The 128403-nt window shown below is 40.3% G+C and overlaps 1 protein-coding gene across 1 annotated transcript; it reads left to right on the forward strand.

The window, feature by feature from the left end:
* The first annotated feature begins 32835 nt into the window (after window positions 1–32835).
* WDR44 (WD repeat domain 44) lies at window positions 32836–112340 on the forward strand. The gene is made up of 20 exons (XM_047081859.1): window positions 32836–33290; window positions 60785–60818; window positions 66974–67048; window positions 72012–72648; window positions 73141–73271; window positions 74608–74703; window positions 77053–77189; window positions 78477–78560; window positions 82187–82293; window positions 83267–83418; window positions 85657–85795; window positions 87139–87203; window positions 97940–98053; window positions 101899–102021; window positions 106067–106258; window positions 106441–106542; window positions 106763–106878; window positions 107733–107860; window positions 108867–109001; window positions 111940–112340. Exons 1-20 carry the CDS (start codon window positions 33214–33216, stop codon window positions 112032–112034), a joined length of 2739 nt encoding a protein of 912 aa, XP_046937815.1. The 5' UTR covers window positions 32836–33213; the 3' UTR covers window positions 112035–112340.
* Window positions 112341–128403: the final 16063 nt, after the last annotated feature.

Here is a 128403-nt window from a genome sequence, read left to right on the forward strand (position 1 = left end):
TATTTTACTGTTTTCATTTAAGGACACAATGTCTTTTGGTGCAAGATGTACGGTAAGGCTCTTTATTTCACCAAATGATTAATGAGTTGTTGTAATGTCCTGGTGTTCTTTGTAAAGAAGAAAAATCTAGTGCTCTTGATCTCCCAAGGCACCGTGTCTTCAATGGAGTAAGTGTAAGTGACCACCATAAACTTATCTTCTGACATGACACCCACTCTGAGGCAACTAGCTCTAACCTCAGCTCAATCTCCCAAGGCACTTACACATCTGGACTTGAGTGAGTGTGGTAAACAGAAAGGGACCTTCCAGATATACCTTGGGGAGCTAGCATATCTGATAATGCCCTCTGCCCTGCTGGTCCAAAGACCAATCACTGGGATTCCTCACGATGTCCTGCCCAGAGTTTCAGTAGTCTTGAAGAACTTCCTGTATCTCTGCTGTCACAACGTATCATTCCTGAGCCAATCCAGAGATGTTTATTTTAGAAGGCTGAGACATGCAAAGGACAAGTTCTTTTGGGCTGAGTTATCTTCAGCATGCTGGACAACGTATCATTATCTTCTGAGTGGAAAAGCCCCTAAACTCTTCAGGACATCAACCAATTACAGGAATTCCCCCAGTTTTCCACCACCACCCTAGTAACCCCACTAACACACCTTCTTAAGGACGAAAGCTTTTACCTAATCCCTGGCCACGGTCACAACATGCCAGCAACTGAAATCCCTGTTTACCTCCACGTCTACCCTTGCCTCCCCTACCTACCCCAACATACTCCTAAGTTATTAAAACCAACCTCCAACTCGGGGTACCTGGCTGGCTCAGTTGGAAGAGCATGCGATTCTTGATCTTGGGGTCGTGAGTTCAAGCCCCACATCACATGGAGAGATCACTTAAAAAAAAATAAACATCAAAAAATAAAAAATAAAACCAACCTCAATTTTATGGAGAGCTGCAGTAATCACATGTTGCCTCCAAAATATATTACCTTATTCCTGTACCTACACCTTAAGGAATTTGGCTGTCACTGATGTTAAGAATAGAAGTATGGAGGGGCGCCTGGGTGGCGCAGTCGGTTAAGCGTCCGACTTCAGCCAGGTCACGATCTCGCGGTCCGTGAGTTCGAGCCCCGCGTCGGGCTCTGGGCTGATGGCTCGGAGCCTGGAGCCTGTTTCCGATTCTGTGTCTCCCTCTCTCTCTGCCCCTCCCCCGTTCATGCTCTGTCTCTCTCTGTCCCAAAAATAAATAAATGTTGAAAAAAAAAAAATAAGAATAGAAGTATGGAAACACTAATTCCGGTCTTCTCGCTATAGACATACTGCTTCAAGACATACTACTGTGATTCACAAAGATAAACCCATAAAGATAAAGCCCAAATGCCCTATTTAGGGTTCTGCTCCCAATTAAAAAAAAGTTTTTTAATGTTTATTTATTTTTGACAGAGAGAGAGAGAGACAGAGCATGAGCAGGGGAGGGGCGGAGAGAGAGGGAGACACAGAATCTGAAGCAGGTTCCAGGCTCTGAGCTGTCAGCACAGAACCCGACACGGGGCTCAAACTCACAGACTGTGAGATCATGATCTGAGCCGAAGTCGGATGCTCAACCGACTGAGCCACCCAGGAGCCCCATCTGCTCCCAATTTTAATGTGTGTGGGGGGTGGGGGTGTTCCTCGACACCACCAAGAAGCCATGCTCCGGACATCAGCTGGATGTCCTACAAGCCAACTCAATTCTGACACTGTCTACCTGGAGAAGACATCAGATCTCACAGGTTAAGGGTTCAGTCCCACAAGACTGCACCACACACACACACACACATCAGCCATGAGCCCAGGTTGCTCCCTGTGCTTCTGACCAAGAGGACACAAATTGGGAGGTTTCAACAAACCCCCCACCAACTCAGGATGCCAATTACAAGTCCAGATTCTTTTTTTTTTTTAAGTTTTTTAATGCTTATTTATTTTTGAAAGAAAGAGAAACAGACTGTGAGCAGGGGAGGGGCAGAGAGAGAGGGAGACACAGAATCCCAAGCAGGTTTCAGGCTCTGAGCTGTCAACACAGAACCTGATGTGGGGCTTGAACTCACGAACTGCGAGATCATGACCTGAGCCGAAGTTGGACACTTAACCCACTGAGCCACTCAGGCACCCCTCCCCTACTTATTCTTAATTTCCAAATGCTCCAGAAAATTCTCTCTATTGGTAATATCACATAGCTCTCCCTAAAGCTATGATTCATCTTGCTGTTAGCAGAATCATCTTCCTAAAACACAAATCTGATCATGATACAAATTTTTTTCAAGTTTGTTGGTGCCTACTAAATAAATCAAGCGCCGTGGTTAGCTTGACAACCAACGTCCTTCACAATTTGGCCACAATCTATTTTGTTTTCAGATTCTGCCATTTACCACCAGATCTCTCCCAATGCATAACTCTAGCCCCCACTCAACTACTCCCCAAAGATACTGTCAGGGAGGAAGACCTTCCCCTGCCCTATGGTCCTTCTAGCTGGACTTAGAATCATGTTGACGTGAGACAGAGTAATAGGAGAAAATCAAATTTAATAGGCGTGCAGATGGGGAATCCACACAGACAGGGAAATTCCTAAGACACTTAAGAAACACGAAGCTTACAAGACCTAAGCAGAGGGGTAAGGCCCTGAGGATAGCAATAAGGGGACAGGAAATATTTGGACAAACAAAGGTTGCTCTATTATGCAGATAAGCTCCTTAGGTAAAGGGCAGTCTCAGTTAACAGCTGTCTTCCCGGTAAGGCTTTCCTTTCCAATGTAAATTTAGGCAGTTGAGGGGGAGGCAGAGAGTTTTTCCTGCACCGTCTGGGCTTTGATTACTCTTTTTTTTTTTTTTTTTTTTTTTTTTGTGGGAGAGAGAGAGAGTGAGAGAGAGAATGTGTGCACGCTCCTGCACACGTGTGCGAACCGTGAGATCATGACCTGAGCAGAAATCAAGAGTCCGATGCTCAACCGACTGAGCCACCCAGGTACCCCTGATTACTTTTAACTCAAAATAATCTTTGTGCCAAAGTGGCACATTCTGGGGTGACTCATCCAGCACCCCTTCAGTACCATGTACTTTTAGGTTCCATGCCAATCCAATCTTGTTGGCGGGAATTTTTTATTGTTGGTGTAACTGTTTTAATTTTTCCATTCAAATCTACCCTCAACACACTGAACATAATGACTAAATGTGCACCGGCTGGCTCCCGTTCACCTGCAGGATAACATTCAGTCTTGAACATGGCACACAAGGCCATCCATGATCCAGCCTCCTCTGACTTCTCTAATCAAATTCCTCACCACTCTCTGCCTTGTATTTCATGCTCTGGCAATCCAAACTGCCTATAGTTTGTCACTTGCACTTTTCGCTCTGACTTGCGGGTGCTTTTTTTCTCCTAAGAACGCCGCAGGCAGCCCCAGCCCCTTCCTCGGCCTAATTCCTACAGGCTCTCTAAGACTCAGCTCAGATACCATTACCTCCTGGAAATCTTCCCTGGTACCTCCACACGAGCACCTCTCATACAGCCTCCTCTAACACAGAATGTAAATTTCCATCACAGTTTTTAGTTCATTGTATCCTAATTATATTTTTGTGTGCCAATGAACCCGTTGGGTCATACTTTTCTCTCAAGGGAGGGACTCGTTATTAACCTCTGTGTATCCCCAAAGTCTAACAATATATCGTACACAATAGGCACAATAAACGCTTGCTGATTAAATTAACAAGGAAATGGACTATGTCCTATCAGTCGCTTGCTAAACCAATCTCCTTGCCCCAACCTAACACTGAAGAAATGCCTTGGGGGAGGGGAAAAATCTGCCACAAACTCAGTCACAAACACATTTTGAAGAATCTGTCAGATTTGGTTAAGACTCTCTAGCACTGCGCATGTGTAGCTTCTATACCCAAATATTTGGCCAAAAGGACATCTTCACTGAATGAAGTGACTGTTCTAATAAAGAATCACTTGGGGTGCCTGGGTGGCTCAGTTAAGCGGCTGACTCTGGATTTCGGTTCAGGTCATGATCTCCTGGTTCCTGGGATTGAGCCCCATGTCAGGCACAGAGCCTGCTTGAGATTCTCTCTCTCTCTCTCTCTCTCTCTCTCTGCCCCACCCCTCCTCATGCTCCTTCTCTCTCTCTCAAAATAAATAAATAAATATTAAAAAAAGAATCACATAATTTTATATAATGTCTTACTGTGATTATCTGTTCATGTATCTGTGTCTCCCACAAGACTGAGCTGCTTAAGCCTCCACACCTAGCAAATGCTTGACAAATGGTAAGCACTCAATAAATGCTTGTTGAATAAATATATAACACATACATTCATGCTGTTTCCTCTACCAGAAATGTCTCTTCTCCTTCTCCTTTTCCATCTAAAAAAATTATACCCGTACTTCAGAGTTCAGCTCAAATGTCAACCTTTCTGACTCAGCATAAAGCAGAAATAATCATTTCCTCCTCCAAGCTACTGTATTTCTTAATACATATAGTTCTTTTATTTAAAGTTTATTTCTTGGGGTGCCTGGATGGCTCAGTCGGTTAAGTGTCCAACTTCGGCTCAGGTCATGATCTCATGGTTCATGAGTTCAAGCCCCACATCAGGCTCTGTGCTGACAGCTCCGAGCCTGGAGCCTGCTTCAGATTCTGGGTCTCTCTCTCTCTCTCTCTCTCTCTCTGCCCCTCCCCAACTCATGCTCTGTCTCTCTCTCTCTAAAAAATAAAAACATCTAAAAAGATTTTAAGTTTATTTCTTGTTTTTAGTAATCTCTACTCCCAATGTTGGACTCAAACCCACGACCCCCAGATCAAGAGTCACATGCACTGAGTGCCTGGCACCTCTGAGTCAGCCAGGCACCTCTGTACATATAATTCTTATAGCATCTACTACATGGTACCATCGTTGGTTGAATTTAAGAACCATTACCCACTATTTGTGAATTCCTCAAGAGCAGGAACTTCATCTTATTTGCATCTGTATCTCCAATTAGATACGTAAATATTGAAGACCCTAATTAGTAGTTTGTTAAATTAGATTGAAGGGAGGGATAACAGTAAGAATAGAAAGGAGGAGGTATGTGTTATAACAATGGGTAAAGACCAAATCAAGAGAAATTTCTGAACAAAAGTAGTGAGAGGGAAGAAAGGAGTTTGCAGAAAATCGAGGATGATTAAGGTTTTGAACCTGAATGGCTAGAACACTTGAGTCATTTGAACCCAAATAACAGAAATAAAGAAAAAGCGCTAGGGATGGGTTTGGGCAGGTTTGGGCAATCAGGATGTACTTTGATTTTGGACATGCTAAGCTCAAGGTCCCAGGAAATATCCAGGGCACCTGGGTGGCTCAGGTGGTTAAGCATCTGACTTGATCTCAGGGCCCATGATGGGCATAGAGCTTACTTAAAAATAATACTAGGGGGCGCCTGGGTGGCGCAGTCGGTTAAGCGTCCGACTTCAGCCAGGTCACGATCTCGCGGTCCGTGAGTTCGAGCCCCGCGTCGGGCTCTGGGCTGATGGCTCGGAGCCTGGAGCCTGTTTCCGATCCTGTGTCTCCCTCTCTCTCTGCCCCTCCCCCGTTCATGCTCTGTCTCTCTCTGTCCCAAAAATAAATAAACGTTGAAAAAAAAATAAATAATACTAGGGGCATCTGGGTGGCTCAGTTGGTTAAATATCTGACTCTGGATTTCAGCTGAGGTCATGATCACACAGTTTGTGAGATCGAGCCCCACATCAGTCTGCACGCTGATAGCACGGAGCCTGCTTGGGATTCTTTCTCCTCTCTCTCTGTCCCTCTCTCCCACTGACTTGTGCTCTCTCTCTCTCTCTCTCAAAATAAATATTTATTTAAAAATAATAAAAATACCTCAAAAATTAAAAATAGGACTTCCCTACAACCCAGCAATAGCACTACTAGGAATTTATCCAAAGGATACAGGAGTGCTGATGCATAGGGGCACATGTACCCCAATGTTTATAGCAGCACTTTCAACAGTAGCCAAATTGTGGAAAGAGCCTAAATGTCCATCAAGTGATGAATGGATAAAGAAGATGTGGCTTATATATACATTGGAATACTACTTGGCAATGAGAAAGAATGAAATCTGGCCATTTGCAGCAACGTGGATGGAGCCAGAAGGTATTATGCTGAGTGAAATAAGCTAGTCAGAGAAGGACAGATATCCTATGTTTTCACTCATATGTGGATCTTGAGAAACTGAACAGAAGACCATGGGGGAAGGGAAGGGGAAAAAATAGTTTCAAACAGAAAGGGAGGAAGGCAAACCATAAGAGACTCTTGAATGCAGAGAACAAACTGAGGGCTGATGGGGAGGGGGGCAGGGGAGGGGGGAAATGGGTGATGGCCATTGAGGCGGGCACTTGTTGGGACGAGCACTGGGTGTTGTATGGAAGCGATGAACCACGGGAATCTACCCCAAAAACAAGAGCACGCTGTACACACTGTATGTTAGCCAATTTGACAATAAATTATACTAAATAAATAAATAATAATTTATGAATTTATTATTTATAATTAATTTTCAATACTTTTAAATAAAGAAAAATAATTTAAAAATAAAATGCAAGAAATGCAAGCTTAACAGGATTAAGTGACAAGGAAAAAAAATATCCATTTCCACCCCATTTATCTTAATAAAAAATTAAAAGAAGGAAAAAGATTAGTGCTAAATATTGGAAAGAGACAACTTATTTGTTGACAATATGATGACCTAACTTGAAAAGTACAACATAAAAACTAATAAAATTTCGGGAGTCAAGATAAAAGATGAATACACAAAAATCAATTTCTTTCAGTATAATAATAACTAACTAGAAAATGCAATGAAAAAACATATTCTTGACAATAACAAAACTATAAAATGCTTAGAAAAACTGTGCAACACAGATATCAAGAAAACCATAAAGGGGCACCTGGATAGCTCAGTTGGTTAAGCATCTGACTTCGGTTCAGGTCATGATCTCACAGTTGGTGGGTTTGAGCCCCGCATCCGGCTCTGTGCTGACAGCTCAGAGCCTGGTGCCTGCTTCAGATTCTGTGTCTGTCTTTCTGCCCCTCCCCTGCTCATGTTCTGTCTCTCTCTCTCTCTCTCTCTCTCTCTCTGTCTCTCTCAAATATAAATAAACATTAAAACATTTTTAAAAAGGGGCGCCTGGGTGGCTCAGTCCCTTAAGCGGCCGACTTCGGCTCAGGTCATGATCTCACAGTCCATGAGTTCAAGCCCCACGTCGGGATCTGTGCTGACAGCTCAGAGAGAGCCTGAAGCCTGCTCCTGTTTCTGTGTCTCCCTCTCTCTCTGCCCCTCCCCCATTCACACTCTCTCTCTGCCTTTCAAAAATGAATGTTAAAAAAAATGTTTTTTTAATTAAAAAAAAAAAAATAGGAAAAGCTTTCTAATGCAACTAACAAAACAAAAGGGCTATAAAGTGAACAATAACAAAAAAAAAACCCTATAGTGGCTCTTGGGTAAGTCAGTTGGTAGAGCATATGGCTCTTGATCTCAGGGTCATGAGTTTGAGCACCACATTGGGTGTCAAAATTACATTTAGAAAATGTTTTTTTAAATAAGTCTGACTGCAAACAAATTTAAAATTCTATAAGAAATGACAGAATAAACAAAAATCAAGTATTGTTATTAAAAAAACTAATAAATGCAAATGGGAGAAAATATATTTATAAATTAAAGGATTAAAATACTTAAAAAATATTTTTCTCAAAGCAATAGGAAAAGATCATCCAAGAGAAAATAGTCAAACAGGTAATTCAAAGATGAGAATGGGTGCCTGGGTGCCTCAATCAGTTAAGGGTCTGACACTTGATTTCAGCTCAGGTCATGATCTCAAGGTCATGAGATTGAGCCCCACGTGGGGCTCCAAGCTGGCCGTGGAACCTACTTAATATTCTCTCTCTCTCCCTCTGCCCCTGTCCCCCAGTCACCCTCTCCCTCTACAAAAAATTAAAAAGAATAAAAAGAAACAAAAAAGGGGCACCTGGGTGGCTCAGTCAGTTAAGCATCTGATTCTTGATTTTGGCTGAGGCCATGATCTCACCGTTTGTGACTTGAAGCCCCACCTGGGACTCTGTCAAGACAGCACAGAGACTGATTGGGATTCTCTCTCTCTCTCTCTCTCTCTCTCTCTCTTTCTGCTCCTCCTCACTCACTCTCTCTCTCTCTCTCAAAATAAATAAACTTGAAAAAAGAAAATAAACAAATTTGGGGGCACCTGGGTGGCTCAGTCGGTTAAGCATCCAACTTCAGCTCAGTTCATGATCTCGTGGTTCATGAGTTCGAGCCCTGAGTCGGGCTATGTGCTGACAGCTCAGAGCCTGTAGCCTGCTACGGATTCTGTGTCTCCCTCTCTCTCTCTGTCCCTGTCCCTCCCCTGCTTATGCTCTGTTTCTCTTTCTCAAAAATAAACAAACATTAAACAAAAAAAGAAAATAAAATTTAAAAAAAGAAAAAAGAAAAAAGAAAAGAAAGAAAACAATCAAATGCTTGTTAATATTCAGTGGTACAGATGAGGGTGTGGAGAAATGGACTCTTTTATTTTGAAGTTTATTTATTTATTTTGAGAGAGAGAAAGCACATACCCAAGCAGGGAAAGGGCAGAGAGAGGGGGACAGAGGATCTGAAGCCTAAACATCTTTAAAAAAAAAAGAAAGAAAGAAAAGGAAAAGAAAAAAAGAAACCAACATGCAGATCAGTATTTTTGGTATGGTTTTGTGCTCACTTCAGTAGCACATATATTATACTAAAAATGGCACGACTTTATTTATTTAAAAAAAAAATAGGGGCACCTGGCTGGCTCAGTCAGTAGAGCATGAGACTCTTGACCTTGGGGTTGTGAGTTTGAGCCCCTTGTTGTGTGTACAGATTACCAAAAAATAAAATCTGTGTAATTATTTTTTTAGTTTAAAAATTTTTTTTCCTTAAAAATAAAATCTTAAGACTGGGTGCCTGGGTGGCTGAGTTGGTTAAACGTCCAACTTTAGCTCAGGTCATGATCTCGAGATTTGTGGGCTCGAGCCCCACATCAGGCTCTGTGCTGACAGCTCAGAGCCTGGTGCCTGCTTCCAATTCTGTCTCCCTCTTTGCCCCTCCCTCATGTTCTGTGTGTGTGTCTCTCTCTCTCAAAAGTAAATAAACGTTACAAAAAAATTAAAAGAATAAAATCTTAAGAAATAAAATTTTAAAAACTATATGTTTGTTTATAGACAGAAATAAATAACATGTACATAAATGTTAAATATATGGTTTTTTTGAATATTTATTTTTGAGAGAGAGAGAAAAAGAAAGAGCATGCAGGGAAGAGGCAGAGAGAGAGGGAGACAGAGGATCCCAAGTGCGCTCCATGCTAGCAGCAGAGAGCCACATGCGGGGCTCAGACTCATGAAGGGTGAGACCATGAGCTGAGCCGAAGTTGGATGCGTAACCGACTGAGCCACCCTGGTGTCCCTCTGTATGCTTTTATTAAATTGTTTTCTGTTTTTTATTTTTTGTTTTTTGTTTTTTTGAGAGAGAGAGTACAAGCAGGGGACGGGCAGGGAGAGAGGGAGAGAGAGAGAATCCCAAGCAGGCTCTGCAGTGTCAGCTTGGAGCCTGATGCAGGGCTGGAACCCACGAACCGTAAGATCAGGACCTGAATCTCAGTCGGATGATTAACCAACTGAGCCACATGGGCACCCCCCTATATATGGTGCTTTTTCATATGCTTTTTTTCTATATGTTTTTCCTTCAAAATATTTTTCTATGCTTTTATCTACAGGTACAAATATATGCTTTTTTATATGCTTTTATATATGTATAAAGATAAAATACATATATATGATATATGCATTTAGGTACTAAAAAACATATTAAAAAACCATCTATGTGTACACGTATAATAATAAAATACGTACACATATATAAAACTGTTTTGAAGGAAACTGTAAACTGTTGTGGTTCCCTCTTGTTGGGGCAGGTGACCAGGGAGCAGCTGGAGGAAGGCTAACAATTATAACATTTAACTTCTGCATTATTTGAATCTTCATAACATGTATCTGAAGATATCTTGCATAGTTGTGATATAAAATGTTCATGCGTGCATAGCTGGTGGGGAAATTTTTACCAAAAACATATATCTGATAATGCTTCATTTAGTATAGCTTTGACCGGGACCTCTTTCAAGAGTAATCCAGATTCGTTTTGTCAAAGCAGATTGTGGATAACATGGGCTCACAATCACAAAATGATATTATCTCTGACTCCACTTCCTCTGCTCTGCAGAAGTTATAAATAACCCTTCTTAAGTTCTTCCCAGATACTTCTGGCAGTACATCCCCAAAGGCCATGTCACATATGCTCTGTAAATGAGTCTGCTTTGCTGCCGTGTGGCTGCCATTTTTCTCCAGTAACGATGTCTCCTGTTTCTTCCGTGCCCAAGAGTGGCCTGTGTGCTCAGAATGCCCACGAAGGCTGATGTCTGAGCTGATGAGCTGATGTCTGAGCTGGAGGCCCCTATGCTGGTTGTCAAAGACACTGACGGTACCGTCGCCAAAAGAGCTCCCGTCCTCAAGAATGCCACTGCCAATGCCGCTGGCACCGTCGCCATCATCTCGACACATCTCTTGCCCTCACCCCTATGTCCCATTTGTCTATAAGTCATACGGATTCAACCTCTAAGACATATCTCAAATATGCCGGCTTTTTTTTTTCCAGGTCCACTATTATTATCCTGACTCAGGCCACCACTGTATCTTTATTTCTGTTATTGCAAATACCCTACTGACTGGTCTCCCCGTTTCCATTCTTATGCCCATCCAATACATTTTCCACAACTGTACTAAGAATGATCCTTTAAAATATAAATTAGGTTTATGGGGCACCTGGGTGGCTCAGTTGGTTAAGCGTCCGACTTCAGCTCAGGTGATGATCTTGCTTTGTGGGTTCGAGCCCCACGTTGGGCTCTGGGCTGACGGTTCAGAGCCTTGAACCTGCTTCAGATTCTGTGTCCCCCTCTCTCTCTGCCCCTCCTCTGCTTATGCTCTGTCTCTCAAAAATAAATAATTTTTTTAAAAAAACAACAATATATGTTAGGTTTTATCAATTCCTTGCTCATAACCATTCAGTGACTTTCCATCATGCTTAGATTAAAATTCAGACTTAAGGGGCACCTGGGTGGCTTAGTCGGTTAAGCGTCCAACTCTTTTTTTTTTCAATATATGAAATTTATTGTCAAATTGGTTTCCATACAACACCCAGTGCTCATCCCAAAAGGTGCCCTCCTCAATACCCATCACCCACCCGCCCCTCCCTCCCACCCCCCATCAACCCTCAGTTTGTTCTCAGTTTTTAAGAGTCTCTTATGCTTTGGCTCTCTCCCTCTCTAACCTCTTTTTTTTTTCTTTCCCCTCCCCCATGGGTTTCTGTTAAGTTTCTCAGGATCCACATAAGAGTGAAACCATATGGTATCTGTCTTTCTCTGTATGGCTTATTTCACTTAGCATCACACTCTCCAGTTCCATCCACGTAAGTGTCCAACTCTTGATTTCTGTTCAGGTCATGGTCTCATGGTTCATGAGTTCAAGCCCTACATCGGTCTCTGTGCGATCAGCTTGGGATTCTCTCCCTCTCTCTCTCTCTCTCTCTCAAAATAAGTAAATAAACTTAAGAAGATATTCAGACTTAACAATAACAAACAAAAAAATTCAGACTTTACTATGGCTGACTAGATTGTACATGATCTGGCTCCCGACTATCATTAGAACCTCATCTTGTGCCGCTCTTGCCCTCAGTCAATCTGGTCCAGCCACACTGCCTCCTTTCTGTTCCTCAAACATGCCAAGCTTCTCCTGCCTTTGGGTCATTATAGTTGCCATTGCCCCTGCCTAGAATGTTCTTCTCCCTGCATTTCATATGGCTGCCTCCTTCTTGTCATTCACACATTACTTTAAATGTCCCCTCTGCAAAGAGCAACCTCCCTGACCTACCAAATCAAATAGACACTCATTCTCTATTATACCACTCTATTTTAATATCTTGCATAGTGCTTCTCACCACCTGACATTTTGTTAATCCATCCCCACCAACAAAACTACTAGAATCCATGATCCCAAAGAGAAAGAACCTTGTCAGTCCTGTTCGCCACTGTATCCGTAGCACCTAGACTAGTGTCTAGTTCCTAGTACAGGCTCTCAATAAAATTTTGCTGGAGGAATTACGATCACCAATACTGCCAGTGGCGTTGCCAATGCCAAAGCTGTTAACTCCTCACGTTCTTACTATCCTACGGAGTTTTATTTTTTTCTAAGATTTTATTTTTTTACGTACTCCCTCCACCCGACGTGGGGCTCGAACTTACAACCTCAAGATCAAGCGTTGCATGCTCTACCAACTGACCAGCCAGGCGCCCCCTATCCTACTGAGTTTTAGAGGACACTATTATTTTAGCTTTTACTCTTTTGTAGCTCCTTAGACCCAGGTCTCCAGTATGGCGATTCAGACATGGCCACAGGTAGGACTCCCTGGGGGCTGAACCCAGGGGCAATTTGATTGGTAGACCCATGTGGCATCCAGCACCCAGAACCGCTCCTCCTCTCCTGCTTCAGCCGAGATTCTTGACTCAACCCTGTGTATCAATATGCTCTCATCTTCCAGGGCAGCACTTCTCAATCTTGGCTGCATGAAGAATTACCCGAGGAAGTTTAATAAATATCAACGCCTGTCCGGGTATCACCCTCAGTTTCTGATTAATTGGTCTGGGATGCATCGTGGGCATCAGAATTGTTTTTTAAGCACTCCAAGTGATTCTGATGTGCAGCCAAAGGTGACAACCGCTGCTGTAGAATTATTTCACGGTGCCTGGGTGGCTCAGTTGGTTAAGCGTCTGACTTGGGCTCAGGTCATCATCTCGCAGTTCACCGGTTCGAGCCCTGCATCGGGCTCTGTGCTGACAGCTCAGAGCCTGGAGTCTGCTTTGGATTCTGTGTCTCCCTCTCTCTCTGCCCCTCTCCCACTCATGCTCTGTCTCTCTCTCTCTCTCTGAAATAAATAAAAACACTAAAAAAATAAACAATAAATTATTTCATGGAGGACCCTCTGATTTCTCACCTAAGTAGATTCCTGGTAGGAAACCACAAGTCCTTTGACTCTCTCCAAATTAGGGCAAATAACTTCAGGCTCCATCTGAGACCCTTGCTGCATAGATGTACCACCAGGCACTAATACTGGAATCTTCCTACGAGAATATTTTGAGCAAACCAGGGTTCTGGATATCCATTTCACGATCACATTAATTGAAGCGACACACTTTTTAAAAATGTAGTGTGTGCAGGGCACCTGGGTGGCTCAGTCAGTTAAGCGTCCAACTCTTGGTTTCAGATCAGGTCATGATCTTGTGGTTTGTGAGTTCGAGCCCCGCATTGGGCTCTCTGATATCAGCACAGAGCCCGCTTGGGATCCTCTGTCCCCGTTTCTTTCTGCCCCTCCCCCATTAGCACTGTCTCAGTCTCTCTCAGGATAAATGAATAAACTTTAAAAAAATGATAATAATAAAAATAATAAAACCAAAAAGCTGACCACAATCATGACAGTCCCCTGCTTAAAACCCTTCAGTGGCTCCATGGATAATAAATATCTCTTGAGGGCCTCTTAAGACCTGGTGCTTGCCTACTTTTTCAAACACATCCTTCGTAGCCCCTTCTCTACACACTAAGATCTGACGTCTCCAACCTTGCAGGTCCCCTATCTGTGCCTTGGCAAGTGCTATTTTCTCTGCCTATAAGGCCTTCCTCTTCTTTCTAACCTGGTGAACTACACATTCTTCAAAATTCAGCTACAGAGTTTCCTCTCTTTTCCGGGTATCTGGACATCAGAATGGTTCACGGTTCTCCGGGTGATTCTGATCTGTATCCAAGGTTGCGAACCACTTCTACCATATATCTCTAACGCTACTCTGTGTTTCAACCAGTTTTTTGCGTATTTGTCCTCCTTTCTAAACTCTAAGGTCTTTGAGGGAATAAACCATGTCTTACTCAATTTAATCCTATGGAGAATAAATGAATGAGTGAATAAGCCTTATCAGGAATGTAAAAACAACAAGTTTCCATTAATGTTTTTGTTTAAGTAGGCTTCCCTCCCAATGTGGGGCTTGAACTCATGACCCTGAGTTCAAGAGTTACATGCTCTAGGGGGGCGCCTGGGTGGCGCAGTCAGTTAAGCGTCCGACTTCAGCCAGGTCACGATCTCGCGGTCCGTGAGTTCGAGCCCCGCGTCAGGCTCTGGGCTGATGGCTCAGGGCCTGGAGACTGTTTCCGATTCTGTGTCTCCCTCTCTCTCTGCCCTTCCCCCGTTCATGCTCTGTCTCTCTCTGTCCCCCAAAAAATAAATAAACGTTGAAAAAAAAATTAAAAAAAAAAAAAAGAGTTACATGCTCTAGGGGCGCCTGGGTGGCTCAGCTGGTTGAGCGTCCGACTCTTGGTTTCAGCTCAGGTCATGATCTCAGGGTTTGTGAGTTCAAGCCCCATGTCAGGCTCACAGAGCCTGCTTGGGATTTCTTTCTCCCTCTCTCGCTGCCCCTCCCCGACTTGCTCACTCGCTCTCTCTCTCTCAAAAACTAAATAAACATAAAAAATTTAAAAAAATAGAGCTGCATGCTCTACCAATCCCCTCCATTAATATTTTTGTTATAACCACATACAGTTCTCTTTTGTAAAAATATGATGCAGGGGCACCTGGGTGGCTCAGTCACTTAGGTGTCCAACTCTTGACTTTGGCTCAGGTCATGATCTCAAGGTTTGTGGGACCAACCCCCACATTGGGCTCTGCGTTGATGGTGCAGAGCCTGCTTGGGATTCTCTGTCTCCCTCTCTCTCTCTCTGCCCTTCCCCTGCTCATGCTCTCTCTCTCTCTCAAAAATAAACAAACTTAAAAATATATATTTAAAATATGTTGCAACATTACCTTGTAAGCGTGCAAGAATTGTCTTGCTGATGTGGACTAACTATTGTTACTTGCGTAAAGAATGTGATTGTCGGGGCGCCTGGGTGGCGCAGTCGGTTAAGTGTCCAACTTCAGCCAGGTCACGATCTCGCGGTCCAGGAGTTCGAGCCCCGCATCGGGCTCTGGGCTGATGGCTCAGAGCCTGGAGCCTGTTTCCGATTCTGTGTCTCCCTCTCTCTCTGCCCCTCCCCCGTTCATGCTCTGTCTCTCTCTGTCCCAAAAATAAATAAACGTTGAAAAAAAAAATTAAAAAAAAAAAAAAAAGAATGTGATTGTCCTCACTAAAAACTACCTCAACCTGCTGAAAGATAGAGCCATAATAACTCTAGCTCCCTGGAATAATGTATTATAAAACCATTGTAGGTAAATTAATAAATCTCTTCAGAGGATATTTATAATTCTAGCTAGTCCTATTTTGTGGGGATAGATTTACTACTGGCATATGCAGCAACATTCCAAGACACAGAGTGCAATGAAGCCACCTAAAATTTTCTTTTTTAGATAGAACTTGATCCTGGGACCAAGGACAATTTATCCCCAGAGCAGCTTCCCTAGATGCCTTCACTACGCCATCACATTCTTATCAACAGCTGCTGAGCTAAAAAGTCCCGAGGACAGCTCAGCCAACCCAGCCCAAAGAACCTGAAGATATTTCTGGGATTAGAAGATAGTTGAGAGACCATGGAAATAGAAGACATCTGTTGATGTCATTCCACAACAAAGAAGATACCAGAAAACTTGGGCCTTTACCCCAGGTAGGGGTGCCTACCCATGATTTGGAGGTCTCTGGCCATGGGGAAATGTGAAGGTCTGACCTGAGCTGGGTCTTAATCTGCACCCTGCATTGACAGGGGTGTCCTATTAAAGGACCCTCTCAACTCCTTTCACCTTACCTGACATACATAGGGTATTTATGGACCAGGACCATTATCCCTTTCTGAGCGAACAGGGACCTGAATATTTGATAAGGCCATCATATACGCAGAAGCGTAATCTAAAGCAACCGACGGCCTGGAGGCTCATTGTTCCTTCAGCTCTAGTCTCAGGATGACTGCTTGGAGACAAAAATGGCAAACATTCTTCCTCTTCTCAGGACTTAAAGGGTGAGCATCTTGTTCTTCAACCGAAAGGTCTACTGGGGTTGCTGATGGGATGAAATGCACCCGGATGCCTTCTCGCTGGGGTCCTCCTTTCTCTACTGACCAGCTCCCTTGGTCTATTCCAGACACAAGTAAACTTAAAGCACTAAGAGGAAGATCAGGGGGAAAGCGATTTACATTTGTAGCGATGGAAAAGTATTGCTCAACTTTGCAACAGCTTGAACTACTGACTAGGTCCTTCCAGTAGTCATGGTAACATTCCCTAGAGTCCAGAGGATTCACAATAGTCAGTAGACCCTGACCTTGCAGTCTAGTTTTTCTAATTCATTTTCCCTACTTTCACCTCCCAATCTCAGATTACAATATAAGCTCTTTGGTCTTTTGAGAAGCAAAGTCCTTTGTTATCTGGCCTTCAACAGACATGGTTCTGGGCTTTGGGAGTGAAACAGCACTAATTTCCTGACCACCTTTCAACACCCACAGGGCTTAGTTTCCTTCTGGCTGCTCCCAGGATGTCCTGTTTCTATCTCCTCCTCCCTGCTTGTGACAGAGGCCCTGATCCCACATTGTTCCAATCCCTGAGCTCAGGATTATAGCATCCTAAATGGTCTGCAGTTTCTGTCTGTTTTCTCTCTCCAGGCTGACTCCCTGGCTGCTGTGCCATCCAGTTTCCATCATATATTTTTACTCAGCTTTTTTTTTAAATTTTTTAAAAAGTTTTATTTATATTTGAGAGCAGAAAGAGAGAGACAGAGCATGACAAGGGAAGGGGCGGAGAGAGAGGGAGACACAGAATCCGAAGCAGGCTCCAGGCTCCGAGCTGTCAGCACAGAGCCCGACGCGGGGCTCGAACTCACGGGCCGCGAGATCACGACCTGAGCCGAAGTTGGACGCTCAACCGACTGAGCCACCAAGGGGCCCCTGAAATTTTTATTTTTAAAATCAGTTTCAATCAGATCAAACCTCCATACTTGCTAGGCAGGGAGAATGGATGCTCACTTTCCACCCAAACAGTGATTGATCCCCTTTCTGCAATTCTCCAGTGCAGAAAGCGTCCTCTTCAGGACCTGTCGCTGGTAGTAGTTACAACACACTACCCGATTCAGGACCTCAAACATCCTTATTTTTTTCAAAGACACTCTAAATCTGGGGGGGTGCCTGGGTAGCTCAGTCAGTGAAGCGTCTCACTCTTGATTTTTGCTCAGGTCCTGATCTCACGGTTTGTGGGATCGAGCCTGGCGTCAGGTCCTGCACTGACAGTGCGAAGCCTGCTTGGGATTTTCTCTCTCCCTCTCCCTTTCTGCCCCTCCCCTGCTGACACACACTCTCTCTTAAAATAAATAAATAAACTTTAAAAAAAAAAAAGACACTATAAGTCTGGTAACAACACATTCACCGCAACAACTATATAATAGCCTAATCAATATAAACCCAAAGGCAAAGCTCCTGTACAGTTTCACTTTTTGCCTGAAAGACTGCCTCCATGACAATTCTACCAGAACTTAATCCACCTAGCCAAATCCCTATCTTTCTTTTTTTAATTTTTTTAATTTATTTTTTTAAAGTAATCTCTTCACCCAAGTGGGGCTCGAACTCACAACCCCGAGATCCAGAGTCACGTGCTCCACTGACAAAGCCAGCCGGGCGCCTCATCAAATCGCTGTCTTTCTGTGCAGCAGAATTGAACTGAGGTATCATAGCAGCAGAGATGACCGAAGAAATACTTCCAGTATAGCACATCTTAAAATGATAGATGAGAAAGAGACAGAGAGAAAGAGAGAGGGGACAGATAGACAGTTTCCTTTTAAATGCAGGGCTGATGGTTGAGATGGTGGGAAAACAAGAGCCAGTAGGAATATGTCAGTGCTAATCCAGAGGAAAAAAAAGGAAGCTCTAAAGCTGGCATTTACCTTGGGATAGCTACTGGTTCTTAGCAACACTAGGGAATAGTTTTAATGGGCCAATCAAGGGCAAGGGACAAAAGAAACAAATCCAGGGGTCGAGGCTAGGTTATAAGTTGAATCAGGTACACAGCATCTCCCTCCTTCTCTGCTCAAAGTCACATCCCTAAAGATGACGCCTTTAATGGATGAACAGGGCCAAAAAAAACAAAAAACAAAAAACAAAACAACAAAAAAAAACACTACCCAGAGGCAGATGATAGAGATATGTGCTTGTCTTGGTTTGTGCTCTGGGTAGAGAAGAAGAAGGAGAAGGAGAAGGAGGAGGGGGAGGGGGAGAGGGAGGGAGACAGGGAGGAGGAGGTGGAGAAGGAGGAGGAGGAGACGAAGAAGAAAAAGGAGAAGAAGAAAAAGAGAGAGAGAGAGAGAGAGAAATTCCCTTTAGACATCATAACCTCAAACCTGTACTCAGGCATGCTTGGGTCCAGAATTCACATTACCTATATGGCCAAAACACCTCATACCAGAAATTTAGCTTAAAATAGGTCTGTATTGGCAGTATGGTTGACCCTTGAACAACACAGGTTTTAATTCCATGGGTCCTTGGGGCACCTGGGTGGCTTAGTTAAGTGACCGACTTCAGCTCAGGTCATGATCTCATGGTCTGTGAGTTCAAGCCCCGCGTTGGGCTCTGTACTGACAGGTCAGTCTGGAGCCTGCTTCAGGTTCTGTGTCTCCTTCTCTCTCTCTGGCCCTCCCCTGCTCGTACTCTGTCTCCCTCTCTCCCCAAAATAAATAAACGTTAATTGCATGGGTCCACTTACATGCAGATTTCTTCAATAAATACAGTATAGTACTATAAATGTACTTTTCTTCCTTATGATTTTCTTTTTCTTTTTTTTTTCTTTTTGCAAGCTCTATGCCCAATGTGGGACTTGAATTCACAACCCCAAGATCAAGAGTCACATGCTCAACCTACTGAGCCAGGCAGGTGCTTCTCTTCTGATTTCCTTAACATTTTCTTTTCTCTAACTTACTTGACTGTAAAATACAGTATATGAGACGTGTAACATACGAGATATGTGTTAATCAGCTGTTTACGGTATCAGTAAGACTTCTGTTTGACAGCAAATTATTAGTTCACTTTTTGGGGAGTCAAAAGTCATACAGAGTTTTGACCGCAGAGGGGGTTGGCATCCCTAACCCCCACGTTGTTCAAGGGCCAAATGGATTTCCAAGTTACTAGTAGGAGTAAGTGCACCTCTTTTCTGGAAGAATTCACTTCAAACCCAGATCTCAAAGAATCTCCAAAGAGAAGGTTACAATAAAGGTGTGCTCACAAATAAATATCACATACACACAAGGACAAAAATGAAGGACACGTTAAAACATATAAAGGATATGAGAGGGGCGCCTCAGTGACTCAGTCGGTTAAGTGTCTGACTCTTGATTTCAACTCAGGTCATGATCTCACGGTTCCCGAGTTCAAGCTCCATGTCAGGCTCTGCACTAACAGTGCGGAGCCCCCTTAGGATTTTCTCTCTCTCTCTCTCTCTTCCCCTCCCTTCCTTATGCTGTCTCTGTCTCTCTCAAAATAAATAAATAAATGACTTAAAAAAATAAAGGATATAATGAGAAGGGCCAAAATGCATCTAATGGGAGTTCTAGAAGGAAATATTAGACAATAAGAGAGAGGGGGTGCCTGGATTGCTCAGTGGGTAGAACATGTGACTCTTGACCTTGGGGTTGTGAGTTCAGGCCCCCGTTGGGTATAGAGATTTTTTTTTAGATTATTTTTTAAAGATTAAAAAAAAAGCAGAAGTCGGGGCGCCTGGGTGGCGCAGTCGGTTAAGCGTCCGGCTTCAGCCAGGTCACGATCTCGCGGTCCAGGAGTTCGAGCCCCGCGTCAGGCTCTGGGCTGATGGCTCAGAGCTTGGAGCCTGTTTCTGATTCTGTGTCTCCCTCTCTCTCTGCCCCTCCCCCGTTCATGCTCTGTCTCTCTCTGTCCCAAAAATAAATAAACGTTGAAAAAAAAAAAAAAATTTTTTAAAAAAAAAAAAATAATAAAAAAAAAGCAGAAGAGAGACAATATATAATAGATAATGGCTGAGCACATTCCACAATTAGTGAAATAAACAAACCCTCAGATTTAGGCCACATTTACGTAGCAACCTTCCTCTGTCTACTAAACTGAATAGGATAAGGCCAACCCTTCATTTACCTATGTGAGGTACCCAGTCATGTCTCATCCCCAAAAGGAGCAAAGGACAATTAGTGGAGTTGCTTGAATAAGCCTCACGTGTTTTTGTTTGTTTGTTTGTGTTTGTGTTGTTTTCTTTTTTTCAGAATGCTAGAACTGAGATTATGTATAGTCAACGTGACCGTTCCTTCAGAGTCCGAAGTGATATCTGGTAGGTGAGCTCTGTTAATTCTAACTCTGCAATTTCCAAAAGGAAAAGCAGAAATAAAAGTATATATTTTGGTGAGATATACTAGCGAAAGCATACATTGAAAAGCCAGGTTCAGGGGCACTTGGGTGGCTCAGTCGGTTAGGTGTTCGACTCTTGATTTAGGCTCAAGTCATGATCTCACAGTTCTTAGGTTCCAGCCCCGCATTGGGGCTCCAAAGTGACAGCGTGGAGCCTGCTTGGGATTCTCTCTCTCCCTCTCTCTGCTCCTCCTGTGCACTCTCTCTCTCTCTCTCTCAAAAATAAATAAACTTAAAAAAAAAAAAAAGCCAGCTTCACCTAAATTCAAATTCTGACCCTGCTACTGTGCTTCAGGTCTCCACCTATAAAATAAAAATAAAAGCACAGTGGGTGCGGAGGTTGGAAAATTGAATGATTGAGATAAAATGTTAATTGCTAGCCAGAACATTGGTACAGAACAAATGACTATTCTCTTTTCACCCCCCATTTCTCTTCTTAGGTCATGACTTTCAAACTTTTTACCCAAGACCGAGGCCAGATCAAACATTAGTTTTTGTGGGTCTTTTTTTTTTTTTTTTTTACTGTTTTTTTTCTTTCTTTTTTTTTTAAATGTAAGCTCTACCCCCAACATAGAGCTTCCACTCACAACCCTGAGATCAAGAGTTGCATGCTCCACAGATAACCTGTTTAAAATTATCTACTCTTGACAAAATGATCATTTGGGGTATAAAACTTTGTTAGAAAATTTGAAAAGCTAAAATTATATCTACTGTTTCTCAACCTAAACATCTATGTGGGCAGACTGGGTCTAAGGATTGAAGAGATAATGACAAACCAGAACAGCCAGCCAATGAGACTCAGGTGGACAGGAGAACTGAAGTAGGCGAAAGGATGTGGCAGGGCAAGCTAGACTTGAAGTCCATAACTTAGCACTAGTCAGGGAACATAGGAAGACTGTGGTCAAGGCTTCTCCAAAACTAGAAAAGGCTGATGTCCAGAAGTTTAGGCTTCAAAGATAAGGAACATAAGCAAAAGCCGTAAATGAAAAGCTAGAGATTTAGTTATTCAGAGGCTGAGCAATGACCAGGGGAAGCCCCATTCCCAGATGATCTAGGTCACATATGCCAGATTCCAGGAGCAGGGTACTGAAGCTATAAGTCAGAGCTCAGATCAAGAGCGTAGATGACAGGATGAATAGCCCAACCCAGAAGGACTAGGCCATACCATTGTTAACCCACTACATGGCACAATGCCTGGTGCACAGTAAGCCCTTAATAAATACTTGTTGAGTGAATGAATGGATGATCAAGCAACCACAGTGAAGTCTGATAACAATACTGGGAGGTCAGTAGTAAGAGTAACATTGAAACTAAGCCCAAATTCTGAATGCAAGCAGGTTCGTGCGATGGTAAAAGACCAGAGAAGCAGGGGATCAGACAGTCCCTAACGCCACATGGGTAGCAGGATTACTAGGCTCTGGATACTTTGCAAATGGAGTTGAATCTGGGGTGTGGTCTGTCTGTGAGTGTATGTGAAGCAAGATATTTCTTTCATATTTTAAATGCATGTTAAGTTACTTTTTCTAAATTCACTGTTTTTCTCTTCTGTTAAATTATACCTTAATGTTCATTCCAGTGTTACATTTATTCCCAAGTACACTCAAACCTTTCAGAAAGCAAACAAGCATCTGTTGATGAATTACACTTGTTTTACCATGACCTACTTAGATCTGTCCTTTTTTTTTTTTTTTTTTTTTAAGATATTATTTTCGGGCGCCTGGGTGGCTCAGTCGGTTGAGCGTCCGGCTTCGGCTCAGGTCATGATCTCACAGTTTGTGAGTTCGAGCCCCGCGTCGGGCTCTGTGCTGACAGCTCAGAGCCTGGAGCCTGCTTCGAATTCTGTGTCTCCCTCTCTCTCTGCTCCTCCCCTGCTCATGCTCTGTCTCTCTCTCTCTCCTTCAGAAATAAATAAAAACACTAAAAAAAAAGATATTACTTTCAAGTGATCTCTACACCCAATCGTGGGGCTCAAACTTACAACCAAAATCGAGTCACATGCCCCACCGACTGAGCCAGCCAGGCGCCCCTTCCCTGTGATAGTTTTTATTACTTCATAACAAATTACCCACAAATTAGTGGCTTTAAAAAATACAAATTCCGGTTGTTGGCAGAGTTCAGTCCCCTGGACCACAAGACCGAGGTCTCTGATTCCTCACGGACTATCAGCAGGGGACCATTCTCAGTTCCTAGAGGCCACATTCCACACCTCATACGCAGTTCACAGCCTGTTTGCCTTCCTCCAGGCCAGCCTGAGTGCCTTTCTCTGACTTCCTCTTCCCCACCAGCCAGAGAAAACTCTGCCTTTACAGGGCTCATGTGATGAGGTCAAATCCACCTGTATAATCTCCCCTATCTTAGGGTCAACTGATTTTGGACTTTAATGACATCTGCCAAATCCCTTCCCAGCGGCACCTAGATTAGTGTTGAATTGAGTAACTGGGAGGGACGGTGAGTACACTAGAAGCTAGGAAATCTTGGGGTCTATCTTAAATTTCTGCCTACTACAACTCCCAATGTTGAGACGTACTCATTTCGATTAAGAATAGCATTACAAAATGAAAAAAAAAAAAAAAAGAAAAGAAAAGAAATGTCAACCAATTGCTTTAATTTTTTTGTTGCCATATTATGGTTTCAGACACTTCACTCTTTAACATGGCTCAGTTGCTACAGGGTAGTAAAACTACAGCAAACTCTGGGGAGATAATGAATAAAATAAAAGTGTGACCTTAGACTCAAATCTTGACCACTAAATGTGAGCTGTGAAACGTTGGGCAAGTTGCTCAACTCGTCTAAACCTGTTTCCATGCTTAGAAAATAGTATATTCCTCATATGTTATAATGATTAAGTGAAATAATATATTCAAAGCCCTTAATAAGGTACCTAGCAGTAACTTAATGATAGCAATTATTGTTATTTTATTATCATTGAATGATATAAGAGATGTGAAGCTGTCTCAGAAAGTATAAAGAGCTATTCTAATGTAATATATTATTACTAGGTACACACACAAAGAGCATACCGTTAGACAAGTGTTCCATATATAGGTGGACATGTTTAGTATGTATACCTATTATCCCATATTTAATTAACATACATTTGTGCATTTGAAATTCCCATTTGTTTTTGTCTCTGAACACATTTAGTGTAAATACATCAGTGTCTATTCTCAAAATAAAAAATATAAAGAGGACTGATAACTATCTTTAAATAGATTAAAAGGTTGTATATGGATTTAGTAGCCAGAATTATAATCAGTGGATGTAAATTACAAACGCAGATTTGGGGTGGGGGTGGGGGGCGCCTGGCTGGCTGAGTCACAAGAGCATGCGACTCTTGATCTCAGGGTTGTGAGTTCGAGCCCCACGCTGAGTATAAAGATTACTTAAATAAATAAAACTTAAAAAAAAAAAAAGAAATGCAGATGCAGATTTGGGCTAAATGCAATGAAGAAATTTGTTAACATTCATCAAAAAGCGGATGAGGTAGGGGAGCCTGGCCAGCTCAGTCAGTAGAACATACAACTCTTGATCTTGGGGTCATGAGTTTGAGCCTCATGTTCAGCAGAGATTAGTTAACAAATAAAATAAAGTAAAAACAATAGTTAAAAAAAAAAAAGTGTATCGGGTAAATAGTAAGCGCCAGGTCCCTGAATGACCATTTATCAGGGAAACTTCTAAAAGGAATTCATATATCAGAAGTGCAGTTTGGACTCATGACCTTTAAAGTCCCTTCTAATTGTAAGAGTCCATGAAATTTTAGTTGTTGCTGTTGAGTGTGTATGTGTACCTGCACACGTGTGTATTAGCCTGATGACTGATATTGTTATACAAATGTTTGCCATTCAATTCAGTGTTAGCAATTAAAAATATATGTAAAAGGAGCACCTGGGTGGCTCAGTCGGTTAAGCGTCTGACTTCGGCTCAGTTCATGATCTCGTGGTTCATGAGTTCGAGCCCTGAGTCGGGCTCTGTGCTGACAGCTCAGAGCCTGGAGCCTGCTTTGGATTCTGTGTGTGTCTCTCTCTCTCTGCCCCTCCCTCCTCATGCTCTGTCTCTCTCAAAAATAAACATTAAAAAAATTTTTTAAAATATATGTAATGTCACAGGAGAAAAACAAAAATATCTCTAGTTTTTGAGCTGAAATAATTTTTTGAAGCATAAAGTTCATATGTCTTTATTTATCCCTGTTTAGATCAGGCCATATATATTGCTTATTGTTTTGCAAAACAAAATCACGGTTAGTTCATAAGTGAACCTCTAATATTATCCTTTCCTCTAGAAGCTTCACATCAGTCCATCATTTCATAGTTACTTTGGAAATTCCCATTACCATTCTCTGTGCGTCAGGCCTGCAGTGCAAAAAAATAGTACTTTTTATTGGTAGATTAACTACATTTCAAGATTTCCTTTGTGGGTATTTTGTCCAAGTTCAGCTTCTTAGTGGTACTTACTGAAATGTTCCAGAAGCTAACAATAGGCCCGGGACTCGTACTCATGTACCATATAGGGAATGAATCTCAGGTCTTTATTTTGTATTTAAGTCTACCTTGTATATGATTGGTTATATATTTTCTTTTACTATTCTCTCTCATTTAAATTTTTTTTTAACGTTTATTTATTTTTGAGACAGAGAGAGACAGAGCATGAACAGGGGAGGAGCAGAGAGAGAGGGAGACACAGAATCTGAAACAGGCTCCAGGCTCCGAGCTGTCAGCACAGAGCCCGACGCGGGGCTCAAACTCACGGACCGTGAGATCATGACCTGAGCCGAAGTCGGACGCTTAACCGACCAAGCCACCCAGGTGCCCCTATTCTCTCTCATTTAAAAAGTAATATGGGATGCCTGGCTGGCTCAGCTGGTGGAGCATGTGACTCTGGATCTCAGGATTGTGAGTTCAAGCCCCGCTTTGGGTATAGAGATTAGTTAAAAATAAAATCTAGGGGCACCTGGGTGGCTCAGTTGGTTAAGCATCTAACTTCAGTTTAGGTCATGATCTCACTGTCTGTGAGTTCGAGCCCTAGAGTCTGGCTCTGTACTGACAGCTCAGAGCCTGGAGCCTACTTCTGATTCTGTGTCTCCCTCTCTCTCTGCCCCTCTCCCACTCACACTCTGTCTCTCTCTCAAAAATAAACATTAAATTTTTTTAAAATAAAATCTAAAAAAATAAAAAAATTACAGAAAAAGTAGTACATATTCACTGTAGAAAACTCAATCATCATATGAAGGTACAAACAAGGCACACACCTCATTATTTTAATCAGCAGCCAAACACAATCACCATCAATCATTTGTGAACATTCCTCCAGAATTCTCTGTGCTTATATACACATATACACAGATAAATGATTTTACATAAATGGGATTATTCCACATGCAGTATTTCATAACATCTGTTTTCATTTAACACATCGTGAGCTTTTGTCATGTCGAAGAGTACAGAGACTGAACCATTAACAACTGGGGTTAGCACATTGTTCCTGTCTGCTGGTAACTCTCTTTCGGACAAAAACAACCATGGCATATTCTATGTGGTCCTGGAATACTCACAGTAGTCTCTCCCCACTTGGTGTGTAGCAGGGAATTGGCTGACCCAGGCCTCACAAAGAAGAGTTCTCTTTGTCCTTAGCTAGAGGAATCTCCTGAGGCCAATCAACATCATCTCTCAGATTTAATATAGGACCGCAGGGGAAAAGAAAGTCTCGCTTCCTTTGGGATTGACAATTATTAAGACATTATAAACCAGAGCTGCCTGCAGCCCTCTTCACTGACCTCAAGAAGGAAGCTGTCTGCGACAGGAAAGTTGAAGCCAGTGCACAAAAAGCAGCAGAGGTCAGCAAAGATGAGAGATGGACGTAAGAGAGAAGTGATATATTGGACCCTGGATCCAGCCACGCCGAAAGCTACTTCATCTGGACTACAGTTAGTGCTGCTAGGCGGTGACATATGCTTTCCTCACAATCACTTACTGCACAAAGTTGTTCAATAAAAACCCCAGGGTTTACGTGGAAAATGAGGCTACGAGTATAACATTCAAAAACTTTAGATATAGAGACGTTAAATTACTATATTGTACACCTGAAGCTAACATAGCACTGTATGTCAACTGTATTCAGATAAAAAAGTTTTTTAAAAACCATACCAAGAAAATACTATGTGTTTATGAAAACAGAATAATACCTAACTACTCTTTAAACCACCCCCCAAAAGCCAAAAAAATAAAAACAAAAACTGTTGTCAGTGACATGCACGCAAAAAGATACAAACCTAATAAAAATGGTAGCGCAGTTTTACGCCTATTAAATGATTACAAAAGAAATACTGAAATAAATATGGCACTTTATTTTATTTTTTTTTTAAGTTTATTTATTTGAGAGAGACAGAGCAGGGTGGGGGTGGGGTAGAGAGAGAAGGAGGCAGAGAATCCCAAGCAGGCTCCTCAGTGCCAGCCCAGAGCCGGATGCGGGGCTGGAACCCACGAAACCGCGAGATCACAACCTGAGCCAAACCCAGGAGTCAGATGCTGAACCGACTGAGCCACCCAGGTGCCCCTATGGCACTCTATTTTAAAAAAGGCCTGAGGTTTGCTTCGTGCGGAAATGGGTTGGGGCTTGTGAGTTCTTGTGAAGTGATAGGAGAGCGATCTGAAATCAGACCCTGACAGAAAGTCGTAACACTTTGATATGGATGGGTGGGACTCAAACACATCCGACGAGCTGAAGCAGATGGCAGTTGTCTGAGGTACGTGCGTGTGTATTTTGCGCATTCCTATGTGACTTGATTCAGCTGGGTGTAGTTTTCTGCTTTCACCTAGTGCTCCTGGCTGGCAGAATCACACGTAAGGAAATGCAAAATGCACCTTATGCTCAAATTGCTCTCTAATATATTAATCACAAAGGAACAGACAAGTGGTAGAGCAGTCTGTATTTGATTGTGCAAATGAATAAATTCCCTTTTTGTGTTTCAGATAATCCCAGTTAGTTTTATTCCAGCGTCCCGAACAGTAATACGTGCATGGCTACTTAGTATTCTATTACATAATAATAACACAATTTAAATCCTGAACAGGCTTTTCTGCATCTCTTAACAAATTTCAGACCAGCTTTCTCTACTTTCAGCTCTTGCGTGCTCAGAGGTCGAAAATTCATTTTAATATTAAGACAAACAAAACATTATTAAGAAGGTGGTATGGACCTAAAAAATATATAAAGAGTCCAAAGCCAAATAGAATTTTTTTTTAATATTTACCATCATAATCTGGAACACAGCTGACCTTTCAAACATAATTGAAGGTTGATGATTACAGAATTTCATCTTGCCCCTGAGAAATTTTGACCAGTTTCAGAATGATTTTCTTTGATGGATTCTGACACTTCAAAATCCATAAAAACTGTCATGGAGATTATAATATTAAATCAGTTCACATCAATATTGTTTCTCAAATCATCTAACCCTGTATATAAATCATCTAACCCTGTATATAAAAGGTTTTTCCGTGGGGCTCCCGGGTGGCTCAGTCGGTTGAGCATCTGACTTCAGCTCAGGTTATGAGCTAACGGGTTGTGGGTTTGAGTCTCGCATTGGGCTCTGTGGTGACAGCTCAGAGCCTGGAGCCTGCTTCAGAGTCTCTCTCTCTCTCTCTCTCTCTCTCTCTCTCTCTCTGCCCCTCCCCCACTCCGTCTCCCCCCAACCTCAAAAATAAATAAGCATTACAATATTTTTTAATTAAAAAATAATAAAGAGGGGCGCCTGGGTGGCGCAGTCGGTTAAGCGTCCGACTTCAGCCAGGTCACGATCTTGCGGTCCGTGAGTTCGAGCCCCGCGTCGGGCTCTGGGCTGATGGCTCGGAGCCTGGAGCCTGTTTCCGGTTCTGTGTCTCCCTCTCTCTCTGCCCCTCCCCCGTTCATGCTCTGTCTCTCTCTGTCCCAAAAATAAATAAAAACTTTGAAAAAAAAATTAAAAAAAAAAAAAAAAAAAAAAAAAAAAAAAAAAAAAAAAAAAAATAAAGAAATGTTAAAAAAAATTAAAGGAAAAAAGTTTTTCCCTGAGTTATCACTTTAGCTCTTGTTTGTAACAAAAGTCTATGCCCATGACAGTCTGGTCACTGATATTCCCAGTGATTACCCTTGAGGTTGCAGAAAAATTGGCCCCAAGTACACTGCCAGTTTGTATTATTCTTGCCAAGAGAAGAGAGTAAGCATCCCACAGACAAAGTGCTCCATACACTGGTTTGGGAACTCTCACCTCTGGAACTCCTAAGTAGAGTTTATGCTGTACAGAAAAGGAGGCATGAAAAGTTTCCACTAGGCCTGTGTAGTTTTTAAAGTCACTAGGAACGAGCCAGGTGGGAAAAGGTTTTATCCTCATTCTTATCTGTATATACGATTTTGTGGCATTATACAATTCCGTCGTGAAACAAATTCAAATAACCATTTAATACGCGTGTGTTTTCAGTTCTGAGATACCTTAGAAAATAGTATCCCATGGACCAAAGGTAGGCACAATTTTCTGCAAAGAGCCTAATCAGAAATATTTTAGGCTTTGTAGGCCATACAGTCTCTGTCCCAACTACTCAACTCCACCCTAAAAGCAGACAGACAGTACAGAGACAAATGAGCCTGGCTGTGTTCCAATAAAACTTTACAGTAGCCCTCCTTTATCCATGGGGGCTATGTTCTAGCCCTGGACCCTGCCGTGCCTGAAGCTACACATAGTCCCAAACCCTATATATACTATGTTTTTCCCTATCCATACATACCTATGAAAAGTACAATTTATAGGGGCACCTGAATGGCTCAAGCATCTGGCTCTTGATTTCAGCTCAGGTCACAATCTTACAGATCATGAGTTCGAGCCCCATGTTAGGCTCTGTGCTGACAGCATGGAGCCTACTTGGGATTCTCTCTCTCTCTCTCTCTCTCTCTCTCTCTCTCTCTCTCTGCTTCCCCTCTGCCTGCTCTCTCTCTCTCTCTCAAAATAAGTACAAATAAACTTTAAAAAAGTATAAATTAGGCACAGTAAAATATTAACAATAACTAATAATAAAATAGGATAATTGTAACAACATACTGTAATAAAACTTATGTGAATACGGTCTATCTCAAAATATGCTGTTGTACTGTACTCACCCCTTTTTGTGGTGACATGAAATGACAAAATGCCTGTGTGATGAAATAGAGTGAGGTAAATGATGTAGGTATTCTGATGTACCGTTAGAAGATACGTCAGGAGGACCATCTGCTTCTGAACCACAGTTGATCTCGGGCAACTGAAGCTGCAGAAAGCGAAATAACGATAAGGGGGAATTGCTGTGTTTGCAAAAACAGACGGTGGGACAGATTTGTCCAGTGCACCATAATTTGCGAACTCCTGCTTTGGACCAACAGCCTTCAATTTTTTTTAACGGCTCCTTGGGGCAGTCTCTGGCACCTCAGGGAAGGTCATGCAGGCAGGGACCTGGACTACTCCTGCTTCAACTGGAGCAGTTATTATTTTTATGAGAAGTACACTTTTGCATGGAATTAAGTTTGATGAAAAAGTTTCATTTCTAGGAGTGCCTGGGTGGCTCAGTCAGTTGAGAGCCCAACTCTTGATTTCAACTCAGGTCATAAGCTCATGGTTTGTGACATGGAGTCCCACGTTGGGCTTCGTGCGGACAGCAGAGCCTGCTTGGGATTCTCTCCCTCGCTCTCTCTCTCTCTGCCCCTCCACCCCTATCAAAATGGATAAATAAACTTAAAAAAAAAATAAGTTTCAGTTCTAATAAGGAGAAAAGCCTTAAAACTACTGCCTTGTACTAGACCTAAAATCTGCTGCTTTAAAACTTTAGATGATTCAGCCAAAACATCTCTTAAAATTATGACACGTGGGGCTGGGGAGGAGGGGAGAGGAGGGGCTTGGCTGGCTCAGTTGGTGGAGGGTGTGACTCTTGATCTCAAGGTGGTGAGTTGGAGCCCCCAGCTGGGTGTAGAAATTGCTTCAAATCTTATAAAAATATTGTGACATGCAGTACACATGTGTTTTCGTGTTACCAGAAATTCACTTTCTCACATAACTGATAAAAAGCATTTAAACCGACAACTTTAATACCTCTAAGAATGTTATCACCTAATCATTTCTCCACTCTTGACTTTTTCGAAGTATAATGTTAAGGTACCTTAAAAGGTCCAAGAGAGAGAGAGAGAAAAAGAAGGTCCAAGAGAGGTGATATGGTAAAATGGTGTGGTGAAAAAAGATACCAAATTAGGAATCCATATTTGGATCCATTGCTAGATTGTGAGCTCCTGGAAGACAGGAACTAAATTGTCTTCATCCTTTTTTTTTTTTTTTAAAGTAATCTCTGCACCCAAGGTGGGGCTCAAAGTCATGACCCCAAGATCAAGAGCCACATGCTCTACCCACAGAGCCAACCAGGCACCCCAACGCCAAACTTAATTTTTTTTTTTAATTTTTTTTTTTTAACGTTTATTTATTTTTGAGACAGAGAGAGATAGAGCATGAACGGGGGAGGGTCAGAGAGAGAGGGAGACACAGAATCCGAAACAGGCTCCAGGCTTTGAGCAGTCAACACAGAGCCCGATGCGGGGCTCGAACTCACGGACCGCGAGATCATGACCTGAGCCGAAGTCGGACGCTCAACCGACTGAGCCACCCAGGCGCCCCACGCCAAACTTAATTTTTAAGGCAAACATAAATTCACTATTAGATGACTAGGAAGAGAATAAATTCAGGTAGTTTATTTACTTTTATCTTTCCAAACTCCATAAGGAAAAAAGCGTATCTTTCCTAGTGAGCAACAAAAGAAAAAGTATTCGGAGATACAGTTTTCTATCCGGGAAATTAACATGTTTAAAACACATAAAAGCTAATAATTACTAGATCGTGACAAAAGTCACATCCTCACAAGGACCCAGAAATCCCTTGTCTGCAATTCTGAAATCCAAAAAGCTCTGGAAACTAAAAATTTTGTTTTGTAGTTTTAGTAACTTATTTGATAGTCTAATTGATCTAACCTAAACTTATTTGGCCGTAGTATCTGACCTGAACTGAATGAGGCTATTTACTGGTATTCCTTTACCCCGTATCAATAATCATGTGGCTTGCGGCAAAAAATATTACTGTATTTGAATATGCAGTGTTTCCCCGAACTCCCTGGGACGTTACAGAAGTGACAGTGTATGGCATTCGGTTTTACTCAAGTAAGGCAGGCAACGCCAGGTCTTTTCCTGGTTGCATTACAAACAGAAATTTAGAACCCCATTCTAGACTCTAAGGGCATGCACCCAGACCCAATCCGGTCTTTCCCGGGTGCCATCTTGAGCAGTTAGCTGAGCCTGTGCTAACAGGTCTGAGAGCCTTCCTGTCGTGACATCAATGGGAAACAAATGTGTTTCAGCGCTCTTAGAGAAGAAAGTCAATGTTTTCACTTTGGTGGTCAATGACCCGTTAAGAAAGACCACCTTGGTCTGTGAAAAAATACTTTTCTATTTTCATCGCTGGACATTGGGCAATCGAGGGTCAGAATGGAGCTACTAGCTCTTAGCTTTGCAACGGTCTCTGTTCAATATATATTTACCACTTGACTGATGCACACCTTGGCCAGTCTGTAAGAATTTCTCTCACGTTAAGTGTGGGTGGCAACAAATATTCGGAGAGAAAGAGTAACTGGAGGCCTTACGTCGGCGCAGCTCCAGCAACAAATCCATCATTACTCCACGAAACTGGCACACTCCCCAAGTAGCTCTCATGGACCCCACCCTCTGGCCGGCAGGGTCGTATCTAGGGATCTCAATTAGAAATCTTGTAGTACCTAGGGCAGGTTATTTCCGAAACGCTAGAGGTGATGGACTTGCCTATGTCCTAGAGGTGGTGGGATATCCTGGGCTTGGATACCTTAAGACGACGTAAATGCTGATGACACAATGCCAGCGTCTCCCGACAGCATTTCCTCACAAGGGAAAAAAAAGGACTCAACACCACCCCTCTGAAGATGCCCGTCTTTGCATCTGCCGAGTTAGGGGACGAGTCGATCTGTACGACCCCACCCACGTCGGGCGCTCTCCCTCAGAACCGAGGCACCACGCCGCCCCTGCGCAGGTTCTCGGCTCCTCCCTTCAGGAGGCTCTTCTCCGCCCCCCTCCGCTACTTCCGGCCCTCGCCGAACGCGCTCAACGCGCTTGCGCCGTTTTGATAGGCCTCTCGGGTGGAAGAAATCTGAGCGCCGCCGCTCTGGAACCGCCCCCGCCTTCTCTTCGCCCCGCCCACGCTTTCACCGGCCCCTCCCGAAATCTCGCGAGGTTAGGTGCGCGTCCGTATTTTGCGGGCAACTGGCTCTCCCAGCTGCTGTAATTGCTGCTGCGGGAGAAATTGGAGCTGCTGTCGTCGGCGAGCCCGCCCTCCCCCACAGAGAGCCACCGCCTCTTCTCTCGCTCTCCTTGTACACCTATCGCCGGGAGCGGCGGCAGCAACAGTCCCTGGACCCACCGCCGCCTACTCAGGCTGCCGCTCGGCCGGTCATCCTCGCAGCCCGGCAGCTGACGGCGGCCCCTTGCCCCTCACCGGCTCCTCACTCTAGATAGTCCGCTCCGTCCCTGTCCTCGCCCGGGACCCACCTCCCCACGGTCTCGCCGGGGTGGAGGACGACGAGGAGGAGACGAAAGTCACCCTCCCTCCAGGCGGCGTCGGCCCCCTCACCCGCGGGTGTGTCCTATAAATGGCGTCGGAAAGCGACACCGAGGAATTCTTTGATGCCCCCGAAGATGTGCACCTAGGGGGCGGCGACCCTGTGGGGTAAGTCACTGGAGCTACGGCCCAGAAGCCGGGCGCTCCAGTCCCCCAGCTTCCCCCGTGCCTCCCCACCGCACCCCTCCCGGGTCCCGCTGTGTCCGCCACCGCTGCTCCTCGGTGTCTCGCTCGGGCACTTCAGAGGGACTCGGGGGAGGGGGAATCGCCCACCTCGGCCAAACCCCCTCCATTCCCTGGGCGAGCGGTCCCTGGGGCTACGGAGCCCCTTTCTCGTCTCGTCCGGCTTTCTTCGAGGTGGGACAGTTTACGTGCCCGAGAGCCGGCGATCTGTATTGGTGGGGTTCCGCGCTTTACCTTTGAAACATCCGTTTTGGCCTTGGGGACCACAGATTAAAGGAGAAATTGCATTTCTCGTTTGTTTTTTTCTGGTGCCGCTAACTTGCCTGTTCGTTTCAGAGGTGGCCGTAACTGTTCGCCGTCCTCTTTTCGTTGCCCAGAAAGAGAAGGAGCGGGGGGAAGGTTGGGTATTTACTTCGGGGAGTCCTCTAGCTGATGTACTCTAGATCAACAGTGTTTTATTAAAATAGCACCTTACGGCGAGGCAAAGGAAATCGAAGACGAGGTCCTTCCCATTCGGGAGAACGCTGTCTTAAAAGGGGAGCCGGACGCAATTGTACACAACCGGCTACAGAGATACAAACAAGTGCTGAGTAATCTGGTGGTTGGAAGGAGAGCCACAGCTTTGTGTTATTTATCTAATTCTGCAAGATGTTTTAGTGATGATTAGTATGGGAGATTCTGAGTAAGGAAGTGCAGTAGTTGGAATGCTCCGCTTGCCTGGGACTTGCTCTTACCCACTACTCCTCTTCTCAAAGTTGAAACGGGATTTAAAGCTATTTCGCCGAACTCTTCTGCGGGCTTGTGTGGAAGTAGAGGCAGGGAAATATATTTTCGTGCTGTAAGAACTTGAGAATTGGTGAACTTCGTATGTTAGTGTAAGTAGACGCTGTATGGTTACAGGCGTTGATCTGCCTTCAATTCTCAAGCTTACCCCCATGGAAGAAATACCATGTTTGCTGCAAATCAAGTTATTTGTACTTTCTAGAAGACATTCGAAAGCCTAATATATATTATATATGATATATACCCAAAGAGTTACAGCACGAAAATCAGAAATGTTCATTGGTAGGTCGCAGATGTGTTTCCACCAACCTTCCTATCACTATTAAAAGATTTTTGGGTGGCAGTGGCCAATCTTGAGATGGCACGGAGTCTCCTTCAAGTTCAGTATCTGAAACAAGCTCATCGCTAGACAGTGGAGGATTGAAAATACTTTTGGATTTCCAAATACATTGGATACCCTCAAAATTCTGTTTTTGTGCTTTTCCCCTCAAAGTAAGGAACTGTTGATTTAGGTTAAATGACAGACCTTTTGAATGTGTGTGGAGTGGGGGGAGGAAATAACAATCTATGTATATGACTGTAATCAATTTAGAAATATGTGAGTATTGTTTCTTTTCAATGAACGAAACACTTAATTTTGAAGGACAGTTATATCAGGAGTGTATATTATCTAGCTTAGTACCTGGCACAGAGGAAGAACTCAAATGTCCATTCCCTTCTCCTTCCTTTCTTGGAGTTAACAAATTTAACTTCACACGGTGCTTACTTTGGGAGGAAGTATGCAGAACTTGGAGCTATTTAACTTATTTGAACCCAGTGAGTCATCTTGATAGAATTAATAGAATCACTTCTTGCCTCTTGGGATAATAGAGCTTCTCAAGCACTTTGATCCTTCTGTAGTAGGTGAAAAGTAAAAACGTCTTTTGGGATCCGCCCTTCTAATTTTGACTCTATAACCTGTCCAAATATTCAACGTGTTGAGCTGTATGGATAAAACTATGGTGTCAGTCTGTGAATTTCACGGTTTCATTCTGTATTCGTGGGGGAAATTTGGAAGAGAATTAGACTCATCTGGAGAATTGAATCTGAAAAGAACTAGCAGTACTGGGAGGACTGAAAAAGGTTGGCATCATTAACATTTCCTCTATCCTTTGTGACAGGTTTTGTCTTTTGCATAACGTACTGTGAAGAGATTTGGCCGGGTAACTAACAACCTAGAAATGCAGTGAGAAATCTTGATTTGTGGAAACAGATGGTGTCACTGGATATCTGGTTATCAGAAATGCCTTCTGTCCCTTGATAGGAATTGGAGTGGCACACCGTGCAAACTCTAAGAGGTTAACAGACTGAGTTTGCAAACTAAGAAATGTTCCTTGCTGTTGGGTGTGCCACAGTACGCAGACCATTTCATGAAATTTAGTGAACTGATTAGGCAGTCGAGAGTTATCTCATACGTTTTGTTAATCAGAATCCAAATACACAGTCCGTTTCCTAAAATTGATTTATTTCTTCTGTTCCCCTCCAGTGGTATCTTCAACTTTGTTGTTCTAGTCTTGGAAAGCAAATTTAGTAAGTTAAAAATCAGCCCTGCTTTTTAATAGACAGACTTCATTCTAGTCCAGCCTACTTTTCCACAGTGGCAGATCATCTCCGCTTGCCCAGCTTTGCAATATGCACCACATTTGTAAAGCTTTCTTTTGAGTGATATTTTCGCTCAGGTTTCCTTGTTCTCTCTGTTTTTATATATGAGGAACCTTAGGCTTCAGAGAGGTTAATGAATTGGCCTATGAGACACACAGCTTTGTAAGTGACAGCTAGGATTTGAAGCCAGTTCTTCAGACTCCTAGTCCAGTTTTTTTTTTTTTTTTGTGCAGTATATCATAGCTGCCTCACATTGTGTGTGTGTGTGTGTGTGTGTGTGTGTGTGTGTGTGTGTGTGTCTGTCTGTCTGTCTAGAGGCGGGGGTGGGGCGGGGATATCTTCTTCTAAGAGATTCTGGAGTAAATTGCTTTAGGACCAGCTTGCTGAATTGAACTGATGCATCTGTTTAAAAGCAGCAGCCTGCTTTTTGGTTCTCTTGACTAGAAATTTCCACTTTCTCTTTCAGGAATGTGTATTTTGTTGTATCAGATAAGAATTTAATAAGATCCTAGCATGTTACAGGTAGAAGGGGCATACAGTTAACTTTCTTCATATAAAATATTGTGAAAACCAAAGCCTAAAGAGGGGAAATGACTTGTCCAAGGTGCCACAGCAAATTAATGTCAATGAGGACTGGAATCCAGGTCAGTCTCACAGTCTAGCTTTCTTTTTGCTACTACGCTGTCTTTTGATAAAGCAGGAAAGGGAGGAGGAAGTGAGGTATAGTAGAAAAAAAGCCCTGGACTCTGAGTCATTTCATTTCCTCATCTTTAAATTGAGATTACACTCTGAGAACTCCTCCAACTCTAAAAGTCTGTCATCGTGTTGAGGTTTAATAGTGTGCTTTTATTGATAAGCTTTTGTTCTTGGGAAATCTTTCCATGATTTTTTTAAAAAGTTTTTAGTTTTGCAGACTTGATGATATTTGGTACATGATTCAAGACCCATTGATTTTAAGTTAAATGTTTACTGGGTAAATTATATATAAGATGAATGCTCCTGCTAGTTTGTGTGGATTATACATACATACACATACTAAAGGCTGGCAGTGAGAACATGTTATGAAAATAAATGTGACATTTTGAGCATTCTTTCTTTATTTTTTTTTTTTAATGGCAACCAAAATATTTTTGAGGCCTTGGAAGGAAGGATAGAATGGTTGACATTTTTAGAATAGGAAAGGATCAGAGATCATTCAGTCCAGCCCTCCCATTTAACTGTGAAAGAGAAAAGGAGGCTCAGTGAGGGAAGGCAACACATGCTAATTAGTAGCAGACTTGAAACTAGAACCCAAGTCTCCTGATTCCTCATTTATACCATGTTGCCTTGTCTGTGGAAGGAGGGAAAATACTGCTAGCTATCCCTGCTCTAGGTTACTGGCCCTTACCCTGTTAGTGGGATCTTAAGATGGTCTGTCTCCCTTGATTCTGTTTTTTCATGCCCTGCTGTCAGAGGACATTGACTGTTCTGTCTAGGATTCTAACTTTTACCCACTAATTTTCTCCAAATCAGGATGAAAACAGGTGGCAGAAAGGTTGATCTAAGAACAGTGGTTGTTATTTAGTTCAGTTTCAGGAGTCTAGTTAGGAAGAAAGAAAAAAAAAGGAATCTAGTTAGTATTAACCCCAGACTATCTTCTTTTTTTTTTTTTTTTTTTTTTTTTTTTTAGAGAGAGAGTGAAGGGGAGAGGGGTAGAGCGAGAGAGCGAGAGCGAATCTTAAGCAGACTCCACACTCAGCTCAGAGTCCGATGTGGAGCTCTATCCCAGGACCCTGGGATCATGACCTGTGTCAAAATCAAGAGTTGGACACTCAACTAATTGAGCCACCCAGGTGACCCTCTTTTTTTTTTTTTTTTTTCTTTTTTAAAGTAGGCTCCTTGCCCAATGTGGGGCTTGAACTCACGACCCTGGGATCAAGAGTTGCATGCTCTACCAGCTGAACCAGGCAGGAGCCCCACCAGTCTATCATTTTAGATTGAAGTAATGGCGAAATCTTGATTTTTAAATGATGAGAACTGAGATCAAACTGTCCTGAAGAATAGTTCAGTCTAAAAGCAACAAGTTGCATAGCTGCCTTTGTTGAAACGCAGCTTCTCACTTTACTTAAGCATCAGAAACATTTCTTTCTGAGAGAAAATTGATACAAGTTTCAAAAAAATTTGTGCAGTATGGGTTACTTTAGGAAAGATTCCTTAAAAATGGCTGTTCATGGGTTGGCATTTAATCAGATTATATTTATAAATCATGGATTATATTTGATTGCTTTTGACTTTGTGGGTTGATAGAAATATATTTGTAAATGCTGTTTATCACACCCACGTAACATTATATTGAGGTGGGGAGGGGGACCTACATATAAGGTAAATTCAGGCTCTAAATTTAGTGGCCTCCAGCTATCAATTGGTGACTCATGGAGGTAGAACAGTCTGTATTAGTATGGCAATTTGGGGACTCAATTTGAATCTGTACAAACTCCTATTAACTGAAAACTTTACTCCGTTCTTGTGATAACTGCATAAAATAGGGTAGATAAAATTTGATTTTTAAAATCTTGAAAGCCTACATACTTGTAGGATGGTGACAATTCAGTTGTAGCCCTACAGAACAGAAAATGATTTCTAATTATTGGTATTTGAGACCTAAGTGTGTAACCTATACACTCCACAACCATCCATGTGTTCTCTTCATTGTTTTAACTTTAGATAAAGTCGAGTGAATTTGCTAGGAAAGCCCCTTGAAGACACTGTTTGTTTCCTCCTCATACTCTGCCCACAATTCTGGTAATTACTTCCGGGGTAGTGTAGGTGGAGGAAGGGTTTGGTTGATGGGGGTAGTGGTGATTGAGGTAGAGGTGGTGAATAGAGACCCAAGTTAAAAGGCTGCTTCCTGGAGTATAGATAACTGAGATAAGACAAAGCACACCAGTTACTATGGTTTTACATTCACACCTACATAGTGGGAATTAAATAATCCTTTTTGTAAGAGATTAATATCCCATAAGAAATAACCTCAAACAAAATTTAAAGTAACAAAAATTGCAGGTACTTTATGATATCCTCCTGACGTCTAAATTGAATTGATAAATAACCTACATTTCTGTTTTCTACCCAGAGTTAAACTGATTTCTACAAATGTTCACAAAGTCTGTTCCCCTCTAGCTGTCTGTCAAATTATGCAGCTAAACAGCTAAACCTTTAATTGGGTGCTTTCCTTACTCTTCAGAGCAGAACCCTATTCTTCAAACTGAGCGGTCTTTGTGTTAGTTTGTCATCTCGTGATTCAAAATTGAAGAAAAAGCACGTGAGACATAGTGTGGGCCTCATACCTGATGGCAATCCCAATGTTTTCCCCAGTCAGTATACAAATTTATCTTGGTTACCATAGCAACCAGCCTATCAGTTATTCTTCTAGCTCTTTTGCCTTCTCTCAGCTACTAGGATTACCATATAATCAGGTTCTGCTAAAGCTCTTCAGGTCTTAGCATTTTATTACCAGCTGCAGCTGTCTGGCAGTTTACAGTTTGGCATTCCATCAGGGTCAATTAGTTTTAAGTCCACAAAACCTTTTTGTCTCCAAACATTTTAAGCATACAGAATTTAACAAGAATGCATTTAGGGAACGGTTCCTCATACTCCTGTTCTCAGTTCCATTGTTAGTCATTGTCTTGAAGATTGAGTACATTGCACAACTGACATCCGATGGCCATCCTTTTGTGATACAAGCTAGAATAAATTTCAAGATCAAGAGTGACCATTTAAGAAATGTATTTGTAAATGTGATTTTAGACTTGGTATCATCACACACTAAATGAAGTGACCCAAAAGCACCTTGATTTATCAGCAGCTACCAAATAAGTAATCTGGCTTCTAACAAAAATGATTTCTGTACGTTGTAGAAAGAATGTTTAGCCCTTAGATTAATTCATTCTAATTTGAGAAAAATTGTTTAGAAATTTAATAGGAAGGGTTATCTTTCCTTTGCAGCCTTGGAATAAACAGGAAAATTCTGAAAGGTAAAGACTGAATTATTATATGGGTCTTTATAATAGAAGTCTTCATATTTACTTGACAAGTACATTTTTTATCTCTTAAAAACCTCAGAATTCATGAAAATAAAATAGTTTTGAACCATAAGACTTTACTTGTCTTGCTAAAAATAAGGATATTGAAGGGGCGCCTGGTTGGCTCAGTCAATAGAGCATGCAACTCTTAATCTTGGGGTCGTGAGTTGCAGCCCCACATTGGGCATAGAGTTTACTTTGAAAAAGAAGAAGCAACAGCGGGGAGGGGTGTGCCTGGATGACTCAGTCAGGTGAGCGACCGACTCTTGATCTCAGCTCAGGTTTTGATCTCAGGGTTGTGAGTTCAAGCCCCGGGCTCAATGCTGGGTATGGACCCTACTTAAAACAAAAATAAACAAAAAAATATATTGAAGAAATATTTAGGATATATAAACTGCTGGTATTTGTGTTAGTGTTTGTCTTTGGTGCTCATGCTTGTTAATATTGTAGGGTGTAGTAGTGACTTCTAAATATGCACAATTAATCTCTGACATTAAGTGACATAATCACTATGATTTAGTAAATAGTATCCATTTCCATACATAACGATAAATAATCTTTTAAAAATCAAAGTAGAATTTTAGTCTTAAGATTTTTTTTGTGTGTGTGTGTGGGGGTGGCTCCTGGGTGGCTCAGTCAGTTGAGTGTACGACTTTGGCTCAGGTCATGGTCTCACAGATCGTGAGTTCGAGCCCTGCGTCAGGCTCTGTCAGAGCCTGGAGCCTGCTTCGGATTCTATTTCTCCCTCTCTCTCTGCCCCTTCCCCGCTCATGCGTTCTCTCTCTCTCTCTCTCCCTCTGTCTCAAAAATAAATAAACATTAAAAAAAATTTTTTTTTAATTTAAAAAAAGATTTTTTTTTTTTTTTTTACTTTTCAAAGTGTGTTTATCTTTTTATTTTTTTTTTTAGAGAGAGTGCGCGTGCGTGTGTGTGTGCACGGAGGAGGAGAGAGAAAATCTTAAGCAGGCAACACTGGGCTCAATCCCATGATCCTGGGATCATGACCTGAGCCAAAATCAAGAGTTGGACGCTCAACCTACGGAGCCACCCAGACGTCCCAAGTGTTTATCTTGTTAAATAAAAGATTATTTTGTAAGACTGTAAGTTTATGAAATGATTAAATCTTCCTGGTTTGAATTTTTATTGAAATTGTGATTAGAACGGTTTCATTTTAAGACTTGTGTATCCTAATCAAAACTGTGGTTAAATTCTGCTAATGCTCCAAGGAGGACTTTATTTTAGTTGCACAAATAGATTTAGGGGCAGTGAAAGGTTTACTTTCTCCATGGGGCCCCAATCCTTAACATTTTTAGAAAGAAGGAGGTGGGCAGGGGGGAGAGAAAATGTGTTTTTTTTTTTTTTTTTTTTTTTAAAAAGGCCAAGCGTGAAGCATAAAATTTTTGGAAGCTTCTGACAGAAAATTTTAACAATACTTTCCAGTAGGCAGCCTGTACAGAGCAAGCCATACCTGTATAAAACCTACTTGACCATTACTAATTGTCACAGACTATTCCAGTACAAATTCATTGAACTGTGGGCATTCTTACAGGTCAGACTTTCTAGAGAACCAGTAAATAGAATGTAGAGCTGTATTCAAACCCACTGGTTACTAAATAGGCTCAAAAGAAGAGGTGGGAGTGTTTTTTCTGGCATTGCTCTTGAACTGGAAAAACTAGCCATGGATGAACTTAATATCCATAGTTCTCTTTTAAATTTGTTCCTGAAAGTCTGTTTAAATTGACTGAGGAGAATCCTCAGGGAGACTGAGGGAATCCTCTTTCTGGTTATTAGCAGTACTATTAACAATTTGTGTGTTTTTTAAAAAATCTCCTTTAAAATACACTTATCTACTCATGTCAAACTGAAATGGCAGGTTGTTTGAACATTTCTGCAGGCTCAATTCTACTCCACTTACTCCCAGCTGTCTCCTTCCTCGATTACCCAATGTCATCAGTACAGAGATTCAATAACTTATTGTCTGTCCCTTAAAACTGAGAAGGGACCATGATGGCTGAAATATAATGGGTGTATCTTTGAGAACAAGCAAGGGAAAGATTGGTTAAATTGGATATTGTAAATACATTGGTAAGTGGGATTGGTTAGCATCGCAGGTGAGGGTAGTTCATTGGGTTAGTGGAAGGTAGGTGAGCAGAATGAATAAATAGGTAGCTTGATAAAACTAGTACCTTTGTGGGGTGCCTGGCTGGCTCAGTCGGAGGAGCATACGACTCTTGATCTTGAGGTTCTGAGTTTGAGCCCCACATTGGGTGTAGAGATTACTAAAAAAATAATAATAATAATAAACAAAAAAAAAAAACCCCACTAACACCTTTGTGAGTGAAAGTGAGTAGGTTTGTCAATATTTTGCAATTGGTATTTTGACTTTCTTGGATTGGCTTTAGAGATTGTGGCTAATGACTGAGATCAGTTGTTTTTCCTTTAAGTGAACTTTACTATCCCTCTTTTGTTCCACGTCATAGCTCTTAGCTATTGACTTCTAACCTTTGCCTTATTTCCCAGTATAGAGAGATGTCCACAGCTGATGTGTAGTAGTGAAAGAAAGGTCTAGATGGTGATAGGATGGTGAGTAGGCATGCTCTGTGGTGTTCCACTTCTCTTCACATTTTCTTCTACTTTTGAACTTCCTGGTTCTCTCAAATCTGTACTCCCACCCCCACACCAGTTCCTATTAAGAGCAAAGAGGGAGGAAATGGAGGGGGCTGAGGCAAGGACAGTGGTTTGGATTTATGGAACCCTTGTAACTTGAGGACGCCCTGTACTCAGCAAATATTAAATGTTAACAGTGAAGCCTTAGGAGGTGTTTCCAGTTATCCCATAGCCATATCGATTCCTTGTTACCAACTGTTTCTTCCAGGGATGAATATGTTCACAGCAAGAAAGAAGTATTATGTTGTTACTTGTAAAGAATGGTAATGCCATACTCTCTACCAATGTCGGGCATTAGTTTTCAAAGTACTTTTGGTTACATTATCTCTTCTGATTATCCTGCAGTTCTGTGAAACAGAAGGACAATTTTTGTGAGACAGGTAGGACAATTATTACCCTAATTTTGCAAATAAAACTCATCTCAGGGTAGATAAGGGCCAGCCAGCAAAAGTGGAGCTTTACCACTTTGTGGTAATTAAGATGATGGTTTTGAATGAAGACATAAAACATTAGGTTTTGCCCTACTTTTCTTTTCTAAACTATAAACATTTGTGATGCTAAGTTTTAAATGTGAATTATTAGAATGATGAGACTAACTCTTCTGCTGTTTGGGTATGTATAATTCATTTAAAACAATGAAAAGTATATATATAATTTTTTTAAATGTTTATTTACTTTTGAGAGAGATAGAGTGCGAGTGGAGGAGGGGCAGAAAGGGAGGGAGACACAGAATCAGAAGCAGGCTCCAGGCTCTGAGCCCTAGGCATAGAGCCCGATGGGGCCTCGAACTCACAAACCATGACCTGAGCCAAAGTCAGATGCTTAACCGACTGAGCCACCCCGGCGCCACTACAAAGTATATTTTTAATGTTTATTTATTTTGAGAGAGACAGAGCCAGTGTGAGTAGGGGAGGGGCAGAGAGAGAGACTCTGAAGCAGGCTCCATGCTCAGAAGGTAGGCTGCTGCGGAGCTTGATCCCACCACCTGGGAAATCAAGAGTTAGAGGCTTAACTGACTGAGCCACCTAGGCGTCCCCCCAAAAGCAATATATATATTTTAAGTTTATTTGTTTATTTTGAAAGAGAGAAAGAGCCAGTATGAGAGGGGCAGGGAGAGAGAGAATCCCAAATAGGCTCCATGCTCAGCCCAGAGCCTGACTCGGGGCTCAGTCTCACGAATTGGGAGATCATGACCTGAACCGAAATCAAGAGTCGAACGCTTAAGCAACTGAGCCACCCAGGCGCCCCAAAAAGCAGTATTTTTAATGTTCTTTTTAAGTGCTGATGGAATTGATTATGGTTACAGTAGCTAGGTCAGAAAATGACCTTGCTACTGAAAGCGCTGGAATCCCAGATACTGCTACTGCATTTCAAAGGGTATGTTCTTTGTTCCTAAGGGAAAACCCCTCAAGATGTGAGCCAGTGCTGATGGGGCTTCTGTGTTCTGTGCCTCATCAAAACGTCTTGATCCTGGATTTTTTTTTCCTGTATTTGTTTTGTAGATTGTTGTCAGTTGTTTATTTAGGCCACGGTTTTGTGGCTTGCTTGCTTTCTTTCTTTCTTTCTTTTTCTTCTCCTTTTTTTTTTTTTTTTTTTTTAGCATAACTGATTCATATTTTTGGCTACAAGCCACTAATTGGAAACACCATGTTTTGTTTTGTTTTTCTTCCTCTTCAAAGGTGTGTTTTAGCAGTCACAATGAATGCATGTGGTAGTTATTAATATTTTCCACCTAATCAAACCTCTTCTGGCTGTCAAATTAATGGGAAAAATGCATTCATAGTAGCTAAGTAATTACAAAAACTACATTGTCAGTAATTACTATTTAGGCTATAAATAAGATTGAATAGCCTTTTTTATAATCAATAATAAACTTGCCACTCAGAATGTTTTACATAGGTAAGCATTCTAGGTAATTTGAGATTTTTCTAGAGTGTTTATCAAGTATTTAATACATATTTCATTAAAGAATGCAGAAGTAGAAATTCAGATACATAAAGCATGGTAATCAAATTTATAAAATAAAATGCTTGGGATGCCTGGCTGGCTCAGTCGGTTAAGCGTCCAACTTCAGCTCAGGTCATGATCTCACGGTTCTTGGGTTCGAGCCCCAAGTCAGGCTCTGTGCTTGCTGACAGCTTCGGATTCTGTGTCTTTCTCTCTGCCCCTCCCCCACTCACACCCTGTCTCTCTGTCTCTCAAAAGTGAATAAATGTTAAAAAAATTTTTTAAATAAAATGCTTAATATTAAATGTACAGAAATATGTTCATTTTTCTATTATTCATGATATGGAGGGAGAACATGAATAATTAAAAGCTACCACTTATACCAAAACCTCAGTTCAGTCATTAGTTTACAACTTCCTTTCCCATCAAACCTTTTATCACAGCAGTAAATTTTTTTTTAAATTTTAAAAATAAATGGTTTGCTTTGATTTATTTTTTTGTTTTGTTCCTCTGCCCATCTTTGGTGTTGAGCAGTAAACTCAGAAGGAGAAAAGCAAAGGATCTCAAAGTCTGAGTAATCAGTTCACTGATTATAGAATTTATTTATATAAAGTTTTTAAAGAGGGGGTTGTGACAGATTCTTCAGAGCTCTAATTTTTATATAGGGTGACCTTAGAAGTTATTGGCATTTACTTTTTTTTTTTTAAGTAAGCTCTATGCCCACCATTCAACTTGAACTCATGACTCATGAGTTCAAGAGTCCCATGCTCCACCTACTGAGCCAGCCAGGTGAGATCAAGAGTCCCATGCTCCACCTACTGAGCCAGCCAGGCACCCGGGGCATTTACTTTTTAAGATTAGTACACTATAGGGTGTTTTAGATAATTTACAGAATCATATTAGCACATTAACTTGATAACACTTCTGATACAGCCTGTAGTCCAACCTCTTGTTTACTTTTTAAAAAATAAGTTTAAAGTGATTTAGCATGACTGCATTAGTATTGACTTCTCCAGGCAGTCATAAATTTAGTTACCTGTTTCTATTATGATTTTACTAAAAATTACTTTTTTTTTTTTTTTAAGCAGCCTCCACGCTGGGCATAGAGCCCATCACAGCGCATGAACTCACGACCCTGAGATCAAGACATGAGCTGAGATCAAGAGTCAGACGCTTAACAGACTAAGCCACCCAGGCGCCCCTAAAAATTACTTTTTTTTCCTAGTTGAATTTAGAGAGAGCAAGAGAGAGGGGCAGAAGCAGAGAGAGAGAGAGAGAGAGAGAGAGAGAGAGAGAGAATTTCAAGCAGGGTCCACACTCAGTGAGGGAGCCTGACACAGGGCTTGATCTCACAACTGCAAGATCATGATCTGAGCCAAAATCAAGAGTCAGATGCTTAACCGACTGAGCCACCCAGGCACCCTTTACAAATTACTTTAAGTCATTAATAGATATGATTTTTAACTAACCCCCTTTAACAAATTGGGACATTGTGAAATAGATGTCTTCTCCTGGAGTTATTGTTTCAATGTGGGTATTTATTGAATGGCTGTAAATGTGCAAAGTAGAATGTTTTTAGTTTAGAATTTTTGAGCGGGCCCAGGGAATGGATATGCTTTTCTGTTATTTTTGTCAGTAAATAGATTATCAAGATATTCCTTCAGGAATATGGCATAAAACTACATAAATTATGTAAATCAATTTTGAAAAATCAAGTTGTCATTTTAGACAATACACACAGTTGCTTAAGAGTCTATTTTTAAAGTTTGTAATTACTTTATATGTGACTAGATTTATATTTCTTCATGAGGTTTTATTTTATTAAAGATCATTTATAAATAGTGCCACAAAACCTGCTTTCAAAAAACAGCCATTGTGCCAAATTTTTCACCATCTATTCCCATTAATGTCATTGACAAAATAGTTATTAGGTATTTTAGATACATTGTTCTTGGCTTTCATAGTATTTAAAACATAAAATGGCCTTTCAAAGAATACTAGAAGTAGTAATTCACATCTTGAGGGATTCAGTTAATTCCTTATTTGATAATTATAAGTACGTTCTTGGCTTTTTATTAATCTTGTTAATAAGTCAGTATTACCATGTATCTAGGGAAATATGAATGAGTCCTATTTTCAACTGCCTAGTGAAAACATGACATGATAGGTTATACTAGGAAAATAAGACTTGTTTGTGATTGCCTAGCACTTATGTTTTTCCTGCTATTCCTAGGCTTTTCAGGTTTAGTTGGGATTGTCACTTTTGGTAGTAGCCAACTTAAAATAGAGCTCTGAGAATGGATGTGATACTGTCATAAATGATTTGATTTTGAAAAGCTAGCAAATGATTCTCTCTTAGATCCCATTTCTTTAATTTGAGGACTGTTGTTAGTTCAAGGTGTTACTTGACTTCCACTTTCTATGGGTGATTTTATTACTTCACATATGATTAATAAAATGTCCCATAAGAATGTAACTAATAAAATCCGTAAATACACTTCAATACCAACGAACAGTATTGCATACCAAATTTTAAAAACTATGCACTTAGAGCAAGATTTAAAAAATAAAACAGGGGGCGCCTGGGTGGCGCAGTCGGTTAAGCGTCCGACTTCAGCCAGGTCACGATCTCGCGGTCCGCGAGTTCGAGCCCCGCGTCAGGCTCTGGGCTGATGGCTCGGAGCCTGGAGCCTGTTTCCGATTCTGTGTCTCCCTCTCTCTCTGCCCCTCCCCCATTCATGCTCTGTCTCTCTCTGTCCCAAAAATAAATAAAAAAAAAAAAAAAAAAAAAAAAAAAAAAATCAAAAATAAATAAAAACGTTAAAAAAATTTTTTTTAAATAAAACAGTATCTTATCTAAATTTGAACTGTTTTCCATTTTTGTTCAACCTGGGGTTTGGGTTTTGTTTTAGTTTTTGGCTTTGTGTTTGATGTTGTTTTTCTGCCTGGCCTTAGTGGGTAGAAAATCTTTATGTCAGGGTGTTTTAATCACCAGAACCCTTCTGATTCATAATTTAGATTTAGCACTTTCGTGTTGATCTCAGTTTCCCCTAAGCAAACTATTTCCTATTCAGTTGACTGGGCTTTAGAAAGCAAAACTCTTCTGATTACCTGCTTACTCTAATGACCGGCTAAGGCCTTATCTATGCTCATATCCTGTTCACCTCAAGGGCCTTAGATTCTCTAGCACCTTCTTTGTACAGGAAAGCTGTTCTCTGTTCTGTGGATTCAGTTTCTTGACAAACTGTTGAGGCTCATCTTTTTCGTTTTCCTGATGGCAAAGGCAAAAAAAAAAAAAAAAAAAAAAGAGGAGGATAAAAACAAAATCAAGCTATAGAGTAATTCTCTGTTGGCCCCTGGTAGTCACCTTGCTAGAAGAACAGTGTTTTCCAGGCTAGCAGCTTTATTCCAGCTGACTGACTCTACTCCCTCCTTCTATGTCGTTGCCTCTTTTTACCCTTTAGGAGCCTGTCAGGAATTTTGCAACCTGACAAGAGGCTTCTTGAGAGCCAACCACCTTTTTTTTCTCAGAGCCTAAAAAAAGGTGCGTCCTCTTACTGACAGAAAAATACTTCGTTCGTCTGTTTTTCTGTGTGCTGCCAAATTGTTTTGGTATATTCTTTTCACCCAGTACAGTAAGAAGTCTGGAAACACGAATGTGAAGTGTGAGATTGCTTTTAATACTTTGTGTACTTTAGGAGGTGGGTCTTTGAGCTCCTCGTTGTTCAGTTGACCGTGAAGCAGGTGGCAGATGTAGGTTTAGTTTGCACTCTTCTTCCTGCCTGCTCTCAGAAGGCTTACAGATTGTGTTTGTTTGTTTTTCAGATAACCCTCAGGTAAGAGGTAAAGAAACACCAAGCCCAAAAGGCAGAAGGATCTGTCTGTAGCTAAAGGGTGAGACACTAGAGGTAGGATGGTTTATGGGATCTGGCTCTTTGAAACCATACAAACGCAGTGTTCTTTTCTAAAGTAGACTTAAGCACTTGCTACGTGATTTTAAGGCCTGATTACCCTAAAGCCATAGCACACGAGTGATGAAGATTTAAGTTGAAAATTGGAAAAGGTGATCCAGTGATTGGAGAGAAACCACTTGCTGCAGCTCTGATAAACCAAGACTCCTATACAGTCAGACATTTCAATACCTGGTTCCAAAAGATGAGCTTTGTGGTTAGTAAGCCAGGCAAAAGAGTGCATGTTACTAGCTTCTGTTTGGGGAATCTAATCTATGTAGGTTCTTAATACACACCTGTATTGATTGCATCTGAAATATTTCTGGTATCCCTTTTTGTAAAGTGAAGCGTGTCCTAAAGTGGTTTTGTGTATATGGTAACTGAATCCCTTTATTTATTTAAAAGAAAGTTTTTGAATGTTTATTTTGGAGAGGGAGAGAGCGAGAATGAGGATCTGAAGCAGGCTCTGTGCTGACAGCAGGGAGCCCGATGCGGGGCTGAACTCACAAACCGTTAGATCATGACCTGAACCAAACTGGGACGCTTAAACGACTGAACTACCCAAATGCCCCTCTTTATGTATTTTGAAAGGTTTTATTTTTTAAAGTAATCTCTGCACCCAACATGGGGCTCAAACTCATGACCCCTAGATCAAGAATCACATGCTCCACCCACCGAGCTACCCAGGTGCCCCTTGAATCCCTTTTTAATGACAACATCATTTTAATTGATATTTATCTAGAAAGTTGGCTTGATGTTTATTTAACCTATATAGGTTAACCTCATTTTGAACATACTGAGGACAGCTTACAAATGATATGAATATGTTTACATAATGGTTATAAGTCAATTTACATATCTAGAGAATTTGGTTTTTTGGAGAGGGGACAGTCCAAGCCAACATAATTAAGCTATTAATATACCTTCCTATTCTTCACCGAGTGTTTTTGAAAAATGTACTTAACTGCATATATGCAGTGGTATTTGCATTTGGGCATACACACTGAACGCACTGTCTGGGAAAGCTTTGAATTCACACATGTGCAAATTATTTTTTTTCTGGTCAGTGAACACTGTTGAATACTTAGATGAATGTTTATACAATGACATTGGCCATGCAGTTCTTCCCGCTTTGTCCCTTTATCACATAGCAACAGATCATAGGATTAATTGTCCACTTAATTAACTTGGGTGTGGGGTAGGGTTGCCTGATAAAATACAGGACTCCCAGTGAAATTCCAATTTTAGATAAGCATTTAATATTGAAAGTGTATTTGTTGTTCATCTGAAATTGGAATTTAACTGGGCAGCCTGTACTTCTGGTTGCTAAATCTGGCATCCCTTGGTGGGGGAGAAGCAGAAGACTGGTGGGTATGGGCACACTTAGGAGACTTAAATACAACTGGAGTGTGCAGTGATAAAAGGTAGCCTTTACTCTGACAGGAATACTAAGATTTTTGAGTGCAATGTTTAGGGTCCAACACTTTTTTCTTTGGAAGTGCATCAGTGAAAACAAAGCTCAGAAATAACAAAACTTAACAATACATTGTTCAGGGATACCTTATCTTTTTAAAATGATAAAGTAAGGGAACAATAAATCAAATCTGGGCTACCGGTTCCCTTTAAGAGAAAGGCAGCAGATGGAATAGGGCAACACAGTAGCTGTCCTAGTCTTCATGCTATTCTCATTGTCAGGTAAGATGGTGAATCACAGTTCATTTTGTTTGTTATGCTTCGTAGTTACATGTATGTGCTGCATATCAAATATAAAATATCAGTTTAAGAGTTAAAATATAGGTTGCAATGAAAACATCAGACTACCTGCAAAGTTTCACTGCCTGTACTTACCAAAATAAATCCCAGATCCCCCAAATAAAGAGGTATTTATTTCTTCCTTGTCTTCATCAGGTTAGCATCCTTAGTTCTGTATATCATTCTACTTGGTTTCTAGAACATTCACCAAATTGGTTTTTCTCTTGCAGATATGTTCTCTTTCATCAGTGTTCCTCTTCAAATGTGTTCTTATCGGTGAGAAGTAGAGCAGAATCAAACCACTCCCCTTGCCCTGGCCATAATAGTTCCTCAGATTACACCAGCTATTTCAGCAGCCATATCACAGCCTTTGCTGTGTCTGAGCAATCAACAGAAATACCTAAATGTTTTTACGTTGTTTGCTGTTAAGTTGTATATCCCCAATCATTCATTTTATATTTATCCCCACTCCATTGCATTCTGTTAAGACTGGCTTATTGTTGTAAACTCTTAAAATATTTGTGGGTGCTGTCAGCTAGTATATTCTCTATGCTTCCCAACTTTGTGTCATCTGCCAATTAGGTAGATATGCCAGCAGTGTCCACATTCAAGACATTAATAAGAATAAGTAGGATAGGGGCACCTGACTGGCTCAGTCATAGAGGGTGTGACTCTTGATCTTGGAGTTATAAGTTCGAGCCTCACATTGGGTGTAGAGATTACTTAAAAATAAAAAATAAAAAACATCTTAAAAAAATAAAATAAGTAGGATAGAGTACAGTAGAAATTATTTGATAGTTCCTTATGGTTTTTTATTGATGCATTAATCAGCATACTTTGAGTAATGTTCAGTCAGTTACAAACCCACCTAAGTGTATTCTAGCTTAACATCTCCTTGTTACTATCCTTGTCTAAAAGGATATTATTGTGAGGGACCTGGCTGGCTCAGTCAGTGGAGCATGTGACTCTTGATCTCAAAGTTGTGAGTTTGAGGCTCACTTGGGTGTAGAGATGATTTAAAAATAAAATCTTTGGGGTGCCTGGGTGGCTCAATTGGTTAAATGTTTGACTTCGGCTCAGGTCATGATCTCGCAGTTTGTGGGTTCGAGCCCCGCGTTGGGCGCCATACCGACAGCTCAGAGCCTGGAGCCTACTTCAGATTCTGTGTCTCCCTCTCTCTCTGCCCCTCCCCTGCTCATGCTCTGCCTCTCTCTCACAAATAAAAATAAATAAATAAAAATGAAATCTTTTTTTTTTAAAGAGGATATCGGTGAGAATATTATAAAATTGAGTGCTTAAATCCAAATTTTTTTCACGTGTGTACAGTATTCCCTTTATATTCTAAGCCAGTTACCCTATCAAAAAAAGCAATTAGGTTAATCTTGTATGACAGGCTTTCTGTGAATGCTTACTGACTCTTTTTTTAAAACTAGGTTTTTGTTTTTGTTTCTTTTTTAGGTTTGTTTATTATTTATTTTGAGGGAGAGAGCACATGTGCAAGCAGGAGAGAGGGAGACAGAGCTTGATCTCAGAAACTGTGAGATCATGACCTGAGCTGAAATCCAGAGTCTGGACACTTAACCCACTGAGCCACCCAAGGTGTCCTGAATGCTTACTGACTCTTAATGATTATCTTACCCATGCCTAGGGCCCTTAAACCATTTAACAGTGTGCTTAAGAATTTTGCTTGGAAATGGGGTGCCTGGGTGGCTTAGTCTGTTAAGTGTGCAACTTCGGCTCAGGTCATGATTTCGCAGTTTGTGAGTTCGAGCCACACGTCGGGCTCTGTGCTGCCCGCTCACAACCTGGAGCCTGCTTCCAATTCTGTGTCTCCATCTCCCTCTCTCAGCCCCTACCCTGCTCACGTTCTGTCTCTCTCTCAAAAATAAACAAACATTAAAAAAAAATTTTTTTTTTTTTGCTTGGGATTGACATCAAGCAAATCTGCTTATAGTTTTTAGCATTTACCTGCTTTCCATTATTGACTATTGAGTGTTTTTCTCATTTTCCTCTTCTATCCTACCTGATTCTTTAAAGGCTTTAGGTAGGGAGGAAGCTGTGTACATTCTTAGGGTATGCTGGGATATAATTTGTCTGGGACGGGAGAACTGAACTCATTTAGATTATCTAGGTACTTTTATCTCCTTGAATGCTTTGGGATTCAGTTTCCTCATTACAATTTGTTTTTCCTTTTCTGGTTTGACTATCGGTAATCTTCACTAGAAAAAAAAGAATTGGAGCAGCCTTTTATATTATACTATTTGTCTACATGTAAACAGACCCGCACCTTTTGTTGTTCTTGTTCTGAATATAAATTAAAATAAAGGAAAGCTGTGTCTGGAATTTTTTTTAATCCGAGCACATTCTAAGCACCAGTCTTTCTGATATTGTTCCTATAGGTGTTTGCAGTTTTCTTTGGGTATGTGCGCATTCCATCCCTCCAGCCTCTTGTGAAGGTTTTGCTTTAAAATATTTTTTATGATGTGACATGGTGGAGATGCAACCAACAAAATTCAGACCATGAGAATTTCTACAGGATGGACGACCTCATTTCTTTGTTTGCTGTTGTTTGTTTGGGTGTTTTTTTAAAGACTATATTTTTAAAGCAGTTACAGGTTCGCAGCCAAATTGAAAGGAAGGTACAGAGATTCCCCATTTACCTCCTCCCGTGCACACATGCAGAGCCTCCCACATTACCAGCATCCTCTGCCAGAGTGGTACACTTGTTACCCATTGAGGAGTCTACATTGACGCATCATAATCACCCATACATAGTCCGTAGTTTGCCATAGAGTTCACACTTGGTGTTGTACATTCTACTGGTTTGGACAAATGTAGGACGGGTATCCCCCATTACAGTATCATACTGAATAGTTTCACTGCCCTAAAAATCCTCTTCAGGATGAATAAACTGGTTCTTCAACACATGAATAGCAAGAAATAAAAGAGATTGAAGGGGAACCTACTGATTGAGAGAGACGTAGCAACTGATTGTAACACGTGAACCTTATTTGGATATTAATTGAAATGAACCAACTGTAAAAAATACTTGAGACAATCTGGGCAGTATGAATTGTGTATCAAAGTATGAATCATGACTGTGTATAATAAGGTATTGTTAAATTGGTAATAGTGTTGTGGTTATGTCTTAAAAAATATCTTTTTTAGATACGTATGACATTTTTATGGGTAAAAATAAAACAATTTCTGGGATTTGCTTCAAAATAATATGGCAAGGGTGTGGAGGGAAGAGTATTGATATTGATCATTATTGAACATGGGTGATATGTTGTACATGTGGGTTCATAATATTATTCTCCCAATTTTGTGTATGTTTGAAATGGCCACAATTAAAAGTTGGAAAAACTCCCCCAGAATATATTTTTATGGCCACAGTCCTTGTTACTAGCAGATTCAGGACTAAAACACAGATCTCCTGATTCCAGCTCTCAGTTTTTGTTTTTTTTTTTTTCTTTTTACTATGTAGCTAAGCTTAATAGTCCTTCTACTTCCAAATTGATGTCATGTTGCCCTTTCAGTCTCTGGGATCCCCAAATCTTCCCTGGGAAATTTGTGGTGGTATTTTAGGTACTCAAGGCTTTAATAAATGGCCAGTTTTACTTGATTGGCTACCTACCCATGTGAAACCATGAAGGGTTTTTAGAATTATTAGGGTGAGTTCACAGGCTGCATGAGTTGTTAAAATCCGCAAAGAGACTTGAGTCCAAGTCCTAACTAAGTAGGCCTTTGATCTTAGCTTAAGCTCTAGGAGGGTGGGGATCCTTTCGGCCTTGTTCACTGTTTTACACGTAGTGCCTAGCACAATGCTGGTACATGGTAAGCAGTAGGTAAAGGTTAAATGAATGGATTCATTTAACCTTATTTAGCTTCTTTTCCTCACATGTGAAATGAGATTGTTGGTCTAAATGGTTGGTTTGTTTTTTGTTTTTAAGATTTTATTTTTAAGTAATCTCTACACCCAATGTGGGACTTGAACTTACACAACCCGGAGATCAAGAGTCGCATGCTCTACCCGCTGAGCCAGCCAGGTGCCCCGGTCTAAATGGTTCTTAAGCTTCCTTCAAACACTTAAAAATATTATTCTTCCTTTCTGATTTTTTAAAGTCCTTTTAGAATTTTGAGAGGGATTACTGTAAATTTTTTTGATGCTAGGTAACATCAATAGATAGGATACTCCCTTCCAACACCTGTGACAGAAAACCCCACAGTTATGGTGCATCCAGATCTCTTGAAAATAGCCTAGTGCTATGCATTTTCTGTGAGATTGAGTTTGTTTTTTTAAAGTAAATGAGTACTGTTCTCGACATTACCAGAGAGTCAGGTTTAGCAAGTTCCAAAGTCAAGCTAAGAGGGTTAATAAAACGTGTTGCTTGCGTATTTGTTAGCGTTCACTGAAATTGTATTGAATGCAGTATTATTTTGTCAGAGTTTTGTGCTTCCTGTGGAAACTTGGTGGGCAACCTTTTAGGTAAGTTGCGGTTATTGTCATCAGATCCAAATCCAGGACCTACCTTTGGATTAGTGAACTTATTATTCTAATGAAATTTTGCTTGAGGTATGTGAAGGCTATCGCTGGATCAGGTCAGAGTGTATAAAAGAAAAACAATTCCTATACTGTCTTGCAAAATCCACAAAGCAATGTTTTGAAGCCACGTAAATTTTAAAAATAATGAATGTTGTGCAGACATTAAAATGAATTGGTTCTAAACACAAATACCCTAGCTGCAAAAGGAAAACTGTAATTAAAATGCTAAATGGATACGGACTCTGAGAAAGCATCTGTCACACATTATTTTATATTCAAACATGAGCTTTGTTAGTATAAACTCAACATAACGAGTACATGAAAATAACTGTCTTTTAGAAACTAAGGTATAATGAATTAAGATATTCTATCTGTATTGTAAGTTACTGAAGTACAAATTTGAAAACTGCTTTTATATTCAAAACCTGAGTGGAAACCACACTAAAAATAATTTTAATATTTGATCTGTAAGCCGTATAGGGTGTTGTTTTTTTTTTTTTAGCAGAATACCGATACTTTGTTAAAGCAGATTGTATTTTGAAGCTGTTTTAGAAATTGCTTGTTTTTCATGTTTAATAGTACAATTGGTAGATATGTTTTCAGTTTCAGAAACTGCTGCAAAAATCAAAGATTTTCTGTGTTTGTAACTAGTATTCGTATGTTGGAAGTTTTTCTTACACTATTAGGTAATCAAGGAAGTTTAGCCCTTTATATTTTTGCTCAACTTCATAAGAAGCACGTTTATTATTTGAATTAAGCTTTGCCAGATATTTAAATGTGTTGAAAATATTTCATTTAAAAATACCCTACAATAAAAACTTTTCAAATGAAAAAACGAACTTTTGAAGCTCTCATTTTGGTTTCTTAAGTTTTATTTAAGTGGGGTATACCACCAATACTTAAATATGTCTACCTGTTACTTCAGAGTTTCTTTTCTTTTCTTCCTCTTTTTTTTTTTTTTTTAAAGTAGGCTCTATACCTTAACATGGAGCTTGAACTCATGACCCTGAGATTGAGAGTTGCATGTTTTACCTACTGAGCCAGCCAGGTGCCCCATTTCAGAGTTTCTTCAAAATTTCTCTTGTGTGGGGTGCAATAAAAGTTATTTTATGTAGGCATTTGGACTTTTTCTGGGAAAAATTACTGACCTTAACCTGTAAACAGGAGGAATCTAATTTGCTATAATTAGTATCTACAGAAATCTTGAAGGACTATTTTTCTACTTAACTACATGTATCAAAGTATTACTGGGCATTTCAGGATGTATGTGTGTTGGATTATGTCAGTGTTTCCTACAATTTTTCTCAATTTTAAGGGATATCAGAGATATAAAATTTAGATCATTAATCATGGTATAAATTAACACCTTCACTCTCAAACTGATGAAGGGTCTTAAAATTTTCTAAAATTACGGGAAGTCTAAAAACTCATGCTTAAAGGTCATGTAGCTAGTTGGTTGGGAAAACCTAGAATAGAACTTAATTTTCTTGACCTCTAGATGCCCATTTCTCCTGTCTCCAAACTTGAACATGAATAGTTGTTTTCTTTAGGCACATAATCACCTTGAAATAGTATAATGTTCTTATCTCTACTTTGAAGTCAGAGACTGAGAAACAGAGAAGACTTGAGTGGTTGTCCAGGTATACCAAAGATTAGTGACACCTTGCTTACCTGACAGCCACTTCTTTGGTAATAGATTCTCCAGTACAGCTGAAAATAAGAAATAATGACTTAAACAGCCCCTGACCAATCAAACAATGTGCCATGAAGTCCACAGTAAAGTCGTGTAAAAATTTTTTCACGGGAGACTTTTACTGAGAATCTCTGGATTCTTCCTTTACCGTACAATTCCATTTTTAAAAACCTGGTTTCCCAGCTCAACGCAGATTAGAAGCAAAAATTAGAAAGGGAGGGAAGCTTTTAAAGACAGGCACATGGCCAACTGGAAGAAGTGACCAATTAAAGTGACCACTTAAATTGAGGAAAGTGATGCAAAACTGTAAAACACAGACATTCCAGGCATAATAGCCTGGGGTCCTGTAGTGTGAAGGCAAATAAATTCCCTGCAAATAAATGTCTCTGGAGGGCATTACTATATTAAAACATAGTGTGGTATTTGAGCATAATTACTCCAGGTCAGTAAGAAAGGGAAAATTGTATATCCTTTGTTTAAGAAGGTATTTGCAAGGGAAAGATTACTGGAAGGGCAAGGCTTAGCCTATAATGTACTTATTTACAAGCTGCTTTTGAAATGGAAATTCAAAAATAATTAAAATACTTTCAGAAGTTTGGCACTAAAAGAGAAGCTTCATCACTCTTGAACTTTTATATATGGAGCATTTCATTATTTTATTCCCTAGCAGTGCCAAATCAATTAGGTGTTAATTGTAGTTGTTAAAGGCAGATCAGGATTCAGAGCCTTTGACTTAGTCTAGTCCAACCCAAGAAACAGCACTAATTGCCTTTACTTTGGTGTTCATAGCGCCAATTATAGTATTTTCATAATCATCATCTTTTAAGACCTTGCCCGGAAACGAGGCAATATTGCAAAGTATTTGAGAGAGTGGGCTCTTAGAGTCAGACTGCCTGGGGTCAGATTCTGGCCCTACAATTTACTAGCAGTGCAATTTAGGTGACCTAATCTGACCCAAGCCTCAAATGTTTTGTTGTGTATAATAGGGAACGTAATAACACTACCTCATAGGAAAGTTGTGAGGACAAAAGAAGTTAAAACTAAGTCAAGTCTTAGCAAGGTTTTGGGCACATGCTTAATAAAAGATGGCCATTGTTTCGTTATTATTATAATGCCCCATTAGGAATACTTCCTGTGGGAATACTAAATTATGATTTACTGTTTCTTAGGGTGAAACGCATTGTTCCTTTCTCATCTTGGTACATGATACAAATCATACACGTTGTTTTAGCCAACTTTACAAATTATAAATACGCTTTCACTTTTTACTAGATGCCAGTGTTCTATAAATGGATCAAAAAAATGTGTCACAAAAGAATCCTGGTCATATAGGCTACCCCTATTAAAGACAATTTTAGGCTTGATTAGCTTAGAAGAAGCTGTTTTACTGCCTATCAAGATCATAACAACTTTGTAACATTTAAAATATGTCTCAAACATGACTGTCTTTTGTTATTAGTTTTTTGTTTAATGCCATCACAAAATCTAAGCCGGATCCCATTTTAATCACCAGCTCAATATAATCTGGTTTTTCTCGTATTCCCTGTTGGTAGGTGGACTGGAATTTGACAGCCTGTAGGGTATCTTTTCTGTGTTTAAGAAATTGGTCTCAGTCTCCCCACTACCAACAGACTGCCAAAGTACCTTAGAGAAACTTGCTGAAGGTCCTCATTTGTGAATTTCGATGAAGCAATTCGAAGCTGCTGAAGAAACTACCACTTACCGTGTGTGCCCCATGTGCTCTCATTTAATGCTTACAGAAAGGTCTATGAAGTAGAGTGCTTTTACCCTGTTTTACAGAGGAGATTGAGGCTTGGACAAATTAAGTGATTTCATCAAGATCACACATAGAGTAAATGGTAGGAAGAATATTTAAGCAGGGGCCATATGCTTGAAAGCTCTTGCTCTTTTCACTATGTCCCCTTAGCTCCCAAAAATAATAAATTTTATAGTTTGTACATGCATAGGTAAAGCCCTGTTAGCACCAATCTAGAATATTTCCATGTGTGTCAACAATTAGTCCATAATTTAGACCCTGTGAATCAATAGCCAAAAAGTGCCCTTTATTAAATGTTACATACAAGAGATAAATGTAGTTCCCCATTCTGTGTGTGTTTTTCTTTTTTTGACAGCTAAAAAAAAAACTGGTCAGGGGCGCCTGAGTGGCTCAGTTGATTAAGCGTCTTTTTTCTTTTTTTTTAATTTTTAAATGTTTCTTTATTTTGACAGAGAGCGAGCAGGGGAGGGACAGAGAGAGAGGGAGACACAAAATCATGACCTGAGCCAAAATCAAGAGTCAAACACTTTTTTTTTTTCTTTTCTTCTTTTAAATCAGAGTAGCTTTGGTCCTAATCACCCCTGGATAAAGAGGATTTTGTTATATAGCAGTACTGTATAGGTATGCCAGGGAAGCCAAGTAATTGGGAATATATTTTTCATTTCTGCAAATTGTCCTTTGTCAACATGAAATTATATTGTCTGGGCACTACGGTTAAATGGTCAGCACTATTTTATATAGCTACCTTTTGTTTTGTTTTGTTTTGTTTTAGAGAGAGAGAACATGAGCCAGGGAGAGGGGCAGAGGGTGAAAGAGTCTTAAGCAGGCTCTATGCTCTCGATGTGGGGTTCGATCCCATGACCCTGGGATTATAACTTGAGCCGAAATCAAGAGTCAGATGCTTAACCGACTGTGCAGCCCAGGTGCCCCTACTACCTTTTTGTTTTTTAAACGAGCTTTAAAAACCTCCTAAACTAGAATTATGTTTTATTCATCTTCGTATCTGTAGTCCCTGGTACATAGTAGATATTCCATAAGTGTTTGTTGAATAAAGGGGTTGATGTTCTGTTAAGTGACCAAAATAATTTTTTTATCACACTAAGTTTTGATTAGAAGTTCAAGATTGCTACAGCAAATATGGATTACTCAGTTTGCCATTTGAAGAGCATGGTAGTTGAACTTGATGCTTCTCTTGGTTTATCCCCTAAATATGTGACTTTGGGGAAACTCATTTAACCTCTGGGCACCTCTGTTTCTTTATCTGTAAAAAGAGGCGATCTGATTTGATAATGTTGAAGATGCCTTTCAAAATAAAGTATCATCTGTAATCATTACATTTTACAAAAAAGTTTTAGAAATGACGTATTAATATTCATTTAAAAGTGTTTCTTACTGGGGCACCTGGGTGGCTCAGTTGGTTAAGAGTCTGACTTTGGCCTAGGTCATGATCTTGCCCTTCCCAAGTTCACCCCGCATCCGGCTCTGTGCTGACAGCTCAGAGCCTGGAGCCTGCTTCAGATTCTGTGTCTCCTTCTCTCTCTGCCCCTCCCCCACTCACACTCTGTCTCTCTCTCAAAAATAAACACTAAAAAAATTTTTTGAAAAAAAGGAATAGTTTTGCTCTAGTAGATAAATGAGCTACAAACAAAAATGGGTACCTCTCTTCAAAAGCAGAGTAACTGTCTAATGCGTATCAAACTTTCCATCTACACTACAAATCAAAGAACTGCAGTTAAGATGATAATGAGATACTTTCCTTGTCAAATTTGTAAAGATTTTCAAAATAACACTCATTTTTGGCGGGGGTATTAAGAAACAGGCACTCAGAGCAGTGAGAGTATAAACTGGTACAACTGTTCTGAAGGGCGCTTTGAAAGTTTCTCAAAATGCTGAAAAATATGTATACTTTTGACCTGCAATTCCACTTTTAGAAAATTTATTTTAAGGAAATTTATCATGGGGGCACCTGGGTGGCTCAGTCGGTTAAGCATCCAGCTCTTGATTTCGACTCCAGTCATGATCTCACAGTTCTGTGGGATCATCAGGCTCCGTGCTGACGGCATAGAGCCTGCTTGGGATTCTCTCTCTCTCAAAATAAATACACTTAAAAAAAATTATCATGGAAGAGCACACAATTTTATTTATGAAGGATGCTTATTTTAAAGTTTATTTATTTATTTTGAAAGAGAAGGAGGGAGGGAGAGAATCCTAAAAGTGCGCTCTGTGCAGAGCTGGATATAGGGCTCGAACTCACGAACCACGAGATCATTACCTGAGCCAAAACCAAGAGACGCTTAACCGACTGAGCCACCCAGGTGCCCCAATTTTATTTACAAGGATGTTTATTATAGTATTATACATCATATGTATATGGGAAGACAAAAGGTACATACTCAAATCCCTAGATCGTAGGATTAGAGGTCACTTTAATTTTCTTCTCTCTTTTTTATGTTTTCTACATTTTCTATGTGCACAGAAGACTTTTTTCAATCACAAAGTATATAAGTGTTTTAAAATGTGGGCTTGTCTTTAATAAGTGTGTAGATGTATTTCCCTTCTTGCCTCCACTATTCAATACCTCCTTCCTTTTATTTCTATACAGGTCTCCAGGAAAGGTTGGGATTTCAACATTAAAGGTAAGCTGTGTTTTCTGAGAATTCTATTTCTACAAATTGTGTATACTTTTCACTCATTTTTCTATTTTATGTAAATTTTCTTGCTTTTCTGTTGCTTATTATTTTTGTTAAATAGTATTGTCACTGTATCTTACTAGGTGTGGTTGGGTGCTCTAGAAATAACAAATATTGTGCTATGAGGAAAAGGATTGTACGTTTTTTAGATTTCCACTAATTTCCATTTGTTTTATAATGTTTAGAATAAAAGAACACTATAAAATATGTGTGTGTTAATTGAAAAAGTAATACTTGCATGACAAAAATGTGGAATAACCAAAATACTTTTATACTTCTTATGGGCACATGCATTGGTATCATCATTATATATAAAAAGCAATCCCAGCCTTATATCCAAGCAAAGAAGTTTGGTGTTGAGACATTATGAGATACTGTGCCAATGAGAGCCATTTTAAGGCCAAGAACATCACCCAACAGAACTATTTATGTCAAAGAGTACATACTGTTTGTGTATGTGTATGTCTGTATATAATGTATATATAATCTCAAATGTGCCGAATTTTTTTTTTTTTACTACCAGTATTCTTACCTTCTATTTATACACGTTGGATACCGATCTTTTTGATAATTGTGGCATGTTCATGTGGCATCCTCTACAGCAGTAGATATGAATGAATTCATTACGTACAATGCCATGGATGAATTCAGCACCATAGCGTTGAGTGGGGGAAAAGAACAAGTCACAGTAAGATACATACAGTAATACTCCATTTATATTAAGTTCAAAACCATGTAAAATTAAAGAATATATTCTTTAAAGATACAAACATAGTAAAACTATAAAGAACAGCAAGGGAATAATAAACACAAAGTTTGAAGGTATCAGTCATCTCTCAGGGAGAAAGAATGTAATGAAGATGGAGAAGGGTATTTAAGAGATTGGAAGCTAATGGTAATGTTCTTTTTCTTAAACTGAATGCTTAAGGAGAATTAGTTCTTCTATTTTATAAAAATTTACTTGTATTTGATAAAAACAATTTTTAAAAATAATGCGTGGACATGGTGAAAATTTGTCTAGTACAAAAAGTAGATGGTTGAAAATGTAGCTTCCCTCCCATTCCTCATCTGCCGCCTCCCAATCCCCATATCCAGAGACAATTGCTGTTTATGCTTGTAGGTTTTAAGAGCCACTTAGCTCTAAGATGTTTTTAGGTTGTAACAAACAGGTTTGGGAAATTTACTTTATCTCAGTAATTATAGATTGTGCTTAACTTGAAAAAAGTTAGGAAATATACATATTTAGTAAATAAACATGCAGTTGGATAGTGTTCATTTTTACTTTTCACTTTGAAATAATTATAGATACAAGAAGCTGCAAACATAGTACAGAGAACTCCTGTGTATCTTTCACCCATTTCACCCAGTGGTTATATCTTAATTATAGTACAATATCTCAATTATAGTACAATATCAAAACCAGAAATTTGACATTGGTACAATATGAGTGTATAGTTCTGCTTCAGTTTATTATATATGTATATTTGTGTAACTACCACCACAGAATGGAGGTCTATTTCATCACCGCAAAGCTCTCCCTTGAGCTATGTACCCTTTTATAAAAGTCACACCCGCCATCTACCTCAAATCATCCCTAACCTCAGGCAGCCCGTAAGCTCTTTTCCATTTCTGTAATGTTGTCATTTGAGAATGTCCTATAACTTCAGTCATATAGTGTGTGACTTTTTGAGATTGGCTCAAAGGATTGAGATCCAAGTCGTTGCGTGTTATCAACGGTTTATTCCTTTGTATTATTAAATGGTAGTCTGTGGTGTGAATGTACTCTATTGAATGCATATCATGTATAGCAGCATACCTATTGATATTTTAAGCAATCCAAAGAAAATTTTGATGATTTGTAGAATCAAAATAGATGATTTTTGATGATTTGTAGAATAGAATAAACTTGAAGTGCCACAACGAGTTTGGAAGGGGAAGGGAAGATAGAACAATCATGAGAGCACAGGTACCTGGTGTATCAGGGAAAAGTTTCAGGGAAGAGGTAGAACTTGTGCCTGGCTTTGAAAATTGGGAGAAATCTGCATAGGCAGAGAAAAACTGGGAAAGCATTGTATGTTAGGCAGTAGCATGAGCTCATCACGATGCAAAGGTACAGAATTTGCTGGGAGCATTGAAAGACTGGCGTGACCCATGTAAACGTTTCAGTGGTAAAATGATGGAGAAGTAAAGTGGGACCAGATTTCGATCAACCTTGAATGTCAGGTTAAGAACTCTGGGCTTTAAAATTTTGAAGCAAGACATTTTAAAAGTCAGGTTTTATACGTCTTACACTTGTGCTCTTCAGAGTTTTGTTTTGTTTTGTTTTTTTATGGAGGAATTAATGGAAAGATAAGTGGTGGAAGGGTGGGAGACAGTTTGGAGGGAAGAGACTAAGTGCAGAGAGCTGTTAAGAGGCAGTTAGAATGTCAAGACTTGAGACTTGGACAAAGGGATCACATTGATAGGAATCGGTGGATGGACATGACCACTATTTAAGAGTTGTTTCTTTTTTTTTTGTTTGTTTTTGTTCTTTAACTTTTCTCAGCAAAAAAGAGTAGAGATCACATCTCTAAAACGTTTTTTTAAAATTTCATTTTTGGGGCACCTGGCTGGCTCAGTCGGAAGAGCATGGGACTCTTGATCTCAGGGTCTTGAGTTTGAGCCCCACGTTGAAGGTAGAAATTACTAAAAAAAAAAAAAAAAAAAAAAAAAAAAAAAAAGGCAATAAATAAATTTTTAAAAATAAATAAAATTTCACTTTAGTCACTGTTAATACCTTCCCATTCCTCACTACTAAAAACTAGAAGTGACCTGAATTTTTTAATAACTAGCATTTTTATTTTATTTTATTTTTTAATGAGTTTTTGTAAGTTTGTTTAAACATTCTCTACACCCAACACGGGGCTTGAACTCACAGCCCTGAGATCAAGAGCTGCATGCTCCACCAACTAAGCCAGCCAGATGCCTTAATAACTAACATTTTTAGCTTACTCTTCTTTAGTAAATAATAATGAAGATTTCCTTGAGCGTAGATTACTTTTGTACAAATGATTTGTGAAAATGATTAGTCTTTTGTTGGATGTGCTTATTAAAATTAAAAGCTCTAGTCATAGAACTGAATACTGTGAGGAGGGTCCACGCAGCTCTCTAATATCCAACAGACGTGGAGGGAAACCGTGGTGTGAATGGCTAGAAATTGAATGATCTACCATACCTTTTAAGGACGTGTGTTTCTGAGGTTGTGATCGGCAGGGGTTCAAGAAACCGCCTAATGGTGGGAAGCTGGGATTTAGTAGGCCCTGTGCTTTAGTAATGGGGCAGGCCCATCTCCAGAAGGAGGTGATAAGTGAGGAGTGTGTGCAGTCTAAGCTGGTGTTGGTTGTCTGCAGGCACATTTTTGGCTTCCATTGTTTCATCTCCCAAGCCTGATCAAGATGCTAGGGGAAGGACCTGGACCTTACACACCACTGAGAGTCATAGATGACTATATAAACCCCAAATTAGGTTTTACTGAGAAATCTTCTGATTAACTTCTCTGGAGATTAGATCCTCTGGTAGGTGCCATATCACTCCATTAAACTTGTGACTTAATCACAGTTTACCTTATAGAGGTTGATACCTTTCAAAGGTTCAAAGTCCAGGAGAGTTTTGTTAAAGCCAAGTAAGATAGAAGTGCAATCGCTGCTTAGCTTGGCAGTTTTTTTTTGTGTATGTTTGTTTTTGAGAGTGGGGTGGAGCAGAGAGAGAGAGGGGGACAGAGGATCCAAAGCAGGCTCTGTATTGCCAGGAGAGAGCCCAACGCAGGACTCGAACTCATGACCTGAGATCATGACCTGAGCCAAAGTCGGACACGTAACCAACTGAGCCACCCAGGTGCCCCACTGCTTGGCAGTTTTGATCAGTGTGAGAATGTTAATCTGTGACCCTTGTAAATACTTAATTAAAACAAATTAAATCGAGGTACAGGAATTATGAGTGTGTATTTTTGCTTTGGTTAACTTAGGAAACATACCCATGGGATTATGTTGTGCAGTGCTTCCGATTTTCCTATTAATAAACAATTATTGGAGGATAATTGGATAAATATACTTAATTCATACGACAGCTGAAGGTGTTTCTCTAATATTCATTAACTGTTCTTAATGACCATCAGCTTTCAAGTATTCTCTCTCCCTGGTCTTGTCAAGATTATCTTACTAATTGGTTTTGATTAGAGTTGTTCTTTTTTAGTTTAAAACCAGGATTTGATTAAAGGATATGTAAACTTAAGATATGTGTATTTACTGAAGAAAAGCCAGAGGCATGTGTTATTCAGCATTCATTTAGCAAATGGTTACTTTTGCCCAGCACTCTTTTAGGTACTGGCTGTGCAGTGGTAGACAGAAAAAGTCTCTGTTCTCATAGAGCTTACGTTTTAGTGGGGCAGGGAAGAGACAAAAAAAAGAAATAAACAAACAAGTAAACAAGGTTGTTGCAGATGGTGATAACTGCAATGAAGAAACAGAAAATATGATAATGTGATAGAAAGTTAAGCAGGTAAGGCTATTTTAAGGTGGTTAGGGAAAGCGTTTTTTGTTTGTTTGTTTGTTTGTTTGTTTGTTTTAATGTAGGCTTCAGACCCAGCGCAGAGAGTCCTCTGTAAGGCTTGAACTCATGACCCTGAGATCAAGACCTGAGATGAGATCAAGAGTCAGACAGATGCTTAACCAACTGAGCCACCCAGGCACCCTTTTCTAAAAACACTTGAGCTATCGCTCTAAGGATGGTAAAGAACCATCCAGTTGGCCAAAATGTAATTGTGGGGTTGTGGTGGACAAGGGAGGTGAGAAATATAGATGTCAAAGATGTAGGCCCTCATGGGTTGTGATAGTTTGGGTTTTACCTGACACTTAAAATTCCATGAAACAGCTTTTAAGCTTGAAGATATCAGAAGTTCTACATAAATTTCTCTAGCACATTAAATCTTCAGCATTATATTGATCTGGAGTAATTTTATCACGGCACCGATCATGATCATATCCTAATACTTGTATAAGTGCTACCTTGATACTTACATACATCCTTATGTGCCTTAGGTTGCTTATCTGTCAAAAATGGTTATAGTGACCTTTTTTAACTCTATGTTGTGTATAAAAATTATGAAAAGTTTTTTTTCTTAGTGTTGTTAGTAGCACTCAAATTGCTATACTTTTGTAAATGTAGTGACAATTTAGGATGGAGATAAATACTATGCTACATTTGCAAATGTACGATTGTCTTGTTTTACCAGAATTTTTTTCCAGCAGAAAAACTGTATCCATTTCTACCGTCTCTGACCTCCCAAATATATATATATATGTACGTATGTGTATATGAATGTATACGTAGATATATATGTATTTTTGGTGGGTTTAATTTTTTTCATCTCTTACTGTTTGGGGGGACTTGATTTAACTTCTTGTCTTGATTGCTTTCATCTAAAACATGTAGAGCTTTTAAGAAAACTATTCTCTGAATGTGGTTTTCTGCATTATGTACTTTTATATTTATGCATATTTATGGAGCAATACTCTGGGAAAAAGAACAATTCTGACTCAACCCTTTGTTTAAATCCTGAAACCTTTTAAGCTACAGAGGTACTTGGTAGTTCTTATCTTCCGGTATGGTTTTTAATGTTAAAAAGAGGGGCACTTTTAAAGGAAAATATCTGATTGCTGTACAAAAATAGAAAATTGCTGATTGGTAACCTTACACAAATCAGATTGTCCTAGTTGACATAAAATCTCTGGGCCGTCTTCAGTATACAAACATCTAAGCTCTATGGGCCTTTGCTTTATCAATGCCGTATTTTCTAATTTGTACCCATCTTAAAAAGAATTTTAATGTTTTTAAATTTATTTTTGAGGGAGAGAGAGAGAGAGAGAGAGGGAGACAGACGATCCGAAGTGGGCTCCACGCTAAAGAACAGAGAGCCCGATGTGGGGCTTGAACCCACACACTGTGAGATTATGACCTGAGCTGAAGTTGGCTGCTTAACCGACTGAGCCACTCAGGCGCCCCTTAAACAGAATTTTAAAGAAAGGAAGTCATCATTTGGTCTCTGCTTTTTCTTTTTAATATAGGAAACTGAGAACACTGCATACAAAATTGGAAATGAGTCTCCTGTACAAGAATTGAAACAAGATGTGTCTAAAAAGGTTAGTAAGATATAATGTCAGTATTAGTTTAACAGATATTCTATTTATATGATATATTTAAAGTGGAAAAGTTTTCTATATTCTTTTAGTATAGTGCTGTGTACTTGCTGGATGTTCAGTAAATGTTATTTGAATCTTGAGTTTCTGATTGAAGACACATCAGGCTTTTTAGAGGTCATTTTATAATCGAACTAATCAATAATTTTTCCTTGAGACTATTTAGAAAAATGTAATGTGTTTTTATTTTTTATGCTTGTATTTGTATTAGAATAAGCTGTTCTTAGAGGCCATTATCAGAACAACTATCCTTTTTTTTTTTTTTTAAGTTTATTTATTTTGAGAGAGAGAGAGATCGGGGGAGGGGCAGAGGGTGAGGTAGAGAGAGAACCCGCGCTGTCAGCACAGAGCCCAACGCAGGGCTCCATCTCACAAAGCATGAGATCGTGACCTGAGCCGAGATCAAGAGTTGGACGCTTAACTGTCTGAGCCCCCCAGGCGCCCCAGAACAGCTCTTCTTGAGGTTACTACCAAGAGGTAAAGGTATTGAAACGCTCAGTGCAACAAATCCTGATGTCTTTATGAGTTAGAGGTTATAAGAAATCATTACTCTGATAGTGCCTTCAGTACCTTTTATAGAATTGATGCTTTAAAGCTTCAGAGTTTGGGGGCGCCTGGGTGGCTCAGTCGGTTGAGCATCTTACTTCAGCTCAGGTCATTATCTCACAGTCTGTGAGTTCAAGCCCCACATCAGGCTTTATGCTGACAGCCCAGGCTGGAGCCTGCTTCCAATTCTGTGTCTCCCTCTCTCTGTACCCTTCCCTGCTTGTGCTCTGTCTCTCTCCCATAAATAAATAAACAGTAAAAAAAAAAAAAAAAAAGAAAAGCTTCAGAGTTTGGTTTACTAGAAGGGACAGAACACAAGATAAAAATTTTGACCACGGGTAGTTCACAGTATCAGGATAAAACCCAAGGAGAAAGGATGCTGTGTGTTTGTTCAGTTATGTTACTTTGAGTATTTTCTGTGCCCCTGGCCCCGTTCTAGCCAGTGGGTTTCTGGAGACCAGCAAAATGACACATTCTCTATCCCAGAGTTTCTCAACAGTGACACTTTGGGCTGAATAATTTTTTTTTTTTTTTTTTGTAGTAGGCTTCATGCCCAGCGTGGAGCCCAACACAGGGCTTGAACTCACAACCTTAAGATCAAGACCTGAGCTGAGATCAAGATGCTTAACTGCCTAAGCCACCCAGGCACCCCTAGGCTGAATAATTCTTTGTTGCAGAGGGAAGGGGAGACTATTCTATGCGTTGTAGGATATTTAGCAGCATTCCTGGCTTCTACCCACTAGATATCAATAGATTCCTCCCTACCCCCACTCCATCACAACAATTAAAAATGTCTTACAGACATCACCAAATGTCTGGGGAAGAGTGTGGGGGCAAAATCACCCCCCAGTGAAGATCCATTGTTCTACCCTTATGGAATTTATAAATTTAATGGACTCCATATTTCAATAGTGATCATACTTCCCCCCTTAAAAGGAATTTTTTTGGGAGAAACGTATTGTGTATCAGCATAAGTAAGATATGAGCAATACCCTTTTTTTTCTGTTTAAATCAGAAATTGTCCACAGTTCTACATTGTAACAAACAGCCATCTTAATTTTTCAGCATTCCTTTCTGGTTCTCACCCATTTGCATGCCTTTTTTTTTTTTACCTAATTGTAGTGTAGATAGAATTTTATATTTTACCTTTTCCTCTTGCCATTATTACTTTTCATCATATTTCATCACACAGTCTTAATACTCAGTTTTTATTTCATGTGTCAGTTTCTATCAAGCAAATATATTACAATGTATCTAGCCCATTTTTATTGTTGAAAACTTGGAACGTTTCTGTGTTTTCCACTAGAGTTTTCTTTTCCTTTTTAAGAATTTTTTCTTAGGATGCAAATGGGTAACTAATAGTGGCCAAAAAATGATTTTTAAGTAGTTTAGAAACTGAAAAACTAGTAAACACTGGAGAGGTTGAGTGAGGCTCAAGACTAGGTCTCACTTTTTAAGCTCTAGTTTTTTCGATCAATTTAGGTATCACATATGAATGATAAAGGCTGTGGGATACACACTGCTCCAGGCACGACACACTCCCTGTCCCCAGTAGTTTACATTTTAGTAGAGGAAATTAGATAAACACAAAACTGAATGTAAAAAGTGTTCAAGTAGACTTACAAACTATTGTAAGAACAGAAAGGGAGGGGCGCCTGGGTGGCGCAGTCGGTTAAGCGTCCGACTTCAGCCAGGTCACGATCTTGCGGTCCGTGAGTTCGAGCCCCGCGTCGGGCTCTGGGCTGATGGCTCAGAGCCTGGAGCCTGTTTCCGATTCTGTGTCTGCCTCTCTCTCTGCCCCTCCCCCGTTCATGCTCTGTCTCTCTCTGTCCCAAAAATAAATAAACGTTGAAAAAAAATTAAAAAAAAAAAAAAAAAACACCTATCTTTTAAAAAAAAAAAAAAAAAAGAAAGGGAGACTTTACTTCCTGCTTGAGGATAGGAATGAGGAAGACTTCATGGAGGAAGTAACATCTGAGCTGGTTCTCGATGAATGAATAAGATTTGGGCAGGCAAAGATGGGAGTTGAAAGTCATAACCAAAGGCATGGAGAAACGTGCAGCATGTTTGCAGATGAGAATAGAGACCAAAGTCCCGGCCAAATTATGGGAATGCCTCTTATGTCATACTAACACATCTGGTTTCTATTGTACAGTCTCTGGAAAAGCAGTGAGTTTTTTGAAGCAGGGAGGTGATAGGAAGCCAACAGTTGCCTTAGCACGATCATCTCCATTGTTGGTCCTAATCCTCACTGTTCTCTGGGTCTTTCCCCTATTTGCTACCTCCTGAAGCAGAGCTTGGGACTGTTAGTAGGTGCTATGGGGGCATATCAGGAGGAAGACAACACGGGCTTTATTTTTCAAGAGCTACTTATCTGCCATGGAGAAAGTATTTATGTAGAGCTAACCCATATACCACCTTGTGTTTATATTATAGTTCACACTGTAGTGAACGGTAAGAAGGGTAGAGTTCAGTCAAGGGAGAAATTGTTCTCATATAAGGGATTAGAGAAGACCTGTGATTTTTAACCTTGTTTTAACCCCTCTTCTGGTGTCAGTCTTTCCATTTTGCATAGTGATTATTTCAGACCTTTACAGTCATCTCACATTCACTGTGCCCACTTATATCCTTCTCACTTTCAGCAGATAAGCTGCTTCATGTACACATTAGAGACTAAGAAGCCTGGGGGCGCCTGGGTGGCTCAGTAGGTTAAGTGTCCGACTTCGGCTCAGGTCATGATCTCACAGCTCATGAGTTCGAGCCCCGCGTCGGGCTCTGTGCTGACAGCTTGGAGCCTGGAGCCTGCTTCACATTCTGTGTCTCTCCCTCTCTCTCTGCCCCTCCCGTGCTTGCTCTTTTTCTCTCTCTCTCTCTCAAAAATAAACATTAGAAAAAAAAACCCACTAGATTTTTGAGAAAAACCTGGATTTCAGTTTTGACTTTGTAGTTTACTAGCTGTGGGACGTTGGACAAAATTCTTAATGGCTTTACCTCAGATTCTTGTTTCCGTAGAAGGGAGATAATCCAGCTACGTCAAGGCCTATGTGATGATTAAATGGGAAATACGTGTACTGGTCTAATACACAAGAGACCCTCTTTCCCTTCTTCTCCAGAACTTTGTTATCTTACTTTCCATTGGCTCCTTCCACTCAGCTTATAAAAGTGCTGGGTCACTTTCTTGCAGCTTCTTCTGCTTACAGCCAAGCTTTGGGAAAACCTACATCGTGCTGGCTATCTCTGTGTTGTTCACCTCTTATTCTTTCTTCAACCCGCTGGCTTCTGTTATCACTAGGGTACTCAGCGCTCAGTAACCCCCTAATTGACAAAGTAGGTGGACTCTAGTTAATATCCCTCTGGTAAAAGTGTGGTAAGATGAGGATAAAAATGTGAAGGTTGAGACCAATTAATGTGTGGACCGTGCTGGGAAATCAGGGAGGAATATTGTTGAGCAGCAGTCATATCCAGTTGAAGTCAGCGTGAATTTGTGGTACGCCACATCAGGATGGTTCTGTGACACGTTCTGTTAACTTTCTGGAGCCAAGGAATTGAGAAAGCGGATGTCATCCATGGTTGGGCCTGGTGGAAAGATAAGTAAGTGGACTGGGAGTTTTTAAGTGGTAACAATGACAGCGCTGGATAGAGAACATCTTTGTTTCCAAATGTTAGAAGATATAGAAACCCTGTCTGTATTTTTCAGCTACAGGCAAGAAATAAAAGGGAAAAAAGCAAAGTGAGCTGAGTGTTTGAACCCTTTTTGTAGTCCTACTGTTTCTCTGAATATTGGAGTATTAGGTGTAGTTTGTTTAAGAATGTTAATCTCTCTGCACCTGTTGGCTTTTTCTGTCATAGGCTTAAGTTCAGAACTAAACAGTTTGAACTCTTGCACTAGGTGGTTTTGATTCTCATGGTTTTGTTAACTAGGCTCAAAGCAACAGGTTGTTACTAAAACTAACTTGGCATAAATATGTACGTGCACTAGGACGTTAAGAGTGTGAATGTAAATGTAGGTTTGAACTTTACAGGGTTGGTTGAACTGTTGTGATTATACCTACTAACGGATTCCCTTCTGTAATGGTTTAAGAGTACAGATTCCAGAACCAAACTCCCTGGAGTTTTACCAGCTTCATCACTTACTAGCTCTGTGACCCCAGACAAGTCACTTGATCCCTCTATGCTCTGTTCCTTCATTTGTATAATGACATTAAGAGTGCTATCTCATATGGTTATTGTGAAGATTAAAATGTGTAAAGTGTTAAGAACATGCCCTGGCACATACCAAGTACTGTGTAAATGATTAGCTGTTATTATGTTCTTATAAATAGCTTCATTTTTTAAAAGCTGCTTTTGAACCTTTCACCAGATTATTGAAAGTATTATTGAGGAGAGTCAGAAAGTACTACAGCTTGAAGATGACTCTTCGGATTCCAAAGGAAAAGGACACTCTGATCAGGCTACTGCCAGTCCTGTTGGAGCTGGATCAGATCTTAGCAACATACCTGGACTGTTAGCCATAGATCAAGTCCTGCAGGAAGATTCCAAAAAGGCAGAGAGTCAAAATGCAATAGAAGAAACTGAATTAGAATCGAATAGATGTTTTCCTTCTGATGACACCTGTGAGAAGTCAATAGATGAAATCACGAAGTTAACTGAAATAAGTTCAGCTGAGCAGCATACCGTGCCTGAAAGCGAAGCCGAAGTATTGAACAAGGAAGCCGTGGAAGTCAAAGGAAGTGATGTTCTAGAACCTGTGTCCTCAAACTCTTTATCTACTAAAGATTTTGCTGCCATGGAAGAAGTGGCTCCTGCCAAACCCCCAAGACAACTTACTCCGGAACCTGATATAGTGGCTAGTACAAAGAAGCCTGTTCCGGCACGCCCTCCCCCTCCAACTAATTTCCCACCTCCTAGACCCCCACCTCCATCTCGACCTGCTCCGCCACCAAGAAAAAAGAAAAGCGAATTGGAGTTTGAGGCCCTTAAAACCCCTGATCTAGATGGCAAGTATTAACTGAGAAATAACTTTTGGTGGGGAGATTTTGGAGTTGAAACTATTTAACTTTCCAATTTTATTTCAGTTTATACTATATACAACCATGTTGATGACCATGACCAAGTTCTAAAAGTTATTTTAGTAATTAAAAGTGACAGTGTTTTACATTGGTAGTAAGTTACATTACTATACTCGAACAGAACATTTCAGCAGACTTCAAACTTTGAAATCCGTTTCCATTGGGGACTTAAGATTTGCATTCAAGACTTAGATCTCTTCATGTGTAAGTTGTATAGCTTTGAAGAATTTAAATAACTTGTTTGAACCCTGGTGTCCCCATATGTAAGATGAGAATTATAAAACCACTTTCCTCGTGGGATTGTCGTAAGAATCAGACAAAGGTTAAAGCACTTTTCAAGCTATATATAAGGTCCTGTATAAAAAGTAGTTGTTGCCATTGTCATCATCATCATTATTATTATCATCATCATCATTGCAGTTCCCAAAGAGAATATTACATCTGATACTCTCCTAAGTACGAACATGGCTTCAGAGAATACAGTCAAGGATTCTCAGCCTTCTCTTGATTTGGCGAGTGCTACCAGTGGAGATAAAATAGTTACTGCTCAGGTTGGTGAATTCATGTTGTATTTGATATAAGCGTTAACAATTTTCTGCAGCTGGCTGGCTTGTTGCTTTTTGAGCCGTCTTTCTTCAGGCAAAATTATTTCCTTGTCCCTAAACCTGGCTTTCTTCTGTCCCTTTGCCAGCTCTGCTACTGCATAGCTCGGTGATCCGAGCAAAGCTATATTAATATCTGAGTTTCAGATGGCCCGTGGATAGGATGAGGGGAAAACCTTCCCTGAAGGTGTCTTAAAGGATGAAATGAGCTAATGTGTGCCAAGCACCTGGCATTCAGTAGACAATTAAAATAACGAAAGAATGCTGCATTTTGTGATATTATTGTAATACTAATAAACATCAACTACAGTCTTCATTTACCTGACCTATAGTGGTCAAAGTTATTTATAATTGTGGTCAAATTACAATTTCCTTTATATAATCATGAACAAAAACTTCATGTACTAGGCTATATATCCATATATGAGGCAATAGAAAGGACCTGATGGCATGTATATTTACCATGGCCGGTTTCTGGGACTCAAGGCTTACTTATGTGGTAGCTGTGGTTGGGGCAGGTTAGCAGACTCGGAGATACAGCACTTCGGTCTTGTCATAGCCTTAGAGCAAAGACTGGCAATCGCCTGTTTTTATAGGATCCCCAAACTGAGAATGGTCTTTACATTTTTTTTTTAAGTTTATTTACTTTGAGAAAGACAGAGTGAGCAGAGGAGGGGCAGAGAGAGAGAGAGAGAGGGAGAGAGAGAATTCTAATTAGGCTCCATACTGACAGCATGGAGCCCGACGAGGGGCTCGAACCCACAAACCATGATATCATGACGAGCCGAAACCAAGAGTCAGACGTTCAACTGACTCCAGTCTTTACATTTTTAAAGAGCTGTTTAAAAAAAAAAAAAAAAAAGAATACATGACAGAAACTACATATGAAACAAAAAGCCTAAAATATTTACTATCTGGCTCTTTACAGAAAAAGTTTGCCAGCCCCTGCCTTTGAGATATGCGCACGTATAGCCCTGATTAATGGCATTGTTAGTGCTGGCATTCTCCTAGTAGAGAACTGCTTTTGGGTCAGGTTCAAATAGAACATCTATTTGCTTTCAAGACTACTAAGACATTATTTCATGGGCAGCAATGGTTTTGATACCTAATGTTTTTCAGCATGCTGGGAATAATAAAGGACTGAAATGGAGTGTTTCATTTAAATTTTCAGTAGCCTCCATTATCTGAATTATGGAATTCTTTAGAACTGTGTGTGGTAATGAATAATTGAGTATTTATAGAAATTGACTCCATCTACTTTCTATTTATGAAATTATAATTTTAGGAAAATGGAAAAGCACCTGATGGGCAGACCATAGCAGGTGAAGTGATGGGCCCTCAGAGACCTAGATCCAACTCTGGGAGAGAGCTTACTGATGAGGTATAATTAGATTTTTTTGTTGTTGTTCTTAAAACCATAAAATACAAAAATCATAATGAGAAGTTGAAGAAGTTCTTGAGATGAATGGTGGTGATGGTTGCACAGCATTGTGAATGTGCTTAATGCTACTGAACTATACAACGAACTATATGACTATACAACGATGGTTAAAATGGTAAATTTTATATTGTGTGTATTTTACCAGGATTAAAATTTTTTTAAGTTTATTGCCGTTAAGCAAAAACATATGTAGAAGAAAAAATGAAAATTGATGATTTTCTTAGGTTAATGTTTATTTCTTTTTGAGACAGAGAGACAGAGCATGAGGGGAGGAGGGGTAGAGGGAGAGGGAGAGACCCAGAATCCAAAGCAGGCTCCAGGCTCTGAGCTGTCGGCACAGAGCCTGACGTGGGGCTCAAACTCACAAACTGTGAGATCATGACTTGAGCTGAAGTCGGACGCTTAACCGACCGAGCCACCCAGGCGCCCCATGATGATATTCTTAGTTTAAAAGATTATTTATTTATGTGTTTATTTTTAAGTGAACTCTCCACCCAACATAGGGCTCAAAGTCACAACCCCAAGATCAAGAGTCGCATCCTCTACTGACTGGTGCCCCATTTTTGTTTCTTTAATGTGCTAGGGTTTGCAACTGTAACTTAAACTTGCCTTTTTATATAATTATGATAGAATAAATGTGTTGAAAACAAGGCTCAAGTTTTATAGCAAGTGGGCTTAAAAAGAACTTGATGTTAATTATAGTTATATGTTTTTATACTTGTTAGGTAATATACAGTACAGACTCAGTGCTTCTTACCATTAAAATTTAGTATACATCTTTTGGCCAATTTATTCCGAATGAAGTTTGGAAGCAAAATCTGAGTGTCCATGTGTCTTTTCTTTTCAAGTTTATTTATGTTGAGAAAGAGAGAGAGTGCGGGGGAGGGGGCAGACAGCGAGGAAGAGAATCCCAAGCAGGCTCCTTGCTGTCAGTGCAGCGCCTGATGCGGGGCTCGAGCTCACAAACCGCGAGATCATGACCTGAGCTGAAATCAGGAGTCAGATGCTTAACCAACTGAGCTACCCAGGCGCCCCTCTTTTCTTCTTTTTGAAGATTTTTTTTTTTTAATTTTTAAGTTTAAGTAGTCTCTACAACCAGCGTGGGGCTTAGACTCACAAGCCTGAGATCAAGAGCCACATGCTCCACTGACTGAGCCGGCCAGGCGCTCCAGTTTTCATTTCATTTAAACACATTTTAAAAACCTATTGTAGGGGCGCCTGGGTGGCGCAGTCGGTTAAGCGTCCGACTTCAGCCAGGTCACGATCTCGTGGTCCGTGAGTTCGAGCCCCGCGTCGGGCTCTGGGCTGATGGCTCGGAGCCTGGAGCCTGTTTCTAATTCTGTGTCTCCCTCTCTTTCTGCCCCTCCCCCGTTCATGCTCTGTCTCTCTCTGTCCCAAAAATAAATAAAAAACGTTGAAAAAAAATTAAAAAAAAAAAAAAAACTATTGTACTTTGGAAAGCAGTTTGGCAGTTCGTCAAAATATTAGACATTGAGTTACCGTGACCTAGCAATTCCACTCCTCTGTATACACCAAAGAGAAATGAAAACCTATGTCCACACACAAAATTCATAATAGCCAAAGTGTGGAAGCAACACAAACGTTCATCGCTCATGAATGGATAAATAAAATGTGGTATATCCTATCCATGTGGACTATTTTCTTTTAATTTTTTTAAAATTAACATCCAAGTCAGTTAGCATCCAGTGTGATAATGATTTCAGGAGAATCCAGTCATTGATTCATCCCCTACATATAGCACCCAGTGCTCATCCCAACAAGGGCACGTGGCACTTCTTTTTGGCAATTAAAAAGAGTGAAGTTCTGAAACATGCTGCAGTGTGGATGAACCTTAAAAATATGGTCCTAAGTGAAAGAAGCCCGTCACAGAAGACCACGTACTGTATGTTTTGATTTATATGAAGTGTCCGGAATAGGCAAACCACGGAGACAAAATCAGATTGGTGGTTTCCAGGGGCTGGGAGGAGAGGGGAATGAGGTATGCTGTCTAATGGGCATGGGGTTTCTTTTTGAGGTAGTGGAAATGCTCTAAACTTAAATAATGGTGATGGTTGTATAACTCCGATTTTACTCAAAATCATTGAACTGTATATACTTTAAATGAGTGCGTTTTGCAGTGTGTGAATTGTGTCTCACTGAAAAAGTTGAAAAGTATTGTACACGGTACTGAAGGTATCCAGAAAGTCCTTAGCTTAAATGTTTGAGGATTTCGTAGACTCAAAAAGATAATTAAATTATAGGTCCTCTTGGTGTTCTTCGTTACCTCAGGAAATTTTAGCCAGTGTCATGATTAAAAACCTGGATACTGGCGAAGAAATCCCTTTGAGTCTTGCGGAAGAGAAACTGCCAACAGGTATCAATCCCCTCACTCTGCACATCATGAGAAGAACTAAGGAATATGTAAGGTATGGGCTATTGTTATTATTTATTCATAGTATTTCGGAGTGATGAAGATTTCTCTGTTTATGAACTCTAACAGACCCTAATGTGGTTTCATTCAATCTTCTTTTTTTAAATTTGGAATTAAAATAGAGTTAGTTGATGTATGTATTCTTCAACATTGTTCTCTCTTTTTTTTTTTTTTTTTTTTTTTTAATTTTTTTTTCAACGTTTATTTATTTTTGGGACAGAGAGAGACAGAGCATGAACGGGGGAGGGTCACAGAGAGAGGGAGACACAGAATCGGAAACAGGCTCCAGGCTCTGAGCCATCAGCCCAGAGCCTGACGCGGGGCTCGAACTCCCGGACCGTGAGATCGTGACCTGGCTGAAATCGGACGCTTAACCGACTGCGCCACCCAGGCGCCCCAACATTGTTCTCTCTTAAGACCATACAGTTATTTAGAGACAATAGTATATATCTTAAATCTCATAGTATTTGGTTTCTCTTATGTATTTTTTTAAATGTTGATTTATTTATTTTTGAGAGAGACAGAGCGCATGCGCCAGCAGGAGAGAGGCAGAGAGAGAAGGAGACGCACAATCCCAAGCAGGCTTTGTGCTGTCAGTGCAGAGCCAGACACGGGGCTCGAACTCACTAACTGTGAGATCGTGACCTGAGCCAAAATCAAGTTGGATGCTTAACTGACTGAACCACTCAGGCGCTCCTTGGTTTCTCTTTTAAAATGATGTATATAATACTAGAGACATTATTGAAACATGTTGAAGGTAAAAAGCCATGCAGAATGAACACCTGGTGTTCTGAAACCTTGCTTTAAGGGCCACAGATTTTAAAAGTAATTGTATTATCTTTGTAGGTCAGAAAATGGCTTCAGTGTAAGGGGATTGACTTTACTGTGCGATATATGTAGATCGAAGGAATAATTATTTTGAAAGCAAATCTTAATAAAGTGTAATACATGATGTGCCTGAAGAGTTAGGAGAAAGTTAATTTGTCATTTCTGTGCAGCAGGTTTTGTCCAGCAAAAAGGCTCATTGGTAGTAGGTTTTCCATAAGTTCCTAAATTGCTTTCACTTGCATTTTGTACATTATACCATGCTTAAAGATTCTATTTGATCTCTCAAGTCTAACTTCTCAGGATCATCATTTAAATGAAACTTACAAAAAGTATGTTAACATAGTCTTTTTTTTTTTCTTATTCCGAGTATCTGAGTATATAGTAAGTATCCATAAGACGTTTGAGGTGATGGGGAAATGTCTTCTCTTACAATGATTTCTTCCCCTTCTTGTAGTAATGACGCAGCACAGTCAGATGACGAAGAGAAGTTGCAGTCTCAAACAACAGATACTGATGGTGGAAGGTTAAAACAGAAAACGTGAGTTACAGTGCATCCTTTTTCTTTATTCCAAGCTTTTATTTAAAAATTATGAGAATCGCCATGCTTATTTATTGAGTGAGTGAGTGAGTGAGTACACGTGAGCGGGGGGAGGGACAGAGAAAGAGGGAGAGAAAGAATCCCAAGCAGACTCCTCCCTGTCAGACAGAGCAAAGCCTGACCGGGCTCGATCCCACAAACTGTGAGATTGTGACCTGAGCCGAAATCAAGGGTCAGACACTTAACCGACAGAGCCACCCGGGCGCCCCTGCCCTACTGCTTTCAGTCTATGTCCCATCTAGTGTATATGTCTGTCTGCCACCACCACTTCCTACCCCCAGCCAATGGATGACGAATTACTTGGGGCTGTATTATTGGTCATTTCTATAGTATCTGAGAAATACTAAATGATCAGTAAATTTTGCATCATGCCTGGATTATTTTTCTGACAGTAGATATGAGAAGTGTTCATAGAGGCACATGATTGTCCTTGAAGTTGCTCTCAAATCCTATTTGTTTTTCTAAACCCAACACAATTTTTCCTAACTTCTCCAGTTCATAGTAAATTTGCTTGTCTCAATTTCAGTGGCACCTATGGTCTACGTAACTTACATTTCCCCTTTATTTTATTTTAAATTGTTTTCTAATTTTAAAAAACGAGATAAATGGGGGCTAAGTAACTAAATCATATGTTGCAAAAGGATTGTGATCATGCCATCCCTCTGTTTCCCTCGCAAACGTCAAGACAATGGTGGACATGTAGATTTTGCTTCATTATATACCAGTCACTTATTTGACAATAATTCAGTCTATGGTCCAAAGCAAATTCTCCACTCTAGTCTGATCTTTTCCTAGTGTGGAAAGAAAGCATTGAGAATTCTTCAAAAAGATTTACCCACAGTGCAGGGACAGGATGAAAGCTCAGGTGTCTGGAACTTGGTTGTCAGCAATGGCAACTAACAGGAATAGGAAAATTAGGAATTATGAAGGAGATAGGTAAACATCCAGGAGAGCTGTCACTTACTCCATTCATTTAAGCTCATTATTTTTCTTTTTTCTTTTTTTTTTTAATTTTTAAAAAATGTTTATTTATTTGAGAGAGAAGTGCCCCAAAGCTCATTAGTTTTCCAAAAGAAAAGCTCCTTAGGTTTATTCAAAGCCACTGTACTTACTTTTTACATAATTTTTTAATATCTGGTCATCTGGTTCATCTGAGCTCCCGGCAAAATAGAAGTAGCAAACTGTGACAGCAGGTAAGTCGACACATAAGAATGTCAGGTCATGGGGTGCCTGGGTGGCTCAGTCGGTTAAGCGTCCGACTTCAGCTCAGGTCATGATCTCACGGTTCATGGGTTCGAGCCCGACATAGGACTCTGCGCTGACAGCTCGGAGCCTGAAGCCTGCTTCGGATTCTGTGTCTCCCTCTCTCTCTGTTCCTCCCCTGCTCGTGCTCTGCCTCTCTCTCTCTCTCTCTCTCAAAAATAAACATTAAAAAAAAAAAAGAATGTCAGGTCATATTTTGATTGCAAGGAGCACCTGGGTGGCTCAGTCTGTTAAATGCCTGATTTTGGCTCAGGTCACAATCTCATAGTTAGTGAGATTGAGCCCCGCATCAGGCTCTGTGCTGGCAGTGTGGAGCCTGCTTAGGATTCTCTCTCTTCCTCTCTTTCTCTCTGCCCCTTCCCTGCTTGTGTTCTCTCTCTCAAAATAAATAAACATTTCAAAAAATAAATAGAGGAAAATGGAAAATGAAAGCCTTTCATACTTTTTTTTTTTTTAAAGATTTTTTTTTTTCAACGTTTATTTATTTTTGGGACAGAGAGAGACAGAGCATGAACGGGGGAGGGGCAGAGAGAGAGGGAGACACAGAATCGGAAGCAGGCTCCAGGCTCTGAGCCATCAGCCCAGAGCCCGACGCGGGGCTCGAACTCACGGACCGCGAGATCGTGACCTGGCTGAAGTCGGGCGCTTAACCGACTGCGCCACCCAGGCGCCCCGAGCCTTTCATACTTTTACCCCCAGAAATAATCTGTGTTAATAATTAGGTGTATTCTCCATACAATGTTTTCCCTCACAAAAGTGGAAATAATACTGTGCGTATGGCTTGTCGTCTTGCTTCTTTTGTCCCCCCCCCCCTTTTTTTAAGTAGGCTCCATGCCCAATGTGGGGCTTGAACTCACGACCCTGAGATGCACTACTGACTGAGCCAGCCAAGCACCCCTGTTGGCTTGCTTTTTTAAAATCTCTAATATGTAATGGACATATCTTCATATCAGTACCAATAGTAAATTTATTGTATTCTTTTTATCAGTCAGATATGGGGGTTCAGTGCTGCAGACACCATCGTTAAGAAGACAATCTTAGTCTCTGCCCTCATAGAGCTTCCAGTTAAATAAGAGAAATAGATACTAAATATAATTACACAGATAAATCTAACTACATTTGTGTAGTAATTGCAGTAAAAGAAATGTATGGGGTACTCTGGGAGTATAAAACAGGAAAACCTGCTCTAAAGAGTCAAGGAGGGCTTTTGTGAGAAATCTCTACTTTCTACACTTTGTTAATAACGCTGTAGTGGACATCTTTGTATATGTAGCTTAGCAAGTCTTTCAGATACTGTCCTTAATATCATGAGCTCCCATGAATTGGTAAAAATTTACTCCTGTAAATTTTGCCTTGGTTTTAGATATCATTTATGTACTGTGCTTTGTTTTTTATAATCTTAATGTATGAAATTTGAGACCAAGATTATTTAAAAAGCAATAAATAAGTCCTATTTATGGAAGTGTGAGATGCATACTTGCATTACATTGTGTTTGGGAATACCTCCTGGGAAAGCTCAGCCTGACTGTATTGCTTTCAAACACCCATACTGAAAGAGAAGAGATAAAGGGCCATCAGAGGGTACTAAACATCCTATTCTGTAAATAAATACCTCTTTATAGCTTATTTTTATTGATAAAATGTGTTTTTAAGGATTATGCTTTAAAGCTGTCTTCTCAAAGCAATTCTCATTGCAGATTCATGGCCTCACCCCAGACCCTCTAAATCAGATGATCTACAGATGGATCTCAAGTTCATGCACTTTATTTATTTTTTTTTTAATTTTTTTTAACGTTTATTTATTTTTGAGACAGAGAGAGACAGAGCATGAATGGAGGAGGGTCAGAGAGAGGGAGACACAGAATCTGAAACAGGCTGCAGGCTCTGAGCTGTCAGCACAGAGCCCAACACGGGGCTCGAACTCACAGACCGCGAGATCATGACCTGAGCTGAAGTCGGACGCTTAACTGACTGAGCCTTCCAGGCGCCCCAAGTTCATGTACTTTAAACACTCTCCTCCCACTCCATCCCCACCAATTCATTATTCACCATTGAAAAGCCAGTACTCTTAGAGTATGATATTGTACGTTGGGAAGAAGTGTCTGTATTTTCTTTGTAGTCATATTGGCTTCTATATATTTATTCCATAGACAAGGGATAGAAGAACTCAAAGACCTACTATTTACGTTAAAAAGAAGTTATTTCAAAATATATACTTGTCACAGCTAATGAGATTATCTGTGAATTGTTGAATTTTTACAGTTAATAAGAAATAATTTTGTTGTTTTTGTAATTTTGGTAAGGACTCAACTAAAGAAGTTCTTAGGAAAATCAGTAAAGAGAGCAAAGCACCTTGCAGAGGAATATGGTGAACGTGCTGTAAATAAAGTTAAAAGCGTTAGAGACGAAGGTAAGTGAAATAGAACATTGCAACTGAATATTTAAATGATTTGTAATTGTCCAAATTTAGCCTGTAGTTTATAAGAAACATTCTATTTTGTTGAAAGTAATAAGCCTTTATAGCTAACACCTTAGCATTTCAGTAAGTCATGTTACTCGAGATATCTATCACTTAATTTTATGAACAGGAAGAAAAAAATTTGTGCATCTTAAACATGAATTTGTACATACTTTGTGGCAACCTGGAAGAGTTGTAATAATCAGTTGTAAACTAGTTATGTGAGGCTATTTAATTTTTTTTTTTTAATGTTTATTTACTTTTGAGACAGAGTGAAAGAGAGACAGAGGCATGAGCGGGGTGGGGCAGAGAGAGGGAGACACAGAATCCAAAGCAGGCTCCAGGCTCTGAGCTATCAGCACAGAGCCCGATGCGGGGCTCGAACTCATGAACCGCGAGATAATTACCTGAGCTGAAGTCAGATGCTCAACGGACTGAGCTACCCAGGTGCCCCAAGGCTATTTAGTTTTTGTAAACATTTTCAAAATTAGGTAAATTTTCTGAATTGCACAGATCTTAACTTCCTGTGCCTTTGTTGTACTCATTTGCTTTATTTAATAAGCACTAACATAGTAGTTATTTTGTGCCAGTGTTCTAAGCATTTTCACCTATATTAACTCATTTAATCTTCATAAAAGCCCTAAGAGGTACGTACTGTTATTACCCCCTTTTATAGATGAGAAAACCGAGGCACAAAAAGGTCCAGTGCTATAGCTGTGGTCATACAGATGATAAATGACAAAGCTGGATTTGGACCTAGACAATCTGGCACCAGATTCCATGCTCTTGACTAATATGCTATTTAGTAATAGATTTTGCTTTCCCATTTAATGAATTTTCTTAGTAAACAATGGATATGAAAATATGATAGTAGCTATATATCTATGTTAGCTAGCGATGATCTCTATACTGCTTTTCTGTTCAGTGTTTCATACTGATCAAGATGATCCTTCATCGAGTGATGATGAAGGAATGCCATACACGAGACCAGTCAAATTCAAAGCAGCGCATGGTTTCAAAGGACCTTACGATTTTGATCAGATCAAAGTGGTGCAAGATCTTAGTGGTGAGCATATGGTAAGAAACGTTTATATTTTTCACGATTCTGTTTTCATTGAGAGGAGTACTTTGGCTTCTATAAAGGCAATCTCTTGTTATATATGTAATTTTTTCTAAACTGACTCAAGAAGAATAAATTGATATAAACATGATTTGATGACTTCAGAGTCTCTCTCCGAATTACTGTTCAAGAAGTGAACGTTATTGAATAAGTCAACTCTAAGCTCGTATCTTTAAGAAAGCTATGTAAAGGTACCAAATTTGAAAGAGTTAGATTTACCAGGTGGTCTATCACACTTTGGAAGACATTTAAAATGTTCCCTGGGTATATTTTAAATAATTAACAAATATTTCAGTAGTTCGATGTATTTTGTAAGATGGCGGCTAAAACCAGGAGAGAGAGGTACAAGTTTTCTATAAGAGTTAAAATGTACCAATGATATTGCAGTTACCCCTTAAAAATGCTAGGAACACAGGGAAGGTGGTACTGAACTCAGAATTGGACAGATGATGCTATGGCTCCTTGATCAGGGAATCTATGTATCTATTTAGATTTTAAATCTAAAATTTGGCTTAATTGGAAGGAAGCAACCATAAACCATCAGATGGCAGCCAGATTGGAATTTAAACTTTGGTGCTTATAATCTACATATGAAATGTTTGACTTGATTATAGTCATGTCCTTAAGGAACTGATGAATTTTTTTGTACTGTTTTAATTCACTTTCATTACTTCCAGTTTTAAGTAAAATCTCATTGTAGTAGGTTCCAAGTAACAAATTTTTTTTTTTTTACAAATTTTTTAATATACTTGAATTTTGTGGAAATCAGTGTTATTCCAGTAAATGAGCTGTTGCCTCTAACTTGGAAAATCTTTTTTTTTTTTTTTTAAAGGGAGGAGTATCTTTTTTTTTTTTAAGTTTATTTATTATTAAGTGATCTTTATACCCAACACGGGGCTGTAACTCACGATCCTGAGACCAAGCGTCGCATGCTCTCCCAACTGAGTCAGCCAGGCACCCCATAACTTAGATAATCTTTTTGTTCTGCATAGGTATGTGTTGTAATAGTAGACATAACAGTATTTCTTGTAATAGCGTTTGGCTTTTCCAATTTAAGGGTTTATATTCGTTAACCACCCCCCAACACACAAACACATACACACACACCCACACTCCACTATTGTTAGCAGTATCAGGGAATTCTAGCCATATTCTCTGAAACCTTGTTTCTGGGGGGAAAAAAACAGGAATAAGACCACAGCATTCCAATACTTATAAATGCCCAGTGCCATGAGGGTCCCTGCTAAGGTGGCCCTTACATTTCCCTCAGCCTTAAGCAGGAGTGCTATTGCTAGCCTGAGGGCTCTGCCTGTTCCGATCCCACTTCCCCCTTATGTTCAGCTAGGAGACTGAGATCCCAAACTAAGACCTGTGGGTTTTTTTTAATGTTTATTGATTTATTTCGAGAGAGAAAGAATATCCCACATGGGGTCCACGCTGAGAGCCCAGAGCCCAACATGGGGCTCGATCTTATGAACCATGAGATCATGACCTGAGCCAAAATCAAGAGTCAGACGCTTAACCGACTGAGCTACCCAGGCGTCCCAGGATTTGTTTTTACAGTGATTCGTGGCCACCTCACAACTCCATTTCCATTAATATGTGGATATGGCTTGGGGCTTTGAAGTTGTTAGTTTAGGTTATGGTAAATTACTATTTTATCCCGCCTTTCTCCTAAAAGTTCCTCTTTGTGCTGTTGTAGCATCATTGGACTATTGGCCTTAAGTGGTGTTAGTAATGTGAGCCTTACCTTAGTATGTATAATTTAGCATAATTCCTTACTTTGGCTTAAAAATAATGTTTCAGCTCTTAGGGGCATGTGGATGGCTCAGTCAGTAGAGCATGCAACTTGATCTCAGGTTTGTAAGTTCAAGCCCTATGTTGGGTGTAGAGATTACTTAAAAATAAAACCTGAGGGGTGCCTGGGTGTCTCAGTCGGTTAAGTGTCCAACTCTTCGTTTTGGCTCAGGTCGTGATCTCACTCCATGAATGAGTGAGACCCATGATCAGGTCGTGGGATTGAGCCCCACATCTGGCTGTGTGCTGACTATGTGGAGCCTGCTTGGGATTCTCTGTCTCCCTCTTCTCTCTGCCCCCCCCAAAATAAATAAACTTAAGAAAAATAATAAAATCTGAAAGAAAATAACGTTTCAACTTTTAAAGTAATAACTTTGAGCCTTCCTTTCTTTTCATAGGGAGCCGTTTGGACCATGAAATTTTCTCACTGTGGCCGATTACTTGCCTCAGCTGGACAAGACAATGTAGTGAGAATATGGGCCTTAAAAAATGCTTTTGACTATTTCAACAATATGCGAATGAAATACAATACTGAAGGTATTTTTCACTTATTTGTGGGCTTTAAAACTCTAGAGACATCTGGTATTTTTACATTTTAGGTATAATGCTCTTCTATCTGGCAACCATTTGCAGCAATCACTACTTTTCATAATAGCCACAAACCCAAAAGTAGACAGAAGTCAACACCAAAAAATCATCTAAATCCCCTGAAAAACGCTACCACAAAGTTTTTGACTTTATCCCTTTTGAGGCGTAGCGCAGGGTTTATTTCATCAACCATTGGGAACAAGGTTACTTGGTGTCCCCTGGCAACCTTTAGTTCTATCCTGGATTAAAATGAAAGACCTGATAACTCTAGAAAAAGAAAGAGAATAATAATATCCATCCAATAATAAAGATAAAGGAGACATAGCCATGAAAAGCAAATGTGATTTGTCGTACATCGAAGGGTATATGAAAAAAGGTTAAATGGAAAAGAGAAACTTCAGAGAGTGATGTATGTACACAATGATTACAACTGTGAAATCTTTCTGTATATTGGTAACTTATCAGGAACGTATGTAGAATCGATGTAAATAGAAGCTTTATGTTTATGGGATTCTTTTCTCATAATTACATAACTCCAATACATTTTCTCCACAAACCTGTCCCTTCCCCAGTCAACTAAGGCTGAAACAAGAAATTAAGGGATGGGAGAAAGGAGAATCAGTGGCCATGGGCTGGAGTATAGAGTATATTTGAAGCACCAATTTGAGGAACATAGAAACCCAGGGAGATCCACTAAACTGGCAAACGAGGCCCTGTACACTTTCGTAGCCCTGTGGGTATTGCTTGCATTATGTTATGATACATAATTGAAGATGATAACGGGTTGGCAAAAAGTTGAACTATGTTTACGATACATTTCTTTTATTGCCCTGCCTGGAACAGAAAGACTAAGTGGCCCTCAAGACTTCTACTAACCTAGACCCTTTGTGCCCCTTTATTGTTCATCTTTGTATTCACTACGAATAATGAGGATTTAACAGTATTTTATTAAATTGGGACTATGGCTTATAAAGATTTTTTGATTAAAAGTGATAAAAACAATATTTTGGTGTCTAACGAGTCAACGCTTCATTTATTTTGAAAATGTATTTTCTCAGAGCACCTGGCTGGCTCAGTCAGTAGAGCCTGCAACTCTTGATCTCAGGGTCGAGAGTTCGAGCCCCACATTAGGCATGGAGCCTATTTTTTAAAAATGTGTTTTTTCAGAATGTTACATTCTACAACTATTAATTAGGTGTTACTATGTCATTATTTCTGATTGATGTTGTGTGTGTGTGTGTGTGTGTGTGTGTGTGTATACATATGCCTTTTTATAATTATGTTGTTTTTAGGACGTGTGTCTCCATCACCTTCTCAGGAAAGTCTGAATTCATCAAAGTCTGATACAGATACAGGGGTATGTTCTTCATTTAATAGTTACTAATATAATTTGATTTGTTTCCCATGAAGTACCTTATCGTCTATTAGAAATTGTAGTTTATGAAAGCACTTAATTTAAAATTAAGATATGTTAGAAACAAAAGTTTTTTCTATTAGAATTAGTAAATGAAAATTTGTGATATTTAAAAGTTGTCATACAGTGAATGATACTACTCAAGCTACCAAACTACCAATGTTAACTTAAATAAAACAAAATCCCCTCCCCTCAAATCCATGTTAGAATTTAAAAAAATAATGGATACTGAGTAAGGGGTGATTAAGGAAAGAAAAAAAGATACTAAACTATTTAGATTTTTCTACCTTTTTGGTTTAATAAATGCTTTATCACACTTTCAGGTACTTTAAAATATCTTGATTTTCATTTGGTCTCAGAGCTGGAAGGTCAAATATAACCAATTTTAAACCTAAAAAGCAGAATGGAAGGATTATTATTCTGAGCTCTTCCCTGTGCTTCGTGTGTATTGATCTACACAGGAATGATACAAACAAAGAACCTAAAATGTCCACCTGCTCAGCAGTATTTTCCTGGGGTCTCATTGACTCTGTAGTGTTTGACACTATTCCCCACTCTAAACTTACTCTTCTCAGCTTTCTATGGTTCTGTTTTCCCTCATTCTCTTCCTATATACATGCTGTCTCTTCCTCTTCCTCCCACTTAAATGTTGCTGTTTCTCAGGGTTGTGTCCTTGGCCATCCTCATTTGACATATTCATTCATTGCCTCCAGTCCTGAACTGGCTTTACCTTCATAATTCCTGTTTCCTTTTCATAGCTGTATGGTTTTTAAACAAGGATGAGATCTTATTGGGCATGCTGCCCTTTTCACATAACAATATATAGAGAATCTTGGGGTGCCTGGGTGGCTCAGTCGGTTAAGCGTCCGACTTCGGCTCAGGTCATGATCTCACGTTGTGAGTTCAAGCCCTGCATCAGGCTCTGTGCTGACAGCTCAGAGCCTGGAGCCTGCTTGGGATTCTGTGTCTCCCTCTCTCTCTGTTCCTCCCCTGCTCGCACTCTTGTCTCTCTCTCTCTCAAAAATAAAGATTAAAAAAAACCCACAATATATAGAGAATCTCTCCATCAGCATATTCACCACGCACATCAATGAATAGGTCTCAAACTGAAGTCCCTCAACAAATGTTCTTTGACTGCTTGTTACGTGTGCCAGATACTGCTAGATTCTGCAAATCCAGTGAGACCTAGTCTTTGGCCTCAAGGGCTATGGTGACTAGTGAAATAGTATATACCCACAGTTCTAGTATTGGATGGGAATACTCTTCAGAGGGTACCACACAAGTATAGGAGGTATCCTTATGAATCAGCGCGTGAGGAAAAGCTTTCTGGAGGCTTTGTGAGTGAGCCAGGAGTTAACTGTGTGAGAGAAGGAAGGAAGGGGTTCATCAGAGCGAATAGCGAGTGCCAAGGCCTGGAGGCCACAACAGCATGGCACGTGAACGGTGCTACCACAATTCCAAGCAGCTACAGCAGACTGGGCCTGTGTGAGAGTTGGAGGAGAGGCGGGCAGGGTTAGGATTTTACATGACCTTTTGTGTGTTAAGACATTTGGACTTTGTCCTGCAGGCTGCTGGGGGAACAGGGGTTTGAAGGATTTTGATCAGGAGCTGAATTAAAATGTTCAGATTTTTGCGGCACCTGGGTGGCTCGGTCAGTTAAGTATCTGACTTCGGCTCAGGTCAAGATCTCACAACTCATGAGTTCAAGCCCCACATCGGGCTCTGTGCCGACAGCTCAGAACCTGGAGCCTGCTTCACATTCCGTGTCTCCCCTCTCTCTGCCCCTCCCCCATGCTCGCTCGCTTGCTCTCTGTCTCTCAAAAATAAACACTGAAAAATTTTTTTTTAATGTTCAGATTTTTGTTTCAGAAAGAGCATTCTGGTAGCGCTGGAAAGGATTGATTAGATCGGGGCTCCAGGCTAGAGACAGGGAGACCACCTAAGAGGTTACCAACCCAGGAGAGAAACAGTACTTCGATTATGAAGCAGTGGGTCTAGAAACCGTAAAGATGAGCTGAATTTGAGAGATGTGAAAGAAGTCGGACCTCTGGGGCGCCTGGGTGGCGCAGTCGGTTGAGCATCCGACTTCAGCCAGGTCACGATCTCGCGGTCCGTGAGTTCGAGCCCCGCGTCGGGCTCTGGGCTGATGGCTCGGAGCCTGGAGCCTGTTTCCGATTCTGTGTCTCCCTCTCTCTCTGCCCCTCCCCCGTTCATGCTCTGTCTCTCTCTGTCCCAAAAATAAATAAACGTTGAAAAAGAAAAAAAAAAATTTAAAAAAAATAAAAATAAAAATAAAAATAAAAAAAAAAAAAGAAGTCGGACCTCTGGCACTAGGTGACCGACTAGGTGGGGAGGCAGATGGTAGCCGAGGATGAGTGTCAGCTGTCTGGATTGGATAACTGGCTAGGTGTTGAATGGTCACTTATGGAAATATTTGTATTACCTACCCACAACCCTGCCTCTCTCTTTTGAGCCGCCCTTTTTTTTTTCAGTTTTTCATCTTTTTTTTTTTTTTAAGTTTATTTATTTATTTTTGAGAGAGAGAGAGCAAGCAGGGGAGGGACAGAGAGAAAGAATCCCAAGCAGGCTCTGCACTGTCAGCACTGAGCCCAACATGGGGCTCGAACCCACGAACTGTGAGATCATGACCTGAGTCAAAATCAGTTAACCAACTGAGCCACGCAGGTGCCCTTTGTGAGCCTTCTTTAATGGCATTACCATCCATAAGTTCCTTTTCTAACTCAGTCAGAAAATACTCCATTACTTATTTTTTTCCTTACCCACATATGAAATTAGTTATAAATTTCTATCCACTCTTCCTCCACCTACAAATGCCCATGGAATCCGTCCCCTCGTTCCCCGTTGTCACTCACGTTATCTAGGTCCTGAATACCCATTTAAATGTTTGCTGTAGCCTCCTAATTGCTTTTCTGGTCTGTACCCAGTTCATTTTCTCTGCTGTCCCCAGCTTTTTGTCAAAATAATAGATCTGATGCCATTTTGTGGTTTAAAATCTTCCAGTGGCTCCTTGTCACCTGCAGGATAAGGTCCTTCCTGATCTTGCCTCATCTTACCTTTTTAACTCCGCTCTAATTCCCTGGTGCCTATGTATCCTACTTGCCATACCGAACGTAGGTCTGTCCTCACCCTACGGTATCTGTCACTCCCGTGCCTTCGTCTTTGGGGTCTGCTTTGCCGACAGCGCCCTCCCTGCCCCCTTTCCTCACGGGGCTGAGCCCGGCTCATCCTTCGGGATTCACTTCACACACACACACACACACACACACACACACACACACACAAGGATTCAGTTCAAATCTCTTATCTTCTTCTCTTATTATCTTCCTTGAATCAAGCAGGCAAAATTGTCCCTGATTATGTTCTGACAGAACATTACAGGTCCTTTGACACTGTTATTACTTACCAGTTTGTCTCACTGGTTAGACTCTAGGCTGATTTAAGGCAAAAAAGCGTACTTCCCGGATTTTAGTGTCCTTGGAACCTGACCTGGTGCCTTACTGTGGTGGGCCCGAATCGGTGTTGGATTCCTGCTTCTGTGCTTCGTTCCTGTCCTCCTTTATCTGGATGCCTGCGGTGCTCCCTTCTTTCTATTCAAAGCTTGCCCAGTCTTCAAGGCCTACTTCCTTCATGAAGCTTTTCCTGACTAATGTAGCGGTACAAATTTTAACCACTTTGCTTTAGGGAAAAGGGTTTGCTTTTATTAGTTTAATTCCCCATAAGGTTTCCAGACATCGACGACCACTAAAAACGGGAACTATTTGCACCGTCTTGTGTTATGCTTATTTCAACAACCCTACTGATAGACTTCCTTAACTATGTCCATCCACCGCACCCCATCCCCCAAAAGACCTAAGTAACTCCCAATCTTGTTTGAAAACAGTCCTTTTAAATAAGGAGTGTAGTATTTCTTTGACACCAAAGTAGTGACCCCTGGAGTACTGTGCTTTTTTCCTGTGGTAGTGGAGTAGCATTTGTATCTGTTGTCTTCAGGAAAAGATTGGTGCTCCTTCACTTTGGTCATTCTATTTGGAGACCGTTAGAAGGATCCTCTACTTCACATGCCTTTGGAGTGTGGTATCTGCTATTATCTTTGAACCTAGCGTTAGCTGCAGTGAGGGGCAGTATACACGGCGTAGCTTATTCATTTATTTATTTTCCTAATGTGTGTGCTCTTTCCTCTTTTCTCATGATAGTGATATATTTATTTTTCCACCTGCATCCTCATTTTCGTTAGCATTCATGTAAAATAGAATACCTAAAAGTACCTATTGTACAGTTGGGCATACAGACCAGCACACCCAAGGTCACGGACCTGCTCATTGGTCATGCCATGCCTAGAATTCTGCCTCTTATGCTCTCCATTCCTGTTGATTTTCAAAAGTAGCTCAGCTGAAGTAAGGAAGAAAGGAAGAAGGCATGCCTCATTTGCTCCATTATGCTAGAGATTTTGTAAAATTTCTCCTTGACACTAGGTGTTGTAACTATGCAGTTTACCTAGAAATTGGTGCTTTTCTTGGGTTAAATCTATGTTTGGTGTGCTTGATTAGTGGAACATTAGTATGGGTGTTCTAGCATTTAACTGCTGCTTTGAATCTTTCAGAGATTGTAGGGGAGGAAAAAATTCACTCTACTCTCTGAGGTTCTGCAGCCAGGGTTTTGCAGCTAGGATCCGTGAATAACCTGACAAAAGACAGATTCTTAGGAGAAACAGTTTATTATACATGCATATGGAGGCCCTCATAGAAGAATAGTGAATACCTAAAGAAGCAATTAGACCCAGGGGCTCATACATCATTTTGACAAAAGCAGTAAGTTTGTGGAGAAGTGACAACACAAAGGAGGTGAGGGGTTGGGCTTTAGGTATAGTAAATTGTGACCAGGTGAAAATCTTGAGGGAAACTAATGGAAGATGAAGATTATTTAGTACTGTCTCCAGAGGTAAGCTTTATTCTCCCATTCCTGGCAAAGAAGAGGTGAAGGGGAGGTACCTTCACAAAGAGAATTTCATGCTCTGCTTTCAGGTAGAAGCGGGGAGAGCAGATACCTTTTCTTGTGTCTGTTTCTTTTCAGTTGCCTTCAGCTCAAAATAATCTTTATGCAAAGGGAATATTTGAGGTTACACAATCGGATCTCCTTCAAGATTATTTGGACATAAAACTTGGATTAAGGGGGGGTGAGAGGTAATTTTTGTGAAATTGTACATGTATAGCATTTTATTAAAAATATGCATTGGGGGGCGCCTGGGTGGCGCAGTCGGTTAAGCGTCCGACTTCAGCCAGGTCACGATCTCGCGGTCCGTGAGTTCGAGCCCCGCGTCGGGCTCTGGGCTGATGGCTCAGAGCCTGGAACCTGTTTCCGATTCTGTGTCTCCCTCTCTCTCTGCCCCTCCCCCGTTCATGCTCTGTCTCTCTATGTCCCAAAAATAAATAAACGTTGAAAAAAAAATTAAAAAAAAAATATGCATTGGTTTAGCTTTGGTTCAGTCAACAACAATTATTACCTTTCTACAGTGTGTTAGGCACTGAAAATATAAAGGAGCCATAGACAGTTCCTGTCAAGGAGCTCTGTGTGGCAAAAAACCGGTATCAATGGTGATAATATATGTCCAAGGCAGAATTAAGTATCATTTTCCCTAGATAGCCCCTCCTTTGATAGTGTACTTGATGTCAGTTAATTAACACCCGTATCTTCCCCGAGTTAGAAACTGTGTTCACTGTTTAGTCTTCTCTCCCTTCAACGTTTGCTCATTCATCAAATCCCGCCCACTTGATCTCAGAAATGTCTTTGGAATCTGGCCATTCCTTTCATTTCCACTGTTATAATCTGGGCCTTTATCTCTTACTTGGACCGTGATAGTTATTCTCCCAGATTCCAGTCTTTCATCCTCATTGCTAACAGAATTACTTTCCTATAAAACACATCTGATCATGTTCCTTTCCGGTTTAAGTACTGCTTTTAGTTCTCTCTTTTTTTCCTACAGATTTAAGTCCAAATTCCTTAGCTTGGCTCAGTCTTTCAGAGATCAGCCTGACCTCAGCTGTCATTGTTATTTTTCACCCTTCCCTCTCGCAAACCTTATGTTCTGAACTCACTCGGTTGTGCATTGTTGCCCCAACAAAAATGTCAAACCCTTTGTTGATCGCTTATATTTACTATTCGCCTTTGCCTGGCCAATTCGTTTAAGAGTCAAGTCTCCTCGCTTGAGCATTTCTTGCTTTGCCCAGTGCATAATTATTCATATAGTCCCTCACTGTCCTCATGATACCTTGCTCATATTTCTTTTAAAGGCACTCACTATATAATACATCAATTTATGTAACAACAGCTAACATTTTATGAGCCCTTATTCTGTGCCATGTACTTTGCTAAGTGCAGTTGATATCTTATCTCGTTTAACCTCACAATAGCCCTGGTACTGTTGTGAGGTACTGTTAAGAGTCCTGTTTTACAGATGAGGAAGGCTGAGAGATGTTAAGCAACTCACCGGTTTCACACAGGTGGTATATCGCGTCAGAATTAGAACCCATCTCTGACCTGTCTTGGGAAAAACTTATGCTGTTAACCATTATGCTCCACTGATTGTCACTGTGTCTTCATTTAGTCCATAAATATTTATTGAGGGCTTACTATGTATTAATCAGTGTTGTAGGAAATCGAGGATATATAGTAGTGAGCAAAAGAGACAAAAATATCTTTTGTGAAGCTTAAATTTTAGTGGTGGGAGACAGAGAAACAAAATACATAGTTTTGTGATTATTAGAAAGTGGTAAGTTTCATAGATGAAAATAAAGCAGATAAAGTGAGGTAACAGGGAATAAATAAGGTGGGTGAGCAAAGCTTCACCCAGAGGTGGTCATTTGAGCAGAATCTGAAAGAAGTGAGGGAGTGATCATGTGGCTGTCTTGTATTCCAGGTAGAGGCAATGGCAAATGAGTTCTGGTGTGTTCCAGAAACAGCATTGTTGGGGGGATGGGGGATGGGTGAAATAGGTGATGGGGATAAAGGAGTCACTTGTTGTGATGAGCACCAAGTGATGTATGGAACTGTTGAATTATTGTACACCTGAAACTAATATAACACGGTATGTTAACTAACTGGAATTAAAATAAAAACTTAAAAAGCCAAAAAAAAAAAACAAAAAAACCCATCAAGAGCATTGAGGCCTGAGTAGCCAGAGCTAGTGAGCGAGGGGGGAAGATAGTAGAAAATGAAGTCACAGGGGTGCCTGGGTGGCTCAGTTGGTTGAACGGCTGACTTCAGCTCAGGTCATGATCTCGAGCTTGGTGAGTTCGAGCCCCGCATCGCACTCTGTGCTGACAGCTCAGAGCCTGGAGTCTGCTTTGGATTCTGTGTCTCCCTCTCTCTCTGCCCCTCCCCAGCTCACACTCTGTCTCTCTATCTCTCTCAAAAATAGACATTAAAAAATGTATTTTTTAATTAAAAGAAGAGAAAAAATGAAGTCACAAGAGGTGTGCAGGGGCAGTCGATTTGCAAGCCAATGCAAAGACTGTGCCTTTTACTCTGAGAAAGATGGAAGCCGGTGAAGGGTCTTTGAACAGAGAATATGACATAATCTGATATATTGTAAAAGGTTCCTTCTGGCTTTTAAATACTGAGACTAGGTTATAAGAAGGTAAGAAGTGTCTTATTTTGTTATCTCAGATAATTAACACAGTTATCTGGTATATAGTCAATGTAATAAATATCAAAAGGCTTACAAGTTTTCACAGCAGTCCAGCTTTAAAATGACATTTTTAGATAACCAGGATATTTGAATATGGATTAGACATTAGATGATACGAATGATATTTTTTAGGTGTGATAATGGCATGGTAGTTATATTTAAAAGAGCGCTTATTAGTTGGAAATACATAAAGCCCATGAGTATTTACTGGTAACAACAGTGTTTAGGTCTTGCTGTAAGTGTTCCAGCAAAAATAAACAAAACTTAAAAGTGGGAGAGTGCTAAAACAACATGAGTAAGATACTGATAATCATTAAAGCAGGTGATGTTATGTATGGGTTTGTTATACCATTTATTACATTATTCTGTTTCAGTGTATGTTTGAAATGGCCATAATAAAGTTTTATATATGTTTATATGGAGATATAAATATATGGTGATTTAGAGGATCTAAATCTCTCTCTAGGTGTAGATATCTATAGAGATATATACATATAGATAAAATACATTTTACTTGGTGATTCTACCATTAATAATTCTACCTTTAAAAACCTATCAGAAAGAAATCACCAGATAGGGGTACGTGGCTGACTTAGTCGGTAGAACATATGACTCTTGATCTGGGGGTTGTGAGTTCAAGCCCCACATTAGGTGTAGAGATTACTTAAAAATAAAATCTTTGGGAAAAAATGCTAAATTATTACTAGTAGTCATCTCTAGGTGGTAGGATTTTAGGTCATTTTTATTTGATTCCTTAATACTTCTCTGTATTTCTAAAATTTTCTTTAGTAAATAGGCCTGCTTTTATTAAAACAAATAACAGAAGATGCTGTTAAAGTCTCAGGTTTAAACCTTTTGACCATAATACCTTCTGTATTAAGATAAATAATAAAATCGGGGTAAAGGTTTATGTTCCAGGATGTTCACTGAATTGCCGTTTATGCTAGCAAAAAGTTGGAGATGTCTAAATGACCAACAAGTCGGAGCGTGATTAAATTATGGCACATGCATATGCAGCTAGTAAATGTTTTCAGAGAGTGAAATACCTAGGATGCTCATGGTATAATAAAAAGAAGACAGTGAATCTTGTGCACAGTGATTTCAGTGAATGTTTTTTTACAACGGAAAGATGAAGGCAATCAAAATGTTAGCAGATTGTTGTTTTAGTTTCTCTACTTCCCGTGCTTTCTCAGCAGTCTCTATTGGGCATGTATTTACAGTCAAAGAATTTATTTAAGTCATTTGGAAAGACATAAAGAATATAAGGAGAAGAAACGGGACATTTGAGGAGAAGAATAAGATCTGGAATCACTGCTAGAGGAATTCTGCGGAGAAGTTCCTGAAATGGAAGTGATTCTTAAGCAGAATGCTGAATTTTATGCAAGAGGGCAGGCCCGTTGGGTGTTCTGTATTCGAGGCGCCCTCGCTAGGCTGGCAGCACAGTTCGAGGGCGCGGCTGGAGTCCTGCAGGAGTGGGAGTGCCTGGCGGAAGGTCAGGGCATGGGTTGCGGCTGCTCTGCCTGCACAGAGGATAGGAGGAGGTTTTTATTATACACCGTAAAGTTCTAGACACACAGTAGCGGTAGTTTTTATCCGTTCTCATGGCCACCGTCCTAGTTTAAGCCCTCATTGTGTTAGGTACACTTTACTGACGGCCCTTCCTGCCTCCGCTCTTTCTCCATGCCGTCTGTTACCTTCTTGCCCAGCTTCCTCTTTCTGAAGCGCCAGTCACCTCGTGTGATTTTTTTTCTTTTCAGAAACCTGTGCTGGCTCTCCCCATCGCCTTAGAATGTTTGCACTTTTAAGCCGCAAATCCGAGGCTCTTTACAGTCTGTTCCCAGAGTACCCGTCCGCTCTAATCCCACGCCGTGTCTGCACACACTCTTCCTCCGTCCCCGTCATCCCGCCCCCTTCCGTAAATACGCACAGCTTATCGCTAAGAGCCCCATGTTTTGGCTCAGGCTACATCCTCTACAACATTTGAGGGGCGATCTCTGAACTTATAGTTGTATTTCTGCTTTGGTTCTGCTGTTTACAGGTGGCTGTGTGTCCTCTAATATGTTATCCTGACCTCTCTGAGCCTCAGGTTTTTTTCTTAATTTCTTCATCTTCGTAATGTTAATATACCTCCTTGACAGAGTCATTAGGATTCATTCAGGTAATGAATACAAAAGCATGTTGTAAACTAAATGCGTGGCACACACGTATGGCATTATTTTCTACCTACCTCTGTCAGGATGCTTTTGACTTCAAATAACAGAAATCCAACTGAAAATGGCTTAAACAATGAGGAAGCAAGTCTGGAGGTAAGGCGGTTCCAGGGTTGGTTAATTGCACAGCTCAGTAATGTCGTCAGGGTTCTACCATCCTCCTGCTTTGCTCTTGGTCTGCCTTTCTTGGGTCTGTTCCCCTCATGGTGGTAAGATGGCAACTACAGTCTCAGGTGTCACACGGACAGCAGTGTTCAGAGGCAGGAGCGTCCCTTTAGTGTGGCCCTTTTTAAGAGTGAGGACATCTTTGTAGAAACGTCCCCCTATCTTCCCCCTCACTCCCCTCAATAAACTTGCCCTCCTGCCTAATTGACAAAAATGGTAGCACATGCCCATGCCCAAACCAGTCTTCACTGGGAAAGGGAATGAGCTCATCGTGATTAGCTCAGACCAAGCATGATTCACACCCTGGGGCTGGCTCCCACCTCTCCTGAGGGAACAGATGCTCAGAAAAGGACAAGGCAGGGGCTCTGTTAGGGAGGGAAAGATGGTGACAGCACAGTGTCTTCAGGGACGATCCTGTTTCATTAGGACAGGGAGGCGAATAAGCGATCAGTAGGAGGTTCATCGTAAAGGGGAGTTTGTTTTCGGTAGATCGAGATTTCAGTCAGGCAGCATACAGGATGCCGAGAGAACGGATGGGGTGGGACGAGTACGAAGCCTTTGTTTCTCCACTTTTAACATTTGTCTTTGTGTCTAAATAGGTGTGCGGTGGGGCCGACGAAGACCCTGATGATAAAAATGCACCATTTCGGCAGCGGCCGTTTTGCAAATACAAAGGACACACTGCTGATCTCCTTGATCTTTCATGGTCCAAAGTAAGAAATTCTTAGTCGAAGTGTGTATGAATTCTATGTAACTATGACTTTAGGATAAAAACAAATGTTTTATCTGTACGATTGTCACACTGTCGAGTGATTGTATTTACTTCCTGGAAGTTATCGATTAAAAGAGGAGAAACATCAAAAAAAAAAAAAAAAGAAAGAAACATCACATTAGGCAAATAAGAAAATGTTTATATTAACAGTTTCTGTCTGGATCTGTCTACATACTTGTATTTTTTGCTTCTTTTACAAAGTAATTTTGCAAAGTATTCTCTGCAAAATGGATACGACTTTCGACTTTCGCTGCAAAGGTGAAGTCCGATTTATCTGATCAGGACTGCTTTGGCTAATCTGCTATATTTGTTAAATCATTAAGTTTGCAAATATATGAATCTTTGATAAGGCATCGTTTTATGTTTTCTTTTTTCCTTAGAGCAAAATTATTTCAGAAGTAGAGGGCCTATTTTGCCACGGAACAAATATCTGAGCAGTTTTGCAAAAATTTAAAGATACTTCAAATTTTATTGAACATGTTTAAAGCATGAAACAGTGTTTTGAATTTTTGCGTAATACCTTACCCTTCCTTCGTGTTAAAATTTGTCAGTAATCAGGATCTAAAATATATTTAGAATGGGGGGGGAGTAATACTGAAAAGCCTTAAACTGAGAAAAGTCAACGGAGTAAACGGAATACTATTAGAGATACCAGTGTTGCCCATATATTTTCACTGTGTCAGGAGAACCTCACGTACCACAAAGTTACTGCTGGTTTCCTTAGGCGAGTCAGGCTTTCTCAGAGCTCCAGCTTTGAATCACTCCATTTCTGAATTGCTACTCCTGTCATACTTGTTTACATGTTCTGGATGCTTTTCAAAAACCATCTGTCATAATGTCTTTCTCTAACTCGGAAGAAGCTTAGACCTCACCTGGTAGTCTGGTTTTAAACTGAGCCCTGATTGTGTCTTTATACTCCTTCCCAACCCTGTGTGAAATCTGAGTTGTCAGAGATGGAAATCTAAAGTGTCCTTAATCTGATAATCATATTCATCTGGGATAAGAAGTACAAAGCACATAATTGGGAACCTTGCACTCCTTTTATTTTCTTAAAGCAACCCAATATTTTGTATGGGGTGTAATGCTGACTGGAAGAAATTAGATCTCCATTGACCACTTATCCGTCAGGGTTCTCCAGAGTCACACACCCAAGAGAACATATATGCATAAGGACATTTATTTTAGGGAATTGGATCGCTCAGTTGTGGGTGTAGCCAAGTTGAAATCTGTAGGGCAGTCTGGCAGGCTAGAAATTCAGCAGGAGTCACTCTGGGATCATAAGGCAGAATTTCTTCTCCAGGAAACTTTTTTGTTCTTAAGGCCTTCATCTGTCTGTCTGGATGTTCTTCTCTTTAACTTTCTTTTTTACCTGTTTACTCATGCATATTTCTAGGTATTATTTACAACAGGATTGTAAGACATTCCAGAGTAGGGACCAGATTTTATTTTACTGTTGTTTCTCTTCAGGATCTAGCATAATCAGTATTTATAGTGGGTTTTCTACGTGTTGAAGACTTACTTTGTGCCAGGTAATGAGAATTACCTTGTTAATTCTTACAGTAACCTGTGAGGTAGATGGTATTTCATTTTGCTTAAAAAAATTTTTTTTCACGTTTATTTTTGAGAGAGAAAGAGAGAGAGAGAGAGAGAGACAGAGTGTGAGTGAGGGAGGGGCAGAAAGAGGGAGACACAGAATCCGAAGCAGGCTCCAAGCTCTGAGCTATCAGCACAGAGCCCGACGCAGGGCTCGAACTCACGGACTGTGAGATCATGACCTGAGCTGAAGTCAGACGCTTAACTGACTGAGCCACCCAGGTGCCCCTATGGTACTTCATTTTGTAGTTGAGGAGGCTGGGTCTCTGACCCATCTGACACCACAAAACTAGTTATAGGTAGAACTTAGGTTTGAATCTAATTTCTTTGACTTCTGAAGATCATGAAATTCAAGAAAATTACTTAATTTCACTTATTCAATAAGTATTTACTGAACAGAACTTGGCATAGTGAAACACGTCTTAGCATGTCTCTAGTATCTTCACTTTTAGGGATGTTTTCATATTTCTTTCATATGCTTAAAGCAATGGACTATTGCAAGAATCGAATAAAATCAACTTAATGAGCAAACCATAGATTTAGGGAATTTTTTTTTTAATATTTCATTTATTCTTGAGAGAGAGAGACAGAGCACGAGCAGGGGAGGGGCACAATCTGAAGCAGGCTCCAGGCTCCGAGCTGTCAGCACAGAGCCCGATGCAGGGCTCAAACCCAAGAACCGTGAGATCATGACTGAGCAGAAGTCGGACACTTTACCGACTGAGCCACCCAGGTGCCCCAGGGCTTTTTTTTTAAGTTTATTTATTTATTTTGAGAGAGAGAGAGAGAGAACATGCACGAACAGCAGAGGGGCAGAGAGAGACAGAGAGAAAGAATCCTAAGCAGGCTCTGCACTGTCAGCATGGAGCTTGATGTGGGACTCGAACTTTTAAGAACCATGAGATCATGACGTGAACCAAAATAGTCAGACGCTTACCCAACTGGCACCCCTCAAAGTTCAATTTTTTAATTGTACGTTTCATGATCTATTTAAAAACAGGCATACCACACAAAGTGTACACTTTTAAAACTAGCCCCAAATAGCATTTATTTATCATTGCAGTACCTATCTAAATCAGTATTTGCACTTAGTCTTCTTACATTCAGAGATTAAAGATTGCTTATTACTTTTAGTAGATGACAAAGCATCTTGTGGCTTTTTGTTTAAACATGTGTTCTACTTAACCACTCTGCAGAAGAGTGTAGTGGTTAGAGTCTGGACCTAAGGGCAGACTACGTAGGTTTAAATCTCAGTTTTGCCACCAATGAGCTATGTAGTCTTCGACAAATTATTTAGCATCTGTGCCTCAGTGTTCTCATTTGTAAAAGGGGATAATCATATACCTACCTCATAATATAGTGTTAAGAACAGTCTTTAGCACATTGCAAGTATTCAATAAATGTCATCATTACTTTGGTTTGTTTAGCACCTTTAGGCATACCAAAGAATAGTGTCTCATTTGGGCTTCCTCGTTCAGTATAACTCACAGTTCTCTTCTTAAATAGATTATGTTGAAAAGTTAAAGAATTTCTGCCAGCTGAAGCATTTGATAGATAAATGTTTGGTTCCTGGGTGATGGGGCCATCACAATGCCTAAAGCAGTTACACTACCCTCTTTTACCTTTGAAAATTCTATGATCTATTCTGAGACGTTTGACGATTTCTCTTCTCTCATTTTCTTGCCTGTGGTGTGACAGGTGCACAGTAATTTTTCATTTGCATGCTGCATTATAGGGTAATCTTTTTGAAGGCATTTTAAGTGACAATTAGGGAATTCTGGGGAGTTCAAATTTGCCAGCATCGCCAATGTCAGGGTAACTGAACTGAAGTGACAATCAAATGAATAGATGCCTTGTATTCATAGCTAAGTTTCCGTATATGCGGACTATAATAAGTAAGATACACCTTAGTCCTCTCTTAGTGCCTAGCAGATTTTTTTTTTACCTAGATCATAAGATTCTAATTTCAGAACAGGTAATACAGAAAAGTCTTAGAATCGAAAGAATACGGTATTTAACTGGGAAAAAATGGGATCTTCCAAATGAAATGGGTAATCTTTTTGTTCTTTCTGATGCTAGATATAGCAATAACAAAACTATTGAGATACATAAAGCCAAAAGTTTGCTTTTATTATTGTGTACGTAGTATTTTTTCATAGGGTGATAAAATGATCAATGTCAATTTCTCAATAGAATTACTTCCTGCTTTCTTCTTCGATGGATAAAACAGTCAGGTTATGGCACATTTCCAGAAGAGAATGCCTTTGCTGTTTTCAACATATAGATTTTGTCACTGCCATAGCTTTCCATCCAAGAGTAAGTAATTGTTTATGTATTTTTTTTGTTGTTGTTGTACTATAAGGAAGGTGAGGGAACCTGGCTTCTCTGGAGGACAGTTGGACTACAGGAAAAAAAAAATTATTAACAGCCACATAGTTAAGGACAACTTAATTTAGTGTTTCATTTTGTTTAGAAAGGAAATATTTTGTTAATCTGTATTAGAAGAACTGGAAGTGTTATGGTCCAACTATAAGAATGAAAAGTCATCCCAAATCTTTAATAAGACATGCAGGGTATAAATAAAGAACTAAAGTATCCTATTAAAGGTGAGAGAGATTAGAGACGGAGGAAGAAGAGGAGACAGCAGGTGAATAAATAAGAGGGAAGCATATAGGCAAGAATAGTGGGAGGAGTAGGGTGGGAAGAGACAAAGAGGAAAAGGTTGAAAGAGGCAAAGACCAAAATTCATTATAAGATATACTGAATTCCTGTGTAATGTCTGGAAATACAGTGTGTGTGTGTTTGCAGGAGGGGTTTGTGTGTTTTTTTGTTTTGTTTTTTATTTTTTTAGTAAGCTCTACGCCCAATGTGGGGCTTGAACTCACCACCCTGAGATCAAGAGTCACATTACTCTACCGACTGAGCCAGCCAGGCTCCCTGGAAATATTGTTAATCTTCTTATTAATTAATTTATTTTTAAATTTCTTTTTTTAACATTTATTTATTTTTGAGACACAGAGCAGGAGCAGGGGAGGGGCAGAGAGAGAGGGAGACACAGACACTGAAGCAGGCTCCAGGCTCTGAGCCATCAGCACAGAGCCCAGTGTGGGGCTTGGACTCACAAACCATGAGACCGTGACCTGAGCTGAAGTTGGACGCTCAACCGACTGAGCCACCCAGGCGCCCCTGGAAATACTATTAATCTTGAGATCCATCCTTATTCATTTTCAGTGTAGAAAATCCCTATCTTTCCTCTGAAAAGGAAGTATTTCGTACGATTTCAACCAAAGGAGGAAAATTCATCATGGAATTGCTGACCTATCTTATGTTTTTGTAGGATAGAACCACCAAATGAGTAAGGCTTTAATTACGTTTTGCTCTTTGCAACTAGAAGCACAAGAGGAGTCCTGTGTGGTGTCACTCCACTAGCTAGATCGAACTAAATGGAGGCCTTGAGCTGACCTGACTTGCCCTCCCCTACGTGGATGTGTGAATCAACATTTCTATTCATGTCCTCATCTCTGTATGTTTAACACCCGTTGTCATTTTAATGCAACATTTCGGTTATATTCACATTTCTTCCCCTTTTTTCCCAGATTAGGAGAGGACTTTTTTTCTTCCTCAGTATAATTTCCCTCCCTGGGCAGGTTTATGATATGGAGACAGTAATAATTTTGAACCCTTAGAAGACTTTGGTTAAGACCTTTGGCAAATTAAAAATATTTCATCTGTGTTGATACCTTATCCATTTTGACCATCAAGCTTTTTGAGGCTTCTTTCAGAATAACACCCCCATCCTGTCATCCAAGGGTGCAACAAAAGAATGGCTTTATTCCTGTCCACAACTGTGAGCAAAGTCCTTCCCTCACCTCTATTTTAACTATAATGTGTCAGGATGGAAAGAGAGAGGTATTGGGTGGTGATGGTTATCTATGTAGTACTTTTTATTAAGGTTCCTCTCTAGCCAGTAGTTTTTCTATTCTTTTATTTGGTTTCTATTTTGGAAACTAAAAAGCCCTAATTCTAAAAATCTACAGATCTGAAGGATTTTTAAGAGGGGCTAGGGAAGGATGGTGTGGTGTTGACATTTTCTTAGGAAATGTGACTCTCTTATGTAATGTTACCTGGAAGGAGGGTAGCAGAATTACAAAAGAAATAGTAAAATGAAGATAACACATGCACACACATGCACACACACACATGTACACACACACGCGCACACACATATATATGCATGTATGTAAATAAAATTCTGAATTATAAGACCAAGATGAAGTATTTTTACTTGTTCTGCTCTTCTACTGGTAGACATTGAGCAGAGCCTACTCTACCATAGCCATAAAGGTGTCCAATCTGCGTAGATTGTTCTTGACAGGCCCTGGGGTGGGTAAGAATAATAGCCTTGAGCAGAGAAGGGAATGTTTCTTGTTTTGGCATCCCAATTATTTTACTCTTAATTCTTATGTTATCAAAAATTAGACCAGTTTAGTTTAGTGGTAGGCCTGGTTTAGTTTAGAGCAGGGTTTCTCACCCTCGGCACTGTTGACATTCTGGGCTGGATAATTCTTTGTTGTAGAGGGAAGAAAGTCCTGTGCATCGCAGAATGTTTAACCTCTACCCAGTAGATGCCAGTAGCCCCCCACCCCCAAGTTGTGACAGTCAGAAATGTCTCCAGACATTGCTTGTTGTCCCCTGTGGAGCCAAAGTGCCCCCTGTTGAGAACCCCTGCTTTGAGACTGAGAATTTGAATACTGAAGTGATTTCCTACTGACACCCTGTCAAAGTTCCCACATAAATAACTGGTTCTGTGGGCTAACCGGCATTACTCTTCTATCCAAGTATTTACATGTATCCCAGAGGGAGGAGGAGGATGTGAACAAACGTATCATTACAGGATAGTTTTTACCCAGGCCTGCTCCTTGAAGTCCCTACCTGACTCCCTCCCAACCACCCCCCCCCCACCAGGAAAGTCCCTGGTTAAATAAATTGGAGAACACTACATACTTTATCCCTCCTTTGGAGACTGAGAACGCATGTTAACTGAGAATCCTCTTTAACTTTCTGGAACCCAGAATGTCTCAAACTTACTTGAACCATTCTCCTACACAATATACACTCTAAACACATTATCCATTAACATCCATACCTTGAGAAAAGCAGTTTGAGGATATGATAAAGCAATTAGAAAGTCCTATTTCCAAAGCGAATACTGAAGTTTCTAATTGTTTTTTTTTTTTTAATTTTTTAATGTCTATTCATTTTGACAGAGAGAGTGAGACAGAGTGTGAGCAGGGGAAGGGCAGAGAGAGAGGGAGACACAGAATCCGAAGCAGGCTCCAGGCTCTGAGCTGGCAGCACAGAGCCCGATGTGGGGCTCCAACTCACGAACCGCGAGATCACGACCCGAGCTGAAGTTGGACGCTTAACCGACTGAGCCACCCAGGCGCCCCTCTAATTGTTATTCTTAGTGAATAAAATAATGTTTGCTTGAGGGCGCCTGGCTGTCTCAGTCGGTGGACTGTATGACTTTTTTTTTTTTTTAATTTTAGAGAAAAAGCAGGGGGGGGGAGAGAGAGAGAGAGAGAGAGAGAGATAGAGATAGAAGCAGGTTCCATGGTGAGCCCAATCCCACAATCCTAGGATCATGACCTGAGCTGATATCAAGAGTTGGATGCTCAACCGAGCCCTCTTTTTTTTTTTTTTTTAAGTTTATTTATTTTGAGAGAGGGAGCATGCCTGAGCAGGGGAGAGACAGAGAGGGAGAGAATCCCAAGCAGGCTCCACACCGTCAGCGCAGAACCCATTGCAGGGCCCGAACCCACAAACTGTGAGATCGTGACCTGAGCCGAAATCAAGAGTCAGACGCTCAACCAAATGAGCCACCTGGGTGCCCCTCAACCAACCGAGCCCTCTTGATCTCCTCAGGGTTTGAATTCAGGCTCTACATTGAGTGAGATTACTTAAAAATCTTAAAAATCTTAAAAAAATAATAATAATAATGCTTGAAGAATAATATTTTTTCAATGGGATCTACATTTTTTTTTAATAATTTTTTTTAATGTTTATTTATTTTTGAGAGAGAGAGACAGCACAAGCAGGGGAGGGGCAGAGAGAGAGGGGGGACAGAAGGTCCAAAGCAGGCTCTGTGCAGGCAATGGAGAGCCCAACGCGAGGCTTGAACTTAGGAGCCATGAGATCATGACCTGAGACGAAGTCAGACACTCAACCGACTGAGTCACCCAGGCGCCTCAGGATCTACATATTTTCAACATTATTTCCTAATAGGCTTTATGTTTTGATTCACTAATGAATTTTTCTTGATCTGGTAAAACGAAAGCTTTTTCTTTTGCCACATTTTTAGGATGACAGGTATTTTCTGAGTGGGTCATTGGATGGAAAGCTCCGCCTTTGGAACATACCTGACAAAAAAGTGGCTTTGTGGAATGAAGTAGACGGTCAAACAAAATTGATCACAGCTGCGAATTTCTGTCAGAATGGCAAATACGCAGTAATTGGGACATATGATGGCAGATGTATTTTCTATGATACCGAGGTAAATGATTATCTTGTATAAATTACATAATGGAATACTTAGTGGTTTTATATAAACTTGGTGTATCCTCTCTGGGCTTTATAAATTGGGGCAAATAATACCGTGTCTGTCTACAAGTTGGATCAGATGATCTTTGAGGTTTCTTCTTATTCTCATGTTTTAAATTTGTGATTTCTTTTTAGCATTTGAAATACCACACACAAATACATGTCCGATCTACCAGAGGACGCAACAAAGTTGGAAGAAAAATTACTGGCATTGAACCTTTACCCGGAGAAAATAAGGTAATAAGTATTCAAAACCATCTCTCTTCACACTATATATAGACTCCTGAAAACTCTTACTACCTTGGCTTAAGAATATATTTTCTCTCATGTGAAATACAGCATTTTGTAGTTGTGAGGTATATTCTCGCTATATATGTGTACGTAATACCGTTTTTGGTTATACCTTAACGTAGATTAAAAGATGATATTTTTAACTTTTTCTTTAATTTATTTTTAGATACTGGTAACCTCAAATGACTCCAGAATCAGACTATATGATCTTAGAGATTTGTCACTGTCCATGAAGTATAAGGGTTATGTCAACAGTAGCAGCCAGATCAAAGCAAGTTTCAGGTAAATCGGCAATGAAAAATTCCCAAAAGAGATAGACTATTTCTCCCCTGCTCCCATATTTTCTTTGATCTGTGCCTTATGTTTAGTTTCTTCGCACTTTTACAACTGCTGTCTCTTGTTATTATCATTCAGTACTTACCTTATCCACCTGTTTAGTAGATACAGTTAGAATTGCCCCTATTCTGCTGTCAAAGAAACCCAGACTCAGAAAATTAAGTAACTGGTCTAAAGTCACTGGTTAGTGGCAGCGCTAGGATTAGAAGACTCCCAGCTCTGGAATTTGTGCATCTGTACTTTATTATGTAAGCTTTTTAAGAGGAAGTTTATCTGCCACCCACCCATGGTCTTTATCCTTTTAGGTACTGAAGCTAATAAAGCATTTTAACACCCTAAAGTACAGTATCCTGTATTTACGCCTTTGCATGACAGTATTATTTGAACTCTTAATTTGGGGTCTGGAGACTCTCCTGGAAGAACTGCCTCTTCTTCCTTACAGCCCTCTTTCTTTCAGCCCTTTTCTTCACGGTTCTCCTTTCTTCTTGAATTACCCAGTAATTACCGGGAAATGTAACTGGTAAAGCATTCTCCTCTCTTTCCTGTCTCACATGGGCGTTTCTCCCAGTGTGGGTTAGCTAGCAGCACAGTTACCTAGAGCTTTAACGAAAATCCTCACGCCTCTGGCCTCCGTGTCAAACCTGCACGTTCGGATCCTCTGGAGTGAGACTAGGAGTCTATATTTCAACAAGCTCTCTCAGGTGTTTGCTTAGGTGTTTTCAAGGAAGAAGCACTCATAGAGGGAAACTTAAAAAAAAAAAATTCAAACTGAGGTTTTTTTCTTTCTTTCCCAAATCTAGCCATGATTTTAGTTACCTTGTCAGTGGCTCAGAAGATAAGTATGTTTATATCTGGAGTACTTACCATGACCTCAGCAAGTTTACTTCAGTCAGGAGAGACCGTAATGACTTTTGGGAAGGTATTAAAGGTAAGTAAATGCCTACTTTTGTGTGACTTCTTAAGCGAATAAAGTTCAAGTGGAGGTGTACTATGAGTAAATTTGTGTAGGCCTTGTTTCAGAGACAGTTTGGCAGTTATAACCGCTTTTGCTTTGTATTCGGCTTTGTTTGATTTCTCCATACTAAGGAAGAACCTATACTTGTCTAAAATTTGGGAGGTCATGGAATCTCAGAATTTGTACAGGCATACCTCATTTTTTTGTGCTTCGCCAATACTGCGTTTTTTACAAATTGGGAGGTTTTTTCCAACAGCATTTGCTCACTTTGTGTCTCTCTGTCACATTGTGGTCATTCTTGTAATATTTCAAACTTTTGTTATATTTGCTATGGTGAACTGATGAGTGATTATGACTCACTGAAAGCTCAGATAATGGTTACTACTTTTTAGCATTAAGTATTTTTTAATTAAGGTATGTACAGTGTTTTTGTAAACCTAATTCTGTTGTATGTTAATAGACTAAGTACATGTAGACATATTTTTTTATACGCACTGGGAAGCCAAAAAAAATCATTTGACTTGCTTTATTGTGATATTTGCTTTATTACAATCGTCTGGAACAAAACCTGCAATATCTCTGAGGTACACTTGTATGAGGTATTTTTTTTTTTAGAATATCCTTTTGTTTTGTTTTTTCAGTGTTTGAGAGAGAGAGAGAGCACGCACGCACAAGCGGGGAGAGGCGGGGGGGGGGGGGGGGAAGAGAGAGAGAATGAATCCCAAGTAGGCTCCACACTGTCTGTGCAGAGTCTGACGCAGGGCTTGATCCCTTGAACTGTGGGATCATGACCTGATCTGAAATCAAGAGTCAGCTGCTTAGCCGACTGAGCCACCCAGGTACCCCTACTTTTGGGATATTTTATTTTAAAGGATATTAACATAAACATACACTATTATATTTTTTGCATATGACACTTTTTGTCTTGATGTTTAGAATCAAATTTATGAGTTAATCTGAAGTAAATTTTTTTCCCCAGCACATAATGCAGTTGTTACGTCGGCCATCTTTGCTCCAAACCCAAGTTTGATGTTGTCTTTGGATGTGCAATCTGAAAAGTCAGAAGGGAACGAAAAAGGTGAAGACGCCGAAGTTTTGGATACCATGCCCTCTGGTAGGTACTCCTATTTTGTTTGTCCTACATTTTCTCTAGCCAGCACTCAGTAGTCTCATTGACCTACATCGGGTATTATGAGGTTTTCATGAGTACAAAGAATACTTCTTATTTACAACGTGATGGTTGTATCCCTTTGTGACTATTTCAGTAACCTATTGCTTGCAAGTTTTACTTCATTTAAATTTATCTGGGAATTAAAAATGAAAATTTTGAAAGTTCGTAATTTTTTTACGGGCAGTTGTTTCCCTTGGAGAAATGCTAACAAGGCATACAAATACAAAATTTCTTTATTATCTGCCTCTTCTAGTAGACTGTCCTCTCTGAGAACAGAGACTTGTTATGTCCTGTGTATTGTTGGACTGCCGGGGCCTAGCACAGCGTTTGCCTGCTTCTACTTGGTCCTAATAAGCATGTGTTGAACAAATGAATTAAACCAAAATGAAAGCAGTGCTTTTTCTACTTGCCACAAATTTATAGCTTTGTAACTTCTCAGATACATAGCTATTTACAAGCCTTTGCTTTCCTGCGATTTGCAGCATACGCCTAGAGAAATGAGGAGTAATTCCAGTTATATAAAATGATCAGATTAGGAAGTGAAAAGAAACCATCAACAAGTAGTATTCGGTGCCAATTATATAAAAATGGTCCCTGCTAGTCCTTAAGTGTATGGTGAGACCGTTTAAATTTGGACTAGTTGTTAACAAATCTGTATTATTAAGACGAGTTCCAGAATAGTTTATTAAATCCCTTTGTTGTTCTATGGCCTACAAGTAGGCCTTTTAGAGACTTTTGCAGACACAACAGAAGATACAGTGCACAAACGGGGCTTCTTAAAGTATTTGAATACTTCAGAGTTCTCAAGTATTTTTACTTCATTTAATCTCAGGTCGTTTCCCTTGTGGTGTCACTGCACGGTGCACTGCACAGAATACAGTATTTCTTCTGTCTGTAAGAGCAGGGATCAACTTCAGCCTAGTACTCCCTTCAGTCACAAGATTTAAAAAGACACCAAGTCAGGATTACCTTTACTAAACCGCCTGTTTGAAAATATTTTTTTTTCTTTTTCTTTTGTCTTTTTTTTTTTTTTCTCTGAATCAGATCTGGCATTCTCTTTTAAGGCATTTGGGGTTTTTTCTTCTTCTTTTTTTTTCTCTCCCAGTAATACCTTTTAAAGAAACTCTATACAACTCCTGTATACATTTCACTGAAATTTCTGGCTTTTTTTTTTTTTTTTAATGTTTATTTGTTGAGAGAGGGCAGGATAGGAGCAGAGAGAGAGAATCCCAAGCAGGCTCTGCACTGTCAGCGCAGAGCCTGATACGGGGCTCAAACTCCTGAACCGTGAGATCATGACCTGAGCCCACATCAAGAGTCCCGACACTTAACTGACTGAGCAACTACCCAGGCACCCCGAAAAAGTTTTTAAAAAAACTTTTCAAAACTGCACCATATTGGGGCACCCGGGTGGCCCAGTTGGTTTAAGTGTCCTACTCTTGATCTCAGCTCAGGTCTTGACCTCAGGTTCATGAGTTCAAGCCGTGCATTGGGCTCTGTGGGAGCATGAAGCCAACTTTAAAAAAAAAAAACAAAAAAAAAAACCTGCACCATATTAACAAGGTTCAGTTAACTCACTGGGTCCTTTCTAAAAAGGCACAACTTTTAATGTGTCGTACTCAGATTTTGTTTGCCGTTCTGTACCTATTGAGGTAAAATCTAAGAATAAACCCTGAAACTCGTGGTATAAAATCATAAAATATATCTGATTGCCCTCTCTATTTCTGACATAGTTGGCAATTTACACTTCATTTTTCCTCATGTAGAAAACAGTGACAATACCTAGTTTATAAGGTTGTAATAAAAACTAAAAAGAATGTATAATATATAAAGTGTCTAGCAAAATGCCTGGTGCGTAGACCAGTCATCTTCATTATTGTCATATCTTATAAAGCATTTATCTGTACATGACGAATTATTTTTTCTCTAGCCTTTCTCATGTCTCATATCTCAAGTCCTTTGCTGCTGCTACTGCCGCATGGGACAACTTTGAGATACGCCAAAGGGTGGTAAGGAATGTTCACAGGCTTAGGATGTGTTTTTAGCAAATCTAAATGAAGCCATTTGGTCTTAACTCGTTCTGTGCACAACTTTCCAATTAAAGTTTAGATTATTTTCTTCCTTATTAATCAGTACTTCATAAATCTACGGTTTTTGCCTATGCATAGTAGAGTGGAGAATTTTGTTTGTTAAATGCTTTTTACGGCAAATAAGAGGTAAGCGTTTTGCCATTCAGCATAGCTACCTAGCTCTCCAGTACAAACCATAGAGGCAAAAAGTCTCTGTCAGCATTCCCAGAGCGATCGTATGTACTTCATTTCATGGCAATTTCAGTATGTCTGCCCGACAGTGAACCTCACTGTCAACCTCATTAGAGACCCCTGTTAGCAACACACTTACCCAGCTGATCCCATGCTGCCAGCGTTCCATTTCTGGGGCTGAATCACACACTAGCCTCTTGCCCTGAAGTGAAGCATGGGGCAGTTTCGAAGCCTCTGCTGCCTGACAGTAAATCCAGGCACCCAGCCCCTAGCGACTCTAATCCCCCAGCCAGGGAAAGACCAGCTAAGATATGGTAAGGGGAAGTGAGCCTCACAGAGGAGGAGAGGTACAGGAGAGTGAAAGGACTACAGGAGCGAGCTAGAAAAGAAAGACCATGGGGCTCCTGGCTGGCCTAGTCAATAGAGCGTGTGACTCTTGATCCTTGGGGTTGTGAGTTCGAGCCCCATGTTGGGTGAAGAGATTACTTAAAATCTTGAAGAAAAAAAAAAAAAGACAAAACGTGGGGAAAAGGTGTGGGGTCATGAGCGTGTGACACTTATAATGGCAGGCTCTATATTCCTTTAAAATCAACTAAAAACTTTTTTTTTATGCTTTTAAGGTATTCTGAAGACAGATAATACAGAAGTTCTTCTTTCTGCTGACTTCACTGGAGCTATCAAAGTGTTTATTAACAAAAGGAAAAATGTATCTTAATTTGAAATGACATTTAAAATAAACATATCAGTAAGTTTCTATATGTATCAGAACTGAAAAAAAATATACTGTTTCAGGCTAACATTTTTTTTTTTAATTTTTATTGGAAGTTGTTCAAATATAATATATTTTTTGAGAGGCAGTGTTAATGAGCTCTAAACCCTGGACTGATAGATTAGAAAGAAATGTGGCTAGAATAACATTGCCAAACATTAGGCTTTATGTTTCGTTATATTTGTGTTTTTGTTATATAATTGTGAACATGCACAGGTTTCTGCATGAAAATATATTAATATATTAATCACATGTGTGTGCCTTTTGGTTACATGCACTAAATCTAACAGAGTTAAATTATTTCAGTGGCCCTTTTGGCCCCTTACAGGGAGGGGGGGAGTCTTGTTTCTAGCTTAAACAATTTCTTTTGCACAGAATTTCATTTTTCAGAGAAGTGGTATTGACTGAGTTACTGTTTTGAAAATGTTATACAGGTTTTCAATAGGTCAACAACCATGTGTAAATGGTTTTTATAAATTTCTCAATTTGGAGACAAGATTTTTTTTGTGGTCTAAATTGTGGACTTAGGGTTCTTTTCTTTGTATGTATATATACATAATTTTTCTTTCTCTTTTTTCTTTTTTTTTTCTTTTTGCCTTTTTCTTTGTTCTTTTTTTTTTTTTTTTTTTTTTTTTTTTTGCCACACTGGAGCACAATGTTTCTATGTAAAGGATTCTTTTCATTCTTTATCCATGAGCACCAGGCTTTGCTCACTTAAAAAAAATTAAGCCGCATTAAGGAGTGAGTCTTCTTTTTTACAATAATGTAAAAATGAACTGTTTACATTTTTTTAAAGCATTGTAGTTTTAAAAATTAAGCTGTTCTGTTTTGTGTTGTTGAATTTGAAAGCCTTTGTAAATATTGATATAATGTACCAATGAAATAACATCTGGGGCAATGGAACCCTGATCATGTTGTTGATGGTTAGCATATGTTTCTGAAAATTAAATATGTATATTAAAAGTTGGTCGCCATACACTTGTTAAATATGTGACTTTATTTTCTGATGACTTTGGTAAAGTGAGCAATGTAAGAAAAACAAGGTCTTGTTTTATGCTTTGATTTTTAGCAAGCAGAAGGTCAGATTTTAGACCCCGTTATAATGCATTGGCTACATACCTTTAAGAAACATAATAGTTTTTTTTCTATTTCTGAATAAGAGTTCATCTGAACATCTATGTGTTCTTTATTGCATTTGTTTTCGGTATCTACGTGAGAAGCCAGGGAGACATGATCCTATCCTTATCAATGAGTATGGTCTTGGAGTGTTCTGGATATTCTAGTTTGCCTTGGTTTCCACTCCCCCCGCCCCCCGTGCTGCTTTCCTCCTCTTTCCGGAGTTACTCTCTCCTCCCTCCCGGCCCTCTCTGCTCACTCTTCTGTACTCTGCCTGAAACATGGAGCTGTATCCCACTGGCTTGCTAACCAGTCAGTGTCTTTAGTCTCCAGATCTAGGTGGCAGTAGGACGGTCTAGTGTTTCAAAGAGCTTGATGTCTTCAACTCTTCAAGGCAGCTTGGCTTTCACTGACTTCTGCCTGAGGACTTGTAGTCCACTGTGGTGCTAATCGTTAAAACTGCAGATGATTGGGATGTTGCCGTATGAATACTTCCTGGTAGGTTTTATGTGGTTTCTGAAGCAAAAAGGCAAAAAATAGTTGGGATGCAAGTTTGAGAGAGTAACACTGACATAGCTCAGTTTAGTTTTTAGAATGTTTGCTATCACTACATAAATACACTGCAGGTTTACAAATCACAAAGTGAATTTGAAAACAGAATCAAGACGTATACAAAGAGGGGTGCCTGGGAGGCTCAGTTGGCTAAGCATCCAACTCTTGGTTTTGGCTAAGGTCATAATCTCACTGTTTTTGAGTTCGAGCCCTGCATCGGGCTTTGGTTTGGCAGCACAAATCCTTTGTCTTCCTCTCTCTCTGCCCCTCCCCACTTGCTCTCTCTGTCTCTGTCTGAAAAATAAATAAAAATTAAATTTTTTTTTTGTTTAGGGCGCCTGGGTGGCTCAGTCTGTTGAGCATCTGACTTAAGTTCAGGTCACCATCTCGCAGTTCGTGAGTTCGAGCCCCGTGTTGGGCTCTGGGCTGACAGCTCAGAATGTGGAGGCTGCTTTGAATTCTGTCTCCCTCTCTCTGCCCCTCCCCAGCTCGTGCGTGCTCACGCGCGCGCTCTCTCTCAAATAGATAAATAAATAGATAAATAAACATTAAAAAATTTTTTGTTTAAAGAACAAGATGTATACAAAGAAAAACTGAATGATATTTTTCCCTAAAATGAGGATTAGAAACTCACTGTAATAAGTGGTGTGGTATAAGAAAGAGCACAGATTCTTTTAAAAAAAATTTTTTTTTAAGGTTTATTTTTGAGAGAGAGAGACAGACAGGGCACAAGTGGGGAAAGGGCAGAGAGAGAGAGGGAGACACAGAATCCAAAGCAGGCTCCAGGCTCTAAGCTGTCAGCACTGAATGCGACATGCGGCTCAAACTCATGAACTGTCAGATCATGACCTGAGCCAAAGTCAGATGGAAAGAGCACAGATTCTAGACTCAGATAAACTTAGATTTGGTTTCCTCTATTAGTACATTCCTTGAGTAAGTTATTTATCCTGTATGAATTTCTACTTATCTGTACTATGAGAACACTTAACTGAAATTGTAAGATTTGCTGAGAAATCATGTGTGTGTAAAGCTTGGTGTCTAGCCAGTAGATGTAGTCAACAAATGTATATTTCTAACTGTCTTTCCCAAATCCCTGGGTGCCCTCTGGACCCTCCTTGGCCCAAAAACAGCATATAGAAACGCTTTCTAAACATTGAGAGTTCACGGATGCATAGCATTTGAGAGATTGACATAAGGTACCAACATTCTTTGTTTCGCCAAGTTGACATTTTTTAAAGCCATCTACCATCACCTCTTCAGAAAAGAGAACATTTTAATACTAAGAAAAAAGTTAAGTACAGTCTTCTTGGAGCAGTGAACAATCTTTTAAAGTGAATAAACCTAGCTTCTGAAGAAAGCAACCATATTCCCTTATTTTCCCATTTCTCCTGTGAAAATTTCATCATGGCCTTGATGTGGCAGAATGAGAACATCTGTGCTAGACAAACAAGTTTAAAAGCACATTTTATCAAAAGCTCTTTGAAAGTCATATTGAGCTTTTTTCTCTCTCTCTTGTTTACCTTAATTGGGATTCCAGTATGAATGACAACATAATTTAGCATACCACTTTCTCCGATCTTCAAGTTATACGGCTGGGCAGTGACTTTTTATTCTTTGAAATGCATGTTTAACATTAATATATTGTCCCTCAAATTCCAATTTCAGTTGTATGATTTTGAGAATCAGAGACCAGATATCCCCACTTGTGAAAAAGAATCAAATCATCAGAATTTTATTAGTTTTTATTTATTTATTTATTTTGAGAGGGAGAGAGTGCGAGCAGGCAAACAGGCAAGAGGGAAAGGGAGACGGAATCCCAAGCAGGCTCTGCACTGTCAGCGCCGAGCCCCACCCGGGTCTCAAACCCATGAACCCGTGAGATCATAACCTGAGCCGAAATCAAGTGTCAGACGCTTAACCAACTGAGCCACCCAGGTGCCGCAATCGGAATATTTTTAAATAATTACTATGGGGATTCAAGGTAAAGACATGTTTGGGATTTAATGTTTCCATAACTTGTCAAAAGAAAAACATGCCCAGTTTCGCCGGTTTCTAGCTCTCTGACTTACTAATTCATTAAGCAGATGTTTACTGAGCACCTACTGTATGCAGAGCACTGCTGGGACTAGAGAAGAATAAGGCAGCATTCCTGTGCCAGAAGAGCTCACGATCTGGTGGAGAAGATGCCCACAGAAACAAGTAAGAGGCTTGGAAGTGTCTTGTGCCTGTGGCCCTAGAAATGCCCCTTCTGATCCTAACCCCTGTCTGTTCTCCCCCTCCTAGTAACTCGTGGCAGCCAGTTGATGTCAGGCCAATCTTTGTTCACCTGATATTACGAGCAGCGAGGAGAATATGGGTAAATATTACAAGCAACGAGGAGAATATGGGTAACAGAGTTTAAAAGTAAGCCATAGGTGAGGCAGAGAAGTGGAGTACCTCCATGGCATCATTTTTCCTGGCCTCTAGTCCTCTCCTCCCAGCCTAAAATCTTTGTCTGTTATTTCCCAAGACATCTTCACTGTCTTCTGCTTTGAGCTAACTCCTGCTTAATAGCTCCCCTCTCCTCAACTGCTCTCCTGTTCCCTTCAGTTCTGAAGCCTTGCCTGTTTTGTTTTGTTTTGTTCCATTTTGTTGTCCAGATTTGAGTCATCTATGCTCCTGGGGAACCCAGGCTCCCCTTGTTAACCACAGCCACTTTTCTGCTATAGATTCATGCATATGAAATACATTCAGATTGACACAGCAGGGCCAGTGGGAAGAGGGGTCGAGAGGGGTAGGAGTGTGGACATGAAGGGAGAGATATATTGCAAAGTCCCAAACAAATCAAATGCCATCATGCGGTGGGTGGTCCAAGCAGATAGAGTTTGCTCATACCTCCAGCTACCCTGCGTTATATTTTTTTAAGTTTGTTTATTTATTTTGAGAGACAGCATGAACAGGGAAGGGGCAGAGTGAGAGAGGGAGAGAAAGAGACTCCCAGGCAGGCTCTACTCTTGTCAGTGCAGAACCCAATGTGGGGCTTGAACCCACAAACTGTGAGATCATGACCCGAGCTGAAGTCAGACGCTTAACTGACTGAGCCACCCAGGTGCCTTTACACTATTTTAAATAAAATTTTTATTGTGGAATAACTTTAAAGTATAGTCTGCTCATCTTGGAGAAGTGAACAATCTATTAAAGTGAATAAACCTAGCTTCTGAAAAAAAAATAACCATATTCCCTTCTTTTCCAATTTCTCCTGTGAAAATTTCATCATGGCCTTGATGTGGCAGGATGAGAACATCTGTGCTAGACAAACAATTAGATTTACAAAAAAAGTTGCAAGGAAAATAGAGAATCCCCATGTACTCCTTTCTCAGCTTCCCCTAACGTTAACGTCTTCCGTTAATTACCATGGCGCGTTAGTCAAAGCTAAGAAACCGATCCTAGTACATTACTGTGAAGTCCAGACTATTCAACCTGCACAGTTTTTCCACTAGTGTCCTTTTTCAGTTCTAAGATCCAATCTAGAATATCATAGTGCATTTAGGCACATTATGCTTTCTTCATTTAAATAAACGTTTAACTTTAGAACAGTTTTAGATTTTGAGAAAAAGTTTGCAAAGAGTTCTCAAGTATCTCCTGCACCACTTTGTCAATTGCCAACGTCTTACATTACTGTGGTGCATTTTTTGCGTTAAAAAACCAACATTGGTACAATACTGTTAACTCTATGCTTTATTCAGATTTCACTAGTTTTTAACCTCATGTTCTTTTTCTGTTCTGGGATCTCATCCAGGATATGATATTACATGTCTTTGTCAGGTCTTCTTAGGCTCCTCTTGGCTATTACGGTTTTTCAGATTCTTCATGCCTTTGATTACCTCAACAGTTCTGAGAAGTACTGGTCAAGTATTGTGTTGAATGTCCGTGGGTTTGGGTTTGTCCGATATTTTTCTCCTGATTCGACTCGGTGTATGGACTTCCGGGGAGGAAGATCACAGAGGTAAATTGCTATTTTCATTACATCACTTTAAGGGATACATACTATCAGCCTGACTTACCAGCTGGCTGAGGTAGTGTTTGGCAGGTTTCTCCACTATCAACTTAATTTTTTTTCTTTCTATAAATCTACTCTTTGGAAATGAATCACTAAGCACAGGCCAAACTCTAAGGGTGGGGAGGAGTTAAAGCCCACCTCCTTGAGGGGCAAGTAGCTATACCACTTACGGGGCACTGCTGTGGGTGAGAGGTAGGTCTCTTCTCCCTCAATTTATTTAGTACCCAACCCTTTATTTATGTTAGCGTGAGCTTGTGGGTATTTAAGCTTTGAGTTGCAAACAAGTACTGTATATTATTTTGCTGTTCCACTTCTTCCAGCCTTAGCAATTAAGAATTCTTTCAAGGTGGCTTCTGTGTCCCATTGATATCTCATCCTTTTTTTTTTTTCTTTTTTTTTTTTGAGCACTTTCTGTTACTCCAAGATGCTCTGGGCTCATCTTGTATATTTCTCAAGGAGCACTCATTCCTTTTATTGGAGAGGGATATTAGAAACCAAGATCTGGGTGGTAGGTTTGCTCAGTGCCACGAGGTGTCATTTGTCTTAGGCTTTCTCAGCTGGCAGAGCAAAGAAATAAATGTATGTGTACTAATACCTGTATATACAAATAACTAGAAATATTTCTGTGTAACCGTCAATATTTGATTAAATATGAATTCTTATTGATGTCTCTGACTCATCCATTAATACATGCATCATTCTAGTTTTCTCTTCTTGCTTACCAATAATCTTCTCCAACCGTGAGGAACCTGGTTCCCACCATTTACTCTCCATTTACTTATTCAATCCCAGCATAACACATTCCACAGTTTGAGAATTGCTAGCCCATAGCCCCATGAGAAACAACTTGACCAACTGGAAGTACAGTTTTTACATATAGTTCTTTATCTTTGGTGTCGTAATTACTGGTCACAACACTGTTTTCGAAAGTTACTTAGGTCAGTGCCTTTTTTCCCCCACCCCCAGTATCTTTTTTTTTTTTTTAAGTTTATTTATTTTTGAGAAAGAGAGAGGGGGGAGACACAGAATCTGAAGAAGGCCCCAGGCTCCGAGCTGTCAGCACGGAGCCCAACACAGGGCTGGGACTCGGGAACGGCGAGATCATGACCTGAGCCGAAGTCGGACGCTTCAACAACAGCCACCCAGGCGCCCCCAGTATCTTTGAAATATTAGAGTAAATTATCTGTCCCTCTAATAAAATCTATCGGGGTTTGTTGATGTACATAGCCATCCTTATTTAGTAAGTGAGCGGTGGCATTTTCCTGTGGACCACTTCCTGGCTTGCTTTCAGATGCTTAGCATTTTCTAAAGCAGTTTTACAGTTCCATCCTGTTACTGCACTGGGGTTTCTCACTCATTCGGCAGACAAGAATGATAATTCCGTTAAGGCTATCTTTACATGATTAAAGGGGTCATCTTCAGATTTTCTTACCTCAATCCCAAACCATTTATGGAGAGAGAGGGGATATATATATATGTATATTTGTATATATGTAATTTTTGTGTAAAGAATACATTTATATAAAGAATGTCAGGGGCGCCTGGGTGGCGCATTCGGTTAAGCGTCCGACTTCGGCTCAGGTCACGATCTCGCGGTCCGTGAGTTCGAGCCCCGCGTCAGGCTCTGGGCTGATGGCTCGGAGCCTGGAGCCTGTTTCCGATTCTGTGTCTCCCTCTCTCTCTGCCCCTCCCCCGTTCATGCTCTCTCTCTGTCCCAAAAATAAATAAAAAACGTTGAAAAAAAAATTAAAAAAAAAAAAAAAAGAATGTCAGCTTAAAGTAGAAACCCACTTCTCTAATTCAACATGCAAGCAGGTATTGATTATACCTTGTATATATGTAAGCAGTATTCTGAGTTATCAAAGAGCAAACATTTGGCAGTATATACTTTAGTGTCATCTTGAAGAATTAGTAATTCATTAGAAGATAGGAAAGCCTTTCTTTCAAAGAAAGTCCTTTCTAAGTTATGAATGCCTTCATTCTCTCTTGATGAAAAGACATGGAAGTGTAGCCATTGTAATGGACACTTTAAAAATTGAGTATATTGTTTGTTGGGATTCTTGCTGTGCATCTTCATAGAGGCCAGCCTGACAGCCTGTAATTCAGTTGCAAAGGACTCTGCCTGCATTCATTTGCTAGGTCTGTCCTAACACACGTTTGTTAAACAACACAGATTTGTTTTCTCACAGTTCTAGAGGCTAGAAGTCCAAAGTCAAGATGTTGGCAGGTTTGTTTTCTTCTGAGGCCTCTCTCCTTGGTTTGCAGATGGCCGCCCTCATGCTGCCTCTTCACACGGTCATCTCTCTGCGCACATGTGTCCCTGTCGTCTCTCTTTATGTCCTAATCTCCACTTCTTAAAAGGACCCCAGTAAAATTGGATTAAGCCTCACCTTAAGGCCTCACTTTAACTTAATCACCTCTTTATTTATTTGTTTATTTTTGAGAGAGAGAGACAATCCCAAGCAGGCTCCACACTCAGCCTCAGCACAGAGCATGGGGCTCGATCTTAACAACCATGAGATCGTGACGTGAGCTGAAATCAAGAGTTGACTCTTAACTGAGTCACCCGAGTGCCCCCTCATCACTTCTTTAAAGGCCCTATCTCCAGATAGAGTCACATTCTAAGGTATTGGGGATTAGGGCTTCAACATACAGATTTGGGGGCCACATAATTCAGTCCATAACACTGCCCTAACAACAGCCATTTTATTTAAAATGAATCTAGGGGTGCCTGGGTGGCTCAGTAGGTTAGGTGTCCAACTTCAGCCTAGGTCATGATCTTGCGGTTCGTGAGTTCGAGCCTTGCATCAGGCTCTGTGCTGACAGCTTGGAGCCTGGAGCCTGCTTCAGATTCTGTGTCTCCCTCTCTCTCTGCCCCTCCCCTGCTCATGCTCTGTCTCTGTCTCTAAAAAATAAATGTAAAAAAAAATTTTTTTTAAATGCATCTAAAAATGATAAAACTGTAGTAAGAAGACAAAACACAGGGAAATTAGAACTACTACAGCCCTTGCCTGTTTTTTCAGGCCCTGTGTTTATGTAAAAAAATTTTTTAATGTTTTGTTTTGTTTTGTTTTGTTTTTTCAGAGAGAGAGAAAGAGCCAGAGTGTGATCAGGGAAGGGGCAGAGAGAGAGGGAGACGCAGAATCGGAAGCAGGCTCCAGGCTCTGAGCTGTCAGCACAGAGCCCGACATGGGGCTCGAACTCGCGGACAATAAGATCATGACCTGAGCTGAAGTCGAATGCTTAACTGACTGAGCCACCCAGGTGCCCCCAGGCCCTGTGTTTAGAGTTATACATGAAATCCATCTAAAACAGTCTCAAATATGAAGCAAATTGACAGTGTCGAATAGAATATCAGGGCTTATGTGTTTATATGTATACATATATATACATATATATGTATATATATATACATGCACACACAGTTGGCCCTTGAATAACATGGGAACACAAGTTTGAACTGAGCATGTCCACTTATAAGTAGATTTTTCTTCTTTAAAGGTTTTTTTCTTTTTTTTTTTAAGTAATCTGTACAGGGGTGCCTGGGTGGCTCAGTCGGTTGAGCGTCCGACTTTGGCTCGGGTCATGATCTAGTAGTTTGTGGGTTCGAGTCCCATGTCGGGCTCTGTGCTGACAGCTCAGAGCCTGGAGCCTGCTTCGGATTCTGTGTCTCCTCCTCTCTCTGACCCTCCCATGCTCATGCTTTGTCTCTCTCTGTCTCTCAATAATAAACGTTAAGAAAAAAATTTTTTAAGTAATCTCTACACACAAAGTGGGGCTCGAACTCACAACCCTGAGATCAAGAGTCACATGTTCTACCAAGCAAGCCAGCCAGGCACCCATATAAGCAGACTTTTTGTTTTGTTTTGTTTTGTTTTGGTAAATATAATATAGTATGATAAATGTATGTTCCTTATGACTTTCTTAACATTTTCTTTTTTGTAGCTTACTTCATTGAGAGAATACAGTATATAATACGTGTCACATAGAAAATATGTGTTATGAATGCCTTTTTGTTTGTTGTTTTAGAGAGAGTGTACATGTGTGAGCTGGGGGGAGGGACAGAGAGAGAGAGAGAGAGAGAGAGAGAGGGAGAGAGAGAATCTCAAGCAGGTTAGGTTCCATGCCCAGCGTGGAGCCCAGTGTGGAGCTGGATCTCACAACCCTGGGATCATGACCTGAGCTGAAATCAAGAATTGGATGCTCAACCGACTAGGCCACCCAGGTGCCCCTAGAAAATATGTGTTAATTAACTATTTATGTTATTAGTAAGGCTTCCAGCCAATAGTAACCTATTAGTAGTTAATTGTTAGGGAGTCAAAAGTTGCAAGTGGATCTTTGACCACATGGGGGTTTGGCACCCCTAATCCCTACATTGTTCAAGTGTCAACTGTGTGTGTGTATGGTGTTTACGCATATACAGATACTAAAATAAATGTCTAAAATCTAAAGTCATTCCTTCTCATGCACTTGTAAACATTTTTATTGGTATATAATTCACATACCATAAAACCCACTTAGTGTACAATTCAATAGTCTTGGGTGTGTAATCATCACCACCAAGTTTAGAATATTTTCATCACGCCCAGAAGAAATCCTGTACCCATACCCATCGCTCCCCACTTCCCAGTTCCATTCACCCAGCCCCAGCCCCACTAATCTAGTTCTGTCTCCATGGATTTGCTTATTCTAGACATATCATATAAGTGGAATCCTAAAATGTGTGTTCTTTTGTCTCTGGCTCTTTTCACTTAATATTTTCATCCATATCATATCTTATTTCAGTACTCCGTTCCATTTCTAAACAATATTCCATTTACATTTAGTTTACGCATCAGTTGATGGACATTCCCATCTTTGGCTACTATGAGTAGTAATGTGTTGAACATTTGTGTACAGCTTTTTGTGTGGACATTTGTTTTCAGTTCTCTTGGGTATATACCTAGGAATAGAATTGCTAGGTCATATGGTACTCTTTTTAATTTTTGAGGAACTGCCATTCTTCAATGGCTGCATCAGTTTGCATTTCTACTAGCAGTGTGTATGGGTTCCAATTTCTCCACATCCTCAACACTGGTTATTGTCCATTTTTTTAATTACAGCTATTCTACTGGGTGTGAAGTCCATTGTCATTGTGGTTTTGATCTGCATTTCTCTAGTGACTAATCATGTTGAGCATCTTTTCATGTGCTTGCTCAGCATTTGTAGATTTTTGGGAAAATGTCTATTCAAATCATTTGCCCATTTTTATTATTATTTTTTTAATGTATATTTATTTATTTTGAGAGAGAGAAACCACAAGTGGGGGAGGGGCAGAGAGAGGGAGAGAGAATCCCAAGCAGGCTCCCTGCTCAGTGTGCAGCCGGACACGGGGCTCAATCCCACAACCAAGTTATCATGACCTGAGCTAAAATCAAGAGTCGATTTCTTAACCGACTGAGCCACCCAGACGGCTCTGTCCATTTTTAAATTGAATTATTTTTCTTTTTGTTATTGACTCATAAGAGTACTTTATATATTCTGGATACAAATCCCTTATCAGATATACGATTTGCAAATATTTTCTCCAATTCTAGCAAACTACTGTCTAATTCAATTGGAGATTTATTCCTCCGTTTTCTTATAAAAGTCTTACGGTTTTTTACCTCTTACATTTAGGTCTCTGATCCACTTTCACTTAATTTTTATGTATGTTAGAAGGAAAGAGTCCAATTTGATTCTTGAGTATGTGGATATCCACTTGTGGCATCATTTCCCGAAAAGATTCTTTCCCCATTGAATTGCTTTGACATCCTTTGCGAAAGTCACTTGACTTCCCAGTACCGAACTGTCATAATTACTGCACCTGTGTAATAACTTTTGCAATTGGGAACCATGAGACCTCCATCTTTGTTTCTCCCTTTCCAAGTTCTTTTAGCTCTTCTGGGTCACTTGCATTTCCATATAAATTTGAGGGTCAGCTTGGTGATTTCTGCAGAAACTTTTGGTATCTCATGGGAAAAGTAATCCTAATTTCTCTGACGAAACATATTTTTGATGTATTTCTGAAGGGCTCATCAGAACTTCAAAAGTCTGTGTGAACCCAGTTTGAAGCAGCTGGTTGAGGCTAAAACAACACAGGAAAATTTCAAAGCAAATAATTTTCAGATAATCACCTGGGTTGCCTTGAACCATTTATAATATATACACTTTGGATCTTGGAAACTCATGAAAGAGTTACAATTATGACTTCAATCATTTTGCTGCATAGTTTCTGAGTTCCTACTATACTAGGTAATGTAAAGGATAGAAAGATAATAAGGCATCAAAAGTCCCAGCCAGAACACCCTTCATTAATACAAAGCTTTCCCACTATTAGAATTGTTAATAAAGCTTCTTCAGATTAACGCAAGGGCATAAACAGCGTGAAGATCTGTTACACATTTACTCAACTTTCAGTTTTGTGGGAAACCTAAATCTTAGGAGGATTTGGTAAAAATCTATAGAGAAGCCATGACTTAAGGATTATTTACATGCAGGGGCGCCTGGGTGGCTCAGTCAGTTAAGTGTCTGAATTTGGCTCAGGTCATGATCTCATGGTTCGTGAGTTCAAGCCCCAGCCTGCTTCTGATCCTGTCCCCTTCTCTCTCTGCCCCTCCCCCACTCATTCTCTCTCGGTCACTGGCTCTCTCTCTTGCGCTCTCTCTCTCTCAAAATAAACTTTTTTTAAAAAGTTTAAAAATAAATTCCAAAAAAAAAAAAAGGTTTATTTACATGCAAACAATTACCCTCAGGGCAGCAGCACCTGTGGGAGCAGAGTTGGGGTCTATATGCTGATTGCTGGCTGGGACTAGCAGCCAGGCTTAGACGTTAGAGAGGATTCAGCTGCTGGCATACCAGATCTGTAAGCTGACACAAATTTATAAGAAATCCCTTTTAACTGGGGCGCCTGGGTGGCGCAGTCGGTCAAGCGTCCGACTTCAGCCAGGTCACGATCTCGCGGTCCGTGAGTTCGAGCCCCGCGTCGGGCTCTGGGCTGATGGCTCAGAGCCTGGAGCCTGTTTCCCATTCTGTGTCTCCCTCTCTCTCTGCCCCTCCCCCGTTCATGCTCTGTCTCTCTCTGTCCCAAAAATAAATAAACGTTGAAAAAAAAAAAAGAAATCCCTTTTAACTTAAAATTTTATTTTACTGTAATACTTGCTCAAGGCAGAAAACCTGACCTATTCCAAAGAGTATAAATAATCCCCCGTAATCCCGTAATTCAGAGATAACCAGTACTAACATTTTGGTGTATTTAACTTGATGCATATATATCTTTAAGAGCTTATACAGTTATACACTGTAATTTGAATAATATTCATGCTACATATAGGCAGTTTCCATTTTTTCTGGTGTATAAATGTTCCATCATACGAACACATGTTAAGCAATCTACCCACCATCCAGGATTTACCTGTATTTTATCACTATGGGTAACAATGGGAGATACGGAGGTAAATATCTTTGTCAGAATTTCTAATTATTGACTTAAGATGGCAGATTTTTTAAATGAAAACATAAAACATGAACTCTTAAGGATAAGCAGTATCATAGATGACAACGATCTTCTGTACAGAAATTGGGAGCCCCAGTTTATAGTCCTGGTTCTGGTAGCTTTGTAACTTCAGGACAGTTAGATAATTCTCTGAGAGCAGGGGAAGCAAACCATGAGTCTCTCTCTCTCTCTCTCTCTCTCTCTCTCTCTCTCTTTTTAACGTTTATCTGTTTTTGAGAGAGAGCGTGAGTGGGGGAGGGGCAGAGAGCAAGGGGGACAGAGGATCTGAAGTGGACTCTGCCCTGATGGCAGGGAGCCTGATGCGGGGCTCAAACTCACAACCGCGAGATCATGACCTGAGCCAAAGTCGGACACTCAACCGACTGAGCCACCCAGGGGCCCCAAACCATGAGACTCTTAAGGAGAGAGAACAAACTGAGGGTTGATGGAGAGAGGTAGGCAGGGGGATGGGCTAGATGGGTGATAGAGGAGGGCACTTATGATGAGCACTGGGTGTTGTATCTGAGTCTCCTGAAACCACTTTACACCATATCTTCACTAAACTAGAAGTTGAATAAAAATTTGGGAAACGGGCGCCTGGGTGGCTCAGTCGGTTGAGCGTCCGACTTCAGCTCAGGTCACGATCTCACGGTCCGTCCAGCTCTGGGCTGATGGCTCAGAGCCTGGAGCCTGCTTCCGATTCTATGCCTCCTTCTCTCTCTGCCCCTCCCCCATTCATGCTCTGTCTCTCTCTGTCTCAAAAATAAATAAACATTAAAAAAAATTTTTTTTAGGGGCGCCTGGGTGGCGCAGTCGGTTAAGCGTCCGACTTCAGCCAGGTCACGATCTCGCAGTCCGTGAGTTCGAGCCCCGCGTCGGGCTCTGGGCTGATGGCTCGGAGCCTGGAGCCTGTTTCCGATTCTGTGTCTCCCTCTCTCTCTGCCCCTCCCCCGTTCATGCTCTGTCTCTCTCTGTCCCAAAAATAAATAAACGTTGAAAAAAAAAAATTAAAAAAAAAAAATTTTTTTAAATTTGGGAAACAAATAAAAATGCAATAATTCTCTGAGAGCCTAATAAAATGAGGTATTTAAATTTTTTTCAGCTTTATTCATTTATTTTAAGAGATACAGAGCACAAGTGGGGGAGGGGTAGAGAGGGGAGAGCAGAGAGGAATCCCAAGCAGGCTCCGTGCTGCCAGCACAGAGCCCGACTCGGGCCTTGAACTCACATAGCAGCCAGATCGTGACCTGAGCCAAAACCAAGAGTCAGACGCTTAACCGACCGAGCCACCCAGGTGCCCCTAAAATGAGGTATTTAGATTATTAAGATTCCTTCTAACTCTAATGGTCCATGTACTTGTCCACATTCCATCCATCAGAGGCATTGTAGCTAAGGATTTACCCACCTTCATTTATTTACTCCTCAGATACTATGGAGGACTTGTGCCATGCAAGGCACTCACAGCCTTGTGAGTCACAGCCATGTGAACAGTCTGTTGAAGTCACCCCTGGGAGCTCGTTTCCCAAGATGGGATTCCTGGCAACAGAACTGACTGATGGGAGAAGTTGGGTGGGTAACAGAATCGGCTCACCTCTCCCCACATGTCTAGGAGGTCAGCCACCGCATCCAGGGATATCACTCCCCCCGCCTTTGTTATACTTCCATAGCCTCGTCTGTCTGGGTCTTAAGGTGTTTCACCCTGGGAAGGACTAACTAGTTTAGTTGAGCAAAAAGAAAAATAGGGCGCTGGGAAAATGTTGGAAGATACCAAGAAGGAAGAAAGGGAAGCAGATGTGGGAGCTGGGAATGGCAACTAGGAATCCCATCGGGGCCAAAGCCCATCACCTGTCTCATCCAGCTGCCAGGACAGGTCCAGCTTTGTGCTGTTAATGCCTTTTTTTTTTTTTTTTTTTTTTTTGAGTACAGTTGACACAGTATTACATCAGTTTCAGGTGTACAACACAGTGATTTGACAAGTTTGTACCTTATGCTCTGTTCACGAGTGTAGCTACCATCTGTCCCGTTACATCGCTATTACAGTATCACTGACTGTCTTCCCTGTGCTGTGCCTTTTATTCCCGTGATTTATTCATTCCATAACTGGAAACGTGTATCTCCTGCTCGCTTTCACCCTTTTGCCCCCCCCCCCCCCCCCCCCGTCTGGCAACCATCAGTTTGCTCTCTGTATGTATAGGTCTGGCTCTGCTTCTGGTTTGTGTATCCACTGGTTTTTGTTCTTAGAGTCTTGATGTTCATGCTGACGTTATAACTTCTGACCGGGGGCACCAAAATGGCACAATCGGTGACCGAGTTCTACCCCTAGGATTTCTAATTAGAACTGACGATGCTCCAAATCAGAAGCATTTTCCCTAATGTTTTTTCCCCAAACACAAAGGCTTAGATTTTCACCATCCCTAGTTGGGGGTGGGGGGTGGGGAGGAATATCGCAGCAGATGGCAGATGTCAGTGCTTTGCTTCTCCTGGGACCAGACCAAACGGAGGGAACCGAAACACAGGGATGAACGGCATTAGTCTGCTGGACGCCAAAACAAACTTCATGTATATTTTAGGGAACCATGAAACTAACCTAAGTTATTTACAAAACCGAGGGTTTAGTAGAAGCAATGTAAACCAGGGGCGCCTGGGTGGCTCAGTCGGTTAAGCATCCAACTTCAGCTCAGGTCATGATTTCATAGTTCATGAGTTCGAGCCCCGTGTCAGGCTCTGTGCTGACAGCTCAGAGCCTGGAGCCTGCTTCGGATTCTTTGTCTCTCTCTCTCTCTCTCTCTGCTCCTCCCCTGCTGGCTCTCTGTTTCTCTCTCTCTCTCAAAAATAAATAAAAACAGGGGCGCCGGGGTGGCGCAGCCAGTTAAGCGTCCGACTTCAGCCAGGTCACGATCTCACGGTCCGTGAGTTCGAGCCCCGCGTCAGGCTCTGGGCTGATGGCTCAGAGCCTGGAGCCTGTTTCCGATTCTGTGTCTCCCTCTCTCTCTGCCCCTCCCCCGTTCATGCTCTGTCTCTCTCTGTCCCAAAAATAAATAAACGTTGAAAAAATTTAAATAAATAAATAAATAAATAAATAAATAAATACATTA

Source organism: Lynx rufus, unplaced genomic scaffold (genome assembly GCF_022079265.1).
Source record: "Lynx rufus isolate CCGP_SWC_20201006 ecotype Redwood Valley unplaced genomic scaffold, mLynRuf1.p SCAF_19, whole genome shotgun sequence".
Classification (NCBI taxonomy): Eukaryota; Metazoa; Chordata; class Mammalia; order Carnivora; family Felidae; genus Lynx; species Lynx rufus.

What these genes read in the sequence shown, in the direction of transcription:
- WDR44 (XM_047081859.1), top strand. Translation starts at nt 33,214, where the DNA reads ATGGCGTCGGAAAGCGACACCGAGGAATTCTTTGATGCCCCCGAAGAT. An exon ending in TAAAACCCCTGATCTAGATG is followed by an intron (nt 72,649 to 73,140) that starts GCAAGTATTAAC and finishes TCATCATTGCAG; the next exon opens with TTCCCAAAGAGAATATTACA. An exon ending in CTTTTGGGAAGGTATTAAAG is followed by an intron (nt 107,861 to 108,866) that starts GTAAGTAAATGC and finishes TTTTTTCCCCAG; the next exon opens with CACATAATGCAGTTGTTACG.